The sequence below is a fragment of the Onychomys torridus genome, chromosome 23 (genome assembly GCF_903995425.1).
Source record: "Onychomys torridus chromosome 23, mOncTor1.1, whole genome shotgun sequence".
In the NCBI taxonomy this organism is placed as follows: Eukaryota; Metazoa; Chordata; class Mammalia; order Rodentia; family Cricetidae; genus Onychomys; species Onychomys torridus.
The window spans coordinates 33753892-33877667 of NC_050465.1; the positions used below are offsets into that span (position 1 = coordinate 33753892).

A 123776-nucleotide genomic window follows, 5' to 3' on the forward strand; every position below is an offset into this window, starting at 1 on the left:
GGTGTGTTTGCTTATTTTTGTTCTAGAGCTTTCAGATGTGCTGTTAGTTCTAGTGTTTCTCTGTCTAGTTTTTGCCTGAGTGACCTGTCCATTGGTGAGACTGGGGTTTTGCAGACTCCCACAGTTAATGTGTGAGATTTGGTGGTGATTTAAACTTTAGTAATGTTTCTTTTAAAAATGTGGGTTCCCTTACATTTGAGGCATAGATGTTAAGAACTGCAATGTCCTCTTGGTGGATTTATCTTTGATGAATATGAAATGTCCTTCTTCATCTCTTTTGATTAATTTTGGATGGATATGAGAATAGCTATACCAGCTTGCTTTTTAGGTCCATTTGCTTGGAAAATCTTTTTCCAATGCTTTACTCCGAGGTAATATCTATCTTTAGTGTTGAGGTGTGTTTCTTGTATGCAGCAGAAGGATGGATCCTGTTTTCATATCCATTCTGTTAGCCTGTGTCTTTTTATTGGGGATTTGAGTACATTGATATTGAGAGATATTAATGACCACTAATTGTTAATTCCTGTTACTTTGTTGTTGTGGAGGTGTGTGTGTGTGTGTGTGTGTGTGTGTGTGTGTGTGTGTGTGTGTATTTTCCTTCTTTGGGTATTCCTGGGTATGAGGTTATTTATTGTCTGTGATTTTTTTGTAGGTGTAATTAACCTCCTTGGGTTGGAGTTTTCCTTCTAGTACCATCTGTAGGGATGGATTTGTGGATAGGTATTATTTAAATCTGACTTTGTCATGGAATATCTTTTCTCCATCTATGGCGATTGAAAGTTTTGCTGAGTATAGTAGTCTGGGCTGACATCCATGGTTTCTTAGTGTCTGTAAAACCTGTCCAGACCTTCTGGCTTTCAGAGTCTCCGTTGAGAAGTCAGATGAAATTCTAGTAGGTCTGCCTTTATATGTTACAGGCCTTTTTTCTTTGCAGCTTTTAATATTATTTCTTTGTTCTGTTGTTTACTGCTTGGGTTATTATGTGGAGAAGGGACTTCCTTTTCTGGTCCAGTCTATTTGGTGTTCTGTAAGCTTCTTGTACCTCTATAGCCATGTCCTTTTTTAGGTTAGGGAAATTTTCTTCTATGTTTTCGTTGAATATATTTTTCTGGGCCTTGAGCTTGGATACTTCTCTTTCTATTCCTAGTATTCTTAGGCTTGGTCTTTTCATAGTGTCCCAGATTTTTTTGGATGTTTTGTGTTAGGAATTTTTTAGATTTAGCGTTTTCTTTGACTGGTAAATCTATTTCTTCTACAATATCTTCAATGCCTGAGATTCTCTCTTCCATCTCTTGTATTCTGTTGGTGATGCTTGCATCAGCTGTAGTTCCTGTTCACTTACCTAGATTTTCCATTTACAGAATTCCCTCGATGTGTGTGTGTGTGTGTGTGTGTGTGTGTGTGTGTGTGTGTGTGTTGGGGGTGTTCCGAGGATTTGAACCCAGATCCTCATTCTTGCACAGCAGGCACTTTCCCCACTAAGCCATCTTCCAAGCCAAAGAAATTATTTTTTTTCCTCTGTGCTGTTTTATTTCACAGTAGACTAACTTATTTTATTCATTGAAAATGTCTATACTTCCAATCAGGAAGAACTGTTTTAAGTTTTAACAAAACATTTTTGTTTGTGTGTTTTAATCATGGAACAATGGTCATTTTCCCTTGTGTTTGCAAAGTTGTTACTGGTTGCAAGTCTTTCTGCTCACATGACAGCCCATCAAGAAGAATTCAAGGTCCTGAAGCAAGGAAAAGTTTCATCATTGCAGAAACCATTGACAGGAACCATGAGAGACTATCATTCAAACCCTGGGGGTCCGTGAGTGGTTTTTAATGGAAAGGCTGTTCAACAAAGTGGGAGCGAAGGATGCAAATAAAATCAAGAAGTTGCTTTTTAATTTTATGCCACAGGCACCATGAGGTCTGGCTGTTTTCAATCCATACTGTCCAGACCGTCTGGGTTAGTGCAACTAGTTTCTGTCAGGACAGATGTACTACATGTTTCCTTCCTACAAAAAAGTCATGTTGTTAAAATAAATCAAGTTGTGAACACTGCATTCGCTGACATCGCCGGTGAGGTATAAAGCTGCAGCAAGCCTGGACCACCCTTTGGCAGCAGGGACTCGTTACTGCCTCCAAAGCCCTTGACACTGTTTCGCCTTCAAGTCCCACACTATGCAAAAGATTTTGTGTGTGGGAAACGAATACATCTTCTAAGCGTGTCAGAGGATTAAAAGAGAGGCTGTCTGTCAACACAGACCATGCAACCTGCCACAGACAAGTGTTTCCATTATAATTGCATGCTTAATTACTGGAAAATGATCATAAAAATAGCATAATTTTTAGTATGAATTATGTAAAAACTTTTACACAAATTTAAAAATCTATGAATGACTTATGGAAAGAAAAGTTTTATAACCATGTCCATTCTACCCAAAACATCCACAAAGCATATGAGATGTTTATGGTGGATAAACACTACATTTATGGGTACTTAGTAGAGAAAGTTTAAAAAACATCACACATGAGACATTATTGTTCCACTCATTTTTCATGTCTATCTAGGTTTCCTCTTCAAGACATGAAGTGTTGAGTTTTGTTTTTTTTAAAGTGCCATTAGGTAAAGTTGTGGTGGTATTGTGTTCCCCAAAATATTGTGCACCCTAATAAATTTATCTGGGGTCAGAGAACAGACAGCCACTAGATACAGAGCCAAAAATGGTGGCTAGAAAATGGGTCAGAGCAAGCCATAGCAGAAGCTGTGCGGTGGTGGTGCACGCCTTTAATCCCAGCACTTGGGAGGCAGAGATAGGCGGATCTCTGAGTGTTCAAGGATACAGCCAGCATGGAGACTCACACCTTTAATCCCAGAAACCGAGCCTTTAATCCCAGGGAGTTATGGCAGAAAAAGAAAAGATATATAAGGTGTGAAGACCAGAAACTAGAAGCATTTGGCTGGTTAGGCTTTTAGGCTTTGAGCAGCACAGTTCTGCTGAGATCCATTTGGATGAGGACTCAGAGGCTTCCAGTCTGAGGAAACAGGATCAGCTGAGGAACTGTCCAGGTGAGGAAGCTGTGGCTTGTTCTGTGTCTCTGATCTTCCAGCGTTCACCCCCATACCTGGCCTCAGGTTTGATCTTATTAATAAGACAATCTAAGATTCCTGCTACATAAAGTGTATTCTATAAGCTCATTTGGTAACATATCTTTGAACATAAACTGCTCAAAAATTCAGAGCAGCAAGGTTGGTTCTCACCCGGGGTCTGAGAATACAAGAAAAGCTGTGAAAACCAGGAAGAAGCAATTGTGTCCATACCACCTGTACCACCATCGGAACTAGAAACTTAAACTTTATTCCTTCCAAAGCTGTATTACTGGGCCATTGATTGTTGTGAACTTGTAGACACTGGGAATTGAACCTGGGTCCTCTGGAAGAACAGCCAGTGCTCTTAACCGCTGAGCCACCTCTGCATCCACCAGCAAAGATGTTTTTACTGCCTTCCTTCCACTTTTAGCCACGTCTACCATTCCTCTGGGTAAAGTCGGTTACTTTAGGTAATTAGAAACAAAATAAAAGACATGAATCTGATAACCACAGATGTAAAAATCTACGCGCGTGTACTTATGTAAAACAGCAAGTAAATTTAATAAGACATTAAAGAGTAGCAGAAGTACGATTCAAAGTGGAAACATATGGAGGTAGTGTTCAGTCTAATGTGAAAAATACTGTTTTCGCACACAAAGAAATCCTGCTTCTTGGTGTGACAAGCAGTTACATCTTGTTATAGTTTGGATCTTAATTCTGTAGTAAAGACCAGGTTTCCAGGAAGGAGCTATTGGAAAGGTGCGGAGACTTAAAAGACCGACCTAGTGAGATGTCTTTGGGTCACTGGGAAAGTGCCCTTGAGGAGGTGGTGGGAACCTGGCCTTCTCCCCTGGCTTTTTTTCCCTCCAAGTTTTACTTAATAAGGATTGCAGAAACCCCAAATAAAGTTCTCTAAAACTCCAATGCACATTGGCATTCCACTTCTCTTCTGAAAGAGACATCAGCTCCATTGGAGGGGAAGACACGCCCGGGATAAATCATCTTATAATGAAATGAGTTCACTTAGCTTAAGCCCTGGAGATTTTAGAGCATGATTGACTCACCTTTCAGGGCCAGCCACAGAGATGTCAAAAAAGAACCGATTACTCTAAAAAGCATAAAATGCTTAGAATTTACCGTGAAAGCAAATGTGGTAATAGCCAAAGCAGTTAATTACAGTGACATTCTGCAACAATAGAATCTGCCCAGCTGACCTGTTGTTCTTATCCAAGAGGGGAATGAGGAGCTAAGATGAGAGGGTGTCATTAAGTGGTCTGAGTTCCCCTGTGCTGGCTCTGCCAAGATCGGCCACGTGACCTAGCAACCTGTGGGAGTTAGGCTACTTCAGTTATACGAGTAATCCATGCTTATGATCTCAGTATGTCTTCAAAAGAGTGCCATACCACCAGATTGCTTGTCACAGACACCAAGTTTGCTTACATATTTGCTATGAATGTATGTATACATACATATATTCATAGTACATATACACATACATGCACACATATACCGTGCACATAGCTTTTGTGATACCAGCATTGCAAAACAAGCTAACCAACCCAAACCTTCAGTATAAACTCAGACAAAGAAGAAAGTTTTCTAATAACATAACCACTGACATATGGCAAGCCCACTCTAAGATTGTCCGTGTCTTTCCACTCCGGTAGGTGTGGCAGCCTGTGCATAGCATCTCCTGGAGTCATGAGGGAAACAGCTGGCATGTATGCAGTCCTGCTTCTAAATGTGGACATTCATCCTTTCACCTGAGGACATGAAGATGTCAGTATCATTCTTCACAGCTTTAATCACATGTCACATGATGTCCTGTAGTTGGCGTGTGTTACCTTTCCTGTGGAGTCAGTCTGTGCATATCTTAACCAGCATGGGTTTTGCTTCGGAATAAATCAGTGTGCATCTGCCTAGCCCTGTAAGAACTGCAGAGTACCCCATCTTACATGTCTTGTAATTCAGTTAGTCCTTAATTACAGATTTCTAAATTACAGCTAACTTTTTGTTAGTGTGGCTGCCCAGGGCAAAGCTATACTTTCCTTCTTTTGTGCCAAAAGATTTTCATTGGAAATTGAATCCATAAATTATTTTTGTGATTATATAGACAAAATAGAAATTGTGCTTTGAACATTTTTATAACATGTGTGACAGACATACTCACATCCAGCCCTTAATGTGTGTTTTTAAAAGCCAACGAACACTTGCTGTCTGCCAGGGTTATGCTGCATCTTTAACTATAAAAGCCTGTTTTGGACGGTTAGACCTCTTTAAAAGAACCAGTCAAAACCAGTTTGCAGTATGAAAGGCAAAAGGCTGTTCTAAGGTGATGAGAAAGAAAGTAATTCATATATGCAGTTACTCTAATTTTAGTACTTGGTAGGATGCAACATCTGTTAGAAAAGAAAACAAGGCCACCCTGTCAGCAAGAAACTGAAGCTAACTAGTAAATGAAGAGGCACGGAGAGGTGTCTGTGCAAGTCCTATATCCATAAGAGCCTGGTGCCAGCTCCACAAATAGTCTGGAAGGTCAGGCTTACCCCTAGAGTCAGGAGTGAGACCCAAGAGATAGGGACTTGGGGACATGGGGACAGGGCTTCCTCTTCCTCGCTGTCCGGCTTACAGGCAGTATGGCTTCCCATTCAGCTTGGAAAATGCGTTCTCTCTGGCCATCAATGTCATTCCTGGGGTCCTCTTCTATCCTTTCACTCCTGTCTGCATTTTTAGACCCAGCTGGGGTTTGGTGCCTTGAGATATTGTGAGTTAAACATGAAACGATTTCTTGGACCAGTTTTTAGACTATCTGAAACCAAGGGAAGGTAAGTAACTTATCCCAAGACACACAGATTTTACCAACCAGCGAGCAGTTAGTATTCTGTTTCTCACCTCTCCCTTAATGGCGCAGCAGAAGGACAGACAGTTAGTTGACTGACTGGCTTACTGAGCTGGTTCTCACCAGTATCAGAAGGCTGTGTGTCTCTTTAGAGCCTTGAACTTCAAGTGGGGAAAAATGTTTTATCGTGAGAGTTTTCCAATACTGGAATTTAGGTGCTGGTGACAAGAACATTGGGGATGAAGTCCACTGGCCCTTGTGTTTTCTTCTTCAGGCTGGGCATTCTCAAATAAATCTTGGTTGTTATCAAAGATTCTAATTTGTTTCGAGTGTTTTACCTTATGATTAGGGAGGCCCTGATGGAGAGATGATAAACAGACAGGAGGTGGGCTCTCCCCACCATCCTACATACACCTTTGTGAATATCTTCGTTTGAATCATGGTGACACTCTTAGTTTATGGTGGGCCATGTGGCCTTCACACAGTCCTCTAGCAACAAGCCATTGGATGGAACATTCAGCACTGTGGCCTAACCAGAGTAGATAAAGGGTAGGTGCAAGGGTTTCCATTAACTTTAATTTGTCTGATCTCATGTATTAGGACCTCCTAGCATCGGGGCTCAGTGGACAACTTGCTTCAAATCTGACTCATCAGCCCTAACTTCCAGAGATGGATAGACCCAGAAAATCTAGCAGCGTCACACTGAAGAGAAGACTGTACCTCTCGGAGTAAGCCAAGAGTAGAGCAAACTCCACAGAGCTCTCCACCTCTCTCTGCACCCTCCGTCTGCTTCTGTGACAAAGGTCATGCCCATTATTGAACAGCATTAAAACATGATGTGGAGAAGGAATGAGGATCTTTTCCTGTAGAAATCTTTAACAGAATTTACAAGGGAAGAAGTTAATTTACTGAACCCCACGACCCAAAATTGCACTCCAAACAGCAAACAGATGTTATCAAGCTATATCCACATATTGATTGCAACATTTATAGTGGATGTTTGTTTTCAAGGTTGCTTTCAACTCACTGGCTGCTTTTGGTGAAATATGTTACACTTAGTTATCACCCCCCTCCCCCACCACAGTATTCTGGACAGGGGCATGGACCGTGAACACAGCTTAAGATAAGGCTGTGCATTCAGCTTAGCTTGTAAAAGCTGGTTGCATGGGGAGTCCAAAGCACAGTCAGGTTGGTTATAGTTTTTTTAGACAGCTTAAATTTAAACAAACCCAATACACAGTAGGGAGACTGAGTTCATTGTTTCAAATGGTTTCAAAGCACACAACTAACTTGTTGCAAGGCTGAACAAAAGTTCGGTTTCTGTGTGTAAGAGGTTTTTCTAGAAAAAAATTATTACCACAGGAATGCTTGATGCACCTCCAATATTTTCCCTGAAGGTTTTAGTGATTTAAATCCACTAATTCTACTTATCATCTGACCCCCAAAACATTCATCAAACCAATGCTTGTACTGGCGAGATGAGCAGTAAAACCAGAGGGCTGGTTATATTATGATACAACAGCTGTGACTGTGTCTTTTTGTTGGTTTGGCTTTGGTCTAATTGTGCCCCCACAAAGGTTCGTGTATTTAAAGCTTAATCTGAAGGACGTCACTATTAGGAGGTACTGGGACCATGAAGAGGTGGAGCCTAGTTGGAGGTCCCTAGGTCAGATAGTGTACACCCTTACGGTATGAGAGCCCAGACTCTTTCTCCACTTCCTGGCATATAATGTGCTCCCACACATAGGCCTCCCCACATTGCCACCCAACATTTGCTCAAGGTATGTGGGTAAATACAAGAGCGTGGATGGGACAAAAATCATATGGTAATGACTCCAGATCTTAGTTGGTAAGAAGGAAAACAAAAATATGAGAGTGTTTATATAGACACATAGTTGAAAGGCAGAGATTGTTCAATGATAAATTGTTTTCAAACTTGTAGGAACTTTGAGGCTCCCAGTATCAATAATTACCCATGGGTGTTAAAAAATTAACACTGTTCATATTATCTTAAGCATGTATATATAACTAAACCATTTAAGTCCATAAGTTTTAAAATGCTATGTGTTTTAGTAAACTTAAGAGAATAAATTCATGTCTCTGGTTTTCAAAGCCATGTGCCTTTAAGCTTTTAGTACTAATTATTCATCCAATATTTTTTCTTAACCACAGTTTTTCTTAGTGGTTTGTATCAGATTAATTTGATTGAAAAGTTACAAACAAGGAAAAACAGAATCTATTGCTCTTGGTCTTTTATTTACAATGTGAACTTCTTTACCCTATTTCATAAAATATGTTCTTACTTGGGTAACAATTCAGCCTTCCTTCAGAGGAAAAGAAGTTTGTAATTTGATATACAGTTATTTCAGAATATAAAAGTGTGAACTTTAGAAAAAAAAAAGAAAATGTACTTGATAGAATGATCTAGATTCCCCCCTAGATATGGTCTTTCAAATTGCTGAGGTTGCCAGATACAATCAAAATTGTTCATATTTCTATTTTTCTTTAAGCAATTCTATTAAATGGACCTCTGCTATTTTGCATGAAATTGTTGACACTATTGGCTTCTATTTTTATACATTCCTCTTTACTTTTATGTTTTAGCAGAATTCCTGAGCTAAATATTCTCTTTTGTTCTTTTATGAAATCTTAGCTCCTCTGTTTTCCTGTTGAGTTACTTCTATTTTCCAGTTAATATTTAGACCTAGAATTCACCATTTGTTTTTGCTTTTATATAAATTTAGTGTCCTCTCTTTTTGCTCTAGAATATTGTACTTTAAAGTTGAGGTCATAGCTGACCCAAGCTTGTGGAAGCTCATGGACTCTAGACAGAAAGCTATGGAGCCTGCATGGGACCGACCTAGGCACTGTGCATGTGGGTGGCAGTTGTATAGCTTGGTCTGTTTGTGAGGCCCCTAGCAGTGGGGCCAGGATCTGTCCCTGGCACATGAGCTGGCTTTTTGGAACCTACTCCCTATGGTGGGATACCTTGCTCAGCCTTGATGCAGGGGGGAGGAGCTTGGTCCTGCTTCAACTTGATGTGCCTTGCTTTGTTGACTCCCATGGGAAGTCTTACCCTTTCTGAGGAGTGGATGGAGAGGGGAATGTGTGGAAAGAGATGGGAGGAAGGAACTCGAGGAGAGGAAGGAGGGGAAACTGTGGTTGGTATGTAAAAGAAGTAAAAAATGTAATAAAAAAATGAAAGGAACAAAAAAATGATGTCTTGTCAGTATCAAAAATGTGTTTTCTTCTGCCTTGGAATACTCATTATATGGCAGTGATTTCTGGGCAGGATTATTCCTGAGATGATCTCATCTTGGTAACCATCAGTTCCTGATACTTTTGCCATTGCCTTTGTGCCCCACCCATGGGTGGGTGGGGAGTGCTGAGTTTGCATGCGAGAGAAATGGTAATGTGTGCCTCTCAGCTGCACATACTTGGTTGCCCTGTTCATCCAGAGCATGGCCAGGTATCTATGTCAACCATCACCTCTCCTAGTGTCGTGCCCACCTGACGAACACTGTTTTCATAGCCAGTTGATTATAAAGCATCCTTGACTTTATGTCTGCTATTGTCTTTTTACTAGAAGTTTCAGAAAGGCTTTTGCTCTGCCGGAGACATTGTCACCCTTTATCAGGGTCAGCTAATGATTTCTTCCCAGTCCTTTGCTCACCAAGGAATCTTTGTTGGGTGGAGAGTATACATAATCTGCCTTCTTGTTAAGAACGCTTAATCCGGTTGGGGATTTAGCTCAGTAGTAGCAAGGCCCTGGGTTCGATCCTCAGCTTAAAAAAAAAATGCTTAATCCATCATAAATTTCATTTTAAAAGATTAAAAAGTATGAAACATTTTCCCCCTCCAGCTGTACCATATGTTAGGGCCCAAAATGACACTACAAATTTAAGAAGGTTGAAATCATATCAAGTATTTTTCCCAACCACAGAACAATGAGATTAGAAAGCAGTTTTAGGGCAGTGGGAATATATCTCAGTGGTAAGGTACTTGCCTAGCATAAGAAATACCCTAAGAAATACTCTCTTCTGGACCAGCAGAAAAAGAGAGAAAATAACAGGGGGAAAGAAAGAGAGGATGTGAGGGGACAGGAGAGAAGGAAAAGTGAGTACATTTCCAGAAGTTACTTCTTCCGGAACAACCAGTGGCCCTTTTGAGTAACAGGGAAATGAAAAGGTATCTTGAGGCAAACGACAGTTGAAATAGAGCGTGTCAAACCTGTGGCAGTTCCAAGAAGGGACTGGACAACCAGAAATACTTCCATCAAAAAGAAACCCTCTTTTCCATATAGATCACAAATTTCAGACTGTCTATCAATGTTGCTCAGAGTCCATGTAAATGAAATCAATTTTTCCCCACTGTGAATCAACAGAGATCTTAAAGGAGAATTTGTCTCCATTCCTTCACTCCATTCTAGCCCCTGGGCAACATTTACATTCAGCTTGAAAATAGGAATAATGGATGAGACATAGAGCTTTCAGATTTTGGTAAGGTACCCCAGGGCCTAGATGGCAAAGATTTTCATCTTTTTGTCCAGGAAATAGCCTAGCACAATCCGATTTCCATTAGTCACTCTGGGCAATGTTTAACCAGTGCCTTTTAATGAAATGGGAGCAGAAAGAATGATAGAGAAGTGGTCTGTGTGTTATCATAATACTGCTCATTGGGTGAAAAGTGCATTTATGAGCAAATCTGGCACTGCCTAGCAACTGTCTCCAGGCAAAAGGGGCTGGGACCCAGCTGCCTCTGCCTTTCAGGAGCCAGCAGCCTGTTTGCGCACACTGACAGGATATCTGTTTTGGGTAGCTGGAATTCCAGTGTTAAGGTACAGTTCTCAGCAACTCTAATTCTAAATATTTTGTTATTAAGTGACACATTTAATATATATTACTAAATTCTATCCATCTCTGTATAAATATAAAGATCTTGAAATGTACTGGAATATAATATCTGAAAATAAGGTTGTAGTATTTTAAAAAAAAAAAACAACCAAAAACACATAGTTATTCCTTTTCAGCCCAAACTCTGTCACTTTCTTAAAAGGTCCAGGATTCGACCCCCATTCCCGCACACTTCTGCCAGCATAGGGTGTGATGTTAAACATGCCACAGGAACTTCTCATGTACCTCCCAAATAACCAGCCCCTGGCCTTCCTGAGTGGCCACTACTCCCACTCTTGGTGGTGACCCTCACTTCTGCTCTGCCCTTGCTTCAGGACAGACCTGAGCTGACAGCAGTCACCCAGAAGTCAGAGAGTAGAGGACTGCGTGAGGAGTAGCAGTCTCTCTACAGGGAAGAGTACTTAGAAATTTTGGAGGAATGTGGTCAGTACTGTAGCCTCCAACTGATACTTCGTACTCTTGGGCAGTCAGCCTCTGGTACTTTAAAAATATGTTTTACTCTTTGAGAATTGCATACACATCTTCAATGTGTTTCTTTCATGTTAAACTCCTGTCTCCTGCCAACTCCTCTCAGACTCTCCCCCACCATATCTCCTTCCCAAGTTCATGTTCTATCTATCATCTATCTATCTATCTATCTATCTATCTATCTATCATCTATCCATCCATCTATCTATCATCTATCTATCTATCTATCTATCTATCTATCTATCTATCATCTATCTGTCTGTCTATCTATCTACCTATCTATCATCTATCTATCTATCTATCATCTATCTATCACCTATCTATCTATCTATCTATCTATCTGTCTGTCTATCTATCTATCTATCTATCACCTATCTATCTATCTATCTATCTATCTATCTATCTATCTCCCTCTCCCCCATCTTAACAAGCTAACAGCTTTAAATAACTCCAACATGCCTGTATGCTCATGGGCATAGGGCACGGACAACCCTTCCAGGGCCCACTCCCCCTGAAGAACATTACTCTGCATCCACAGCTGTCAATAACCACCAAGAGCTACTCAGATAGCAGTGGAGCCAGGCGAGCCCCTCCTCTACTCCTACTGGAGTTTTGACCGGCTCCAACTTATGCAGATCTTGTACGCTTAGTTACTTAGTAAATTAAGCTATCGTCCATGTGACCTTGCTCTTCGGTATTTGAGTATCCGACACCTAAATCACACTCCTCTACCTCAGACTCTTCTTTTACTAAACTGTATTGTCTCAGCTCGTACACAGCAGACAGGTTTGTTTTATGATGGAAGAATAATTGTGTCATGTATATAAACACAAAAATCCTTTCTATGCTCTACTAGCCAAAACAGAGTTACATGGCTGAGTCCAGATACAAAGAGAGGATAGACATATTCCCTAGAGAGAAATTTCCAACTACTCTGTTCATTGGGTGAGTGTAACAAGTCTTTCTCTATCCCACCAGCTCCCAAATAATGACATAGAGAGCTCTTATTAATTATGAAAGTTTGGCCTATAGCTTAGGCTTGTTTCTAACTAGCTCTTATAACTTAAATCACCCACTTATATTAATCTATGTTCTGCCACGTGGCTTGTGGCAGTTACCTCTCCTCCTGTACATGCTGCTTTCTCTGCATCTCCACCTTCCTTCTTCCCAGCCCTCTCTGTCCGTGCAAGTCCCACCCATAGCTCTTCCTGCCTAGTTATTGGACACTCAGCTCTTTATTAAACCAACCAGAAGACACCTTCGCAAAGACACATCTTCACAGAGTGTACAAATATCCCACAACAGGTAAGACAGAATCTACTCCAGATATGAGGTTCCCTGCCTGTGTAAGATCCAAGGAAACATGTTTGCAGATAGATCTTCCACTTGAGAGAAATGTGTTAAGAGGAGACTTTGTCCCCATTTCCCAGTCTCCCTTAAGAACCACACATCAGCTGAAAGAGAGATCTTCATTGTGATGTGTATTTCTTAGAACATGCATGGCCTTTCAGTGTTAACCACAGCAGGAACAGCCAACACACAGGGCTATAGCCTTCGCTCATCAAGGAAGCAGGCATTTTTCTACCCCAATTTCTTGTGATTTGCTCCCAGTACAGAAGAATTAGAAAGGAAGCCAGGAAATTTCTGGAAACCATCACTGCTGTTCTTTCTCACTCTAAGCCACAGAGTGTTTTGTTTTGTTTTGTTTTGTTTTAAGAATGAAAAAGAGAAGAACTAAGAGAAGACATATTCCTAGTGGTTGGAATGACTAGATGGCTGTGAAATCTCTCTCTATTGTTAAAGAAGAATCTACAATACAAAAATTTAACAGAGCAAGATGGAAGAAAAGAAATAGACATGGGAAGTGCAGGCGGGAAGCGGGGAGGTAATAGGCTGTATCAAGTAAACTGGAATAAAGGGGGCATTCTTAGAGTTAATTGGAAGAGCTTGGGATGTCAGTAGAACCTGGATGCCAGGAGGGAAGGTTATTTAGAATGAGCAAGGAAAGAGGATGTAGAGAGAGTATCAGAGAAAGCTGGTAATTGGTGGGGGAGGGGAGTATTTGTTACTTTCCTGTGACTGTGACAAAATGTCAGAAGCAGCTTAAGGAAGGCTTGAACTTGGCACACAGTTGGAGTGTACAGTCCATTATGGCAGGAAGGGCCTGGTGCAGGAGCAGGAGGCAGCTGCTCAAGTTCCATCTGCGCTCAGGAAGGAGAGAGCTGTGAATGCTGGGCTCACTTTCTCTTCAAGTCAGGATCCCAGCCCATAGGATAGTGCTGCCCACATGTCAGGTGAATCTTCCCACTTCCGTTTACTCAGTCTGGAAATTCCTTCACAGATATGCCTAGAAGTCTGTCTTATATGTGATGTTAGATCCTGTCAAGCTGACAAATTAGCCATCACTAGCCTACCCTTTGTCAACCACTACCACAATGCTTGTACCTATGATCATCAAAAATAAATAAACACAAGTTACATATATCCAACATGAAATGACACGTAATAAACACCCCCAAAAGGAAAGAATAGGGGCACAGTAAGGAATGATGGCACCAACCAAGGAAAGACCAGACCCCAACAGGGTAGCTATCAAGTCCAGTAGTTTCAAGTCTAGCATCTGGGGCTCGTTATGGGAATCGTCCTGGCTCCAACAGCCTTGGGCTGTCCAACCCAAAGGTGGACAAAGGAAGAAATTTATCCTACCAAAAGTTGAACAGATTAGGGTTTTTTTTTTTTTGGTTGTTGTTGTTCTCAAGAACATGATAGAAAAAAATTAAGGATCATCAGAAAAAATACCACTAAACTGGATTAAGGAAATTAATAGGTTTTTAGATGAATATAATGGAATAAAATATGAATCATTTCTAAAGTGAGTAAATATAAAACAATATAATTTTAATTTGAATGCAGTTTTTTGAGGGGGTGGATAAAATGGTTTTTAACGTTATACAGAATGGCTCCCATGAGAGGAGACTAGGGAGTGGCCTCTTCCTTAGACTGGAGTGTACCATGACCTCCTTACTGGCTTTGATTCCGGCTTAGCAAAAAATATCAAAGAAAGAAAAGAGAACTCATAAATAGATCCTAGTACATGTGCGTATTTGATATAGAGCAAAATGGTATTTTAGTAAAAAGGGTTATTTTAAAAGTGATACTGATCCAGTGGTCTAATAATCTGGAGAGAATACATGTTAAAATAAGTTAACACTGACTGAACAACAGGAAAGCAGAGAATTTGTTATGTATCCACAAAGATTCCTCAGCTTGACTAAGCAAGATAACACATGGAAGCTGTTAAGGGAAAAATAAAAAAAAAAATTAGTTTTAAACCCTGTATAACCAAGGATTAAGTGTAAAAATAAAAGGAAATGAATGTGTCAACAGAAACTTAACTTTAAAAGGAAAATGGTAAATAAAGGGAACTGTATGAAACACATGGTAGAGAAGAGCCCAAGTACACAGGAGTCCTTACAGTGGATGATCCGCACACAACCAACACAGAGGAGGGGCGAGTAAGGCTTGGAGAAAAAGCATATCCCGATGACGGACGGGCAAGTATGAGAGTGCACCCAACTCTGCTGGAGTTAAGGAAGGCAAGAGACCAGCAGCAACACATCATTTCACTGCCTCCCATTAGGAAAAGCTGAACCAGAAACTCCCTGTCACCGAAGAGCTTGGGGAGAAGGGTCCTCTCATGCACGTGGAAATGTTTCAGCCTTTTAACCATGTAATCTGGGCTGAAGTAAAAGGTTGTTGAGTTTGAAACCAGCATGTGCTACAAAGTAAGACCCCGCCTCAGTAATCAAAACAAATGCAAGCTGGCACTGTCCTTTGAAATAAATACATTTGCCTACCCTGCTCCTCAGAGTCCAACCCAGGGGAGAGACTGAGCAGAGTGTGTGCACTCAGCAGGCCAGTGCCTCTCTCAGGGTGTGATGGCACACCCATATCACATATCAGGCAGTCATTCAAAGAAAGCAACATTGCCACAGTGTCCACTACATATATGGCTACTGAGAGGCAAGACAGTGAAACTTTAGAATTTCCGCCTTTCCCACGAGTGACACCGGGTTGATGGAGTCCCAGGACAGTGTCCCAGTTCCCACTTAGGAGCTGTACTTAAGGTTCATCAATACTATCCACAAGTCAAACTAAGTCTTCAAGGGCATCTCAGAAGATCTTTTTGAAAGTTTTCACAGTTAAGATGCTGGGCACATGTGAGCAATCTTTCTAGAGACAATTTAACAAAATATGTATTTCCTTGGAAAAGGAAGTCCATTTATAACAGTAAATATGTATTTGTCTAAATACTTGAGAATTTACTTTTTGTATCCCACTTATAGTAAAAAGTGCTTGTAAAAGAGAAAGCTGGGGCTAGAGAGATAGCTCATTGGCTAAGAGGACCCAGGTTCAGTTCCCAGTACTCACATGGCAGCTCACAACTATCTGTATATACCTCCAGTCCCAAGGGGATCCAATGTGTTCCTCTGACCTAGAGGAACTGGGCACACAAGTGGTACTCAGACACATATTCAGGGAAAATGTATGCACATAAAGCACATATATAAGAAATTTAAAATTTTTAAATCCAAATGCTGGTACAAAGCAAGCAGAAGAGTTAATGACGCATATAATATGGACACAGGGTTAGCGTATAATATGTTCCAACAGTGGCCCCATCAGATCACTGTGAGTCACTCCGTGGGTGTAGCTTGGGCTTTCTTGTTTTAGAAAGTCAGTGTCTATTTCCACCCATTGCATATCAAGTTCTATAAATTTGTGTTCTCTTCTGTGGTTTACACATAGCCTGGAATTCACAGTTCTCCCTTATGTATTAACAACTCCTTTCAGTGTGTGCACATGCACGTGTGTGTGAGTGTGGACAGGGGAGCACCAACCTTGGGTGTCATCCTCAGGAACTGTATGCACCACTTTTGATGCAGGATCTCTCCCTCACCTGGAATGCATCACGTAGGCTGGATTGGCTGGCCAGTGATGAGCCCCAGGATTCCACCTAGTTTTGCTCCACATTGCTGGGTGTACTGGTATGTCCAGCATGTTTACATGGGTTCTGGGGCTCTAGCTCCTCTGCTTGCAAGGCAAGTGCTCTGCCTACTGAGCTGTCCCCCCAGATCCTTGTTTTTCTCTACTAACTGTGTATCTTGAGTTCCTATTAAGCATTATGCAATCAACTAGGAACTAAGACTGCCTAATGACATCATCCTTCCATTTGAGAGAGGGCATGTGAATACAAAATATTCATTACAATACAGTATTTATTATGGGCACATACATGAAACGTAAAGGAGGAATGAAAACAAATCTCCTAAATCAATCAGTTAGAGCATCAGATTTTGGGGCAATAACTGAATGACTCATTTCTGCATGTTTTTCCAGAAAGAATTTTCAAGATCAAAATATTGATTTGTGTAATAATAAATTAAGTTTTCAATAATAACATTATACATAGTGCTACATTTTGTGATTATATAACTTTTTATGCTGGTACTTTTTGGGATTAGCATTGCAGCTATTAAAACTTTTGCCAAATATTTTAATTGAAATACAGTTATATCACTCCCCCTTCCCCTTTCTTACCTTCAGCCTCCCCAATACCCCATTCAAACCCTTTTTCATATCTATGCAACCTGCTGAGTCTATTGTTGATCATGTGTACACTGTCTCAGGGCTGACCGCTTTCATGTTGGATAATCCTAAGGGGCTCTTCCCTAGCAGAGGCTAATTCTTCCTTCTTCAGCAGTCATTGGTTGCCTGCAGCTCTTTGTCTAAGGGTGGACCCCATGGGATTTTTTTTCCCCAATCCCCATTAACATGACTATTGATGCTGGCATTGTTCAGGTGTTGTTTAGGCAGCCATTTCTAGGGGGCGATCTCACAGCAGACTTTCTGGCGCTCTGGCTCTTCCGATCCTGTCCCCTCTTCCATGTTCTTGGAAGCTTACAAGCAGGAGATGTATTGTAGATGCATCTGCTGAGGCTGGGCTCCCCGTGACCTGCTGATCTCTGCACTGTGCCCATTGTGGTGCAGCTGTTAGGTCTTTTAGAAGAAAGCATGGGTGGTACTGACGTCCACACAGAGCCTTACATCTGCTCTGTCTTCACCAGGAGAGGATGGGGGTGACGCTTTAGGTTGTTTTCTGTTTTAATGTGGAATGTGTTATTCACTGACTTGCAGGGATTCACTTTTAATTCACTGATTTTAAATACATACCCATTTAAGACGCTTAGTTCTACAATTCAATAGGAGAAATAGGCTTATCTAGAGGCAATAAGCATATATACAGTTAAACTAGAAGGTCTAATTTATGTTGTCTTAAAATATTGATAGCTAAGTAAAATAAATTTTTAGGCATAGACTCTAGCATGAACTTTTAACAACAGTTGAAATAAGAATCATTATTATTAATTATTTTAAGACAGGGCATCACTATATAGCCTGGCCTGGTGCTCGTAGTGCCCCTGACTTTTCAATACTTCCACCTGAGCCTTCCAAGGGCTAGAATTACAGGTGTACACTATTATACCTAGAATATCTAGGTATAATTACATATCTCCAAGAAGATGTTATTGATTCTTGCTTGGTAAATTTGGAGTTTAAAAACATGAAAAGACTTTTGCTTAGGCAAAAATTAATTTAAAAAAACCTTACCTTCGTTGAGGGTATAGTGTTCGCAAGCTGAGCTCCTAACGCTTGTGAGTGAGCATTTTCACGTGTGAGACTCTCACACACATTGATGCCATGAATATTCTTATCTCTTTGTAAAAATGTGCATAAAATTTTGTTGACTATACATACTGAACAGACACAACTGAAAAATCTCACACCTAAAATGATCCCAGTGCCAAGCTTTTTGACATGATGCTGTAAGTTGAAAACTCCATATCTGACCTTCTATGACAAGCCATGCTCAAAATATGGGGAATTTTGCATAACATCCCTTACAGGCTGTAGATATATCTGAAACACAAATGAATTTCCTGTTTAGTTGTGGACTCTCTCATCGTTGTATCTGCAAACATCCCCAAAAGTAAGAGAATGAAATTAAAGTCATCTGTGTTCCCATGCATTTCATCCATACCCAGTCTGAACACCCAGGAACAGCCAACCAAACCATATCATCATGTTTAGCACCATTCAGTTTCATATCAAACATCATCCGATGAAGCTTTGGCATTCCCCGAGGTTCCCTCCCATTTGTATCATGTGACAGTGCCAGCATCTCTTCATTCTGACACTTGGTGTTTGAACTTGGTAATTCTATAGTGGGATTTGATGTTGATCTTAATTTGTGCTTCTGATGTGACTGATAAGTTGAGCGCCTTTTCTCTTATTTATTGGACATGTATATACACCCTTGTGTAAAGTTTATTACAGCTTTATACATTCAGGACAGTCTTTGCTACGGTGATGTCTGAGTCAGGACATGAAAGGTATTAAGGAGCAGCCAAGTGCAACAGTAGGAAATGGGGAGGAAATAAAGGTATGAAGGCTTCAGGATAGAGCTAGTGGGAGGCGTTTATTATATGAAATGAGGCTGGAAAGATGTCCCGGGTGACAACTAATGAGCCATACAGTGAGGAGAACTAACATATAAAAGAGGAATCTGAAAGTGAGTTTCTCACTTTTGCCTCTAGTCACCATTTGAACTGGAGAAATCGGATACAGGCGCATGGCTATAAACAATCACCAAGAGCTCTAGTTTTGGGTGGTATGGTGGGATCTGCCAGTAGTCCCAAATACTTAGGAGGCTAAGGTGGAAATTTGAGCCCGTGACTCAAGGCCAGTCATAGAATTTGTCTTAAAAAAAAAAAAAAAAGCATCGGTTTGGTAGTTGTCAACATAAAGGTGATCCAAAAGCAATGTGAACAGATAAGCTCACCTAAGAATCTGAAAACAAATTATAAATTTAAGGAGACATGACCTCAGACGGGGTGAAATTATCAAGGAATAGAAGGCCAGAAGCCTCAATGTTCACGTGAGCTAAGGGAGCAAGCAGTTGAGGAACACAGGAAATAAAGCACAGACTGGGGAGACAGACTTGGACAGGCCAGGTAACTCTGTGGACACAGAAGGTACCAGGAGCTTCAGTGAGGATGAACAAGCTAGTATGGTGGACTTGGAAACCAGAGGGGGTCCCAGAGAACAAGGGGGGTCCATAGCATTTGTAAAATATGGTGTTGACTAATACATACTCCAGCACTCTCTAAATACCTAAGGAAGATGGATCTGAATGATTTCCATAGCAGCCTCATAAGGAACGTAAGAACCTCATAAGGTTCTCTGCCTACTCTCCAGGACCCATCTTTGCTTTGGGGACTAGGCTGAGCCCAGACCAGAGGGAGAAATATGGAAACTCAGTTGTCAGTTGGTTGTGGCTTTTGGATCACCTTTCAGTGTCCTCAAAGAGATGTTTGCTGTCTGTCCAGACATCATTACTCCATCAATCCTTACTTCATCTTGCAAGAACCAGACTATTGGTTATATTGTCTTAAATAAAACATATACAACCACATATAATCTAACTCATTTCACAAAACTTACCAGAGCATCAGTCAAATACAAGAAAACTGATTTAAAGCTATAGGCTAATAGATATCACTCATAAACATAATTGAAAGGAACCATGAAAATATATGTGCAAACCAAATCAATCAATTGTAACCAAGTTTTTTTAATTCTAAAAGTGAACATAAAGTGATTTAATGTTTGAAAATCATAAAACAGATCAAATGATAAAACTGGTTATCTTAACAGATAGGGGGAAATCATTTTTAAAATGAATTTCTCATATATATATATATATATAATTCTTTGAAAATGATAAGTAAGAATCTTCCTTAATTTAATTTAAAAATAAAAACTGAGCTGGAGAGATGGTTCAGTGGATAAGCATGCTTGTGGTGCAGTCACAAGTATCTGAGTTCAAATCCTGCAATGGCCGAGCATGATTGCATGAATGTCTGGAACCGCAGTAGTGTGGAGGCTTGCTGACCTCCAGAATGGCTTCAGGTGTCCTGACTGACCTGTTTCAAGGACTAAGGCAGAGTGTGATAGAGCAGAGCACCTGATGTTCCTCTGTCCTGTGCATGCACCTGTGCACTCGGAACACACACACACACACACATACGCACACACACACACACACACACACACACACCACACGGGAAGGGGGGGTGGGGGCCCGGCGGTCAGAGAGAGAGACTGTAGTCTGGGATGTGGCTCAGTTGGTAGGGTGTTTGCCCAGTGTGCACAAGGCCCTGGGCTGTATTCCCTGCACTGCATAGTGCCTGTCTATAATCCAAGCCCTCTGGAGGTGGGGGAAGGATGGTCAGAACTTCAAGGCCAGCCTCAGTTATCCAGAGGGTCTGAGGCCAGCTGGAATATGTGACACTCTATCTCTAAGAGAGAGAGAGGGAGAGAGGAGAGGAGGAGGAGGAGGAGGAGGAGGAGGAGGAGGAGGGAGGGAGGAAGAGAGAGAGAGAGAGAGAGAGAGAGAGAGAGAGAGAGAGAGAGAGAGAGAATGCTAAAACAGAAACAACCGTTTCATATCAGGAAGAAGAATCTCCCTATTGCTGCTTCTGTTCAGACACAGCTGACAAGAGAAGACAGCAGGTACCGAGTCATGGACAAGCTGTACACTCTCTCAAGCCCTTGTGTTTTGAGGGTGAGGGACTGTCTCGGCAGGAACACCAGACATTCTAACAATGGTGTGGAAGATCAGGGCCAGATCTCACTTTCACCGAGAACAGAGTGACTAACACTTGCTGGGATTTGCAGCTCAGGGAAGGTCTGAGGTTTGAACGCTGGAGACACAGGAAGTTAGCCTCTGATGGGCAGTTAGTAGAAAATCTAAGTTGCATAACTTCCATGGTCTGTCCTTCCCTCATTGAGAGCATCTGAGTGTACGGAATGTGGTCTACCACTCCCTCTGTGAGGTAATGCTCATTTGCCTCTTGGGGCTGCCGTTGACATGACCCCACCTGGCAACACTAGTGAGGCCTAGCTTGTTTGAGCCAAGATACAACATACTAGCCAGATGCCCTCGTGAAAGGACAGCTTTTCTTCCCTCCTCTGTGGTAGGCTGTTGCCACATGAGGCTCTATGGAAGACATACTAACAACCTGAAAACTGTATAGTTCACTTTGAGCTAAATCAAGGCTGTCATGATACATCTTGTCTTTGAAGATGGGAATACATGACAGGAACTCTTATAAGGTATTCACAAAAGTAAGTCTCTGTCTTAGTTAAGGCTACTATAACAACTACAAAAACAAGATACCATAGACTCATGAATTAAATAACAAAGTGATTTCTCTTTCTTCTGGAGATTTCTCATATGAGGGTGGCAACATGATCAGGCTCTGGTCGGGATACTTTTTGAGTTGTGGTTACTATCTTCTGTGTCCTCCAAAAGTGGGGAAGGAAAAGCTAAACAAGCTTCTGGTGTTTTTTGTAAGGACACTGCATTAGATTTGTTTCCTATGCTATGATAAAATACCACAGCAAAACTCAAGGGAGGAAGGGTTTCTTCAGCTTACAGTTCCAGGCTACAGTCCATTCTGGCATGGAAGCCGTGATAGCAGGAGCTTGAAGCAACTGGTCACAGAACATTCACAACTGGAAAAGAGTGATGAATGTATGCATGTGTACCCAGCTTGTTTTCCCATTACACAGTCCGGAATATAAGGATTGATCCTGCCCACAGTGGGCAGGTCTTTCCACCTCAAGTAATGTAATTAAGACAATCCCTAACAGATATTTTCAGAGGCTAACCTTAATGTAAACAATCCCTCACAGGTGTGACTAGAGGCCTGCCTCCTAGGTGTCTAACCCCACAACTCCACCCATTTTTATTTATTTGTTTGTTTTTAAAGATAGGGTTTCTCTGAGTAACAGCCCTGGCTGTCCTGGAACTCACTCTGTAGACCAGGCTGGCCTTGAACTCAGGCCGCCTCTGCCTCCCAAGTCCTGGGATTAAAGGAATGTGCTATCACCACCCGGCCAAACAAACTTTTAACCCACAACCTTCAACTTCTTGGCCTCGTAAGCTTATGACAGTTTTATACCTTAAAAAATATAGTCATTACAACTTAAAAGTTCTCATACCCCAACTTTAAATATTTCCATCGTCATTAATCATTCCAAAACTTTAAAAGTCCAAAGTCTCTTAACTGTGAATGAACTCCTATAAATTAAAAATTAAAAAAAAACAAATTATATACTTCCAATATATAATGGCACACAGTAAACGTTCTTATTCCAAAATGGAAGACTCAGAGCATAAACAGAATAAAAAGCTCCAAAGCAAAACTGAAGTTGAACAGGCCAAACATAAGGCCTGTAGCTCTTTGCTCAACCTCTGCAGCTTGTGATGTTATCCACTGGTTACTCCTCCCGCCTTGCCGCCCACAACACCCATGGCTCCTGTCTTAGGTCTGGGTCTGCTCTGCTTCCCACTCGCTGTTCTCCCTGGGGTCTCCAGTATTCTGGAGTCTCCCTGCCCCTTAGGCTTCGTCTGGGGCCTCTCCTTGGGTTTGCAATTCTGCCACACAGTGCCTGGCCTCAGCTGGTTCCCATGACCCACCCCCGCCTCCCAGTTTTAGATCTCCATGCCTTCAAAACTGACACCGCATGAGGACATGGCCAGTTTCTGCTGCCAGTCTGAAGTCAGCCCAGTCCCTCAGTTGACTCCTGCATTTGCTGCTCCTGCCTTTTCCCCAGGGAAACACTTTCCTGTTGTCCCAGCGCCGACCACCAGGCTCCTCCCGAATCTAAGTTATAGACGTTTGTAAATTCTTTGGGTGTTGTGCCCTCCTTGTCTGAAACTTAAACCTTTCCCACACACCTTTCCTCCACCAAACAAATAAGTTCATCATCTTTAAATGTAACTTCATTTGAGTTCTTAGGACATGAGCAGAATGAAGATAGATTCCTGGCCAAAATGTCACACAAACAGGCCCCTAGCCAAGTTTATGACAGAGTCCTTGGTTACTGAAACCTCATGAGCCAGACCTCCACTGTCCACATTTCTCTATCCACTTGTCTTCCTAGATGCTATAAGAACATCGCATCGAACCCTGTTTACAGTATTCAGTGGTTTTCTATCCCAGTTCCAAACTCCCCTACACTCCTCCACAAAACAGTCCGAAGGCCTGAAAGCCACAGGGTCAGGTTCACCACTGCAGCAACCCAGTCTCACTACTAGTTTCTTTCTGTCTCAGCTTTTTTTCTGTTTCTTGGATAAAAGACTCTGTCAAAACCAACTTTCAGGAGACAGTATTTATTTATCTCATGGTTGCAGGTTACATTCCACCATGGCATGCAAGTAAGTCATGTGTGGCAGGAGCTTGAAGTAGCTGGTCACATTACATGTGCAGTCATAAGAGAGTCATGAATGTGTGTGTGCATGCTAAACTTGCTTTCTCCGTTCATACAGTCCAGGATCCCATGCCTAGGGAATCGTCCCACCCTTGGTGGGCAGTCTTTCCACCTCAACATAGTAAAGACAATCCTTTATAGACACCCTCAGAGACTAGCCTTAGTTTAGGTAAACCCTCACAGATATGCCCAGAGGTTTGTCAAGTTAACAATACCAACCATCATAACTATTAATTCTATCATAGAAGGTTTATTCTCATGACTGAATTTACCCTACAAAGTCCTCATCTCTAAATGCCATACACTGTGGGCTCATTTCAACATATGAGCTTGTGGGGCAGGTACAACCATTTAGGCCATGCTGTACTACAAAGCTGAATCCTAACCTAATTTGCTAGGCTCACATTTCATGACTTTTTCTCCACAATTATGCACTGCCAAGTGCTTTGGAGATAAACAAAAACATCCTTAGGTTCTATTTTCAGTGTGTGTGTGTGTGTGTGTGTGTGTGTGTGTGTGTGTGTGTGTGTGTGTATACACGTGAACACAAGCGCATGTATAATGCTGGTGATGTTTCCACTCATTTCTGTCCCTTCTCTATCTGCTGTCAGCCAGAATGTGTAAATGGGAAGACTGGTGTGGTTAATTTTCCTCTTAGAAAAAGTAATTAATATTGACTTTAGGACAGATCCATGTGTATTTTATGAAAGCACAATTGGTTCCTCTGTCCAGCATGGCAGTAGGGTGGTGAGGTCGTAGTGGAGATGCTCCAGTGAATCTTATCATAACAGCCACTGTTCCTGATTGCTTTACTTAAATTAGATGTCTGGCAGCCAATCTCAATTCAGAGATCAGGCTGGTTGGGAACCTAATACGTCGATAAGAAAGTAAATTGAATTTCTTGTTCACAAAAGCACGGTGGTCCCACATGAGATAGAGCCAAAATTTGCTGGTAACTGAACTCTCTTTGGAATTCAGCCATTTTCTAGGGACAGAATTTTAATCTAAATATCCATGCTTATCAGTTGCTGTCCTTAATTTGGAGACTAGCCCCTAAATTGGGATGATAATTTAGTCTAAAACTGGAAAGGATTTATGGAGTTCTTAGGACCTCAGGTTCTTAAGGGAGCTTCCAGGCAGCCAGCCCATAGAGGTGAAGCCCTGTTTCCCCTTGTTTAGCACATAGATTACGCACATCACCTCATATAGCAACTGTTCCAATGAGAATGCTGTAAAACTTCAACCAGATAATGAGACCAAAAGAGGGTGAAAGGCAGCAGCAGTGACTAGCTCCTTCCCAAACCCTTCTTAACATGGCCCTGGTCTCTCAGAGGTAATCCAAGGAAAAACATCTTTATTTTATAAAGGAGAAATCCATGGAGTCTATTTAATGAACAAAGGAATTTATTAGGGGGTAACTCATTACAGTATGGGAGATTTATTGTAGGGTCCAGGAAAGCCGAACTATATCCCACACTGATCTTCTGCCTGGTCCAAACTCTGCCTGGTCAGTTGCAGCATCCAAACCATGAGGGAGCCACGTACATATGCATCCCAGGTCTTGAGAGTCTGGAGCGGCCACGACCCAGGGGCATGCACTTCAGGGTCACAGTCACGTAGCAGTCACTCTCTAGGGGCCGTGCTTCAGGGTCATAGCTAGAACAGCTACCCACTACAGTTTTACTCTGATTAATGATATAATTAATATTCATTGTAACAAGTTTTTTTTTTATTTTGGTTCGTGTGTATGTGTGGTGTATGTATGAAAATGTGTGGGAGCACAAATGTGTCCTTGAGCGAATGGAGACTAGAGTTCACACTACGTATCTTTTTTTAATGTTCTCTACTTTATTTTTGGAGATAGGGTCTCTCAATGAATGTGGAGCTCACAATTTTTCAAGACTAGTTGTCAGGGTGCCTAGAGATCCCCAGCTCTAGGATTACAGGTGTGAGCTACCAACTGAGTCTTTGGACAGGTGCTTGGGATCTCAACATCTCTGGCCCCAGTGTAAGGAAGGTTTTACAGCTCTGAAAATGTGAGGCCTTCTCTTAAATTTTCCCTTTCTTCTGCTTCAGTTACCAGACTTCACTCAACAGACACAGGGGATTCCTTTTTCCTTCATCCTCAGCTCCATTATATACACTTACAATAAGGGTATGTGTGTGTGCCTGTGTGTGTGTCTGTGTTTGTGTGTGTGTGCCTGTGTGTGTGACTGTGTTTGTGTGTCTGTGTGTCTGTGTGTGTGTGTGCCTGTGTGTGTGTATGCCTGTGTGCCTGTGTGTGTGTGCCTGTGCCTGTGTGTGTGTGTGTGTGTGTGTGTGTGTGTGTGTGTGTGTGTGTGTTTGCCTTCGTGTTTCTTTGCTCTTCTTTTATTTTCTTGAAGTATGAAAACTCAAACTCAATAAACAGTGTTGTATTAAGCCTAAGAATCTTGGAAGACCGAGGCAAAAATAACCTCAGACTGATGAGTTATAGAGGGAAATAACTTGTTAGGAAATGAGAAGCATTCCTGTGCATTTCCTCCCAGGCCACTGTGCTTCCGGTGGGATTTCCACAGCATGATTGGTTTGGGTCACTAAACATACACTCAGCACTGCCCTGTTAATTGTAAATCCATGCATTCAAGAACAACTTTATTACACTGTTTTTGTAACTTAGAGTCTTTCTGGGAGTGTCTGTTATCTGTCTTAACAAATCACCTATCGTGGTGCTCATGGGCCCCATGCTTTGTGAGTTAGATTCTTTTTCTTCCCTTTTTGACATGTTTCATGCTCAGGCCCATCCCCTGCTCTTTAGCACAGGCTGTATACACTTATTCCCTTCTTCAACAACTGAGATATTTGTTCCATAGTCTGGTCAGAGCTTTCTCACTTCTCACTGACCGTGCATAACTGTTTTTATTTCTGTTAAACATCTGACCATTAATTTCCTTACCACTATTCTTTAGTCATAACTATCTCTTCGCTCAGAGGCTGGCTCCACATCACTGCTGATGTAACTCCAAATAGACGGCCCATAGAGCCTTGCTCAGAAATACAGAAGCAACAGAAATCTACCCAGATACACTCTGTTCTGTTCTATCCTGTTGTTTTGTTGAGACAGGGCTTCAATATGCAGCCAAGTCCTGGGTCTGTGGGCATGTACCACTGCACCTGGCTTAGCATGCTTTATTGAATTGTTCGAACCAAGTGTTCAGCTACTAGGGATTCAGCAGCTTTGGGAGCAGGCATCTTCTTTTCAAATCCTGATAACTTGGCCAGGAGATAATTGTCCATGTGAGCAGAGGACTGGGAGCTAGATGGGAGAGACTGATGCTTGGAACCAAGGCCAGGTTTAGCAGGCCACTGAGAAGATGGCTGAGGCCTTGGAAAGCAACAGAAGAAGCATCGGCTTTGTTAATCCCAAAGGCGAGAGGAGAAAGACCACCAACCCAAACCATTATGGCCAATAATTAAAGCAAGCTTTTTTTTTTTTTTTTAATTCTTCTATATGGGCTGCTTCCCCCTAAGGTGGGATTTGAGAAGTCAGCATTGGATGTGAGGAAGACAAGGCTTTTTATAGCTCAGGGGTAGGAGTTTTCCCAATGGGGGATTTGATGGGCAAAATAGGCAGGGTTACAGATCCGGAACATAAGCATAAAAAATCAGTCCCTCCTGAAACAAAGACATGGTTGCAAGGTGGGCATAGCAAGGTGGTCTTAACAACAAGGAGTCATAACAAGGTAGTCACAGGTGGTCAAAAAACCTTTAGAACCAAAGGTAGGGTTGCAAGATGGTTACAAACAACTTCTTGAAACAAAGACATGATTGCCATTCCTGGAAGAGGCAGTACAGAAACTTTGTAGTTCAGGTTACAGGTGGGACATAGCCTAATCCTTGAGGAACACAGGTTTAATGATAAACAGGAGTTTGTCTTTACTGATGGCTTTTAAGCCTAAGATGGAGGCAGTCTAGTACTTCAGCTTTGGATTCAAGCCTGGATTCACATTTAAGCTCAATCACACATCACATGTTACCTTGTATTTCCCATTCTCTCCTATTTGAAACAGAAATGATACACACTTCACAAGGCTATTTATTATTAAGGTTAGATGAGATAACATGTAGAAGACTATTGTGGTTCCCAGCTCATAGCTGCTCAATGACTAAGAACTATCATTAGTAACGAACTTAGAATGATCCCCAAAAGTTTGGTCTTGACTAGTAACTGTCATTATCTCTGTTGGAGTAGCTCATTTCCATCAGGGGTCATCAGCTAAGTGACAAATTGTAAGCCATGAACTGTTTCTAGATAGGCAAACAGTTTCTTACGCTGAATTACCTGAAATTCAAGTTATTAACTATTTGGCAGTTGATGTGACTTCTGAGGAGAAATCTTTACTAGAATGAGAATTGTTTTCTTAGCCAATGGTCGCAGTGAGACTCACCCTGTCCTTGCACAGGGCACAGAGGAGAGAACAGAATTCCAAGGAGAGACTCAATTGTTTTGATAACATCAAACAAATTGTTTTGAACACTGCAGGCAGTGAGATAATGGAAATTGACTCATACTGAAAAGCACACACGCCACAAGAAAAACACAAAGCATAATACAGTGTGATATCAGGATAATATATTTGGTGACAATGATCATTTTAATATTTGGTGTTAGCACTGTCTCATATCCACCACACATGCACACACACACACACACACACACACACACACACACACACATGCACACACACACCTGGGCCCTTGTGAAGTATCAGGTAAAGTGATGTTTTAGTCTTTGATTCTGTGAACATGTTAGACAAGTCTCTCACAGCCATGTAATTAAGGCTGACATTGAGATTGGAAGCCTCTTTGGGCACAGGGTCAACTGGGAGGAGTGGGAAGACTGTTAAAGTTTGCAGGAAGAAAGGCTGGATGGCATCTTTGCACTCACAGCCAGTTCCTCATGAAGAAGCATTTTTAGGCATCTTGGGCTACAGAAAGTGTTGAAGACTCAACATGGCTGGAGAGGAAGCTCGGTAGCTCGGAGCACAGGCTGCGGTTCCGTAGACTTGGGCTCTATGCCCCTCACAAGTGTCTGGAATGCCAATCTCAGGGGATCCAACATCCTCTTCTAGGCAGTAGGCATACTTGTGATACACAGGCATACACACACACACAAAACACCCATATATATTTAAAAAAAATATTTTTAAAGGATCAACACACCATTTCTCCTCCTGAATTGTCAAGCTTTGCACCACACCTGATCACAGAAGGTATCTGGGTCTTCTCCAAATCGGAATAAAATCTTGGTGCAAGTAAGTAAAGTTCACAACTGAAGAGACCATGTGATCCTGAATATCCTCAAGCAGAAGAGGTCACCCACCACACCCTCTGCAGCCGCCCTTATTGGGGTCTTTTTCATTCATTGTATTGGACAAAATCAGCCTCTAGTCCCTAGACAGGGGTAGGTTCCTTCAGTCAAGACTGCCTTGGAACTTCTAGATGTGAGGAAGGCCGAAAAGGAAGAGGGTTGTACCAAGAAGACTGGCTGTGTACTCAGCTCTGGGGAGCCTCAGGATTGTCTCCTGGGCGCTGGCACAGGCTCTTAGACAAACTCTTCCTTGGCCATCCCTACCAGACCTAACCTGGACTCATTCTTGCCAGCTCGAAGTAGACTCTGGAGAGGGGAGGAAGGGTTTTGTCTGGATCTCAGTCACAGTGTGGTGACAGACCTTGCTCCTCCAGTGCCGGCTTCACTCTTAGAGCAGATGTTAAGTGTGAATAACTCCTGGTGAAGATGGTCCGGTGTGGTCTTGAACAGAGCAGAGGCACCATGCATGTGGGACTGGTGACATACTAATGGGTAAAATGCTAACTGTGCAAACGTGAGACCTGAGTTGGGACCCTGAGCACCCATGTGAAAATCCGGTGTGTCAATGTGCCTGTAACCTTAGTGCTGGGGGTGAAGACGGGAAGAACCTGAGGCTTGGTGACAAGTCCATCTAGCCAAATCTACCAGTTCCAGATTCAGTGAAAGACCCTGTGTCAAAACAGGAGCTGGAGAGTGACAGGGACAGACAGACATCTGATACAGACCTTTGGCCTTCACATGCGGTCACAGGCACACACCTACACACAGGTACACACACTCTCTCCAACTTTGTATACTCACACATATACAAAGAAAGCCTTATGTGTGTGTCTGGAGGCCATCCTCATCCATTTTCTTCTTCTGCCCTGGTAACTAGCGTGTATAATCACAGTTTTCTTTCTCTTCTCTCCTGGAGCCCATCAAGGACCAACACTCATCACTCAGGGTGAGGCCTACCTAGCAATCTTGTAGAGTGAGAGCAACAGGTTGACTGAGCCTTAAAGCAGAGAAAGACAGGGGCAAGCAAATAACCCAGGAGTTAAGCCCTAAGGTAGAACCTTGCATTCTTTCATAATTATTTAGCTGAAATGTGTGTGATGTGAATACATGCACCATCTAGATACAATCAATTTTATACATTAAAATTTGCTTATCAAACAAATCAATTTAATAATATTCCCACTCTGTCTGATACCATTAGTCACATTAAGTGACAAAATATACGTTGGAATGGCAGTATTTGCAGGTCAATATTACCTTAGCTGATTTACACAGAACAAAAACTAAAAACCGCCTGATTCACTCGAAGCTGAGCTAGATCTGGTAGGACTTTCCCAACCCCTCTGTTCTGAGTTGATTCTTTACTGAACTGGAGTTTCAAAGAGCCGGCTAGTATTAGCCTATAGGCTTCAGGCTTGTGGGGGAGGGAGGGGGGCAAAAGTGTGTGCATGCAGGGGCCAGAGGAGGCCCTTGGGTGGTGTCTGTAACTCCTCTCGACCTTGTTCCCTTGAGATAGGGTCTCTCATGGACACCTGAAGTTCACCCTTTGGATTGGCTGGCTTGTGGACTCCCAGGAATCACCTATTTCTGTATCCTCCCCAATTCTTAAGGCAGGATTGAGCCTCAGCATCTTCATCTGTAATGTGAATGAGCCAAAAGAGTTATCACTGAGGTCCCTTGGGGCATGAATTTTGCATTGACAATCCACTGTAGAACAGGATGAAATAATGGCTCTTTTGTCATTCTCTTGGGGCTGTTTCTATTGCCTGGGAATCACGCAGACAGATGCAGGCATCACATGGAACCAGTGACAGCGAGGTCTCACTGAATAATGGCCATGTTTGGAGGCCCCTGCTTCTCTAAAGAGTAAGAAAATGGTCTTTCAGGTTTTGTTTTGAGAAACAAGCTTGTCGATGGTGTGTATGGAAGGACAAAAAAGTGCAAGACGGGATGCATTCTCAAATCTGTAAGTACTCCGGTGCACTTTAGCTCTGCATGTTCGCAGTGCCGAGTACTTGGTCGGGCGGAGTCTGCGGGGCAGAGCTGCGAGGTGTGGTCCTTGGAGCCAAAGCGGGTTTGACTGCTAAGCCGGCTCCAGAGCCGGGAGCCTTCGCGGGGAGGGCCGGAGTCGGGGAGCAGGAGGTCACCTGCGGAGCCGGCGCCAGCTGCAGCACCCGGCTAGCCGCGCCTGCTCCCACGCGGACGGATATCAGGTGATGTCGCAGCCCAGGTGGCTCCGGGGAGGTGAGGCTGGAGAAAGAAGCGGCCAGCTCACTTAGCTTTCCCACTTGGTGGTCTAGATCGCGCTGGGGAGGAGGTGCCGCGTGGATAGCGTGCCGGGGACTGGCGGTGGCCCAGCCCTTTGGATCCCTCTGGCTGTGCCTGGGACTCGGCGCTGGGTGGAGCAGCCCCTGGCGGTGCCAACGCTCAGGGCGCGCTCCGTAGCCGAGCTTCCCCTGGCTCCACCTGCAGGGTACCACGGGCCGGGCGCGGGCCGCGAACCCTCGAGCAGTGAAGGCGGGCGGCCGGGCTGCAGGAGGAGGAGCCCGGAGCACGGCCGAAGGACGCTGGCCCTCCTAGCTTGACCCAGCGGGCGTTTGCGAGACGGCGGAGACGCTGTCCCTGCAGCCCGGCCACGCTGCACCCTTTCAGGCTGCGGCTCCCAGCGCCCTCCCGGAGCTGCGCCCTCCCCGAGCGGCACCGGTCCCGGGAGCCCGGGCTGCGGGCAGGAGCATGACGCCCGCCGCCGAGCACCCACGCCGAGGCAGTGCAGACCTACGATGCCTGCGCAGCTGCCCCGCCGCTGTGTAGGGTGAGTGAACATCTGGGAGGGGGTGCCCAGCTCCGTTGCGGTGACCTTTTGACTTTCCAGCCCAGGAAAGCTGGAGTTGCAGGAGTTAATCCTATCTAACACTTCACAGCCAGCTGTCCTGGTTACGTCCTCACATCCTAGGTCCCTCTCTGCCCTTAGCTCCGCCCTCTGAGCCCTCAAATTAAAGTGTTTCATTGTGAGAGGCAGGTTCCCTTCCCACCTGAAGAGTGAATGAAAGCTTTCAGGTAAAGGACAAAACATGCGCATGCCAACCTGTCAGGTTTGAGCGGAGTGGCACATGATGAGCCGAGTGAGTATTGGTGGCTGTACTCTTGGAAGCCGTGGGAGGCTGAGTCTTGAGGGGAAACGATGCAAATGAGAAAGGAGGGAAAGAATGGCGGGTGGGGTCCTCGGCCACTAGAGAAGGCTCTGAGAAGCTGGTAGTTTCTGTCTCCAAACCCTCCCATCCTTTATTGGAGGTCATAGAACACCGTAAACCAGTGAATAGCCACATAAACTGCTGCCTGTATATATCAGATGGAGATTCTTAATTCTTAGGTGAAATTTAAAGAGTCTACTTCTGTTATTGCAAAACACAAGTCAACATCAGCAGGTGGGTAATCTGTTTTTCCTTCGAATGGGGTTGTTTATAGTTCCTGATCTAGCTATCCTGTGTATATAGATGGGGAATAAGGTTACTTAGGCATGGAGAAAAAATAGCAACTTCAGATTTTACCTTTTCTTTCTTTTTTAAATAACGTTAGGAGCATAATCAGCTAACAGGAGGGTACTTTAATCTCATGTCTATACGCCAGTCAGTTTCAATATACTGTTCACACCCCACTTCTGACAGAGGCCAGGTTTTGATTGGCCACTTCAGTGCCGGGAAGCTCCCTGTGTTTGGAGGTAACATCCTGTTTCTGTCAGCAAGGCTGTGTTTACACTGTGTCTCATTGGTCCTGCCCTAGCCAACAACCTCCCAACTTCTGAGGTTACATGTAAGAATTCTTTTTGTTACAAAGGAAATCTAAAATTTTCATCTGTAGTCCCTCTTGCTCACCCCCAGAAAAGAAAAGAAAGAAGAAAGGAAAGAAAAGAGAGAGAAAGAAAGGAGAAAGCAATAAAGAAATGAAAGGTTTGAAGTGACAGAGCTGGTTTTCATCTGTTCTGCTGGTTGCTGTGAGGATGGAATGGTTAATCCACGGAGCACATACAGGTGCTCAGAAGACAGGGCACACTTTCCTTTAATGAGTAACCAAAACTGAGTTAAACACATCAGTCTATTTTGAGCAGCCAGAATATGACTTTCTAGCGTAAAGGAAACGCTCTGGCTGACTGAAACCGTCACAGAATCCTTATTTGTTGGCAGGCGGACTTCATTCATCTTTAAATGGGGCAGCTTGGTGCTTCTTGAGTGGAACTCTCCCTCTCTTGGTTCATGTTACTTTAAACCTCTAGTTTCCACTTTAACAGATATATTTCGACTTTGATTCTGACATCCATTGGGTCAATTCTTTACATCTGAGGAATTTACTTGTCACTGAGAATGCCCAGCACAGACCCTTTTTTGCTGAAGGCTGCACAGTTAGGAGCCTGAGGGATGGTAGAAATGCTGCGCAGATAGAAGCCTGAGGGATGGTACATAGTCCTTGATAGGTCAGTAAAATGAGGTTATTGCCATCCACGTTCAGGGTGATTGCTGAACTTCAAAGTACTGAAAAAGCCAAGCACAATGGTGGCTGGAATCTAGTTGGTCCAAGTAGATATTAGTGAGCCATATAGGTGAATTTGGCACTTAAACTGTTGTAGTTTGTTGGTCTTTTCTGTAGGATTTCATGAAAGGGAAGTCTAATCAAGTGCCTTACTTAAAACAGACTCTGGGTTTTACTCCTGAAGTAAGCAGTCAGCCCCCACTCCTAGAAATACAGACCGCTGCCCCTGCTCACATCTTTAGTTTTACTGGAAATTTAAGTCAAACCAGTCGACAGAGCTCGGAAATCCGAATTCACTTTTTCCCTGTATTTCAGTATTATAAATTAACATTGGGACAGAGTTGTGTAAGTGACTCTAGCTTCTTGAGACATTCCATAGGCTTTTGGGAGCTTCCCAGGACATTCCTATGCTCCCAACTCCAGGTTCTCTTGGGTGTGAGAGTCTGAGTGTTCTGAATGGGAAGGCTTGGGTAGTTTACCTCTTCAGCTTGCCCCTCAGTTCTTTCATCTTCTATCCTTTCCAGCTTGACGCTAATAAGGCAGGAAGACAGTCACTTTCCTTCTCTAATTGATTAACACACCATCTGCCTTTGGATTCTAGGATTCTGTTAACTCGTGCCTATGTTCCATAGCAAATGCACAATGAACAATATGCACCAAATTGGGGCTATCATAATGCGGATAAGGTCAAAGTTCCGACAATAGTACATAACTCTAGATAGCATATGGTATGGAAACACTATATTTTAAGAATTATTTCTTGGCTGGGCAGTGGTGGCGCATGCCTGTAATCCCAGCACTCGGGAGACAGAGGCAGGTGGATCTCTGAGTTTGAGGCCAGCCTGTTCTACATAGCTAGTCCAGGACAGACTCCAAAGCTACAAGAAACCCTGTCTCGGGAAAAAAAAAAAAAATTATTTCTTAAAGTGAAGGGCAGGGAAATCACACATTTTTCACAAGGGGCTGGAGGTAAACAGGTCCATGAAGCTAGATGGCAAAGATACAGGGATGCCATGGAGTCCTGTGAAGTAGAGGTGTACATCCTCCATGGGGGTATCTTCATCAGAACATTGTAAACATTAACCTGGGGCCAACACTCCAACTCTGCAGCAGCCTTTGTGTATGAATAGTCTGAACAAAGAGAGTAGTGTCAAAGCCACTGCTTGTGCCCAGCATCTAACACACTGAAGACGTGGGTTTCTGGTGAGCAACCACACTTTAATAAACATTTGTTGTGTGCTTTGAACCCTGGAAATGTTCTGTGCCAAGGAAAAGAAAAACGACTGCTCTCCATGAGGAATATTCTCACCAGGAGACATCACTTACAAACTTAATAGTCTAGACACCAGTGCGTGAGGATTTTAGAGAAGGGTCGGGGGAATTCTGGGAAGTCTGTAGAAAGGAGATGGCGCTTCCCCATCCTTGAAGATAGCCTTTGGTGGAAGGAAGGAAGTGTGGAGAGCGTGCTGGGTGCAGATAAGGAGATGAGTCGTTTCAAGTTAAGGAAGGACTAGAAGACAGGGGTGGACATGGATGCTGAAAATAGTTCAGCACTAAAGAAGAGGAGATGCCCTCACATGAGAGATCTAGAGCTTTTAAATACGCTCAGTGAACCCTTCCTCCCCCGAACACTGTCCCTTCAGCCACAGGCAGCAGATGTGATGACTCCTTGGGAGAGAAGTACAGAGTATGCATCGTGAAAGAATTCTTAAACTCTAAATAGCAAAAAGTTTCTGAGTTCTCGGTCTCTGACCTACAGTCTAAGTGCACTTGAACTTTGAGTTCTCTTGTGTCTCTGCGGAAGAGTAATGCGGCTTTTCAGGGTTCAGAATTAGATATACTGCTGCAGGAAGTTAATTTAGTGCTCAGCACTTAATTCTCTTATTTGCACCTCCTACTTGTTCTGAAGTATCTGAATTGGTTTCACTGTGTAACATAATGCCTAAATGGAATTTAGAGGGAGGAAACAGAGTTCTTTTGCTGTCCAATGTCAGTGACTAGTGCTTGAGAATCAACTGCTAAGAGGCATTGTGATTTAAAATGAACTTAATCACATGTATATGCAACACCTGTGATACAATGAGCCTTAGCGTTGGGTCTGAGGGTCTAGATCATTTTTCTTAACTAATTGTTGAGAAGCTATGTCTCTCTTTGCCCTGGGACATATTTATAGTGCTGGAGGAAGTAAGACAGGCCCAAGTTCCATATCTGTCCTCATCAGTGAGTGGCCAGGTAAAGCCTGCAAGGGCTAAGGGAGACAACACTGCTCGGATAACGAGAACATGAGAGAACTTTTCACAGCTGATGAAAGACACACATCCCAATTCCAACTTCCAACTCCAGAATCACTGCTGACAATCTTGTATTATAAGTCCTTCATAATTATAATCTTAATATGTACATCACTTAACGAATAATTTGATGTTCCTAGGTTTAGGAGACACTCCAGAGAAAGAAGGTAGGAGACTGACACAGAACAGCTCTGTTCCAAGGCAGTTCTAGAACCTTCACACAGAAGCCCTCACTTGATTTTCATTATGTTTATGGTAGAGCCTTGTTTGTTTCCACATAAAACCAAACTACCTGGTTTCTAAGGATCAGGCTCACAAAAGTCTCAAACAATGCCATTTCCTCTTCCTTGCACTGAAACTGGCCTCAAGTGTGAGCGCACAGGAGTCGTCTCAGGAGACAGCTGTATGTGTCCCTTGAGCCGGATGAGGAAACTATGTAGTGTTCTCGTGATGACTTTCAGAGAGATCAAGACTTTATTTATGCACTTTCTAGCTTTTGCGTTTTGGTAAAGAGGAACATTGAGTGGAGTCTGTTTGTTTAACAAACATTTGATCCTCTTGTAAATTTATAGTCCAAGTGAGTGATTCTCAGTGTTCCCAGAGTGGAGACCCCATTTAATACTTAGTTTTTATGGATCCTTTACAAAAAGAGACAACCGAGGGTTGGGGATTTAGCTCAGTGGCTCAGTGGTAGAGTGCTTGCCTGGCAAGCACAAGACCCTGGGTTTGATCCTCAGATCAAAGAAAAAAAAAAAGAAAAGAAAAGAAAAGAAAAAGAAAAAAAGACAACAGAATATTTAGATACATTATTAGAGGACAAAGAATGTCAAATATGCAGTTACAAACTCAGTGACATATTTTTAAAAAGTAACTTAGGTATTCTGTATGCCTCTGTGTGTGTGGGAAGGTGTGTGTGTGTGTGTGTGTGTGTGTGTGTGTGTGTGTGTACATGTGCCAGACATAGACACTGGGTCTCTTCTCCAGTCACTTCCCATCTTATTGTTTGAAACAGTTTCTCACTGAGCCTGGAGCTCACAAGTTCAACTGGACCGGCTGGCCAGCAAGCCCCAGGAGTCTGTCTCTCTCACCCCAGTGCCAGGAGTCTGCATGCACCTTTACCTCCCCCTTTATTGTTAAGTGTGTGGTACTGGGAATTGAACTTGAGGCCTTGTGCTTGCATGGCTCCTTCAAGTATGTTTTTTAATGAATTAGCATTTTATTAAGTTTATTTACATTGAAACTGATACTGCATAAATATATATGTATAAGGTGTGTGTGTGTGTGTGTGTGTGTGTGTGTGTGTGTGTGTGTGTAATGGGGGATTTATTAAGGCAACTCCACACAGTTAGAAGGAAGTTTATTTTGGGGTAACTTAAAACAAGTAAAGGGGTTGGTTACAGGAGAGCTGAGACGCAGTCCATCTGGGTTCTCTGGAGAACTCTGCTTGGTCTATATCCAGCATCCAGGATCTCCAGGAACCAAGAGGGCCGGCACATCCGGATCTTGGGTCTTAAGGGCTCCTGTCTCAGCTCCGCCTCTGGAGTAGGTCATAGGTAGGTGTGATGGTTACAGGAAACCTCACTGGGGGGTAGTACTTCCAGGTCAAAGCTGGAACAGCTACCTAGTACTCTCTCTCTCTCTCTCTCTCTCTCTCTCTCTCTCTCTCTCTCTCTCTCTCTCTGTGTGTGTGTGTGTGTGTGTGTGTGTGTGTGTGTGTGTGTGTGTGTGTGTGTAGATTTGTATTAATTCAAAGCAGAGCCCATTTTAAAGCCAGAACACGAATCAGATAGTGTCATAGAAAATTGTGAAAGGTTTAGAATGTGATATAAAATGAACCAACCATAAACTCAATCTAGAGTTTAAGGTGGGCTTTCTGCTGTTCTCTGCCGGTTTGTCTACCTGACAGATTTGAGTTGTGGTTTCTTTGTTTGTTTTTTAGAGGCAGGGCTTCTCGGTGTAACAGCCCTGGCTATTCTGGAACTTGCTGTGTAGACTAGGCTGGCCTTGAACTCACAGAGATTAGACTACTTCTCCCTCCCAAATGCTGCGATTAAAGGCTCTTGTGACCATTCCCAGCTGAGTTGTGTTTTTTAAATTATTATTTTTTTTTTAGATAACTTTTCCTGTATGTAGCCCCTGACAGCTTCAAACTCTGGACCCTGCTCTGTTTTGTGAGTTGTGAAATGAAAGGCACCTGCCACTGTGCTGAGTACTTTCTATCAGATCATTTAAAACAAACAGCACTGGCTGCCTTGGTTTATTTTTAGCTTAAGGTGAGAACTGTGTGACTAATTTGAACTTTGTTGTTGTTACAAGGATTCAAATCTAAATCATTTCTTTTACATTTAAAGATTCACTTCAGAATCTTATTATATTGTAGCTTTTATTGAGGTGGAAATATATGGAATTCCTTTACAATCTCCTCTTCACCCCAGGGATGACGTAACAATGGTTAGTTCCCAAATATTTGGGACTTTTCTAGATATTTTATTATTTTAAAAATTTTAATATCAGGGCAACTGGGAAATAGATTCTGTAGAATTTCAAGCCTTGAAATCTGTTGGACTCTCCCATACTCAGTCCACTCTGTGAATGTCCCTTGAGCACATGACAGGAATGTCCTCATTGCTGAGTCTCTGTTCTGTCAGTGATGGTTGACTGTGGGAGCCCACAAAAGCTTCCTAGCGAGATCTGAGCTTGCTTTACCCAGCAGGGCTGCATTAGGGGATGGCCTGACCACGTGCAAGGTCACCAGGTGTCTGGGATGGTCTGCACTTGGCTGTGCTGGGGGAGGTCTTTTGCCCACCCCTTGGCGTTCTTTTAAAAGCCCTTTAGTAGAGACAGAAGGGCTGATGGGTTTGGACCCAGGCCCTCCCGAAGCTGTCCTGTGTTTCTGTCTCTCTCCTCTATATTTCTATCTACATATTCCTTATTTCTCCCTGCTCAAGAGTACCCTGGGGGCAGGGGGGAGAGGGAGCTAGTCTCGCTTAGTTGACTCAGGCTAGATCATGTTTAAAATGTAGTCTTCATTTTGTCTCTGAATATTCTATCCACTTTTGGTTAAGCAATACAAATCCCCCAACTATGCTGTGGCTTATTTCTCCTTTTAGTTTTGCCAAGTTATGGTTCGTCATGTATTTTTCAAGCTGTCAGTCACATACATATTTATGTTTAAACTGTACCTCTTATAGACAGAATATAGTTAGTATTTCTAAAAGATGTTTCCGGTTCACAGAATAATTGATCAGGACGTGCAGAGTCCTCAGACATCCTGAATATGTTCATTTACTCAGCTCCCCAGACGGTCAGCACCCCACGAACACTTTATATTAGGGTTCACTCTTGGTTTTATGTAATTCTTGTTTTGTAACACATGTATAATCATGTATATCCATCATTATAACAACATATAAAATACTTTCCTGCCTCCAATGTTATCTGTGTCCACCTGTCCATCCTACCCACTTCCGTAACTCCTGTAACCCTGTCTTTTTTCTGTCTCCATAGCTTTGCCTTTCAAAATGTCATGGAGTCCTATAGTACATAGTCCTCTCAGGCTGGCTTGTCAACTCATTTCTTTTTAATGCTGAGTACTGTCCCATTACCTAGCTGTACCACAGCATATCCACTCATCAACTGAAAGCTGTCCTGGCTGTTTTTAAGTTTTAGCAGTTATGAAAAAGACACTAGAGTGTAGAATTTTATGTGGGCGGATGCCAAGCAGTGAAATTGTTGGCTTGTGTAGAAAGAGCATGCTCGGTATGTGAGAAGGGACTAAACTGTCTTCCAAGTGACTGTAGCACTTTGTTTTATCGCCTTCGATGCACAAGATTCTGTCCCTCATTCCACTCCATTGGTGGCTTGGACTGTTCACTATTCTATTGGGTTATGCTGTACCTCAGTGCTGTTCCAGCATGTAATTCCCTCATGCCATATGATGATGATTTTCTTAAAAGCTTAGCCACCTTCTGTGTCTTCCTCGGTGAGGTGATATTCTGTACATTTTTATCAGATTCTTCACTTTTATTATTGAGTTTTTAGAGTTCTTTGTATATTCGGATTATAGTTTTCCTTTAATTTTTTATTTATTTGTATTTTATGTATAAATGCTTTGCATATATACCTGCAGGCCAGAAAAGGGCATCAGATCCTATAGATGGTTGTGAGCCACCATGTGGGTGCTGGGAATTGAACTCAGGACCTCTAGAAGAGCAGCCTGTGCTCTTAACCACTGAACCATCTCTCCAGCCCCTGGATTATAGTTCTTATTAAAGCTTTTTCAGTGTTTTCTCCACGCCGGTACCCAGTCTTCTCATTTTGTCAAAGTGTCTCTTAAAGAGCAGAGCTTTTAATTCTAGTGAAGCCAGATCTTTCTTTATGGGTCATGCCTTTGGCATTATACCTATAAAAGGTCACCACCAGACGTGAAGTTTTATATAGGTGAATTTGTGTTGTTCTTTTGTTTATTTGGAGTGTGTGTGTTGTGCTGTAGAAGTGTTAGGTTTTAAGTCTATAGACCATTTTGAGGTCATCTTATTTTTTCTTTGCATGTGTACATTCATTTCTCAGAGCATTGCTGAAGAGTGCTTTCTCCACTTTCCTGCTTTGACCCAAAAACAGTTGGCTATATTTGCTCAGTGTGTGTTTCATTTATCTACTAATCATTTACTTATTTTTATTTATTAATTGATTTATTTGGAGAACACTAATTTTTCATTGGTGATGGTTATCCATTGGAGATATTGGATTTGGTTATAGATGGGAGCTTGCGTCCTCTTCTCTCAGCGCTGAGATCCTGTCTGGTACAGAGCTATGCAGGCCCTGTGAATGCTGCCACAGTCTCGGTGAGTTCATCCGTGCATCAGTCAGTCACACTGCATTCAGAAGGCCAAGGATTTTATTTTCTGACTAACTTAATTTGTTTGTAGTTAGGAATTTTAGTCTATTTTCCTCTGAGTTTTTTGTTTTTTAATGGAAGGTGGTCATCTATCTGTTCTTTGTGTTGTACCTGTCCTTTTGAATTTGTGGTGCTGGAAGTGGAACTGCTCATATATTAGTCTACCATGGAGGTCACACAGTATGTGACCTTTTAAAGACATGGTGTAACCTTCCTAAGCAGGATGAAAACTCAGCATCATTTTGCCTCTGCCTCCTGAGTAGCCAAGAGTACAAGTATCACCAGGCCTGGCTCACTTTCACTTGTATTTTTTTTGTTTTGTTCTGTTCTGTTTTTTTGTCTTCTATGCTTACTCCCCTTTTCCTATCTTCTGAGTCTAAGGCAAGTAATTCACAGCTTGGATACTGAATGGTACTGAATTATCTTCTTAGTGGATGCTCTGTTTTGAGCATAAGGCATTTTATTAGTTAGTAATTGATGGGGGAGGGCCCAGCTCATTCATTGTGTGTGGTTCCAGCCCTGGGCTGGTGGTCCTGGGTTTATAAGAAAGCAGACTGAGCAAGCCATGATGAGCCAGCCAATAAGCATCACCCTTCCATGGCATCATCTGCATCAGCTCCTGCCTCCAGGCTCCTGCCCTGGTTGAGTTCCTGTCATGACTTCAGTAATGGACTACAATGTTCAAGTGTAAGCTAAACAAACCCTTTCCTCTCCAACTTGCTTTTGATTATGGTGTTTCATCATAGCAATAGAAACCCTAATAGGACAAAAAAAATCTCTTTTTTCTTGACTGTAGGTCATTTTCTCATTTCTCTGCACGACTTATAATCTTTTTTTTGCTGGATGTTGCATATTGTTAATACTTTGAATGGAGTCTGGATTATGTCATCTTTGTTTAGATGGCAATTTTATTCTTAAAGTGAGACTACTTCTATTTTTCCCATGCTGGCTTCATCTTTTTGGAATTGAAGTCTTCTTGGAATGTGACTTTCTCACTTATTTATGTGTTGCCTGAGGCTGTTTCTGTGCCATAATCACAGAAGTGAGTGCTCGCGACATATGCTGTGCACGTGTTTCAGTCTGTTCAAATAGCATAGACTGCTTACAAACAACAGAAGAAACACGCCTTATGGTCGGTTGCGTGCTGGAAAGTCCAGTTCAGCTCAGACACTAGCAGAGTCTGGAATCAAGGGGCCCTGATTCATAGATGCTGCATCCTCTCAAGGCATCATGGCAGTGAAGGGTGGGAAATTGGGGTTTCTTTATAAGGTCACACTAATACTATTTCCCAGAGTCCACTTTAAATACTGCTATGTGAGAGATTAAATGCCAATATGGCACTGGGGGAGTGGGCATAAGCACTGTCTACAGCCATAGCTCAGAAGTCTAAGCCACATGCTGTCCAGTTCCTTAAGACCTTTGCCAAGTCTTGTTCTTGTTATTGCTTCTTTTGATTTCAAGTCCCAGGCCTCTTTTTCAAATGGGTCATTTCTTTCTTTCTGTGCTTGGACTACTTTCTCTGCTCTGCCACTAACCCTATCAGATGCGTGGCTGGCAAAGATTCTCTCCCACTCCATGGCTTTTCTCTCCACTCAACTGCTTCCTTAGCTATGCTAAGCTCTGTCGTTTTATGTGGTCCTGCTTGTCAACAGTTGACCTTAATTCCTGGGCAAATGGAGCCCTACTCAGTAAGTCCTTTCCTACACTTAAATCTTGCATGGTAATACCTATGTTTTCTTCTAACAGCTTTAGCATTTCAGGTTTCAAATTGAGGTATTTGATTCACTTGAAGCTGAATTTTATGCAAGCGATAGATTTAATTCTTCTGTATGTGAATATACAGTTTTCCAAACACAATTTATCGATGCTGCTGCCTTCACTCCGGTGTATGTTGGCCTCTTTGTCAAATATTAGATGGCTGTAGGTATATGCACCCATGTTTGGGTCTTCTGTTTTGTACATTGGTCTATATGTATTCTTTTGTGCTAGTACCATGCTGTTTTTATTACTACAGTTCAATAATATATCTTGAAATCTGGAATGGTAAATTGCTTTCTAGCACTGTTAGTTTTGGTCAAGATTGCTTTGGCTAGCTGGGGTCTTTTCTGGTTCTGTATGAATTTTTTGGATGCTTTTTATTTCCATGAAGACTGTTATACATATTTTGACTGGGACTGCATTGAATCTAGATCACCTTTGGTAGGATGGTCATTTTCACAATATTAATTCTAATAACCCATGAACATGTGAGGTCTTTTGTAATGTCTTCAGAGATTTGAAGTTTATGGTAGAAATCCTTTACCTCCTTGGTTAGATTTATTCCAAGATACTTTATTGTCTTTGAGGCTATTGTAAATGGGAGTGTCCCCATGATCTCTTTCTCAAGAAATTTTTTGGAGGTGTAGCTAAAGGTGCTACAAGCTTTTTGTAAATTGATTTTGTATCCTATCACTTTGCTGAAATTGTTGATTGTTTCTAGAAGTTTTCTGGTGGAATATATGGGGCCTCTTGTGGATAATATATCATCTGCAAATAAGGATAATTTATTCCTTTCCCATTGCTATCCCTTGCTGTACTATCCAGCTAGTACTTTAAGCACTAGATTGAGGAAGAATGGACAACAATATTTTCTTCTTGATTTTAATGGGACTGAGTATTTCTCTATTTGGGATGATGTTGACTGTGGTTTGTCATATGTATCTTTTATTGTGTCGAGGTATGTTTCCTCCACTCCTAGTCTCTCAGGGATTTCTATCATGAAAGTATGTTGGATTTTTCTCTAAGGTTTATGTTTCCTGTATCTATTGAGATTGTATGATTCTAAGCCCACTTATATGATTTATTACATTTATTGACTTAGGTACATTGAATCATCCCTGCATCTCTGGGATAAAGTCAACTTGACCCTGCATAGTGGGTGATCTTTTGGACATGTGCCTGTATCCTAGTCACAATTATTTTATTGATTTTTTTATGTGTTCATTAGAGAAACTGGTCTTCAGGGTTTTTTTGGGGTGGGTGTGTGTGTGTGTGTGTGTGTGTGTGTGTGTGTGTGTGTGTATGTGTTTCTTTACCTGTATTGGAGTAATTAATATTTGCTTCATAGAAGGAGTCTGGAAGTGTTCCTTCTGTTTTTCTTTTTCTTTTTTAAAATTTAAATATTGGCTATAGATATTTGAAAGTTGAAGTTGGATAGAGATCTGCTTTTAATTCATTTGTTATGTTTGCATTGTTGATCTCTTTTTGGTTTAACTTGGTATTTCGATGTATATAGAATTCATGTTTCTTTTACATTTTCCAACTTGATGGAATGCAGGGTTTTTTTGTTTGGTTGTTTTTTTTTGTTTGTTTTGTTTTGTTTTTTTTTTGTTTGTTTGTTTGTTTTTTCCTTTTTCGAGAAACAGGTTTTTCTGTATAGCTTTGGGCCTTTCCTGGAACTCACTTTAGAGACCAGGGTGGCCTTGAACTCACAAAGATCTGCCTGGCTCTGCCTCCTGAGTGCTGGGATTGAAGGTGTGTGCCACCACCGCCCGGCCAGCAGGTTTTAAAAGTATTCCCTTACAATATTCTGAATTTTTTTTAGTGTCTGTTGTAAATGTTTCCTTGTTCATTTCCATTAGTTTGGACCCTTTTTTCTTTCTTTTGGTTAGTTGAGCCAAGAGTAGGGCAATCTTGTTTATCGTTTCAAAGAACCAGGTCTTAGACTCATTCTTTATATTGATGTTTTTGTTTCATTGATTTCTGCTTTGGCTTTTATTTCTTGCTGTCTACTGGATTTGAGTTTGTCTTTTGTTCTTCTAAATTCTAAATAATTTATTTGTGCCCCTTCTGGTTTTGTTTTGAATGTAAGCACAATGAGCCATAAATGATCCTTGAAGAATTGGTTTTTTTTTTTTAATGTATTCCAGAGGTATTCTTGTGTTTTCATTTTCATTCAGTTCCATAACTTTTAAAATTTTATCTTGATTTCTTTTCTTTTCTTTTTTTTTTGGCCAGTTCATTGTCCACTAATGAGTTGCTTAATCTCCACGAGTTTTACACTTAAATTTGTTTGCAACCAGTTTTAAGTTTTATTGCATAATGGTAAAAAATGACACATGAAATTATCTCAATTTTTCTGAATTTATGTTTTGCATGCTAGGATGTGATCTATTTTAGAGAAGCTTCAATGAGCTGCTGAATATTTTTTGATGTTTGAGTGGAATATTCTGTAGATATCTATTAGGTCCATTTGATGTAAAATATCTGAGATCTCCTCTAATTTTTGTCCAGGTGAGATATCTATTGAAGAAAGTGAATTATTGAAATTACCTACTACTATTGAGTTGGTATTAATATATCTTTAATTCCAGGAGTATGCTTTTTATGAAATTGGGTGCCCCAGAGTTTGGGACATGTATGTTTAGTATTGCAATATTATCTTGGTTAATTGTTGCCTAGATTAGGAATGAAGGACCCTTCTTTGTCTCTCCTATTTAGCTTTAGTTTGAAGTTTAATTTTGTCAAATATGTAGATGGCAACTCCTGCTTCCTTTTGGTCCCATTTGCTTGGAATACTTTTTTCCATCCTTTCAATTTAAAGTGGTGCCTAAAATGAAGCCTCCTGTGGATAACAGAAAGATAGGTTTTGTTTCTTAATCCACTCACCTAGCCTATGTCTTTTGTATTGGAAAGTTGAGTCCATTAATTTTTAAAGTTGTTATTCAAAGGTGTGTAAACTGCAGTAATTGTTTTGTTTTGGTTTTTGCTGTTTCTTAGTCATGCTTTGTATTTCATTAATTATAGCTTCATTTATTTTCCTTTTAGAGTCTTGGCCACACGTCCTCCTCTTTTCAGTTGAAGTACTGCTTCCAGTATGCTATAGAAACATTTTGGTAGACATGAAGTTTTCAGGCTGTTTGTATCATGAAAGTTTTTTTCCTCTTACCATTTTGTTAACTTGTTTTCCTAGGTACAGTGGTTAAGGCCGCCATCATGGCCTTTTAGAGCTTTAGAATGCATTCCTTCAGGCTCCTCTGTCTTACAAAGTTTCCAGTGAGAAACCAGCTGTTGTTCTGGTGGGTTTGCCTTTGTATGTAACATGTGCTTTTTCTCTTGTACCTTTCAACACTCCTGTGTGCACATTTAGTGGTTTAGATGTGGTATCTCATGAGTAGCTTCTTTTCTGGTCTTGTCTCTTTAGTGTTCTGTATGTTCCTTGTATCTGTAAGGGTATGTCTTTCCTTAGTTTAAGGAAGTCTATATTTATATTCTTGCTTAAGGGCTGGTGAATGGCATTGACTTGGGATTCTTCTTTCTCATCTATGCCTTTAATTAGACAATGTGGTCTTATCATTGTATCCTACAGTTCTGCATGTTATTTTCCTGTGTTTAATTTTTTTCATATTCTTTTCCTGTATGGTCTAATTCCTTTGTCTTCAGTACCTGATATTCTATCTTCTTTCTACTTAAACCATTCTATTTGAGCGGCCTTCCTCTGAGTTTTCTAATTGGGATACTGCATTTTCCAATTCTGTCTTCATTTCAGTTTGAGTCTTTCCAATGCTTCTCTTTATTGAATTTCCTTTTCAAATCCTAGATTGTCTTTGTCATTTCAGCTTTATTTTTGTGTTTTTGTTGTTGTTGTTGTTTGGTATCACTCAACACAATTTTTCTCTTTATGTTCTTTTTTTTCAGTTCATTGAGCTGTTTTTGTTTTCTTTAAGCTCCTTGAAGTCTTTGATGAAGTCTATTCTTGTTCTTTTAAGATCTGTTCAGCAAGGTGATTCTTCCTAGAGAACATTTTAAATGACTGATTTTAGAGGAGACAGTTTTGTCCTTTCATATTTTGTTTTTCTGATGAGGCCTATGCATGTAGGTATTGTTCTTGTTGGTTGTATGCTTGATGTGGATACAGCAGACTGGGATGCATATAGGACATGTGGTTCCCCTGGCCTGGAGGTTGGAAAGGTGTGGGAAGGGCTTCTCAGACTGGGCTAGAGCACTGGATGTGGGACTGCGCTCCATCTGCAGATTGAAGTGAATGCAGGTGGTTTGTGGACTCACCAGGCTAGACTAGAGCCCAGGGTGTGCTGGTCAGGCTAGACCTGGAAGGTAGCTTTAGAGTGGGGTGATAGGATAAGGTCTGGCAGATAGAGGTTGCTAGGCAGGTGCATCCTGGCCCAAACCTGGAGCTTGGGGGAGTGCAGGTGGGGCTCCTCAGAAGGGTAAGAGCACTGGGTATGAGCCCAGAGCTCCATCTGGGGAGTGGTGTTGAGTACAGGAGGCATAGAGATAAGAGAGCAGACTTACCAGGCAAGACCAGAGCACAAGGTGCTTTGGCATGGCTGGAAGTGGACAGTAGCTAGAGGGTGGGGCCACTGGATAAACCTACTTTTACCTTTATTCATAACAAAGTACTCTAATCATTTCCATGTTAATTTTGTCCAGTGACCATATCACCTCTCAGTCCAAAGTAGATTTTGTGGTAAGTAATTATATGCTCTATGTTAGAGATGTGTAACCAAGGTTTCAGTGAGCTCAGCAAAGCATTCAAGACAGATGCTCAACACACTCCATATCCCCCTTTGAAATACCTCTCTAAAATCTGGAACATGAAGCAGGGCATACAAAATAAAAATAAATTTAAGAACAGAAGCCTGGAATTCCTTTTTATACCCCTTGTCATCCTTACTTAGTGGTAGGGATTGGGAGTAGCATTAAGAGAAAAATCAGATATTTAAAGAAAAACATATAGCAGTAAGTTCAGCAAAGGTTAACTTTTCTAGACTTCTTTGACTACAAACTATTAAAAGTGGACAGACATATACTAGTTTTTACTTTCTGGGGATTAGTGGTCTCAGAAAGATTAACCTTCATTATGACATTTTAGAGTTCCTTATAAAGTCTAATCAGATACTGTGGACATGAATTGTCGACTTCATCTGTGCTCACATGTGGCTGTAACTAACATAGTCATTTATACAAACCCTACAGTCCCATCTTAAGACAATTCATTCAACCACACCCACTTAAGATGCAAAGACGTGTCACAGAATACAGCCTACTTCATGTTTAAACACCAGTAAGAGTAAGGTGAGGGTAATCTGGCATAAGAAACCTTTAAAATAACTTCATAGGGAATATTTAATTCAGAAGAAAAAAAAAGGTGGCTCCTGGATGTCTGTGTTGTCCAGAGCACACAGAGATATCATTCTCTTCTCACTCTAAGTTGTAAATCTGGCCAGGGAACAAAGTCTGATTTGAACAGCAGTCTTGGATGTGTGAGCTCATGGGGTCGGTGGCAGGAGCACACTTTGCTTTATTTTTCCTAACAGTAAGGTTCAGAAATCAGCAAACACTTCCTGCCAGGGACCAAAGAGTAATCATTTTAGACTCCGTGGGCACCATCTATCTTAACTATCCAGTCTTTCCATTGTTAGCAAAAAACCAACCACACATAATACATAAACAAATGAGCTGTGTCCTGGTAAACTTTCTTTATAGAAACATGCTTTGTTTTGTTATGTTTCTGTTTTTTAACCTTTTGGACACAGTAGTGGCTGTCACAGCCTGCACAGCTTTGGATGTGTGGCAGTGGGGAATGAAGAAATGGCAGATACATGTACAGAACAGCTGGCATCAGGTGGGATACTTTCTGTGCACACTGCTAACATCTATCCATACTCAATCAGGGGGAAGCCTTGCTATTTCCATTTGTCTTCAGCAGTGGGTTCCTAGACAGCAGTGCTCACGATGTGAATGCCCATTCATACAGGAGTACATATGCTGCTCAAAGATGGCGTCACCAAATAAAATGGTGAATAAAAGTGTGTAAATTTCAAATGGTTATTTAAAGGATTGACTTTAAAGTTGCCTAATGAAATGCTATTGGGACACCCACCCACCCATGGAGGGCAGCAGAGCAAGAGAGGGAAGAGAGAAACAGCAACAGAAAACAGGAAAAAAGCGTTAACTTGGGAGGGATCTGGTGGTTTGATGGTATGTGTATGGAATAAGAGAGTAACCAGGAGAATAAGATCAAAGTACATTATACATGTACAAAATTGTGAAAGAATAAAGAAGAAAAAAAGCATGTGGTTGGAATTCAGTCCAAGAATGATCACTTGTTAGTGTAAAGTTTTACTTCATTTACTTTTACAAAATTTTCAAGAGCTCAAAAAAAAATGTTTGATGAGTGTTCTGTCATTCCCATTGAGTGATTTCTGCGATTTGGCTGATAAGGTTGTTGGTTGTGAACCCCACCTTTCGTTCAGGGAACCAAGGGCTTCCACATTACCACGTCATACAGAACCTCACAGTGAAAACCCCCTTCTCTTGACAGGTAAACACAAGACGTGAAGAAGAGTACCGAAAGGGACCTGTGGTTGCCAAAGTGGCCGGAGAGGAAGCCTGGTCAACATCCTGTCAACAATCCTGCATCGTTTCCCAAAGATGCTGTTGAAGTTGTCTTAATGAACACAGCTTGCCTTCAGCCCACCAGAGTTCTACATCATGGGCTGCATGAAGTCAAAGCAAACATTCCCATTTCCTACCACGTTAGACATCGACAGGCTTAATGAGAGTGAAGAAGCCTTTATGCCAGATGGTAGCTGTCAACATAGGACCCCTTCTCCAGATAAAACTCAAGCCGAAGGGGAAGTGAAGAAATTCCCAGAGCCCAGTCCTATGGTCCTTGAATTCGCAGAGCGTCTGGCCAAGGAAATCGTGCAGGACGCCTTGCAGCAGTGGGCATGTGAAAACATCAAGTACTACAACATCCCATACATTGAGAGTGAGGGCTCTGACATCACTACTGGGTGATGACATTTTGCTGTGCTCCGGATGTAGTCGGTGCTAGTTTAAATACATGAAATAAGTTTTGAAACTGCAACTGAATGTAAAACCATGTCTATGATAATATTAGTGTAGGGATGCATATGATGAAATAGAATTTTAAGCAGTTCTAGTTAACATCAATGTATATCTGCTTGATCACAAATTTGGGACACAGGATGGACAGAGGTCTTGTGGCACCCAGATGTCTGCCATAGCATGCTCTTCCTGAGGCAGTAACGGCATCACCAAAGAAAATGCTTAATAAAAAGTGCCCAAGTTCCAAATGGTTATTTTAAGGGATTGACTTTAAAATGACTATTTCTGTTAATCTATACCAAAAATAAGCCCAGAACATGAAAAGGGGTTTCCTCAAGATGCCTTGACAAGGAATGGAACTCTAGCCATAGTGACCCACAGCCTGTCCATTTGTCAAAACCATTCATGTCAGGGACTGCCCACTTACTGACACTTATAACCTACAATTAGAGAACCACTAGTGAAGAGGGCTGCCTTGAATGTTGCTCTTACTAGGAAGTTTAATTTGTAGGTGAAAAATGTAACCACCACCCTGGACCTCAGGGTCACAGCTGTCACTGGATGATTTAAACTTTGCACATTACAGCCATCTTTAAATGATGGTTTACAGAAGTCGTGACATAAGCTTATGTCATTGAAATAAGCAGCTCTCTGGTACCTTTTATCCAGTAAATCTCAAAATGACAGATGCCTCATCTGCATGGTGACAGCTCAAGCCATGCCATGACTAAACAAGGGTGAAGCCTCCCTGCAATGCTGGTGGAGGAGCAGACTGGGGGGCGGTGATTATCCTACACTACAAAGCAGAACAGAACACTCTCCCAAAGGGAGCACCTGTGTGGAATATATGGCAATCTTAGCCATATATTATAGAAATGTTACAAATTAGTTATTTTAAAAACTATCAGAGTATACACTTTATTTTTTAAAGAACTCAACTGTATAAAGCTCAATAGTAACAGAAGACTTAGGATGAAGTCAGTAGAAATGTGGAGCTGAGTGTCTACAATTACCACCGAGTTTAACAAGATCTACACCAGCCCTTCAGTGATATGGTTTATCAGCATCCTTGAAATCAAAAACCATTGGAGAAAGGCTTTTAGTATCATTAATGAGATAAATAGGTACTTGACTTTGTCAATAGCAAGAAACACTGTCTCTAGTTTTAACAGTAGTATGTTGAAATCCAAGCCAAATAGTATGAATTCTCCAAGTTTTAGGAACAAAGAGGTTGTTAAAAGGAGCAACAGGCCATCTTTCAGTTTGCTTTCAGACACCTGATCATTCTGCTAATCTCACTAAGCCCTGGGAATCACAGTACCCTACTACACTTGTAATCCATCAGCTTGCAGAGATACAAGCAACTACTCTTGTTCCTACGACGACCTGCGTATAAGTCCCAGTGCCAGGGTACTTTCCATAAGTACAATCTCTAGTTCATAAAGCAGCACAGTTTTTCAACGCCTGTACTAATGATTCAGGCAAAAGCTTAGGTCATGAGTTTTTCACTCATTTGGTTTCTCATATAAGGATGCCTGTTGCAAGGTTTCTTGTTATTTAAAATATATAATTAAGTATATAAAATAATACGTATGTCAGTCAGAACCCAAAAACAGTTGCTACAGGGAAAAGGCAAGTGGGTTTGGGTTATATATTTCAACTTTAGACTTCTTTGTCCCATGTTGATCCCCAAGGGAGGAGCCGGAGTGCCTGCCAGGTCCACATCCAGCCAGAGGTCGGCTTCCCACTGCCATCCCCTTTCAGCAACTATGATGAGCAGTTTTATCATGAAGCAAGCACTGTGCCCTCACCCTGAGTTAGGCTTTCATGACATATATTCATCTTCTAAGAGACCTGTCTTTGAAATCTATGAGAACTGTATGTCAGCCCATGAACACAGGACCACAAGGCTTATGTAGTAAGTGGATAAACCATGTGTGACAAAGAGGATTGAACAAATTTCATACTACACTGGAGAGTTATCAGGATCTAGTCTGGACTTAACAAGATATCTCTGAAAAGGAATCAGTCTTCTTTCATGCCTTTATAGTAACATTATATTAACAGCTGCTCCTCATTTGAAGTCTTTCATTAAGGAGGAGATGGCTGCTGAGAAGGGGGGACTCATAAACAGAAGGCAGATGACTCATTAGCCACTGGGCAGGGACATGTGCACCATCAGTGGAAGGGCCGAGGGACTGCTGTCAGCACACGGCCTTCCAGTGGTGACTGCAGACACAGATCTGGGGAGGAAATCAATGTGCCAATTCTTGATTTACTGAGAGTCTCAAAATGCCACTGTTCCTTCCTGTTATCTCTTTGGTACTGTTGCCTTTTGATGACAGGCCTTTGATCCTAGAATTCTCCCATCTTTGTTGCCTTATCAGTTCTTTGCAAACTACCTATGGTTATTATTACTTAAAGCACAATTCTGAAAGGGACAAACATGATGATCTTAAGCCCAAAGGAATTTGTATCAAACTGTCTCATAAGCATGAAAAATAAATGCACAGAAATTGCGAGATATGCACCTGCTACTAAACCACTGATGGCATTTGTTCAGATGGAACCGAGTACACTTCTACATTGTATTGTTTTAGAAATCAGAAGTTAGACATGTATGAATGATGTCAAGAAGCAGTAATGTATGCATAATGTCTATACAGATACAGTATCTATGTGAAATGACCCAGCAAGCCATATTGTTTCTTCCCTGGAGCCATAAAAACTAGCTCTAAAGAATTAGCTGTCACTTTATTTACAAAACTCAAGTTTTGTTAGTAAATTCCCTTCACTGTAGGAGTTGACTCTGAAGTGATATTTTTCCCCCAAATATTTTTGTGAAAAAAATTTTGTAACTATAATAAAAATCCAATTGCAATTAGCTGTCAGTACTTATTTAATTGAAGCAAATACTTTTTGGTGTGGTCCACTGATGTTTTACATAAAGACTTCTATTCTGCATTGCTAATATGTACAAAGTGAATGAAAGCACACTTACACAGACAAGCTCTTGGGTTATTAAGGTCTAATTTTGGAGCTTTAAGAACATAAATGTCAAACATGGTCAATACTCTGGTATTATTTCAGACATGTTTTGTGTTCTGAACTGTTTGGAGGAAAGGTCCTTCACAATAAAAAGGTTAAGAGCTGAGGAAATGTACAGCAGTGACCTCTGGGCTGGAGCCGCCGCCTCTGTGGGAAGGTGCAGGCCTGAGCCTGATGCTCTTTTCAGTTCTGTTGGCTTTGTTCTTACCTTACATTCTCCTAGTTCTTCAGGAGCCTGGGATGAAGGAGAAATTATAACAAGTTACAAAATAAATGATTAGCTGACTCTAATATAAAATTATTCTGACTTAAATCTGTCAGGGGCTGGAGAGATGGTTCCGTAGTTTAGAGCACTGGCTGCTCTTCCAGAGGACCAGGGTTCAGTTCCCAGCGCCCACAGGCTACTCATCATCGTCCTTACCTCCAGGACCCAGGGATCCAATGCCCTCTTATGGCTCTGCAGGCAAAATATGCAAACACACAAAAGTATTTTAAAAATTCAACTTTCAATTACTAAAAATATTTCTATTTTAAATTGCTTTTAACTTTTCATATAAAAGTTGGATATAACTTATAAAAAGCAAGGGTGTGTCTGTCTTAGAGACTGGAGTTTCTTAATTCCTCATTTTTTTCCAGGTGAGCAAATACTGCAAATAATAAGAATAATGATTTCATTTCTACTAAGGAGGTATGTTCTGATGACCCAGGGAAGGCTGAGGCTGAGTTAGCATTCTGGAGATGGAACTTCATGCAACCTTCTCTTTTTGAAGGAGATTTTTCCTGTTTAAAGTAACTCTTCTGCTACAGTGTTGTTTTATATTCACTCACATTTTTTTTTGGGGGGGGGAGGGTTGACACAGGGTTTCTCTGTGTAGTTTTGGTGCTTGTCCTAGATCTGGCTCTGTAGACCAGGCTGGCCTCGAACTCACAGAGGTCCGCTTGGCTCTGCCTCCCGAGTGCTGGGATTAAAGACATGGGCCACCACCACCTGGCCTCATTCACATTTTTTTTAAAGAAATGTTTATAAGGAATTAGCATACCCCCTCCAAATTTCAAGGTCTTTATTTTTGATAATATATACATAATTTATTAATTCACATATAAACTACCAAAACCAAAGTTACAATTTTAATGAGAGACAGTAACTCAAGACTCTCTAGAGCTCTTGAGAATTTCCCATCTTTTAAACCAGGGCCCAGCAAACCATTTCTGATGAAAAGATCACAGTAGACACTTAAGGCATTGCAGGTCATACAGTATATGTCATGGTGTCCTAGTGTTTCTATTGCTATGAAGAGACACCATGACCATGGCCACTCTTATAAAGGAAAATATTTCATTGGGGCTAGCTTAGAGTTCAGAGGTTTAGTCCATTATTATCATTGCAGGACAAGGCAGACATGGTGCTGGAGAAGGAGCTGAGAGTTTTACATCTTGATCCACAGGCAGCAGAAGGTGTGGCTTGAACACAGGAGACCTCAAAGCCCACCCCCACAGTGACACACTTCCTCCAACAAAGGCACACCTCCTAATAGTGCCACTGCCTATGTGGGCCATTTTCTTTCAAACCACCACAGATGGCCACTTCCAGCAGCCACAGATAACAAGTACAGCTATCTGCAGCAGAGTTCTATACACAGTTGTCTGAACCTCAGCTAACTGTTGTACCATGAAACATCATCAACACTGGTGTTTAAACTTCAGGTAACCACTGTATAAAATGTTAGTCTTTTAATTTCTTTTCCAACAATTCAAAAGTGAGGAAAGAATTTCCAGCTTGCAGCCTAGATGAAAATGGGCAGGATGCCAGACCTAGCCTCTGTCTGTCTGCTGACCCTTGCTCCAAAATAAACCTTGGGGTCTGTCTGGTCACCTCAGAGTTTCAAATCCCTGCTTCCTAGAGATCGAAAATAGCCATTCAGATCTTCATCGGTAACTTCCTGTAACTTGGCTGGTTTCCACTTTGGACTCTGGTCTTTGTCAATGAGAACTGTCAAAAGAAGGTAGAGACATTAGCACATCCTTTTCTGCCATTATCATATTTAACTACTCAACTGATAACTGTGTCTTACTAGGCATATATTTCTAGAGCACATTTTCCTGCAAGGTTTATGCTTTTAATAAAACCCAGTGAACTAATCTGGCAGCTTAAACATTCCTCTTCCGTCCTCAGAATTACAAATGAAATTTCCATATTACAGACAGCTAAATCCAGCACTGGTGCAGATGGGAGGGGAGGCAGTGGAGGAGAGGGCCCAGGCTTCTAACCTGGCTTTGAGAGGAAAAATTAGTTACTTGAGGTAAAGGAAAGGAGACTATATACATAATTAAATGTAGATGCTGCCATTTTACCAAATCCTGTATAGATAGCTTTGAAATAAAAAAAAAAAAAAAAAAAATCAGACCACCATCAGGTAACCACAGAGTCTTTCTACTTGTACCTCATTACAGACATCAGTCAGCATACCCGCAGCATATGCCATAGGATTCTAAGTGTGAATGCTTAAGAAAATAAAAAGAGAATGCCTATTTTCTGGGGTTAATGCACTCAGTGACACACATGCCATTCAGGAGCCTGGATGGAGGGTACACAGGAGCTCCATATTGTTCCTCACAAGTACATGTGGAACTACAATTGTAAACAGTTAAAAAAGCATGGTTATGGTAGCAAATATCAGCCATGCCTAATGTACATAATTTTAACAAAGAATGAAAGTGTGTCGGGGGGAGAGGGAGAGAGAAGAGAATTGAAGCCTAGACTCTTGTAGCCTGGGCAAGCACTCTGTCATTAGCTTATATCTTCAGCCTTAAATATATAAGACACTCAGAAAAACTCTTAAATTAAGTACAGTTGAAGCAGCAATCTGGGAACCAAGGAAGAAGGATACCTTGTTGCATAGTTAAAGCTTTGTGCACAATTAAATGTAGATGCTGGAGAAGTATCTGTGCTTAGTTTTGTTCTGAGATGGCAGTCTCAGGTAGCTGAGGCTATAATTATGTGGCCAAATTTATACTGAAGGCATAAGTCTGTCTACTGTGGGAAACACATCAGAAATGGCTGTGATCCCTTCCGACTGAAAACTTGTATCTCTTAGCCAATGTCAAGGAAAGACTAGTCCTGGGGCATCCTTCCCACTAGTCTCTTTCCCTTTCAGTGTCTGGCAGGTACTTATCTACCTCCTTGGGATTCTACTGAAGGACACAGGAGTGAGCACTAATCAAATCTGTGCTGTGTTCCTGCGAGATAGAACGTGCTGCCTGTGCAGGAAGCTCGGCCTGAAGGACGGAGAGCTTCTAGTCCTTAGCTCTGCTGGCAGGGTTTGCTTTTATCAGACTTCATCCTAGATGTTAAGCTTGGGGATGTTTAAAAATCATCTCCCTAATTTGCTGACATATCATTATAGTTGTAAATTGCAGCAAGAATCCTAAACAATTTTACCCCAGCCAATGTTACTTTCTGAGTAAGTCTATGCTGAAATAGGAGGCAGCAAGGTTATCTCACTGTGAGCTAACCCTGGTGGTGCACCTCAGTCACCTCAGCACTCAGGAAGCTGAGGCAGCAAGAGGACAGGTTTCAGACCAGCCTGGCCTACACAGTAAAACCTTGTCTCCTAATAAAAGGCCTTTTTTCAATTTTAGAAACAAAAGTAGCTTGATAAGCAATTGCTTTGGGTATTTTGGTTATTATTGTTGGTGGTTTTTGTTTTTGTATTAGAGACAGGGTCTCTCTATTATGTGGCTCTGGCTGGCCTGGAACCTGCTCTGTAGACCAGGCTGGCCTGAAACTCACAGAGATCCGCCTGCCTCTGCCTCTGTGCTGGGATTAAACATGTGCACACCACATCTGCCAAGCACTTGCTTTGTGATTCAACACTCTGATGTTGACAAACTTCAACTCCTTTTTCATAAAGTAACTGAAACTATTTACCTAAAATATCTAAAACTATCTCGGATTTGCAAAAGGACCATTATAATATTTAACAAATAGTTTAGTGATAACTCTTAAGCAGTATAGGTCTTCCAAGAGCAGAGACCATGATTCTGATCTGCTTATGGCAATAACCCACAGGGAATTAATAGGAAAGATGCATACTTTGTTTTAACCATTCAGCCACCTGTGCAGACTCAACCTCATGTGTCTCTCAAAATGACCTGCACCCTCTGCTTATTTATGATACATCATACTACAAATTAGGAGAATTCTACACACACAGGTTTGGTATGTTTGGGAGGCAGAGGCAGGAAGAGACATACAAAATTTATGCAGAAGACAACTCATTTTATATATGGAATAACAGCTCTTTATAAACATAAGAACTATACATAAAAGGAATGGTTACAAGTTTGCTAAAGAAAAACTACATAAGCTTTTTCTAAATGCACTGCCCTGCGATGAGCAAAAACGTAAACTACAATGCCTCTGCGTTCTCCCAGTGATGCTAACTGCCTAAACCTCAGGAAGCGGGTGGTGGTGCAGACACTGCCCCATCATGAGAGGACAGTACTAAGGGAAGGGGAGAGGAGCAGCTGAGGGCTTCTAGTCAAGAGCTGATGCAACTTGCAAAAGCAGCATGGCATGTTTACAAGTTCACACGGCAGGTCCTGTGAACGGAGGGGGGGGGGGCAGGTCTGACACACTCATCAGAGGGGATAGGGTCTGACACACTCATCAGAGAACAGTGCCAAGATGGGAATGTGAAACATAATAGTTTAGGAGACACCTTTCCATATGTTACACTTACACACACACACACACACACACACACACTCTGCAACCATCCTAAAAGTTTAATTTTCACTAAAACAGCCACTGAAGTTAACTGAGAATGCTCACAAATCCTCTTCCCAACACTCAAGAACGAAGTACAGATATCTGTCACTTACCGGCTCTAACGCCTTCATGAAAGTCATGGCCTTCCTGAAAGAAAGTCAAGAGTGAGTGGAGGAACTCTAGCACCCTCTTCCTATGCTCTCTCTCCTCCTCCCACCTCAGCCCTTCACTCCTGTGACTACAACCTTGACCATGGCGCCCAGAGCCTGGGCCCCTCCAGATAGCTCCCTACGGACCACCTCCCAACTTCACTGGCTCAGGCAAGCCCACTGAGGCGCATCTTTGCTGCTCCTCAGGCAGTGTAGCCTACAACTCTTCCTGTGGTGCCTTCACAGTGTTCTTTCTCCAGACCAGGCTCTTGAAGCCACTGATACGGCCACTTGCTCTAGAAAATGACCTCAGCCCTCAAGCCTTTATACTATTCCAACAAATTCCCTACACTAGCTGCATCCCCACTGAAAAAAATCATAGGAATGTGAGTAATTTCATTTAAAATTCATGATTTATAAGTCTCAAACAGTCACAGAAAACTGCCCATGAACTATGACGTCTCCTCATTCTCAAGGTAATGTTTTAAAGCCTTTTGTCTCTTTTTCAAGACTAAAGGGAGGGAGCAGGGTTTCCGTGTCAAGGGCCAGTCATGCATACACTCCAGGTCACATCTCCTCTGCCCTCCCAGGGGTTTTCTTGAGAAGGGGTTCCACAGCTCTCTCCTGGCATCACTGCTGCAGGCCACAGGACCAAGTGGCTGAGCACATGCAGCTCAAATGCCTATCACTACCACAGTGACCGGGGGTTGCCTTGGAATGTAGCTTCCTTCATGACGTGGCTATATCAGTTCATCATGGACTGTTTTAACCTGTGTCCTAGCACAGGGCACACTAAGGGTTCAGTACATTAAATGCCCTGCAATCTTGTTTCTCTTTAGATAATTCCCAGTCCTTCCACCTTACAAATAAACCTCATAAGAAGAAAAGGCTGCATAGCTATATTATCTTCAATTCTTCACAGCCCATCTCTTGCATTTCACCTCCAGTTTATGGCACCCCTAACCTCTGCCACTGCCACTCTGAAATGGCTTGCTAAAACTCACTCTTTGATTATAAACTTTCCTCTTACTATTGCCTTATTCCTCATAGATTTGGGTGTGTTGTGTCTTCATTCTGATTCAATTTCAGTAATTTATTTCCTTGGTGATCCATTCTTTATTCAATGGTGTGCAGTTTAACCCTTAAGACCTTGTGTATTTTCTATCACTGTTGATATTTAGCTTTATTCCATTGTAGTCAGAAAAAATGCAAAGAGTTATTCCCATTTTCTTTTATATGTTGAGACTTGCTTTGTATCATAATATGTGGCCTATTTTTTGAGAAAATTCCATAGGCTATGGAGAAGACAGTGTACTCTCTAGTGTGTGGTTCAATATTCTGCAGGTAACAGCCCCATTTCATGTTGAGTCCCACTATTTTCCAGTTTATTTTTAGATGATGTGTCCTTTGGTAAAAGTGGGGGTACTGAAGTTACTATTAATGTCCTGGGGTAACCACTGGCTTTATGTGTAGTAGCATTTGCTTTATGAAGTGAGATGTACCCAGTTTGCTGTATATGTTTAGGCTATAATGTCCTCTCAAAGGATTGTCCTTGGATCAGTGTGATGTGACTGTCTTTGTAGCTTATTAGTTTGTTTTTTCCACATTATTATTGGGGGGCAACAGTGGAAGGAGGCCTCTTCCATCAGCAGTATTCACAGGTTCTTCAGCCATTGCAGACTTGGGCCCTGAGGGTCCTGGGGGTGGCTGGGCACATCTGGCATGTTCCCATTATCTCAAACAGGCACTGGGTAGACGTAGGGTGTGGCCTTGTTGATCATGCCAGAATACTTGGTATAGGGGCTGATTATGGGCATAATTATAGCGAGACCCCAGACAGAGAAAGACACCACCAGTACTGGCTCGTTCGCCCAGGCATTCTTGAGGAAGGCGGAGATTCGCCCGGCCATCTTGGTCTTGGAGGCAACCAGGGCCGCTTCTTATTAGTTTTAATTTGAAGTCTCTTTTGTCAGTATCAGGACAGCAATCCCTGTCTCCTCACCCTCTCCTTGGAATGGGCACCTGTGGCCATTCTCTCACCCTGACCTTGTCTCTCTCTTCAGTGATGACGTGTTTCCTGGAAGAAACAAAGTGCTGAGTCCTGTTTTAAGTCCAACCTGTTAACCTGTCTTTGACTTGGGAGCTGAAATCACTGATACTACGACCGGTGTATTCTGACTGTCAGATGTGTCAGACCGTTGCCTCTGTGGTGTCTGTCTTCTTCGTTCCCTTGTAACCACTGACCCTACGTGGTTTTTCTCCCTGTCCCCTCTTGCTAAGTTCATCTCTCTCTTCCACTCTCCACCAGTGGCTCGGTGGTCGCAGACTACTTCCTTCTGCTTTTACTGCACAGCTTTTTCTTTTGTCTTCAGTTAGGAAAGGCAGATTTGCTGGGTCAGACAGTCTGGGTTGGCATCGGTGGTCTCTCACTGTCCGAGCCTGTCTGACAAAATCTTAAGGTCTACACTGCAGAGTCAGCTGTTCTTCAGATAACCCTCCTTTCTGTGTGAGGACTTGGCCTTTAGTGTTTTGATGGCATATGATGTGGGGATCTGTTTTGACCATATTTGTGCTCTGTATGCCTCATTCACCTAGACGGCATCTCTCTATATTTGGAAAATTTTCTCCCATGATTTTATTGAAAATATTTTCTATGCCTTTGACCTGCTTTCTTCTTCGATGCCTATAATTCATAAATTTGGCCCACAGATCCCACATACTCTCCATGATTTTTGTAAAAGACTGATCATTTTCTTGGACTATGACCCAATTTCTCTACCTTTCCTTCAAGCCTTGATAATCTGTCTGCCACTTGCTTATTCTGTTCTGAATTTCACATGTTCTATAATTTCCAAATCAGGAACTAATAATACTCAGTATAAAATTCTTACCATACATGCTTGGGCTAGCCGATATTCCATGGTCAGTACCTCTTGCAAGGTCTTTGAAGAGCCCTCCATGAGCTGCCTCAGTGTGATCTTAAGGGATGTTGGAGACATTTTATTAATTACCTTTGGGGGAAAAAATATTCCTTGTTACTGCACCTTTGCTGTATGTAATAAGCTAGCTAAATTTCTATGTAAGCCAGATTAGCACCTGTGCTTTAGAACTTCTTATGCCTTAGCTGAGCTCTGCCAAAGCATGAAATAGAAACATTCTAGCCCACCACAACAGTAACAGATCACTCCACAAATGGAGTAACTTAAAGCCTAATCAAATGAACCTTATTTGAGTTTGCCTGGCTTAAGCTAAGTAGATTTAAGTACACAGAAGCAGAACACACATCATCTCAGGAACATCCCTCGAAATATCAAGGCAGGAAAGGAGAGCTGAGCAACCAAGAAGGGAAGGAAGGAGCTACTGACTGCTTTGTCCCCAGCTCTCAGGAAAATGCTTAAAGACAATAAGAAAAGAAAAGGTAGAGAGGTAGCAGCTGTGGTCTGGTCACATCTTAACTGAAGTGGGCTCTTCACCACTGAAGAAAATCTTGTGCTGTGAGATAATGCTTTGGTATACTGGTTTAATAAAACACTGATTGGCCAGTAGCCAGGCAGGAAGTATAGGCAGGGTAAGCAGATGAGGAGAAGTTTGGGAAGAGGAAAGCTGAGTCAGGAGATGCCATCCCACCGTCCAGGGGGCAGCATGTAATGGCACACAGGTAAAGCCATGGAACATGTGGTGATACATAGATTAATAGTTATGGGTTAATTTAAGATATAAGAGCTAGCTGGCTAGAGAGATGGCTCAGAGGTTAAGAGCACTGGCTGTTCTTCCAGAGGTCCTGAGTTCAATTCCCAGCAACCACATGGTGGCTCACAACCACCTACAATGAGATCTGGTGCTCTCTTCTGGTCTGCAGGCTGAACACACATAATAAAAAATAAATCTTTAAAAAAAAAAAAAAAAAAAGAGCTAGCTAGCAAGAAGCCTACCATGGCCATAGTTAAAAAATAATATAAGCCTCTGTGTGTTTATTTGGGTCTGAGTGGCCATGGGACCGGGTAGGACACAGGGAAACTTCCAACTACAACCTCTACTTAACTTAGATACAGAAAACAGCTCATGACTATGTCTTCTTTAATATTAGTTAAAAAATAAGAATGCCATACCTGATCCTTCAGCTACAATGCCATGCGCCTGGTTCTACATTTAAGATACTATTACTAGTGTTCCAAGTCCACATATGACTGTGGCCACCTGGCTGATACAAGAGGCCATCACATATATGCAATCTCCTTTATGACTGCACACACAGTTCTCAGCCTGATTGTTGATTGAATGGCTCAAAGGTTTAAACTGGGTTCAAAGAATTCTCATTTCAAACTCTGTATTTTTTATTTTTAAATTTTCATTTTTGTTTTGCATGTGTGTATTACTTGATTATAATTTACTGGGTATCTTATCCCCCTCCCCCACTGAACACTCTTTTTTCCAACAAGCAACAAGTCCCCTTGCTACATTCCTGTCTTTTCTATGTGTGTGGTCCACTGCATTTATTTAGGGCTGCCTGCATGCAGAGCATGGCAAGGGGTGGGGCGTACTTGAACAAGGTAATTTACCAGTGGATACAGCACTGAGGAATGCAACTCCCCTTCCCCAGCAACTATCGACTACCAATAGCTCTTCAGGGAGTGGTGAGGCCTCCCGAGCTCCTCCCCAACCCATGACAGAATGGCGATGGGCCCAGTCTGGTACTTTGTTCAGTGTTCTTTTTAACATCCTCAAGTCTTTCCACACACACTCAAGAAACAGAGTGACAGAGGACAGAATCTCACTTAGCACTTGCTGAAGATTAGAGCTTTACCAATGCACAGGAGAAGTTCAGGAGAGGCAGCAGCCTACCCACAAACCAACTGCTAGTGAAGAGAGGACAATGATAAAAGGCCTTTATAAGCTGCACCCTTGAGGGGGCTCAGTCTTCTGAGCTAGTGCCTTCAGGATGCCATCCCATGTTCTGGTCCTAACAGCAATTCTGCTCCAGGGATATTTGGAAATGCAATACTGGTACTAAAGTCCTTCTCTGTTACATTCAAAGGACATAAAACCAGCTTCCCTTGGTCCTCAAAAGCTAGCAGGTAGGCATGACATGTTGGGTATAGTCAAGTTTAAAAGAAATGTTTTCAGAGGCTTAGGAGGACACTATCATGGAATACTGATATCCCTCAGACAGGCTTCCCTGTCCCAAGATGTCCATACTCAGTTGGGACACAAAGGATTCATGCATTACCTTCAATTGTTCTATGGCAAAAGGTGAACCATCCTGCCGTAAGTTTTCAATAATCTGTTCCACAGTATTAGCTGAAAAACAACTATAAAAAAAGAAACACAATTTCACCAATGCACAAGTAATTCCCTATTTCCAAGACACCAGTGAGCCTGAGCACTGGCTTTCCCCAAGTCCCATTTCAATACAAAGACTTTTCAATGTGCTTTTTCAAGGGAGGATATGCACAGTACTACCCGGGTAAGAGCACTTGTCATCTGCCGCTGCCAGTGGGAAACAAGCCTACTCTTGGCTTCTCGTTTGCCTTCCTGATTGGCTGGTACTTGTATTTAAATACACGTCTAAACTACAAAAACAGAGGCGGTAGCACCTGTCTTCCTCCTGTTCTTTTCTTGGGCCAGTCGGCTAGGTTCTCAGATCACAGCACAAGGCCTCTGGCTTAACACCTTCTGGGAAGATGACATTGTGAGTATAAAAGGTAAGGTAATTCGATTATACTCTAGCTTTTCTTCCCAACTGTAAAAAGAGGTATTTTAAATTAAAATGAGTAAGCAGGGAAGAGGATGGCAATGGCTATTTCCTCTTGGAAGTAGGTGAGATGTTCCTTTCAAAGTAAATGAAAATGAAAGTGGGATACTACCCATCTCAAACTATGGAGCATTATCAAACAATATAATGACAATGGGAGCAGACCTGACTTAAATAGCCTTCCAAAGGACAGCATGATCAGTATCTTGTGCTAAATACCTGTTTATTTTGTCCATGTGTTCCTCAAATATGACAGATTTGTCTTGATCCATCTTGGACTGTTCAAAAAGAAGCAATTTGAAGTGACTCAAATCTTTTTAAAAGTTCATCATGTTTAATGATACACTTTGTGACAGATTATCACTTTCATTCAAATTACATTTAACAGTCTCATAAATAACTGCCACCATATGTTCAAAATTCAGACAATCTGCAGAACTCCAGATAAGCTCCTGAAAGTGTCAAAGGCAAAAAAATCTTTTATTTATATTTTTATCATCTAAATGTTTCTATGAATCTAAGGATAAGAGTCTAGGACCTCAGACCTGAGAACACAAGTGTCAAATCTCCATCAGGGCTAGAAATTCCCACTGCATGGGTGGCATCCCTGCATCTCTACCTTGGGGGAGGAGGGGAACTACCTCAGGAAGTCAACCCCACGTGCTAGCCAACTACTGAATTCAGTATTCAGCCTTTACCACTGTCCTACCTCTCAGCCTGTATGTCATGTGTTTCTCCATTCCAATACTTAAGAATCCAACACTCTGGATGGTCCTGTTTATCTTTAGTAAATTATGACATGTCCAGCATAGCTGTCAATTGAATGGTGCATTCTAAGGATCAGGCAAGTACCTACATGTACCAGGAGGAGCTCCCTGAGTGCTGGTGCACAGGGGAGAACAGCAGACACTGGTTCTGCAAGCTTGCAGCTCAAAGGGGCCGCATGTCATCCACTTAGCACGCTCCCTCTTTTCTGTACAGCACCCCACCTATCCCCGGCCCTTGGCTAGACTTTCTAGACCTTTGGAGGTGTAACTGCACTTACTAAAACTTGAAAGCCACTTTTGATTGTTTCCCTACTCCACATCAGTGTCCTGTCTGGCCTCTGCCCTGTCTCTAGGTCTCTCTACCTGACTATCCCCCCTTCCTTTTCTCAGTTCTTCCTCTCTCCTATTCTTTTCCTTCTTTTTTGCAGTGCTGAAAAAACAGCCTTGCACATGCTGAGCAAACACTCCACCACTGTGCTATGCCCCTGCCCACTGCGCAGGTCTTCAGAGGTTCACGGTTCCTTAAAGGGCACTCCACAGGGTTCAGCTTGCTCCAGCGGCTTCCTACACTGAGGATGATGTCACAGTCTCACTTCTGAGTTAGAGCCTTCTTCTTTATAGTGATCTCATTTCTACCTTGGTTCCTTCCACTTTATTTGACTTCATCAATTTCAGTGAAATTTTAGAAGATTCATGTATTCAACTGTGATTTTAAGGATTCTCGACTGTGTGTATTGTGTGTGTGTGTGTGTGTGTGTGTGTGTGTGTGTGTGTGTGTGTGTATGCATATGCAAATGCATGGTATGGATAGGTATTTGTGGAGACCAGGCAATTCTGCTACATCTGGCGCCCAATGTGGGGCTCAAACCCATGACCCTGAGATTAAGAGTCTCATGCTCTACCGACTGAGCTAGCAAATTGCTAACTCGGCCTTTGTGGAACATCTCCGAAAGCATGGCTTGTAAGTAATCTACATGATTGAGCCCATTGATGAGTATTGTGTGCAACAGCTGAAGGAATTTGAGGGTAAGACCTTAGTGTCAGTTACCAACAAAGGACTTTTAAGATTCCTGCTACAAGGCCTCAACCTTAGATGTCACTCCTCTTTAAGTGCTATCTTATTAGCCCCTGAGCTCACCACTTAACCTAGGCTGGCTGGCTGGCAAGCCTTGGGGGCTCTGCTTGTCTCCACCTTTCCAGAGCTGGGGTTACAAATGCACCACAGCTAGCTTTATGAAAAGCTTCCATAGGTGGGTGCTGGGGATCAGGTTCAAGTCCTGATATACTTGTGCAGCAAGTACTTCACTGACTGGTTACTACCTCCCCAGCTTCTATTTTGGGCCTTTATAAGAAAACTTAGGTAACATAAGAAAGAAATTAAACATTGCAGCATATTTTATTATTAGCATTTCACTTTAGCAGCTCCGCAAATAGTCTGAACATTGAACCTCTGTCACAGAAATGCCACAGAGAATTGCAAAAGCTTTTGCAAAGAGCTCCTTCCAAGGCCAGGCACTTAAGTTCAAAAGAGAAGCTGTGCAGTTGCACAGGAGGAGGGTAGGCATCAGATGGCTGGCCCAACACTGAAGCTCTGGCCCTCCCACCAAGCCTTAAAGTAAATGATCCTCAGTGCGCTTTCTACAGCCACAAGCCAAAGCTTACCATCTGCTCACTGTGTGAGCACTGTCCTTTCCTGTGGCTGGAGGCTGACTTACCTCAGCCTGGTAGCTTTCTATGACACCTGCAACGTCTTCTGCTGAAGGCGACTTCAAGGCCAATAGTTCTTCCTCTAACTTCTGCAACTAAAGGAAAGGGAGTAAGACATGAGACTTTACAGAGGCACAAAGCTTTCAACCCCTTAGGAGTCTTATCTTAAAATCTATGCTCCCTTCACATCAACCCTGAAAGAAACCTAGGCTACAGCTACGTGCACACACACAGCAAATGCTACCTCTGAAGGATGGACAAGATAGGAAAGAAGGCGCCCTTGTGATATGGGACAGCATGGAGGAAGAAAGGGAAGGCAAAACAAAGGATGGGGTGGGCTGAGGTACTTTCTCCAAGGTCACACAGCCATAAGCAATCAATTTCATACTCATACTTACCAAAGATGTGGGACCTCAGCCACTCTAGCCAACACCCAAACAATTACCTTCTCAGAATCGACAAAGTGTGTGGCGATTCCTGCTCTATGCACATCTCTTCCTTTTAGTCTGAACCCTGTCAGTGCAAGGAAGTAACCCAGCTTTCCTTGAAGTCTTGGCAAGAAATAACCTCCACCCACATCAGGAAATAGCCCTGAAATTAAGTACAGCAAAAAGAATAACAAACAGAAGATGAAGTTAGTCTCTTATGTCTCGCAGTAACTTCTATACAGACTGTGAATCTGCACTATAAATAAGTGCTATACAACAAACTCAAATCACACACACACACACACAAAAAGTTATAAATTGTTAACTTGTTTTGAACATTTTCCAAATTCTTTGTATCCCATTGTTATAGCAGTAAGTAAAGTATATGACTGTACGATATTTTGTATATTAGGAATATGCAGTACTGGGGGATAGATGGTCAGTGAGGACTTGAGTTTGACCCCTAGAACTCAGGTTCAAAAGTCCAAGGGTGTCAGCATCTGACTGCAATCCCAGAGCTGGACAAGTAAAAGCCAGAGAAGTAGTAGGGTCACATGACTAGCTTAAGCAAGCTCCAGGACAGTGAGGAGGCCTTGTCTCAAAGACAAAAGGTGGACGGTACCTAAAGAATGACAGCCAGGGCAACTAGCAAACTACCGGCTTCCCAAACAGAAAGTACAGAACTTCTTTTCCTGTTAACTTGAGAGACAGCCTCGAGGAGTAGCCCAGAGTGGCCTTGAACTTGTGATCTTTCCTCAGCCTGCAGCCTCCCCAGCACTGGGATTACTGGTATGGGTTACCATGCCCAGAAAGTGTGATATTTTAAACATAAATTCTGATCAGAGTCTTACTTCATATTTCTTAAAATTTTTCAGTGGCTGTGTTTTCTCTTAGACCGGAACACCTGCCAACCCAGTCATAAATGTCCCCCCACCCCTGCTGTGTGTTCAGTTGCATCTCTTATCATCATGCTCGGACCCAGCCACTCCTGCGTCTTCTCATTTGCCCTGCACCCACCTCCTGACAAGAGCCTCAGCAGCCTTCTGAACACAGGAGACTCTCCTGTCCTGAAACATGCCCTTGTCCCGCAAGGTGTGGCTGGGCCTCCGACACATGAGTGTGTCTTTTCATCTCACTGTCTCTACACCTTAATCTCTGAGTGCTGCAGAGGCTACATTTGCTATTGGGATGCCCACCTGTGGTTAGTTCCCTTGACTCCTGTGGCTTTTAGTAACATCCATATGCTGATTATTCTCGGTTAGTAACAGAACTGTGTCCCAAAATCTGTATGTTGAAGCCTCAGACCACAATGTAACTATTATTTATAGACAGAACTTCGGGTGTTGTGGATTAATCCTTTTGTACACTGTAAAGATGTATCTTTGCCAAGGCACCTTCTTACTGCTTTAATAAAAAGCTAAAGGGCCATTAGCTAGGCAGGAGGTATAGGAGGGACAGCCAGACACAAAGGACTCTGGGAAGAAGAAAGGTGGGGTCACCAGGAGATACAGAGGAAGCAAAACATGCTGGAGGACAGGTAAAGCCACAAGCCACATGGCAATACATAAATTAATAGAAATGGGCTAATTTAAGTTGTAAGAGCTAGTTAGTAACAAGCCTAAGCTATGGCTGAGCTTTTGTAATTAATAATAAGTCTCCATGTTATTACTGGGGAGCCTGAAGTACTGAAGAAAAGGTCCAACTACATTCTGGTATGTCAGGTGGCAAGGGGGATACCATAATCCATCAGAACTATCCTTATGAAAGAGACACACACACAGAGGAAAGGCCACATGAAGACATGGCAAAGAGGTGGCCATCTGAGAGCCGAAGGAGGTAGTTCAGGAGCCTGACCTTGGCTCTCAGCCCTCAGAGATGTGAGAACCAATATGTTGTTTAAGCCAATCAGTCTATGGTTTTATTGAATAGACTGAAGTTGATGAACAGTCTCAAACCTAGTTGTGCCTGTCCCCTCCAATACCAAACTCGAGAGCTGTCTTCTCTGCAGTCACATGGTGTGGAAGCATCTCCACACGGCAAAACCACAGCTCTGGACTCGCATCCCTTCAACTACAGTGTTTTTTTTCTGACCTGCCTCCTCCAGCCAGAAGCACAAACTGAACTGTCCCTGAACAGTCTGGTGCTGTCCCTGCCGACACCTCAGGTCTCCCCATCCTGGGCTCTCCTAGCACTCATCACTACAGTGTGTGAATAAAGGATCTGAACCTCAGGAAGGGATACAAGAACTAAGTGGAAAGCCAGAGGCCTGAATCCCAGATCCACCAACAAGATGAGCTGATGACAAAGGCAGATCTTGCCTCTGGAGTGGAAAATAATCATCGATAGCTTAAAGCATCATTTCCATCTTATGCAAAAACAAAACACCAAACCCTAAATGTCTAACAAGATCAAAGTGTTTCCAAGCAACTTTCGTTCATCATAGAAGAAAGTGCCAGAACATTTGTAAGAACTCAAAATGTCAAAAGAAGTACAGGCTGGCAGATCTATGTAAATTCAAGGCCAGTTAGGATCAGTCAGGATGACTACATATTGTCACAGAGAGGTGGGCAGGGAGTAGGGAGAGGAGAGATGGGAGAAGGGAGAAAAACCAAACAAAATAAAGAACCTTCAAACATATTCAACACCCAACAAAAGAAAACTTGCACTTAGAATCTAATAAAAAATTACTATCTGTCTTAGTCAGGGTTATTATTACTGCAATGAAATACATGATCAAACACAAGTTGGGGAGGAAAGGGTTTATTTAGCTTACACTTTCACATCAATCTCCCACCACTGAAGAAAGTTAGGACAAGAACTCAAAACAGGGCAGGATCCTGGAGGCAGAGGCCACGGAAGTTGCTGCTTACTGGCTTGCTCATCATGGCTTGCTCAGCCTGCTTTCTTACAGAACCCAGGACCACCAGCCCAGGGATGGCTCCACCCACCATGGGCTGCCCCCCCCCCCCCATCAATCACTAATTAGGAAAATACTTTACAGGCTTGCCTGTAGTCCCATCTTATGGGAGAATTTACTAACTGAGGTCCCTCCTCTCAGATGACTTTAGCTTGTATCATGCTGACATAAAACTAGCCAACACACCAGCCATCTAGTGGTGCAAACTTTTAGTCCCAGAACTTGGGAGGCAGAGCTAGGTGGATCTCAGAATTAAAGGCCAGTCTAGCCTACACAGACCCTATCTCAAAGAAAAAAAATTAGACATCTAATATGGCATGATAAATATAATGAGACTGAATTAATTGAAACTGACATCATTGTAAGAATTCGCTCATATGTTCAAAATATTTAGACAGAGAAGTCATATATTTAGCAAGTCAAATCCTATTTCCATAGATGAAAGGGGAAATGAAAGCACAGACTAAAAGCTATTTACAAATGCTAAGGGCAGATAAGACTTTGCAGAGGCAGAAGTATAAAATATAGAAATAGAAACTAAATAAAAAAACACTCTAAGGTGACATGCACTTAACACACCCCACTGAGCGTCATCACTTAGCCACACAGCACACTACCCCAATGCATCAACTGTGCATTCTTATGATCACGTGGCTGACCAGGAGCTGCAGCCCAGGAACACAGGAGAGTGTCTCACTACACAGTACTATCCCAGGAAGGGATCAGAATTCAAAATCTGGAGTACAGCTTCTACTAAATGTGTACATAAAAGTGATTTCTAAAAAAGCCAATTAACCTGCTTTTATCTGACAAGGCTAGAGAAATAAGAGCAGTAAATGAAAACCAAAGTAGTTGAAAATAAGTAATAAATATCCCAGCAAAAAACAGTTATGTGAAAACCAAATTCTGATTTAAGATCAATATAATTGATAAACTTCAAATTAGAATGACCTGAAGAAAAAAGGAGTAGACATAACATTAATCAAGACTGAGAGGATCAGAGAACACTATAGAGTCTACACGTATTAGAATACCATGGGCTGCATTACACTAATAGATTGTAAAAATTCCTCCAATGCTTGTGCAAGAAGATAGCTTGACTGGCCAAGTATGTACCAGAGGTTTTGAATCGACGGTTACAAACTTTCTCAAAAAGAAAACTACCAGCCTAGATGGCTTTACTGATGTATTCTATACAAGGTCTTCCAGAAAGGAAAAAAGAAAAACAAACAAGCAGCATAAGCAACACTCAGACAAAGAAAAGTCATTACAAATCACACTGCAAACTCCCACAATCAGAACCACAACAATTACAAATAAAGTTTCAGCAAATCAAACCAAATAACATATTAAACATATCAGGGGAAGATGTATCACAGGGAAATTTGTACATAAAAACCATTCAAAATAAATTACTAAGGGTTGAGGATTTAGCTCAGCGGTAGAGCCCTGGGTTCGATCCTCAGCTCCAAAAAAAAAAAGAAAAGAAATGGTAATAAATTACTATTAACAAACTAAAGAAAAAAGAAAAAGCCAATGATCATCTCAATAGATGCAGGAAAAAAAATCTCATATTAGTAACTTAACAATACACCTAAAAAATCTAAAGCAACAAGAAGAAATAATAACCCACAAGTAGATGGGAAGAAATAAACTCAGGGCTGAAATCAATGAAATAAAAACATTAACAGACAAAATGGTGGTGCTGTACTTCTATTTAATCCCAGCACTTGGGAGGCAGAGGCAAGTGGATCTCTGAGTTTGAGGCCAGTCTGGTCTACAGAGTGAGTTCCAGGACAGCCAGGACTACAAAGAGAAACCCTGTCTCTAAAAAACAAAAACAAACAAAGAACAATAACAAAATCAGTACAAAGAATCAATGAAACAGAGCTGGTTCTTTGAGAATAATCAACAAGACTGACAAACTCACCCAAATCAACTAAAAGAAGATCCAACTAAATAAAATTAGAGGTGAAAAGGAAGAGTTAACAACAGACACCAAGGAATTCTGAGAATCGTCAGGACAATTGAAAAATCTGCATTCCACCCAACTGGAGAATCTAAAGGAAATACATTAATTTCTTGATATAAATGACCTACCAAAACTAAGTCAAGATAAAATAAACAATTTGTAATGACCCATAACCCCTAGTGAAATAAAAGCTATAATTAAATCTCCCTACAACAACAAAACTGAGTGCCAGATGGATTCAGCACAGAATTATGCTAGTCCCTCGAAGAATAATTAGCACCAATATTATTCAAATTATTCCACAAAACAGAAACCAAAGGTTCACTTTCTAGTTCTTTTCACGAAGCCACTAATATCCTAATACCTAAATGACACAAAGACCTAAAAAAAAGTATATAGACCAATATCCCTTATGAATATAAATGCAAAATTTCTTAGTAAAATACTCCCAAACCAAATCCAAACAGACATCTATCATGATCAACTTGTCTTTATCCCAGAGATGCAGGATTGAGAGACTAGAATACATGGGCCATACCTGCTAATAAAGGTCACTTACAGCAAGCCCACAGCTAACATCAACTTACATTAAAGTGAGGAATGAGACAAGGCTGTCCACTCTCTCTCAGTATGCAACTGCAAGTCTTGGCTACAGCAACAAAACAACGCAGATCAAGGGGATACAATGTGGAAAAGAAGACGTCAAGGTATCTCTATTTGCAGGTGGTGAGACTGCATATATGATGCTAAAAACCCCATCAGGAAAACTTCTATAGCTCATTAAGCACTTTTAGCAAAATAGCAGGATACAAAATTAACACACACAAATGAGTAGACTTCCCATATACAAACAACAAACACACTGAGAAAGAAGAAATAAAGGAAAGAGTACCTTTCACAATAGCCTCAAAACAAAAAACAAAAAAATATCTTGGAATAACTCTAACCAAGCAAATGAAAGACTTGTACAATAACAACTTTAACACTGAAGAGGATATCAGAAGATAGAAAGAGCTCCTAATGCTCATGGATCAGTAGGATTAACATAGTAAATATGGCCATCCTACCAAAAACAATCTACAAATTTAATGTGAGCCCCATCAAAATACCACCAATTCTTTATAAAAAATTTTAAAAAATCTTAACGTCATATGGAAACACAAAAAACCAGGATTAGCTAATCCTGAATAATAAAAGAACTTCTGGAGGTATCACTACCCCAGATTTCAAGTTGTTTCACACAACTATAGTAATAAAAACAGCACAGTATTGGCTTAAAAACAGACATGTTGATCAATGGAACAGAATTGAAGACATAAGTCCACATAACTATAGACACCTGATTTTTAACAAAAAAGTAAAAAAAAAATGCACATCTGAGAAAAGGCAGCATCTTCAGCAAATGATGCTGGTCAAACTGGATGGCTGCATGTAAAAAAATGAAAATTGATCACTATCACTCTGCACAAAACTAAAATCCAAACAGATCCTGGACCTCAACATAAGACCAGATACTCTGAATCTGATACAAGAGAAAGTGGAGAATAGCTTTGAACTCATTGGCACCAGAAATGATTTTCTGAACAGGACACGGATAGCAGAGGCACTAATATCAACAATTAATAAATAGGACTTCATGAAATCCAAAAGCTTCTGTATGGCAAAGGACGCCATCATTTAGGCAAAGTATCAGCCTACAGAATGGGGAAAAAACTTTATCTATTATATATCTGATAGAGGGTTAGTATCTAGAATATATAAAGAACTAAAAAAAAAGCAAAAAATCTGAACATCAATAAAACACATAAGTCAATTAAAATAATAAGTTGCTAAACTAAGCATAGAGTTCTTGAAAGGTGGAACACAAATGGCTGAGAAACACTTAGAGAACTGTTCCAATGTTCAACAACCTTAGCCATTAGTAAAATGCAAATTAATACTACTTTGAGATTGCATCTTACACCAGTCAGAATGGCCAAATCAATAAAACAAATGACAGTTTACGCTGGCAAGGACATGGAGTAAGGGGAGCACTTACTCACTGCTGGTGGGAGTGCAACCTTGTACAATCACTATGAACATCAGTGTGGGTTCCTTAGGAAGAGGGGAGTCGATCTACCTCAAGATCCAGTTGTACAGTAAGCCCAAAGGACTCACCGTCATACCACAAGGACACTTGCTTAGCCATGGTCATTACTGCTCTCCTCATAATAGCCAGGACCTGTACATACCTAAATGTCCATCAGCTGATGAACAGATCATGAAACTGGTACATTTACACAATGGAGCTAGAAAAAAAATCATTCTGTGTAAGGTAACCCAGAGCCAAAAAGACAAACACTATATTTTCTTTTATATGTAGATGTTAGCTTTTAAGCTTTCTACATCTGGACTACAATCTGAATGGCCACAGAGGTTAGGTACCTAATAAAGAAGTAGAGAGGAGGAGAGGACCTCCCAAGGAACAAGACAGTGTGCAGTGTGAGAGAGACTGTGGAGCATTTAGTCCTGAATGGGATGTCTTCATCACACCCTCTCCCTCAAGGCTCAGGGATCTATCTGTAAGGAAGAGGGGGCAGAAAGATAGGCAAGGGCCAGAGGTGGTGGGTGATTCCAAGGAAAGACTGTCTTGCAGACACAACAGGACAGATGCACATATGAACTCAGAGACTATAGCAACATGCACAAGACTAGCATAGGATCAAGCTATATGGGGTCTCAGCTGTGAGAGAGGCATGTGAACACAACCCTAACCAATAGCCATCTGCAGCTGAGACCTGCTAGGACAGGGAACATCAGCTTTCTCCAAATGAGTGTCACTAGGAACGTCAACCACACTCCAGGACAGGCCCATGTCTGGAGTGGCTGGCCATCACAGAATGAATTCAGTGGCATTTTTGTGTTGTATTTTCCTCTGTTTTAGCATTATTTTCTTATTGGCCTTTTACCTGTTTGTTTTGATTTGGGGTTTTGGGTTTTTGTGTGGATGGATTGCTGCTTGTTTTTTGTTTGTTTGTTTTGTTTTGTTTTCATTTTTTTTCTCTCTTCTAAAGGGAAGAAAGAACATAAAATTAGGTGGTAAGGATGCTGGGAGGAGCTGGGTAGGGAAAAAACATGATCAAAATATATTGTCTGAAAATGTTTTCAACCAAAATGAAAAACATTATCTACAATATCAAGTAGTAGGAAATGGACACAATTCTGGTAAAATATGTCTAAGACCTACACACTGAGAACTATAAAATTTTGGAAAATTAAAACTGAAAAACTGACTTGTTCTAAAGACACCATCTTACTAAGATGCAAATTCTTGGGCCGAGGAGATGACTTAGTGAAGAATGTGCCATGTCAGCATGAGGACCAGTTTAGATACCCTGGAAAGAGTTGGGTGTGGTGGCACATGCCTGCAATCCCAGTGCTGAGAAGGTGCACATGAGGGTCCGCAAGGCTTGTTGCCAAACAGTCTAGTTACATGGGCCAGCTTCAGATTCAATCAGTGACCCTGTCTCAAAAAATAAGGTGGAGAGCAACAGAGAAAGACACCTCTGTCCTCCACATGCACAAGCCAGACGCACACCGTCACACACACAAACACATACAGCACAACCATGAAAGAAGTCAATTTTGCCTAAATTGAGAAGATTGTAACCTTCCCAAACACAACAGAAGGCATTTTTTGTTGCACTTCACAAACTAAATTTTATACAGAAATGCAAATGGCTTTTATAACCAACACCACTGGGGGTGGGGTAAAGCTGAGGGTGGTTACTGCTACCTGATTTCCAGAGCACTGTAAGGCAAAAGCAATCAAGATGGTGATGTACCAACTGGCAGCACAGACATCTACCAGACACAATGGCGAAGACACATCAGCCCTTTCCACAGAGAGTCAGTCCCTGGTCATTTTAAGTTCTTTCATTGCTGTATCCACATGGAGTCTTTTGGCTCCATATGTACAGGTATAAAACATCTGAAATGTAGTAAAGGAATGTGATTCAAAAGTAATTGCAGCTGGGCAGTGGTGGCGCGCGCCTGTAATCCCAGCACTCGGGAGGCAGAGGCAGGTGGATCTCTGTGAGTTCGAGGCCAACCTGGTCTATAAAGTGAATTCCAGGACAGCCTCCAAAGCTACAAAGAAACCCTGTCTCGAAAAAACAACAACAACAACAAAAAGTAATTACAAAAACCTCTTGGTGTTCTTACCTATTCCCGTTTCTGGCATTGCAAAAAGGGACCTTTCAGTAGCCACTCGGAATCGCCCATGAACTGAGAGACCAACTCCCTAGGGAAATAAGGGGAAATGCCTTAATATGTGGTGAAAACTGAAAGATTAACACACAAATATCACAAAACAAGTAAGTGTGCATTGTTTTTATATTCCACAGCAGTTTGCCTCAGCCCCAAACCTCACAAGTCCAGGTGAATTTGCTAGACACAAATGCACAGGCATCTCTGACAGGCGAGGCTGGCCTGCTCTACGTGGGCAGTTTCCCTCAGCAACCTGTATGTGTTCTCGGCTTTCCCGTCATTACAGGACACTTATTCTCCACAGAAGCTGAGTACTATTTATTACTGGCACTAATAACCCTAAAAGCGCAATCAAGTTATTATAGAAAGTTTCAATAATTTTGAAAAGAATATTTAACACATTTCTTTACTTAACCTATTTCATCGAATAATATTAGTCACATCATTATCTTCCCATGCAGCATCTAATGGGACCCATAAAATGTGTCCAGATCGGCTATGAAAAGGTTTGGTTGAAGGTTCGTCTCATTTGGAGAATGGCACTAAGTCCAGCAAACGCCAGGGACAGAAGCATATGTGAAGACCCACCATCACTGTGTGTGCTGACTGCTATCACTGGACCTCCACTCTGGGTGCTCCGCTCCGACCATGCTATTCACAATTTCACATTGTTCCCATTTTTCATTTTAACCAGTGAAATATGTAATTTAACAATGGCAGGCTCTTTGTGTGTTAGCTAAACAGGATTCCCTATCTGATGCTCTTAATTTTCATTACTATTTTCTAAGTTTCTTCATATGTTTTACCTCTTAGTTCAGTCATTTGTAAATCATTAACCCTTTAAGGATCTCACTAAGAAAACACTTGAACATACAAGTATTTTCTTATACTGTACATTAAGCTTAAAAATCATGGCCATAAACAAGTCAATCAATGACATCCTTGAGTCAGTACTTTGTGGTCAACACCTAAGTTATATTATGTTTGCTCTGTGTAGGCAAATGTGTTTGTTCTGGACACCATGCTAGGATACGGTCAACTGACATTGCCCAAGTCAGCACATCTATATACTTCAAGACTACGATAAAATCTTAGGATTCTGATAAAAATAAAACATGCTATATTGATAATTTTCACTTCTATTTGATTGTCTACTTCTAGCTGTCATATTGTAACTGAGAACTGTTCAAGAATGTGCTACTATGAATGTCAGGCAATTAGTAGCTAATTAACACAGAGTTCGTGAGCCCAGGGCACAGATGTCTCCAGTTCTCAACTCACAGACCCTTCCTCACCTCAATTTAATTATTGACCTCCTCTTTTACCTATCAAAATTCCACAAACAGCACATATTATTTACATATCAAGCTAAATTCTGAGCACAATTTTCAACCTAAGTCCTATCATTCTCTTCCAAAAGACACAGTGATTGTCAAAACCTTCAAGTTTCCCCATGTATCACACATGTGATATAAACACATATATGACACACAGCAGTATCTATTTTTAAAACCCCATCCCATGGCCTGCAAGGAGATAGGCACTCCAGCCGAGCTACCCAGTGTGCGCTCCCTTACTCTTCTTCCTGTCCTCATCCATCAGCTGCAGCTTCAGACCATTCCTCTAAGAGTTTAACCTTCTATGCCTCCAAATGATGATGTAATTTTTAAAAATTAGCTTGCATTACTAAATAATGGGTTTCATTATGGCATTTCATATAAAGATTATCTCAATGATATTTACTTCATTATACCTCTGTGCTGGCTAGTCTTTTTTTTTTTTTAAGGTTTTATTTATTTATTATGTATACAGTGTTCTGCCTGCATGTGTCCATGCAGGCCAGAAGAGGGCACCAGATCTAATTGCACGTGGTTGTGAGCCCCACGTGGTTGCTGGGAATCGAACTCAGGACCTCTGGACGAGCAGTCGGTGCTCTTAACCACTGAGCCATCTCTCCAGCCCTGCTGGCTAGTCTTATAACTTGACACACGAATGAGAGTTGTCTGAAAGGAGGGAACCTCAGTTGAGAAAATGCCTCCATGAGATCCCGCTGTAAGGTATTTTCTTAACTAGGGATTGATGAGGAGGGTCCAGCCCATGGTGGGTGGGGGCATCCCTGGGCTGGTGGTCCTGGGTTCTGTAAGAAAGCAGGCTGAGCAAGCCATCAGGAGCAAGCAGCACCCCTCCATGGCCTCTGCAGCAGCTCCTGCCTTCAGGATCCTGCCCTGTTTGAGCTCCTGTCCTGCTTCAGTGATGGAGTTCAAAGTGAAGTGCGAGCCGAAGAAACCCTCTCCTCCCCAGCTTGCTTCTGGTCCTGGTGTTCCCTCACAGCCAGAGAAACCCTAAGACACCTCCATCCACCACCCCCTTTGTTGGTCCCCTCTCTTCTCCCTAATAATCCCCCTTCCTTCAGCTTTCCTGTAACACACTGACGTGTGTGCATGTGTGTGTATTATATACACACACACACACACACACACACACACTCAAGCAGACATGTAATTTTGACATGAGGATGAGCTAGAAGAAAAGGCTTCTGTCTAGGGACTTTCCTCGCTTGCCAGCAGTGGCTGAACAGTGGCCCCAGAAGCAGCCAACCTAGACCAACCTGAGCCACAGAAGGTGTAAGGGACCAGACAAAGTCAGTATTGAGGTGTTTAAACTAAAACACGGCAGGACAGCAGTGGGTGGTGACAGGCAAGCAAGTTTAAAGGTCATCTGAAATTTGAGTTGAAGATCACATGGCAGCTAAGCAAAGACTGAAATTAGGGATAGAGAGCAGAACCTGAGAAGGTCACAGCCAGTACATCCCAGAACAAAGCAGACACTTGGAAAGAAGCAGGCAATGGAAGGGTCAAAAAGCAGCTAGGAACCAGAGGACCAGGAAAGTTTGGCAACATCAGAAGCTACACCCCTAAGCCTCACCCACATGGCCACCCAAATGTGCTCTGAATAAGGACAACATCAATGGACACGACAAAGTGGACATGGAAAACCCAAGGGACTCAACCCTACACAAATAACTCTGGGCAACTTAGGAATGCTGAAAGTGGGAGAGACGGTCTTCTATGGAGAAGAGCACACCAACTGGTTACCCAATACCAAGTGGTCAGCCTTGGAGACATGCATAAAAAACGACACAGACTGAGTGGGTTAGATTTAGGGGTGTGTGTGTGTGTGTGTCTGTGTGTGTGCGCACACACATAAGAAAAGGCCATGACTTTGAGGAAAACAGGGAGGGATATGAAGGAGGAGTATGGGGGAGGAGTATGGGGGAGGAGCATGGGGGAGGAGCATGGGGGAGGAGCATGGGGGAGGGGTATGAGGGAGGAGTATGGGGGAGGAGTATGAGGGAGGAGCATGGGGGAGGAGTATGGGGGAGGGGTATGGGGGAGGGGTATGGGGGAGGGGTATGGGGGAGGAGTATGGGGGAGGGGTATGGGGGAGGAGTATGGGGGAGGGGTATGGGGGAGGAGTATGGGGGAGGGGTATGGGGGAGGAGTATGGGGAGGCATGCACAAAGCCCTGGGTTCAGTCTTAAGCACTGCACAAAACCAAGTACAGTGGCACAAACTTGTAATCTTAGCACCTGGGAGGCAAAGGCAGGAGGCTCAGAATTCAAGGTCATCCTCAGCTCCATAAAGCTTGATACCTGCCTGGAGTACCAAGACTCTGTCTCTTTAAACAAAAAACTTCTAAAGCTTAATGTTGTATTTTATTTAACCATTAATTTTAATGGTTAAAGGAGGTACTTCTCTGCTATACAAGAAAAGTCTTAAAGCCTTCCATTTTTTTAAAAATATTTTATTTTATTTATTATGTATAGTGTCCTGTCTGCACATATCCCCCCGCAGGCCAGAAGAGGGCACCAAATCTCATTACAGATGGTTGTGAGCCACCATGTGATTGCTGGGAATTGAACTCAGGACCTTTAGAAGAGCAAGCAGCGCTCTAAACCTCTGAGCCATCTCTCCAGCCCAAGCCTTCCATTTTTACTGCATTAACTAATCTTTGTTTTTCGGGGGAAGGGGGGTTGAGACAGGGTTTCTCTGTGTAACAGTCCTGGCTGTCCTATAGACCAAGCTGGCCTTGAACTCACCTGCCTCTGCCTCCCAAGTGCTGGGATTAAAGGCATGCGCCACCACTGCCCAGATCAACTAATCAATTTTTAACCTCCATGTATCTACCCTGCACCCTACCAAGAGTTGCTAGACCTCTGTTCATCTGAGTGGAACTTTCCATGCATGTGACCGAGGACTCCCTCTGCTCCCTGAACACCACTGTATCTTCTGAGGTTTTTCTTCTCTCTTCTCTTTACATACACCGAAGTGTTGGTCTAAGGCCATCCCTCTATTCATTCATCTACAGCTGATCTATACTCATCCCCGAGGCAATCTGTAGTGCCAGGCCATCCAGCTTGCTCAGTAACATTAATGGCTTATTATTTTCCCATCTACAATCTCTCTGGACTCTGCTGTCATTTTAACATTTTTTGGATGCCTAGTAAGTAGCTGAGCCTTCATATGGCTTTTAAACTGGGGAGCAGGTCAGTAGTAGGGCTACTGGGTTCAGTATCCATCATATACCCTCTCTCCATAATACCCACAGCAATAAACAGATCTGTGTGGTCCTCTGGAGATGGGGGGTGGGGGGGTGGGCGATTTGGAGGTAATGGCAGAGAGGTAAAGATCTGTAGCAGATGGTTTGCTACAGGCCTGAGGATAAGACTTGGGGGGATGGATTTGGAGGACATGATGGAGATGTAAAGATCTGCAGTTAGCCTACCTGCTTCCCTGGCAGGGGTGGCCTGCTCACATCATTTTAAAAAAGACTTCCAACATAAAATAGAATTCAAGCATTAAATAAGTTTAAGACCTCAATTTTGACAGGAAATACTGAGTTGATGGCCTATTTTCTATATTCACAGTTTTACTGAAAGGCCTAGAAACAACTAGCAACCTACCCAGTATATATAACCACTCACCACCACTTTCTAATCAAAGTCAGGACTGCCTAAGAGAACAAAGGGACTTGAAGTCTGGGAACAAGGCACACAGGATGAACCTGGAAAACATTCCTCATGGCAATGTAAAGAACTGTCAAAGATCTCTGGAGCACAAAAGCCCACAAGAATGTTTCAATCCACTCTCCTGGCTTGCTTCTGACTTCTAGGCATCCACCCACTCCTTCCATAGTGTCTTCTGTAGTTTTCTTGTTCTGCCCCTGGTTGACGATACCAGTGTGTTTAAGGATTCCATCCTGGACTTACTTTCTACACAACACAATCTTTCCTATTGACATTGTTTTTGATACAAGGCTTCTCAACTGTAAAAACAACGAATTCCTAAAAATAAACCAATAAAAAAACTCATACTTTATTAAACTGCATAGAGTGTATGGAAAGAGGCTAGGGCAGTCTGCTCAGAACCTAAGCAACTTTGAAATGTTAGCTGGTGAAAACTCCAAATAGTCCTGGGGTCACAGTTTAGAGCCCTAGTCAGGGTGCTCCACCCAAACAAAGATGGCCCCAGTAGGTGATTAATGTGCACACAAGTAAAGCAGAAAGGACACTGCTTTAATCTGGGCAGAAGCACAACCCGGGGAGCCAAGACAGCGTAGGGGGTCTGGCTATGAGCCAAGGAGCCAGGACAGAACAGGGGGTCTTGCTATGAGCCAAGGAGGCCACCATGAAACATCCCAGCTGTGTGGACTGGGGACTGGTCAGCAGGGGAAGATGTCCCTAGAAAAGACATTTGTTTTCAATTTTCTTAAAAAACAGACAAAGCAATTCCTGTTCACAACACAAATGGACTAAGGATTCCCGTTAGCTGACAATCCCGCCCCTTGTCTAGCAAAAACAGCAACAACAAAACCCTGCATAGGAACCAAATGGATTTCTGTACTACCCTAATATCATCTCCCCATTTACCAGTCATCTGTGAGCTAACTCACATTACATGAGCACGCATTATCTGCATCTCAAAGTTACACTACTGCCTATGCAGCAACCCAAATTTCATACCTGCATATTCAATAAGACACTCTAGTTCAGACTAAGTACCCCCACTGGGCAGTTCCTGGTTTCTCTCAATGAAACTCCAAATGCAAACTAGTTCCCTTTGCCCTCCCTACCACTCCACACCCAATCTTCCTCCACCTCTGAGCGAATGGTACCCTCATCCCACCACGGCCCTGACTAGAAACCTGGATGTCATCCTTGCCCTGTTATCTTCCACATACATCTCATGTCAAGTTTCATCACATCTCCTAAACTATTCTCTTAAATCTACCTCACTGCCTGCTCTCCATTAATTACCTGTACCCCCCTCATATCATTTCACCTGAATCCCCAAAAAACTCCCTAAATAATCTCTTTGCCTTCAACCCCACTCCCTGCCACTCTCTTCTTTTCCTAAGAGCTCTCTCTCTCTAAAATGTAAATATGTTCTAGTCAAGCCCCTGCTGAGCACTTACGAGGCTCCCCAGATTGACGCCAGGATAAATTATTCAGCGTGTCTTTATGTAGGAGGATGATCTGGCTCCTCACCTCTCTGGCTTCAGTATTAGCTCCTACCTGCTGCACATTCCAGATGCAGGCCCACTGAGCATCCTGCAGCACTCTCCCTGGTTCCCCTTTTCACAGACATCATTTTCTCCTCACTCACACGCTGTCCCTCAGTATTTCAGCAAAGACTGATCTGACTGCACCATACATTGCATTCTTCTCTCCTGACTGGCTCTTCTCAGGCAAACTCTCTATTTCTGAATCTTGGGTCCAAATGACTTCCTCCATATGCATCCTCACTGCATCCCATCACTAGACTACCCACACATGCGCACCACAGAGGTGGTACTCTCATGGATTACCAGACACTCTGCACTTGCCTGATGTAACACCGAACTCTGTAAGGAAAGAAAACATGTCTGACTTGTTCACTATTTTATCCTCAGTATCTAACCAGTCTCTAGCACTAATAGACATCAATATATTTGGCTGCTTGGGAAATAGTTGAGAGCAATCTTGAATACGGCTAAGGTCATACTGAGGCTCTAGTTAGTTTCAAACTTCCCATGATCACATATCCTTAGAAGGAGTTTACTTTGCAGACAAAAGGAACTGCCTCCCCCACTCTGGTCTGTGAAGGTTCTATGATTCTAAAACAAAAGAACTATCTAAATCACAAATCATCAAACCAACATGGTGGGGTGGGAACAGAGCAAGGAAGACATAACCTAGGAGAACAGGAGGCCCCCACTGGGCCTTGGACCCAGGGTGCTTTCACAGCTACAAACAGAAGGAAACAACCATCACCGGTGCAACCACAGGAGAGGGCCAGGGAGAAAGAACATAACTCACAGAGCTGGAATCTGCAAGTGTCGGACAGCTTCCTGGAATGCTCATGCCAAAGACAGCCTTCAACTACGGTGGGGAGAGGGAAGCAGGAAAGCCACGTTCTTGGCAAGGAAATGGATATCCTTGGGGTGGGTAGAGAAAGGCAAAGGGCAAAGGGCTCTAACAAGACAGACAGACAAGCATGGGCAGACTACCTAGGGTGAGACACATGTGAAAAGATGCTTGACATCTTGAAAATTAACATGGATATATGTAATATATGTGAAAGAATATGCATGACATCTTGAAAATTAACTTGTGGGTATATGTAATATATATTAAAATATGCATTACATCCTGAAAATCCTCATGCTTACCTATGAATAATGAGGGCTGGGGTCACAGCTCAGGAGACTACTCCAACAGCATGCATGAGGCTGAGTCTGATCCCCACAAATGCTTGGGGGCAAGGTTAGGGACAGAAAGCTAATGACCTGAAAACTTTCTAGGAGAACATTGCAACTAAGGGCAATCTTAACTCTAAGACAGAGGAAATCTTAAATAGATAAGATTCCTCAAGTGGGAAACTTGATCAAGGAAAAGAAGTTATTCATCCACACGTGGATATACAATCCAGTCGTGAGCATGAATAAAAATTAATGCAAAAAAGCATGTTGTGCACACTTAGAAATCAAGAGTTTTCCTGTTCCTGCAGTTACTATTCCAGTAATCAAACACACATATATGAATATTCCATATATAGATAATTGTCCATGTATAAAGAAAAAGACCTCATCACTCAAAGAGTGGCATGTCCAAGACAGAAGAGCCTCGTCTGGTCCTTCTTACTGGGTCATCACATGGCAGAGAACATCACAGTGAGCCAGTGCACACAGATTAAGATTTCAGTCTTAAAGGGGGCTTGGTTGGAAATGATTGGAAAGAAAAAAAAATGGTGAGTTAAAAATTCAGAGAGTAAGGCTGGAGAGATGGCTCAGCCACAAAGCCTAGGCTCACGACCAAAAAATTCAGAGAGTGGGAAGAATTGTAGCAAATGAGGCAGAATTTAAGTCTCCCCCCAAAAAATATCTTCAATTTAGTTAAGAAAATCATTTCATTTTTTTCATGTTCCATTAAATCCTCAGTTTCCACTAAATGATGTTAAGAAAAAGTCAGCTCTTCATTATAATACAAAAGGGATTCTAACATGTCACCTTCTCTACTGTCAGTAACAGTGGCAAAAGCAGAATACTTGTTAAAACTGAAAAAGGCAGCTATTACAGCTAACAGACCTTTGTAACAGACGGATGGTACTATATGACTGTTCATTCTCTGCACCTGACCTCAGGAGCTTAGCCTTAGTTGAGCAGAGTCAAGACGCCCCGTGGGTGGCCTGGGTCCTGTTCTAACATGTCCTAAGGTCATGCTCAGTGTTTCTACTGCAGTTCCCATGGCTCAGTTAATCAGAACACACCAGAGAATAACTCAGTCACCAGCCTGGCCAAAGCAATTCTGTCCACTCCAGCTCTATTCTACTTTTTCTCTCTATGACAGGGTTTCTCTGTGTTGCCCTGACTGTCCTGGAACTCGCTTGGTAAACCAGGGTAGCCTCAAACTCACTCACAGAGAACCGCCTGCTTCTGCCTCCCATTGCCGGGATTGAAGGTGTGCACCACCCAATGCTGCTGCTTCCTGAGTTTCTCTCCCAGCTGCCTGGGTTCCGAGGACAGCACAGACTGACACAAGGGACCAGGACTCTGACAAACGCAGCACTAGGCCAGGCAGAGCATGCATCCCACAACCGGGTGGGCTCCAAGTGGCGGCAGTTCCACCATGTTGGAAACCGAGGCTGCACCCAAGAACAAAGACCAATGATTTCGTGGGAGCCAGAGCACTCCTCAAGACATGACAGCCACAGCCGAAGTAACTTGCCCAGAACTCCCTGGAGGACCAGAACTGAGTTCGTGATCATCCAGACTTCTGGCCCCACCAAGATACCTGCTCCATCAGCTATGCAGAACCCAACCACATCACCTCCAGCCTCTGTCTTTGATGCCCTCTCCTGTCCAGTGTCAGCCCCGGGAAGATGGCTCTGGGGTCATGGACCAGCTCTAGTCCTCCTGGTGTGACACATGACTAACGCTCCCTTCCCTTGACCTTCACACACACACTGGGCCCATACTTTTATCCTAAAACTCAGTGACAAAACCTTCCTGAAATAGATTTGGAAATTTAATTTTTCATTTTGATTATATAGTAACCCTTCTAAGTTCTCAGTTGGCATCTCTATAACAAAAGACAGACAGGAGAAAAATGTGTGCACATGGGAAAGAAGACTGAATCATTTACTAAAATTATGCAAGGCCGGAAAGAAGCTTTCACTGAATTTTTACACAGATTAACATCAGCTGTAAATAGAATGAGATCCGATCCAGACACTAGACAAATATTAATTGAATCTTTGGCTTTTGAAAATGCTAATGCAGAATGTAAAAGGGTGATTAGACCTTTAAGGGCGAGATTAGCACCCACAAAAGAATGGATCAGAAATACAGTTGATATTGGCCCCAAGAAAGTCAGGAATAGGAATCATTCCATATACATAACACATATCAGATCTCATACAGGTCTGCCAAGCCCTCTAGCACAAGGTAATGATGAAATTGATCAGTTATTAATGGTAAATGTGCTGGATGCCTCAGAGTTTAAAAAACAAAACACCATGTCAATAGCAAGGGTTTAAAAAAGGATTTTTCCATCACTTGGCAACAAGCCAAGGAAATTATAAGGGAATGTCCTTCTTGCTCTTTGTATAACCAAACTCCACTACCTGAAGGAATTAATCCAAAAGGTACTCAAAGAAATGAAATTCAGCAAATGGATGTTTCATTTTGCAGAATTTGGAGAATTAAAATATATACACCACACCATAGATACATATTCAAGATTTCAATGGGCTACTACTTTGAGTTCAGAAAAGGCTGATTCTTTAAAAGAAATGATTAATAAACAGAAGGGAGTAATCAAGCCCCCCAGAGATTGCATAATGCCTTATTAACTTTCAATTTTCTAAATGCTAATGAGAAAGGAATGGCAGCTTCCAAGAGACATTCGACAGTAGAAAAAACTACAGATTTAAATCAGCCTGTGTACTTTAAAGATGTGCTGACCTCAGAATGGAAACCAGGGTATGTGTTACATTGGGGAAGGGGTTTTGCTTTTGTTTCCACAGAATGAGAAAAGCTATGGATACCATCAAAATTAGTAAAGATTCAATTTGAACAGGAGAGACATATTGATCAGAAGTGATAGTCCATCAACTGAGAAGGTAATTTAACATGTCAAAAGGAAAAACTCACCAAATTAGACTCCAAGGACCTTTGGACAGATAGACATCTAAAGAAGAAGGGAGAACTGTCTGGAAAATATTACCAAGAAAAGAAACAATCTGGTATGATGGTATAATTCTTTTCATATTTGTTTGAATTTTAATTCCTAAGCAAACTGCCTTCCTGTTACATACTACTTGAGAAAAATGTGATGTCAGAAGCTGAAAGAGCAAACCAAAGATTTTAAATGTTTTCATAAAAAGCATGAACTTCTATTTCAGGCATCCATTCATAAATGTTTCTTTTCATGAATACCAGAAAAACAACACTTTTACATGATTTGGTCAACTGTATGAAGAACATTTTAGTAACACTTAATTTTACTTTATTGCACACTAAAATATTAAATAGCATAATTTTAGAAATCTAAACATAATGGAATTTAGCCAATAGGCTGTATGACTCTTCATGGTGGATAACAACACAGTGAAACTGTCATTTTCCATTCTGGGAAAAAATACTTCCTACAGCAAAGAGTGAGAGAGAGAAAGAGAGGTAGGTAGGTAGGGGTGTGTGTGTGTGTGTGTGTGTGTGTGTGTATAGGAAGAGATCAAGCTATACAGCACCACCCTGTGGACTGTTCAAATTCCTAATAAACTGAAGTTTATTGGAGGGATGCTGGATTCCTGGAATTTCCCTCTAAATATTTTCCATGAGATGTTGCAGCAAAGCAGAATTTTGAAAGTTATTGGAAAGAACTAGGTCAAGAAATTCTTAGAACTATTCACTGAACTAGCAGAAGATAAAGAGAACTACAAAAAAAACTTTATGAGCAGTTCTCAAAAATATAAAGCTTGGAATTCATGAAGACTCCCAATGGGAAGAAGCTTCCAGAGCTGTTAACGATGCTGCACATCTTCTAAGATGAGGTGGTTTCTCTCAGTACTTCTGCTCCGGAACGAAGGAAAACCAGAAGCACATCCATTTTATGACAGCTGAGACCAGGGACCAAGTTGCTAACCAGGCCTTAGTGGAGCACGTCTGACAGTATGGCTTACAAGCGATCTGTGCAATGGAGCCCAGTAATGAGTACAGTGAGCCACAGCTGAAGGAATCGGAGGGCAAGACCCTACTGCCAGCTACCCAAGGAGGACTGAAACTTCCAGAAAGTGAGGAGGAGGAGAAGAAACAGGAAGAGAGAAGGGCAAAGTTTAAAAACCTTTGCAAAACTATGAAAGACATCTTGGGGAAGAAAGGTTGAAAAGGTGGTTGTGTCAAACTGACTGGGCGGACAGCAAACACGAAGAAAAGCAAGAGAGCTCAGCCTCAGAGACAATCAGCGGTGGGTTACAAGGCCCAGAGACACCTGGCCACAAACCCTGACCACCCCACTATCAAAACCTTAGGGAAGAGGCAGGTGCTGACGAGAATGACAAGTCTCGAAGGCTCAGGCCACCTTGCCGTGTTCCTGCCTTCCGGCTTCAGTCGGGAAGATCCACAGACACACGTGCACAGGATCTACAGGATGATCACATTTGGTCTAGGTGTATGAAGATGACCCCAGTGTGGACGATGCCCGTGCTCTGTAACTGAAGACATGCCACCAGGGGCGGTGACGGCATGTCGTGCATGGCAGTAGACTAAGCCCCATCAGGAGGACACGGGTTCGATGCTTATCTTTCTTCACTCTGATAATCTATTTTTCAGGATGTTTTGTTTATTTTTGTGGCATGAGAACTAGGGAAGACAACATTTCTTTCTACTTGTGGTACTGTGATACTGTGGGCTTGGTTCAACAGGATGGAAGAACATTTGTTGTAAGTAACATAACTTATTATTAGCTTTGCAATTTGAAGTATTTAGCTGTCAAGCTGGAATCTTTAGTAACTGAAGTGTTTTTTGTTTTTGTTTGTTTGTTTGTTTTTCAAGACAGGGTTTCTCTGCATAGTTTGGTGACTGTCCTGGAACTCGCTCTGTAGACCAGGCTGGCCTCAAACTCACAGAGATCCGCCTGCCCCTGCCTCCCGAGTGCTGGGATTAAAGGCGTGCAGCACTGAGCCCAGCTTATATCTTTACTTTTATAAGGAAAAAGAAATGTTAAGATGGCTTGAGTTTCATATTCTAGAATCCACTTTTGAAAACTTTTATCCTCTGTAGTTAACACTGCATGTACTAGTCTTTGAAGATAGAAGACAAGCTGAAACAACTTGACAGAAATTCCCCACGTTTTCCAAAGTACAGTACCAAGGATAGAATCCTAAGCTTCCCTACGTCTGTGACACATCAAGGCTTGTGACTGGAGATATAGTGCCCAGTCACAGTCTGCTTTAAAAGGTAAATGCAGATGATACTTTAAAAAAATTATTGACCAAAATCAAAACAAAGAAACAATTACTAACCATATACACTTCTTAAGTCTTAATTGCCAACAATTCTCAATTTTAAACTGGGTTGGTAAAATTAAATAAGCAAGATCACTGGCCTGAGACTGTCACTATCCTCTGAGTTCCCACCTAACAGATTAACAAAACATAACCTTAGCAATAATCTAAATCTAACTTAGGAAAATGCTTTTGGAGTTGACAGGAAGGCCTCCATCCTCAGCATCACCAATATCTAAAGACAAATCCTAGGGCCACATCCCAGTCTGGCTAACTTGGAAAGGGCAAAGGCTGGACTGCATATGACCAGCCCTCCAAGTGATTCTGATATAAGCTAAGGTGTGGGAACCACTGTCTGAGGAATTTAGAAAGAGACCCCAGGTGGCACTGCACCATGTACTAATTTAGACGGTTCTTAACTTGACTTTCACATTGAAATTACCAAGAAAGAGATTTAAAAATACACAGGTCTATGTGGGCATGGTGACACACACCTGTGGTTCTAGTTCTCCGAAGGCAGAGGCAGGAGGATCACAGCCTGTCTGAAGTGAGCCAGGTCTGCACAGCCAGTTCCAGGAGGTCAGGGATACACAGTCAAGTCCTTGTCTCACAAAGGACAGGAGGGGAACTGGAGAGGTGTCTCAGTGATAAGAGCAGTGGCTGCTCCTCCACAGGACCTGGGTTCCATACAGTCCCCATATGGTGGCTAGCAAGCAACTGCAACGCCATCTCCAGGGGATCTGCTGCCCCCTTCTGGCCTCTATGGGCACTAGGCATGCATGTGACAGAAGCAGACAAAAACACCTATCCATACAGAGGGTTGTTTTTTTTTTTTTTTTAATTTAAAGCTTTACTGACTTTTTGTTTTGTTTTTCAAGTCAGGGTTTCTCTGTGTAGCCTTGGCTATCCTGAAACTCACTCTGTAGACTAGGATTGCTTTAAACTCACAGAGATCTGCCTACCTTTGCCTCCAAGGACTGGGATTCTACCTCCCTGGCTGCTTTACTGCATTTTTTAAAGAGATTTTAACAGTGTAGCCAACACTGGCTCATACATGGAACCCCAATGATCATTCACAGGCAGCCCTGGGTGGCACAGCAAACTGAAAAGCCAGCCAGCCAGGGCTGTGCAGTGAAAACCTATGGAAGTTCTCTGCTCACAGACAGCACCAGCGAGGAGTTCACCAAGCCTTTCACTTCAACGTTAGTCTACGACAGCATGGTTTCCTTGCTAGCCTCTGACGACTGGCTCGGGACCCTAACTGCACAGCACAGGCTGTACCCGGCTCCCCAGCCCCAGCCTCATCATCCGACCCCTTTGTTTTCAATGTTTTTAACCACGGCTGCGAGCTTCTCAGACCTGACGGGTTTTCTTCCTGCATGCTTTGGGCATGCCTGCTGCTTTGTTCTCTGCTTTTCCCCAGTTCTTCACATCACAGGGCAGTTCTTGATACTTCAGACAAAAGTTAGGGTTTTTCTCCCTTTTCTTTTCTTTTCTTTTCTTTCTTTCTTTTTTTTAATAACAGGACCACACTATATAGCCCAGTCCCAATCTGGCCTTCTATTCATGATCCTTCCTGCCACAGTCTCCTGGGTCCTAGAGCCTGTGTGATCAGTACTGACAAAGCTTCAAAGTTCCCAAGTTGGTACTGTCTCGACAGAGTACAATCAAACACACTAAGACACTAACATCTGCCAACAAGGAGCAAAGAACAGACTGCCCTTCTAAAAATTTCCTTTTTAGATTTATTTTATGTGTGTTTTGTCTGCATGCCTATCTGTATGTGCACCACGTGTGTGCCTGGTACCTACGTCAGTCAGAAGGGGTCGGATCCTCTGGACTGGAGTTGTAGGTGCTTATGAGCCACATATGGGTTGGGGGACCTGAACTTGGGTCCTCTGGAAGAGCAACAAGTGCTCTTAGCTGCTGCATCATCCCTCCAGCCAATAGGCTGCCTTTTGATGCTACTTGTAACTCAGAGCTATTCGTGGAATCCCTTCCAAGTGATGTGAAGAACTAAGCAATTCCTGGTACATAATATGTCTCATTTATAGAGATTCCAAAGAATAAGAGGGAATAGCAACTTGTTTTCCAAATTCCTAAATCTTTCAAGTACTGAACACATGCAGTTGTTTAGATGTTAGGGTCCTGCTATTCCTGTTTATTGTTGAGACCCACAGCCAGGTCTCTGCTGGGTCATATCTGGAGGTCACTCCCTAACTTTCCCTGACATCCTGGTCTGAATGAAAATCCCCCACAGGCCCACAGGGAGTGGCAGTATTAGGAGAGTGGCCTTGCTGGAAGAAGTGTGTCACTGAGGGAGGGCTTTGAGGTCTCAGATGCTCAAGCCAGGCCCAGTGTGTTTCTTGTCCTGCTGCCTGCTGATCCAGATGTATAACTCTCAGCTCCTCTCCAGCATCTTGTCTGTCTGCATGCCACCATGCTCCCTGCCATGATGACAATGGACTAAACTTCTGAACTGTAAGCTAGCCCCCAATTATAAGAGTTGCTATGGCCGGGTGTGGTGGTCCATGCCTTTAGTCCCAGCACTGGGGAAGCAGAGGCAGGTGGATCTGTGAGTTTGAGGCCAGCCTGGTCTACAGAGTGAGTTTCAGGACTGTTACACAGAGAAACCCTGTCTCAAAAAAAAAGTCACTATAGTCATGGTGTCTATTCACAGCAACAGAAACCCTAACAAAGACAGCTGATAGAGAGTCCTGCCTTAGCCAGAGAGGATGCCACATAGCCAGGCAAGAAGAACCTGCTTAGACAGACCTCACTCCCCCACCCCACATCTCTTCTCACTGGCTCACACCCCTTTTGTTCAAAGGATCATTTTCTGCAACCATGCATTCTGTATCAAAGCTAAATAGAAAAGCAGTTTGTCATCGGTTTTCAGGTCTTCCTTTCAAAAGTTCCTGTCAGGTACGACTTTTATTACATGGACTTGTCATGCTTCTGTCTTGTGAATCTCCTTTGTCTGAGCTGTCAGCCACTATTTCAGTGAGTCACAAAAGAAGTTGTTTTCTAGGCTAGGCGATACCTCACTGGGTGAAGGCCTTGGTCAGCAAAGTCTGACCACATGGTGGAAGGAGAGAACAGATTCCCATGCGCTGTCCTCTGACCTCCCAGGCTCACCATGGCACACACTCACTCTTCTCCCCACACATAAAAAGAGGGGTTTTTCAGGTTGCCTTCCCTTACCCACACCACCTGTCCAGGTCAGCACAGCTCTCTGACTTCTCCAGGCAGCCCCTTCTCTGCCCTGCAGGTTCTTTCCGACCCTCATTCTGTGAAGACTAGAATCTGTCACAGTCAACACCAGACAAGGTGTCTCGTGTTCTGTAATGACTTCGAGTTTCCTCCAGCTTCACAGCAAGTTGTTCAAAGCACATCTTAGTCTTCTTCTTAATAGCACAGAGACACCAAGTAGCACACTTGTCGACTGAATGGAACACCGTTTTAAAGAAACGTCAAACTGGGTCTGGTGGCATACACCTGCAATCCGGCACTTGGAAGGGAGATTACCTAACCGGCAGGGCAAGACCAGGTCTCAAAGGAGAAAAAATTACAGCACTTCCACGAATGTGAAATGTTATAGGGCAGAAACGATTCAGTGACCCACCTCCCCACTGCTAAAGGTTTTCTCCCAACTCTACTGGAAGCATTCTGTTGACATGTAAGTAGGAAAGGGGGCTCTAGAGGGAATGATGGTGCATTCCTGTAATCCCAGCCAGCACTGGGGATGCAGAGGCAGGAACATCTTGAGCTCAAGGCTATCCTAGACCACATGACAAGTGTGTAGCTGGCCTGAGCTATATAGGAAGCCCTGCCTCAAAAAACAAGGGCTAAGGATGAAGTTTAGCAGTAGAACATTTGCTTAGTGTGCATACAGCTCTGAGTTCACTGCAAAAGAGGGAAAAACGTTTCACATGTAAATAAAACGGTGCAACCAGACTGGGAAGAGGGCTCAGTGGGTAAAGCACTTGACTACAGGCATGAGAATCTGTGTATGAATCCCCAGAACCTATATAAAGCTAGGTGTCTACAACCCAGGGCTCCTAAGAGGAGATGGGAGCAAAACCAAGAGAATCTCTGAAGTCTGCAGACGAAGCAGCCTGACAGCAGACAAATAACAAGAGGCCTGGATCAAAGACGGTAGGTTAAGACTGACAAACAAGGCTGTTGTCTGTCCTCCAGCCATGAACCATGGCAACGCATGCCTGCATATTCTTGTATTTTACACCCTACACCACGCATGCACACACACACACACACACACACACACACACACACACACACACACGTTTTTTAAAGTACAATCAGTTTCTGTGGCTTAAGAGCGTTTGAAAACTACAAAGTTTAAGTACAGCATAATTAAGAACATGAAATATTCTTTTGGCTCTAATACATTTTATATACCAAATCTTCCAGGATCTGAAACTGAAATAAATATGTGTTCCAGTGAGCTGTATTGTATTACATTCATTGTCTCATTTTTTATGAAATAATCATTACCTTATTTTAATACAACTCATTCATACAATGAAAATAACAGAAACTCCACTTACCCCGCCCATTGTGATCCCATCAATAAGGGCAACATATGGCTTCTGACAGGAAGCTAAAAGAGAGAGAGCTTTAGTTAGAATATCTAAAACATATCCTCTTTCCAAAGTCACATTATGTGTACTCTAGTTTCCCTAGGAAATGTTTAAAAAAATATCAAGGAAGACTATTACATGGTTTATAATATATATTTAAATGTCAATTCACTCACAATCATGGTAAAATAACATTACTGCTTAACAACTCAGTCATAAGTCAGAAACAAGTGAAAGTTTTGCATTATTTGGCAACTAAGAAATATAATTAACACTACATCATAAACCACGTACCCAGCTGTGCTTTAAGAACATATTTGCTTTCTACACAATGATAGCATCCAGATACATCAGAGAAGTACACTGTACAAGAACAATCACAGAGTGGAGGTGACAAGACCCAGATCCAGACTCAGCTTTATTATTAAATGAACAGGCACTTAGTGATAAACACATGAGTTATGTATGACAATACACATATTAGGTAATGGTGTTTCATATGCATCTCCATAAATAAGTGTCATCATCTATAAAATAAGACTTAACACATGTCCTCAAATATCCCTCCCTGTTTGAAAATTCCATTAATTACATAAACTTTTACTGTATCTATTTCCCTTTTTAGGTTTTCTTCTCAGAGTTGGCATAATAACATAAAGTACGGCCTTTTGTCACAGTTTACCGCCAACACTACCCCAACGAGGCCAAGATAAACCTGCATTCTGATACATCCGGAAATTCCTGACGTTTTCACCAACAAAGCACAATGCAGACTTTATACTCACAAGGTCTATATGTGCAGTTCCTTAGGAACTACAGAAGTTATTGATTATGGTGGGGATCCATACACAGACCCCACACCAACTACTACAGAAGTGCATATTTCAAATACAAACTATAGGTAGTAACTAATGCAGGACATGAAGCCAGAATCTGCCAAATCTCTTATTGACTATATTATCACTACATTCAGAAAATTTACCTCATGACTTTCTCTCTATACTATCAATATTTTACCAAACACTACCTTTACACTGCCTAAACACTATTCCCTTTTTATTTCATGAAGAAAAATGAGCCGTCATTGCCCACGTGGAATCATTTGTATTGAAATTATTAGCAACATTTAAAATTCAGGTTCCTGATGACATTAGCTATGCTCACATGCTCAGTGGCTGTCAAAATGGACAGCACACATGTAGCTGCACACCTTGTTAATTTTCTAAAACTATACAATGCTTGTGGCATTACACTGTAAACTCCACAAAGATTCCTGGGAAGAAGACCCCATCAAGAGCCAGTGCTTCCCAAGTTAGGGTGGAACAAGTCACTGTTCTCCCAGTCCAGGCTCCCACAGCTGCTAACATGCATTCTCATAATCACTCTCATATATCCCGCCCCTCCTTCCCTATGTGTGTGTCTGTCTCCGTCTGTCTGCCTGTTGTCTCAAGGCTAGGGAATGAACCTCGGGCCTCTAGGTTACATATTCCCAGACTTCTATAAAAAAAATTATAACTGGACAAAACAATTATTAAATTAAAACAGAAGATTCAAAAATCCAAGAGTAGTCCAAAAAAATAAAAGATGTGTACAAAAAGTCTTCTATTTCTGAGAAATTTTGGAAACAATGTGAAGCTATATAGCTATCCATTCTACATACTATTTAAAGGTAAACTTTAGCAATCGGTCACTGAAGTAGCATATGAACCAGCTCTCTCATAAGAACTAGAAATCACCTCCTATGCATAAATGTGGAATAGTATCGGGGCACTGCGGAAGTACAAGGGTCAGCGACAGCACAGAACAGTGAACTGTGAGGCTAAGCCGTGGCCTCTACAGGCTGGACACATCGAATGTCTCACAGTGCTTTCAACTTAATTACAGCTTATTTGGACATACTCCCATCGTAAGTCAGGGTACATCTGTATACTGTATACTATTCTGTAAGTTGGTTTTAACCACAAAGTGCTGTTAGTCTTCTAAAATCCACTGAACATTTATGGTATTACATTATAAATTCTAACTCCACAGATTCATGGAGGAAAGACACGTATCAAAGAGATCAGTTCTCTCCAAGTTAGGGCAGACCAAGCCCTGCGCTGTTAAATCAATTTAAAATATGGTCTAGAAGATGACCCTACAGATTAATGGTGGCGAGGCTTTTGACAAGAGCTAAGGTCCCTTCTGGTTAAAGGAAGGAATGGAGTGAAGGAAAACCACAGAGGGGCTGAACTGGGACTGTAAAATGAATTGTTCTTATGACATCATGCAGAATCAGAGTATTGCTACCACGTCTAGACTTATGGATCAAATGCTGTATTATTTTTTTCAAAACATGTTTGAGTAAAGCAAATGCCACTTCACCTCCCCAGAAACCTAGAACCCTGATTCTAAAGGAAATTTCACTGCAGAGTTCCTAGAGAGACAGAAAATGGGACTTTATTTAGAAACCTTGAATGCAAGTTCTCTTGTCTTCTGAGAACGCTAGCTAAATGATCAAGAGTCAATATTTTCACATTGACTTTAAACAAATACAGAATGATTGCATCAGTATGTTTCCATAACGTAAAGTTTCCTTAGAGTACCATTTGGCTGGGTGGCAGTGGCACACACCTTTAATCCCAGCACTGGGAGGCAGAGCCAGGCGGATCCCTGTGAGTTCGAGGCCAGCCTGGTCTACAGAGCAAGATCCAGGACAGGCAACAAAGCTACACAGAGAAACCCAGACTCAGAAAACAAAACAAAAAACAAAAAACACACACAAAAAAAGTACCTACTGGCTGCATTCTAACAAATTACAGTGTCATCCCAGCTCTTGATTTCATGTTCAAAGCATCCCACACCTACCAATGGCATTGTTCAGTATATATTCTTCTCTGAATAAATCTTGAGTCATACTCTGCCCTGCTTTCTTAGCTTCTGAGATTGCTAAAGAAGGAAGGAAAAAAATGAGGAAGAGAACAATTAGAAATCATAAAGATGGCTTCCAGTCATACAGTGAAAGATATTAAAAGTCCTGTAATCATTAAGTGCTAGAGAGAGAACTTTAGATGGTTTTAATGTGTGAAGTCACCCACACTGACAACCCTTTGTCAGAGACTCACAGTCCAATGTCAAAGCTTCAAAGCAAACATTCTTCTTTTACTTATTGTGCTGTTAATATATACACATGCACACAAGCCTCCATGTATGCACACCTCTCTCTCTCTCTCTGTCTCTCTCTGTCTCTCTGTCTCTCTCTGTCTCTCTCTCTCTCTCTCTCTCTCTCTGTCTCTCTCTCTCTCTCTCTCTCACACACACACACACACACACACACACACACCCATTTTCACTCACAGTTCCTGGCTCCTTAAGTCCCTCTTCAGGTAGGTCACATATACAAGAACTTCTCTACCTAAAGCCAGCCAGTCTCTCTATTCTTTTTCCTTCCACTACTTGAAGCTAGTCAGACACATTCTGACCTGGATCCCAAGTGGACCCCACTTGAAGAGTCCTGTTCCAGACCTCAGAGGAAGGAATGGGCAGAGAAAGCAACAAGGATTTGGACACATGGGCCTTGCTCAGTTTCCCCACTTGGTCTGTTTGTATTGGCTTAGACCAATCACACTTCTGCATGTTCCTCTGCTCTAAACTGCATGCTTCTATAGTAGAGTCTTCAGGAAAGCCCAAAGGCTGCAGAGCAGTTACAGATAAGACTGAGAAGAATATGTCCTCAACAGTGCCACTGACGTGTGCGTGTGTGTGTGCTCTGAACTTTGAAATTTAACAAGATTACTGATGGATCAACATGAGGGAGTTCCACACAGGCAAAGAGGACATGGAAGTTCCATACCCATTTTCCCACACCTTGTCCCATCCCTGTATCCTTTAGGAGAAAACAGTACATGTAAGATGACTGAGGCACACCGCCCTATGCATGGTAAGTCACCTCTAGGTGACCTATAACATCTGATGTAAATTGTTGTCACAGGGTGTTGAGGAAATAATGAGAAGGATAAAAGTACCTTTTTGGTACAAAAATAATGTTTTCCCAAATATTTCCTATCTACAGTGAGTTGAATCCATGAGGCAGAAACATCAGACATCAAGGGCCAACTATACTTTTCTAAAAAAGACCTGCTTTAACTGTGCCATTATAATGCAAATGAGGGATAGTTTCCTAAAGGAAAAACCAAAACCAAAAACCCCTTATCTGCTGTCCTTTGATGAGCTAGAGCCTCACTTACCAGCTCTAGGAGTAACTTTCCCGAAAGCCTTCTTGGAGTTCCTTCTAGCTTTAAGCTAACTTTATTTAAATCAACTAGTTATACATTGTGGTGGTCTGAATGAAAATGGCCCCCATGGGCTCACAGGGAGCGGCAGTATTAGGAGGAGGTGTGGCCTTGCTGGAGTAGGTGTGGCCTTGATGGAGGAAGTGTGACACTGGGGGCGGGCTTTGAGGTTTCAGAAGCTCAAGCCAGGCCCAGTCTCTCTCTCTTCCTGCTGCCTGCAGATTCAGATGTAGAACACACAGACATGCATGCACACACACAGAGATATGAAGGTGAACACACACAGACAGTCATAGGCATATAGGTGCATGCATACACACACAGTCACACAAACACACACTATATGCAGTCATAGGCATACTGGCACTCAATATACAGTCATATTGTCTCACACACACGCACACACACACACACACACACACACACACACACACACACACACTTCACGTTGTGGGCTAAACCACAATTTGGCTAACACATCACTTTAAGCATTAAATTAAAATTTCTATTACGTAGCAATTTTAAATTTCTATATAATAATAGTAGTAAGCATCTGAACTTGGTCCTGATCTAGATCTTTTTTCTTTCCTACTCATAGTGCAATGGTTTACATAAACCTGCAAATCTGGTGAACAAATCAACCCAACAGTTGTTGTCTTTTAATAATAAAACAAATTGCAAAATCAGAACATGGGGGCGGGGAATCCCTGAACCATACCAATTCCATAAGAAACAACATACAACTGTAAAATCCTTTTCAGCAGGGACAATCAGAAGTTATAGCAATGACTTCCTAACTCTGACCACAAGAACAAATATTAGCTTTAATAGTTAAATACATACAGACTAATTGAACAATAATACAAAGTAAATATTTATCTCTGTGTCTTCAAGCCCTAACTGCACTCACAGAAGAACTTGCTCTGAATTGTGAGGAGTGGGGAATGATGGATGTGAGTGTGCATCAGGTTTAGGCAGAAAGTCCTTCACATGGCAATGACGTTGGTGATGTCGGGGAGCACATGCCATAAGAGGAAAACAAAATATCTAAATTTCAGCACGGTATATGAGTAGTAAAATAAATCTCCATTCAAATAGTAAATTCTCATTTTTTTTTTTAATTCTTAAAGAATTGTTAACATATAGCAAACAATTCCAAATAATAAGTCAAATAGAAACTACCTCACACATCTTCCAGTGCTCACTAGTTCCGGCTTACAGTGGCCCTCACCTTTGATGTCCCCTCCAGCACAGAAGGCCTTTCCTCCAGCTCCCTTTATGATGATCAGGAACGTCTCAGGGTCTTGTTCCCACTTCTACACAAACATAAAAGATGACGGTGGCTTTTGAGGGCACAGTAAATATAAGCTCATTTAAGGTACATTTGCATACATTTGTGTGCACACACATGGCCTTTCCTAAAACATGTCCAGTGGAATGGATCCCACCCATTTCACTTTCTTTCTAAGTGCAATCTGTCTTCCAAAGATATCTGTCGAAGCTTTAAGCTTAAGACGAATAAACAGGTGCCTAGTGGCACTGTGTTATATATTTATGAGTCTAGTAAACAAATCCGCCAAAGATTGCTGGCATGTGGTATAGCAATAACCTTCCCCCATGGCAAGAGAGAACTGTTATACAAAAAAAAAAAAAAAAAATGCATTACACAGTCAAGGGTTTGGTGAGGTCAGGCAATAAAATGAGCATGATGAGTGGGGAGTGCAGGTCAATGACAGAGTGCTCCCTTTATGACCACACTATGAAAGATCATCATTCTCATTTCCTCACAGCTAAGGAAAGTAGGGTACAGAGACTAGCATGCCTAGCCTACAGAGCTAATATTCAGAAATCCAAGTTTCAGATGCATGCCTGGCCTCCAGCTCTATACTTTCTACAGATAGCTAAGAAATACGAAGGACAAGAGGCTGGGGTGTAGCTCAATAGAACACTTGATTAGCAGCTCAGGGAGGAAAAGGGAAGAGGGGGGGCCAAGCAGCAGGAGGAAGGAGGAGCTAGCTAAGCCATTTAAACTGCCGTCTCACAGGCACAGAGGTGCATACCTCCAGTCCCAGCAAAGAGGAAGGATAGGTGGGAAGATTATAAGTTTGAGGCCAGCCTGGGCTACCTAGCTAGACTGTCTCAAAAACTGAATGACAAAGTGCTTCAATCCAAAAGGTGAGGTAGAAGCAGATTAGATTGGTACATGTTAGGTCTCAAACCCAGGACCAATGGCTAACTGAGGTGCCTATTTAACATATCAAAGTGACCCTTTGTAGTCTACTCTTTACTCTCCTGGTCTCCTGGCTCTTTGCCCACGGGTGAGGCCCCACATGTTATAACAGGGAGATGCCACATGGTGGGCAGACCAGAGGACAGAGCAGGAAAACACCCATGTAGTGTAGCATGCTCCAGGAGCCAGAGAGGTACCCTACCCTACCTTTCTCCTCACATGGCCCAGTGCAGGGCCCTGTCCACTTTGGACTCTCCCAGATGTCCTTATCTCAGCCTGTGCTCTCCCTTCTATCTACAATAAACCTCCATCATGCCGAGGAGCAGTCATGTCCTTCCTTCTTCTTTTCATTCATCTGGTGCCAAACCCTGGGACTGGCATACATGAGTTCCCTTCCAAGGAGCACAGCCTCTCCAAACCAAGCTGATTTGACTCCCCTGTGGTGTGTACGGATCACCTGTTTCTGCTGGCTTCTGACACCTGCCACGTTAGGCTCCAAATCTTAGAGTTCAAATTTTCAGCCGCTTTTTTGCTCCACCTCCTCTACCCAGCCATCTCTTGCCTACTCAGTAAGCGTCCTCTCTCAGGCTCCTAGCGCCTGCAGCACCCTCTGGAGCCCCAGCACATGGGCAACTCCCTGCTTACTAAGACACTTACTCCTCCCTCTATTGGAGTCCTCCCATTTCCCAAGAGCCTCTGGCCCACCTCTTCAGCTGTATTCTCTACCTGCTCCACTCACCTCTCCTCCCCCACTAGGTTAAGTGTCACATGGAGCTGCCTGCTTTGTGATGCTCCTCTCACCCTATTGGCCCCTACCGCGTGGAGAGGGACGCCTCTCCTCTGGGACTTGGGACATTGCTCTCTGACTCGTCTCAGTCCGTTTGGGGACGCCCCAGATTAAAATTCTTGTCAGGCCTCTGCTCCTTCAGGGCTCCTCTCAGCTCCTTCCCGGAACTTCCTCACCCATCCCCGGAGCTGCCAAGTTCCACGGCTTCTCTATGCTCTCCTCCACTGCAGCCCTTTCCTTCCTCTTCCCCCATGGAGCTACCTGCTCCGTCTCTCCTTGTGCCCTCCCAGGCCTCAATACTATGAGTTTCCTCTCCCCTAGGAAATGTCTGCTAAGTCCCACAGCTTTCTTAAGCCCGTCTGGGTCCTGCAACTGTGGTGGTTTGAAAGAGTGGTCTCCACAGGTTCATTAGAGCACAGCACAGTTAGGAAGTGTGGACTTGTTGGATGAAGTACACTGGGGGCGGGCTTTGAGGTCTCAAATGCTCAAGCTAGGTCCAATGTGACATTGACTTCCTGCTGCCTGGGGATCTAGAAGTAGAAACCTCTGCTCTTTCTCCAGCACCACGCCTGCTGCATGCCACCATGCTTCCCACCATGACAATAACAGACTAATAAGCCTTTGAACTGTAAGCAAGCCCTAATTAAAAGCTTTCCTTTATAAGAGTTGCCAAGGTCATGTGTTTCTTCACAGCAATAAAACCCTAACAAAGATGGTGTCCTTGTCCCTCCTGTCTCTCAACTCCCTCCTGGAAGTCTTGCAGCTTCTTTATGCCCTCATGGCCTCGACAGCATTGGGACCCTCCCTCAGGTGGGATTCCTGCCTGTCCTTCCTTGTCTCTCACAGCTACACTGTTCCCTGCATCTCAGCTCCCTCTTGGAGCTGATTGGAACTCTCCCGATGGCAGAATTCCCTTTGCTACCCTTCCTCCTTTTCCTCTCAGACTCGGAGGTTTTATTAAATCCTCACTGCCTTACTGCAAATGGCTTGGCCACAGCTCAGCTCCATGGCTAAATACGGCACACTTGAGTTCCAAATTCTCACAGATTGCACCAACTTCTGCCAGCACAAGCGAAGGATCCCAGAGTATCTCATCTCTAAGGTTTGAAACCTTCCACTCTCAGATCTTTTATCTCTACAATTTCTCTGTGCTCTGCTCTCAAGAAATCTTTTAAGACTATTGTAAAAACAGTCTTTATCTCAGGATTTGTAACTTCAATGGGTGTGGTTAAAGAATCTGTAAAATCTGTATCAAAAATTAGCTTAAAGCTTGTAACAAAATATAGATAGTTAAAAAAAAACCTATACACAGGAAATCTTTATTTGCTAGAACATATTATATGTGATTCAACTCTTGCTTAGAAAAATAGATGTTTTAAATAGCAACCATGTGGCTCTCCTCCATTTTATATAATGACCTCATCAAGATTTGAAAGCAACCACATGACTGGCAGCCATCTTTAATAAGGTTACAAAGTACATGACATGTAACTTCACCATCTTAAGATGATCACATGGCATAAATCAGCAATTATAAAACTTCTTACTCCTAATGAGCTCTGTGTTTATCATTACATCTCCTTTTTAGACTAAAGAGACAAAAGCAGGCTTCCAAAATATTTTGGAGTGGTGTGGATTTTTGTATGATGATAAAATTTTAAAGTTATAAAGGTCTACTCAAATTAACAAAAGTTGACTTAGACATGCGTTTCCTAACTGTTCAACACAAGGCTTCTAGAAAATTTAGGTAAGTAACAATATATGTTGATAAATAAGGTATATTTGATACTCAAGGTTTATAAATTCCTAAATGTCTACTTAGGTTCACAGTAGTATCTGTCTAGCTTCCTTGTTTTGCTCACTTTGTTAAGCTTTAGCTATTTGGATGAACTAAGTTATATAAAAAACTGTGATAGTCTATAACGTGCACTATGAAAAGATCAGAAAAGTCCCTAGTGTCCCTATGGACTGCATTTATGGTTTCTAGTTTTATTTTGATGCTAAAGAATCTTCTCTTAAATCTTCACCTCTAATTTGTAAAGTTCAAACTTAACAGGATAAAGCTATAAAATCCTAGTGTTATAAAAGCCATCAATTTAAACTGCTAAAGGTAATTACAACATACAAGTTAATGTATTTTCAAAGTAAAGCCTAAACTCAGGTATATTTAATAGATGGTCTTCAAACTCTTCAGAGATCTGATGACCATGACATTTAAAATGTTTAATGAAAAAGCTTCCCATAATAGACAAAATGCTTCTAGTAGGAACCCTAAGATCTCCAAAGAATACAGATGAGTTACAACAACCCTACCTAAATTACAGTAACAATAACCATTGGGCAAAACTGTCCCGTGCCTCGACAGCTGGCAGGGCTCTGGCCAAGCTGCAGATACTGTTGGCTGATTGCCCTGTTCTGCCTGGTTAGCATAAGGTCCGTCCAACAAGTTCCTCCACAGGAACACCTCAGACCTGGGCCTGGCAGCCCAAGGCCCATGCTGCTCTGTGTGGCAGCTGAAGATTAAACACTGTCCAGTATGACAGCCCAAGACTACTTCACTGCCCCCAGTGAAGCCATCGAGACCACAGGAGCCCAGGGCAACTGTATAGGTAGTGAATCTGTCATTTTAATTGATATATAGGCAACTTGGGTTACACCTTCTGCTGACAGAGCAGTGGCAGAGTGCAGAAAGAAGCATGAAAAGTAAGAGCTATGTGAAGCAGCTCTCCTAAGGCAGGGAGTGCAGTGGGCAAGGCTCCACAGGGAGGCATCAGTGGTGTAGATGCAATGGTCCTGGGGTAAAATACCGGGAATGTTCTACAATGTACGTCAGAAGGATCTCCACGGGGCTTTCAACTACTACGGACCTTTAGCTGTGGGTAGATCTGCCGGATCATGTTCAGGGACAGAGCGTTGAGGAACTTGGGCCTGTTCAGCGTTATGACTCCTGCACAGCCTCTCCTCTCCAGCAGCACTTCTGCAGCTTCTGTGTGCACGGACATTCTCTGAACAACAAAGATAACTTCATCAGGTTTTACCCTACACCCACAGCAAAACACATACCCAGTACACATCTTCCAAGGAAATAACCAAAGGAGTTGCTACCTAGGGACATCTAACATGCTCAGACTACACACATGGCACAGTCCCAAAGCAAGCCATGCACATCTCCTGAATTTTCAGTATTTTATTTCTAAGTGGACTGAATCAACTAGAATACAGCCTAGAGCACCCTGGACTATGAAGTACTCTTAAGTCTTGTAGTTTGTTACCGCATTTCAAATTCTACTTTAGGTGCTTAGAAAACGGGGAGAGTAGCCGGGCGGTAGTGGCGCACGCCTTTAATCCCAGCACGCTGGAGGCAGAGCCAGGCAGATCTCTGTGAGTTCGAGGCCAGCTTGGGCTACCAAGTGACTTCCAGGAAAGGCGCAAAGCTACACAGAGAAACCCTGTCTCGAAAAACAAAAAAAAAAAAAAAAAAAGCAAAGAAAAGAAAAGAAAAAGAAGAAGAAAACAGGGAGAGTAAATAATTCTCACTGTAGTAGCTGTGAACAGCTTGGAAAAGGCAGCACGTGGGCAGGGCTGTGACGGGCATTAGAAAAGTGGAGATGAGAATTCCAGGTGAGCAACGGCGTGTGCTAGCCATGAACAATGAGCATCTGGAAATGCTAAGATGCTCAACATGAGTACAACAAAGTCTGGACAAGAACATGAGCATGGGAGGATAGACAGAACAAGCAGCAGGGCCAGATCACAGCTCAGACCTGCAAGCCTACACTGGAGAGACGCCGTGTGCGCACTGGCAGGGTCTCACCCAGGACGACATTGTCACTTGTGTAACTACAGTACCAAAGATGGCCATGCCGAGTCAGATTAGGCTGGTCCACTGATTCTCTAAGAGCAGTCAGCATCGCGTTTGAAAAGTCAGGGAGACTCAGTGTGGCAGGGGACAAAAGAAAGGTGAAGGAATATGACAGCTGTTAGGTGTGGTGGAGGAAGTGCTTTACTGTACACGTGTGGGCGAGCCGAGTCGGAGGCATCCGGGAGAGTCTAGAGTGGACATGACCAGACTGAGCTGGGCCATGGAGGGGAAGGAGAACCAGGTGCAGCAGCCAGGAGGCCAAAGGTCCAAAAGGGGCAGGTAACCAAAATGCCTGGATGATATAGGGAAGAGCCTCTGGGGGAAGGGCAGCTCAGGCCTGGCTGGAAAGTTCAGGGTCAATGGTGGGGTATGACAGCCACACTCTAAACAGGTAGGGACTGCGGGATGATGGGAGAACCTAGTAGCCAGGTCTACTTTGACATGTTGAAGAGGCACCTCAGCCATTTACCCTGGGTTTGAAACTTAACGTGAAGTAACTACAGCACCTGTGAGGAACATGAGTTTAACTACACAGCAGCTTTATAAGATTCGGACACACACAAAGCTCTCGGGGCTTACAGTGTCAGCATTCCTAACACCCTCCTGTATCCATGGTCAGTTCAGACCTCACGGGGTGTTGGAACACAGTCCGTGAATGAAGGCGTATGAGGGTCCTGAGGCCTCGTGAGAAAGCTCCAAATAAACAAGAGTAACCTGTTTCTCCATACCATGGGTTGTTCTTGGAATGTGCAAGTGTAGCAATCAGAGTGGTTTACTTTAGATAATCCATCATCTTAGCATTACTATTCAGAATGTTTTCAAGCAAGAGTTGTTCTCGAAACTGTATACAGCTTGAACTAATGTCAATTTTGCTCACTTGACTTTGCTTAACCCTCAGAATATAAACTGTCTAATACCTGAATAATTGGCTACTGCATGACACTTTTGTCCACCTCATTTTTAGGCTCCACTCTCCCGGGTTCACTCCGCCAAACTGAGTGGCAACATATGGGAACAGTGTATAGTATGGAACTGGAAGTCAGTGGGGCTAAAGAGATGGCTCAGTGGTCAAGAGTGTGTACTGTTCTTGTAAAGGACCTTAGTTCAGTTCCCAGCACCCACAACAGGCTGCTCATAACTGCCTATTAACTCCAACTCCAGGGAAATCTGCTGCGTCTGGCATCTGTGGGCACCCGAACTCACACACACATACCAGCACAGACACTTACACACAGACATGATTAAAGATAGTAAAAATGAATCTTAAACATATAGTAAAATTAGCCATTGGTTTAGATTTTAAAGTTTAGCTCAGTGGTGGAGTGCCTGCCTAGTATGTGCAAATTCCTCAACTCAATCCTCGGGATCACAAGATTTTAGAAACAAATGAATTTAAATTTTTACCTGGAATATGCCAATTAAAACCATTCAGTACACACATAACTAATACCTGATGAAATCCAAACAACTACATTTTCACAGCATTAAACATGTTTTCATTTTCCTTTGTAAAATCATGTTGTGTATTTAATTCTTAAGACAGTTCATTACCAGATAGTAACCAAAACTAATAAGTACTCAGAAGAGCTTTAAGAAAGCCTATTGAAGCTGGGTGGCGCACACCTTTAATCCCAGCCCTCTGGAGGCAGAGGCAGGAGGATCTCTGAGTTTGAGGTCAGTCTGGTCTACAAAGCAAGTTCCAGGGCAGCCAGGGCTATGCAGAGAAACCCTATCTTGAAAAACAAAAACAAAAACAAAAAAGAAGAAAGAAAGCCTACTGAACAATATGAAATGATGCATCCTTTTAATTTGAATTTCTCACCAGAAAAGTCCAGTAAAATTATTCCTGTAAGAAGAGATCTTTCTTAAGTAACTTGAGACAGATCAGAAATTCTGATCTTTTTATGTCCAGCATGTGAGTAAACACCTATTGTAGAAACATTAACTATTGCAGAGCCAAGGAAAACAAACTTTTTTAGACAGGTTCTCAGCATGCTGCCCTCTGGCCGAGCCAAGACAAAAGGAACTGCATTTATGTTCAGATCAGCCAGAGTCACGAAGCACATTTACCACAAATTAACAACAAAAGCTCTCCTTGAAGAGGCTGCAGGCTCTACTTCCTAGGACTATGAGAATTAACTGAGTTAATACATGTATGAAGTACTTAGTGTAGCTCCTGCATATACAGTGCTATACGGGTGCTCATTCATACTAAGGTATTCATCAGACTACAAGAGATACAAAACTGAATAAAAATTATTTTCCTGTAATCTGATAAACAATGAATGTTTAGCTTTGCAAGTTACAATTAGCATAATTGCTAAGGTGTTAACATTTATTATTAGCAATAATTGCTAAAGTATGAAGTATTATTTATACATTATATACTGTATTAGTGTTCTTTAAGATTTTTACATTTTATTTTATGTGTATGGGTGCTCTCTCCGCAAGTATGTCTATGCACCAAGTGCTCACAGTGCCTACAGATGCCAGAGGAGGACATAAGATCCCTGGAACTGGAGTTACATACTGTTGAGAGCTACCATTACTCCAGCCAACATGCTAAAGTTTTAAAATTTAATAACTCTTTAGCATTTTCAATCATTGTAAACACTATCCTCGTTATATATATATAAAGGGAAGCTACAATAAACTAAGCATTTGTCCAAGGTTAAGTTGTAGACTCAATATTTAAACTGCGGCCCTTGTTAAAATAGCCTTTAACACAGAGTATAGGAGGTGGCAAGTCTTACCACGGGAGTGTGAGGGCAGTGGTTAGGCAGTCAAGGAAACCTGCCATCCCAGGAATGTCTACTTCCCTAACAGTGACACTTTGACATTGTATCATAAACAGCAAAACAAAGTCCAAACTTACCAGATGCTGCAGAACAACATTGGCTCTTCTGAGTGAGCTGAACCTGAAACAGATGTGGTCTGTGATGAGCGCGGTAACACGGGCAATCATGTATCGGCACTGCAAAGCCTCTTCTAAATGTTACAGGGACAAAACCCTGAGAACAGATTTCACAGCAATGAAATGCCATCTCAGAGGACTTCGGCAGCCCCTCTTCCCACGTGTTTTGGGAATTTTCTTGGGGATGGAAAAAAAGTCAACCCCTACTTACAGGACACCAAAGGTGAACCAAAGTAACTCCACTAAAGCGCATCCTGGAGAACCCAACACTTTCCTGGGGTTACTTACAGAACACGTATCAGGAGGGAAGTGGGACACCATAAACAGCTGTACCACAGAGTATCTTGTCCCAACATGAATGTCAGCTATCTCACAGCTACAGAGCTGGAGTCCCGCTTCTGTTAACCTCCACCATCTATACCCTCTGGCACCTTCCAAGACCATAAGGCCATGTGCAAATAGGACAGATTACCTACAAAGGGCTGGGAGGTGTAGGAAGGGAAGGATGGAATCTCTGTGAGGACCTAGTAAGCCTCCCAGACTCTCTATGGAAGATGGCCAACCACCAACAAGCCTGGGCTCAACGTGTGTGTGTGTGGGGGGGGAGGGTGTACATGGTGTATGTGCGGTATGTGTGGTGTGTGTATGTGCGTATGTGGTGTGGTGTGGTGTGTGGTGTGTGTGTGTGTGTGTGTGTGTGTGTGTGTGTGTGGTGTGTATGTGGTGTGGTGTGTGTGTGTGTGGTGTGTGTGTGTGTATGTGGTGTGTGTGTGTATGTGGTGTGTGTGTGTATGTGGTGTGGTGTGTGTGTATGTGGTGTGTGTGTGTATGTGTTGTGGTGTGTGGTGTGTGTATGTGGTGTGGTGTGTGTGTGTGGTGTGTGTGTGTATGTGGTGTATGTGCGTATGTGGTGTGGTGTGGTGTGTGGTGTGTGTGTGTGTGTGTGTGTGTGTGTGTGTGGTGTGTGTGTGTGTGGTGTGTGTGTGTGTATGTGGTGTGTGTGTGTATGTGGTGTGGTGTGTGTGTATGTGGTGTGTGTGTGTATGTGTTGTGGTGTGTGGTGTGTGTATGTGGTGTGGTGTGTGTGTGTGGTGTGTGTGTGTGTGTGTATGTGGTGTGTGTGTGTATGTGGTGTGGTGTGTGTGGTGTGTGTGTGTGTGTGTGTGTGTGTGTGTGTGTGTGTGGTGTGTGCACGTGTGTGACTTTTGTAAGCAGTCAGAGCTGTTGTGATGAAGACAGTTATTAGGCTTGAGAACAGCTCTCTACACCACCATACGATTTAGCAATCCTACTCTCTTTTTGAGTTTTACTAGATGAGCCAGAAGCTTCCATCCACAGGAAAACCTGCAAACCTTCACATGCATTCTATATTAGCTGCATTTATAGATGCAAAAGGCAGGCATAATCAAGATGTCCTTAAGTGAATTCATTTAAGAACAGAAGCCATATAAAGAAATGAACTACTGACTCAAACATCCCACACACAGAAGAATGAAATTTAAATAATGTGGACTCCTAAGAAGTAAATCTGACAAGAAAATACTGTGAGATTTCAAGTGTAGGATATTTTGAAAATGGCAGAGTTCTGTAATGCACAGAAAAATAAAAGCTGTCAGAGGTTTAGGAGGGAGAGGAATGAATAGTGGAGACACATTTAAACTATCTGTAAAACACTGTATATGTCATTAGATATTAATTAAAATTTTTGATAAAATCTCAGTTTAATTTTCTGTAAATCTAAAAAAATTCCACAAATAAAAGTCTATAAACTTTTGAATGACATTGTGTTTATTTATTTGTGTAAAGGATGTGGAATCTGTAATTTTTTTAATTTGGTTACCACATTAAAAATTAATTTGGATAGAGACAACCCTGGGAGAGGCCTAAGTTACTCTGACCTCCTAAAGACAGTCTGGATATACAGACCTATGACATCCAGCATAGTTTAGGGAGAAAAGGGTTATTTGGCTGAAAGGTTACACTCCATCACGGGATAAGCTAGCGCAGGGCCTGAAGCGGAGGCAATGGAGGAACTCCTTACTAGCTGGTTCCTCCTGGCTCACTCAGTTTGCTTTCTTATACACCCCAGAATCGCATGCCAAGGGTGACGCTGCCCACAGTGGCCAGGCCCTCCTACACCAAACAAGAAAACGCCCCATAGGCTTGCCTATGGGTCAATCTAATATGGGGGGCATGCCACTTTTCCCCAGGGTACTCTTGAGCAAGAGCAGCAGGTCACTCCTCAGGCATTTCAAAGTATGGCTCACTAAACCATTCACAGTTACCTGCAGGAAGGGAAAACTGAAAACCGACAGTGCAACATTTTTAAAACTGTCACTGCTACATAATTATTACACAACCACTAAGCACACTTGAAGGTATGTAAGTAATATGACATGTCAAAGTTATGACACAATTTAAAAAGCAACCTATAAATAGTAGACACAACATTGTTGTCTCGGAAGTGCCAGGCTAGGAAAACAGCTAACGCACAGCTTGGCAAAAGTGACCAATAGCCAAGTGCTGGAGAAGCTGTGAGCGGCAGGAAGCAAGCGGGTGCACAGCAGGCATGGTGGTGCACAACTGTGAGTCCAGAACTTCGAGGGGAGGCAGAATAGTGAGTTAGAGGCCCACTTGAGCAATACAACAGCCACTCCCCCAAAAAAACATTGTAGCCAGATGATGGCTCAAGGATAGCGTATAAGTTTCACTACGCTATAAAGTTCAGAAGAGTGCATTTGTATCTTATGAAAGTTCTCATTTAAACTATCTGTAAAACACTGTATATAGCAAGAGTCTTAGTTAAGGTTTCTATTGTTCTGAAGAGACACCATAACCAAAGCAACTCTTATAAAGGAAAACATTTAACTGGGGTGGCTCGCTTACAGTTCAGAGGTTCAGTCCATTATCATCATGGTGGGACATGGTGGTGTGCAGGCAGACACGGTGCTGGAGAAGTAGCTGAGAATCCTATTATCTTGCAGGCAACAGGAAGTAGTCTGTGACACTAGGAGTAGCTTGAGTATAGGAGATTCAAAACAAACCTCCACAATGACACACTTCCTCCAACAAGGCCACACCTCCTAATAATGCCACTCCCTTTGGGGGGCATTTTCTTCAAACCACCACCACAGCAAGAAAATGAGAAACTCAGGATTAGAGGAGTGGCTGGAAAGCACCTAAGGAGGGCTTCCAAAATGCAGGTATTAGCCTGTTTCTTGATCCAGCTGACATTGTAACAGGAATGCTGAGTTTGTGAACACTACTCAAATTGCATCTTTATGCTCTGGACTTTTTCAAAGAGTTCCCCAAAGACAGCATCTCTTGCTCTTGGGAAACTCACAAGGCAGTGGCTGAATAGCAGAAAATGCTATCGATAGACTACAATGGGATGTATGCTGAAGACATCAAACTTAAGATACAGAGAAAAACCAAAGCAGGAATCAGTAGGCACAGCCTTAATGAGGACCATGCCATCCTCAGATACGCCCACGATCTGACGGAACTAATAAACTGCCAAGTGTTCATGTTTTTCAGTGATACTGGGAACATATAAAATCAATAACTGAGAAAAATAGAGAAACCAAGTAGTATCACTATTCCCACTTACAAATACTTTAAATGGTTGAATAAACAATTGAAATAAATGGCTGCTGAATAAACAACTGAAATCCAAATGATTTTCCAGAAGTTATATTATTTTCCTTTTAAATTATCCTCAAATTGACAATATGACCAAAAGAAAGAATCACACATTTGCTTAAATAAGTCACAACTTACATTTCTGACCTAGAACATTTTGAATTTGCCTCACCACAAGTGAAGCCTTCTGCCCCCAGCCCAGGATTCTGTACATTAGAGTCTTCTGAGGACAGCTGTCACATTCCAAAACGCTGGTCACAGCCCCACAGTTAGACAGCAGCTATGGGGGTGAGGTACAGGCGTGAGACTTTGTTTGACAAAATGACTACTACAAAGTACAATCATACTGTTTCCACGTAGTCACTTCCATACTCAACTAGTATTTAAAATCTGGTACTAGGTCTGAGGATGTAGTTCGTGGTACAGCATTTAGTACAATCTCTATTACTACAAAAACATAAAATATGGTATTTGAGAATTCAGTCTCCAATTTTATTCCAAACTTATCTCTTTTCTATTGCCTCCAAGACTGCCATCTGGTGGACAGGAGGAGTACATTCATCTCACTAGTGTTGAAATCCTTTAGTTATCAAGATTATTTAATCCTTGCAGGTGATATGAAATACTGGGAACCTGGCTTGAAAGGTAAATCATTTGCTACATCAGAGACTACAGAAGAAACTGAAGGACACAGAAATCCTCCTGGTGATTACAATACACACAAAGGTGTGAAACTATGGTAGTTAGGCATGGTAGCACATGCCTTTAGTGCCAGCACTGGGGAGGCAGAGCAGTCAGATCTTTGTGAGTTCCAGGCCAGCCTGGTCTACAGAGTTACAGACTAGCCATGGATACACAGTGAGACTGTCTCAAAAAACAAACAAACAAACAACAACAAAATACCACCCTCTTGGAACAATAAAAGTTTCAGAAACTTTGTTGCAATTACCCAATAAAGCAAATACAAGCTTACAAAATCACACAACTCCACCTGGAACTGTTCAAGTAAGATACTGAGATAAAAGAAGAGACAAGAGACTGCACTAGCTGCTGCCAGGGTAGGTAGTGGGAGGGTCAAGTGAGTAACTCCAGGTGACCTGATAGAAAACAAAGACCTGATTCTGAGTCGTGAAGCGAAAACTCTGGAAAAGAGGAGGGCTTCAAGCAAGAAGAGGAAGGAAAGTACAGGTCCTGAGACATTTAAAAGGACACTAGCTGCTTACAGGATGAAATATGAATTTGATTGTTAGGCTGTTTGCTGAGACATCAAGCAGAAACATTCAACAACAAATGAAGAAAAGACCCTGAAGCCTAAGAGAACAGTTAGGACTGAAGACACACAGGTCGAGACTGGAGACGACCACAGAGGCACCAGAACCCCTACCTTTCCCTAAGAAATAAACGCAAACACTGCAGGCGAATGCTAAGAAGAGACCTCTACACCTGGTCTGCAAGTGTGATTTGTTACTATTTTGTTCCTGTTTAGTCAATGGTTACTTTAAAACCACAGACATTTCTTAAATCAAGACATACTGCTCAAGGGGCAGTTTTTCCAGCTTTTCCAGAAAATAAAATTTTTAAAAACTCTGCTAGTTGTGGGAATAGTGGATCTACAGTCTATTGAGCTGTCACTGGACTGAATAGCCTTCTCCCTCACCCGACAGTCCCCTGCTGGTCCCCCTGCTGTCAGGTAGTGACCATCACTGAATGCTTATGATTGGTCTCTGTTTGGGTTTGGGTTTCCTGGCACAGAAAAAAAAAAAGGTATAATAGAGCCTCGAAGATTACACCTTTGTCTAAGTAGAAGTGAAGGGTGGGGGCAGTAACCAAATCATGTAGTTAGGCAGAGGAACACAGGCGTATTGCTTAACAGCCATCTTTACAGAGGTAACCTCCTCTATCTAAGGATGGCTTTACTCTGTCTTTACTTTTTCCTTGAGAACACTTACCAAGGTCAGCAAATAAATATGACTTTGTCTGAAGTATTTACTTAAGGATTGGTAAGAACGCCTGGTCCACACTGCCCACCGGATAACCAGTGCCCAGAACAACGTCTCTGAGCAGCTACAACAGATTATTTCAGCCAGAAAGTAAACTGGGATCCAAATCCTTGAGGTCCAGGCTGGCAAAGTTTTTTTCAATGTAATTCCATGACCAGGAAGGTACTCGTGAGAGCTAAGCAGATGAAAGGCAGGCACCGAGGTCAGATTCAGTTAAGGTGTGTGTAGCAGTCCACACAGAACCTCCTCCAGCTGGAAGAAGTAGAGCCGATCAAGTTTCTGCAAGCTGAAAAAGTACTAAACTGAGGGTGCCGTGAGTTACAAGACGGAGTAAGGTTTGGGGTGTGGGAGAATTAAGATAACACCGGGAAAGGACTCTAAGTCCTACCAATGCCTGCATATTCATTTTTACTGCAACATCATTCACGACAGCAAGAAAAATGGAAGTGGCCGAGTCAGCCATCAACAGCTCAGATAAAGGAAACTGTGACATGGACACAATAGCATTTTACAGCAGGAAAGACAACCTAAGCCATGACATTTGCGGGGGAAAATGGGAACTGGAAGTTACTATGTGTCTTAGGGTTCCTACTGCTGAGATGAAACACAGTAACTAAAAGCAAGGGGGGCGGGGAGAAGGTTTATTTGGCTTGCACTTCCATGTCACTGTTCATCACTGAAGGAAGTCGGGGTAGGAACTCACACTGGGCAGGAATCTGGAGGCAGCAGCTGATGCAGGGGCATGGAGGAGTACTGTCTGCTGGCTCCTTCCTCGTGGTTTATTCAGCCTCCTTCTTGTGACACCCAAGACCACCAGGCCAGGGACACCAGCCCAGGAGTGGCGCTATCCACAATGAGCCAGGGCCTCCTACATAAATCACTAATATAAGAAAACGCCCTACGGGATTACCTACAGCCCCATCGTAGGGAAGTATTTGCTCAACGGAGGTCCCCCTCCTCTGAGATGATGACAGCTAGTGTCGAGTTCACATGAAAACTAGCCAGCTGGGTTGGGGGTTTAGCTCAGTGGGAGAGCGCTTGCCTAGCAAGCGTAAGGCCCTGGGTTCGATCCTCAGCTCAAAAAAAAAAAAAAAAAAAAAAAAACTAGCCAGCACTGTGTTAAGCAAAGTGCCCCAGACTCAGACACACACAGCATGTTTTCTCTCATATGTGGAATATATATGAGAGATCAGGACAGAGAGCAGAAGAGGGTCTCAAGAGGAGGCTGCAATAGGGTAGGGAGGGTTAACAGTAAAAGAACAGAGTGGCATGAAAGCAGGCGAGATGGAGGGAGTGGAAGAAGGGGCCTAGAGGGCAGGAGGGAGACAGGAGGCAGAGGAGGAGAGTAGGAAAAGGATCAACCGTAAACACAGTATTACAGAATGGCCATAATGAAACTCATTAGTGTGCTGATCCAAAACAAACAACCTAGTGACAAAGGCCACTTAGAAATCTGAAGGGCGCTGAGGCATTCAGCACAGGGCTCAGAATCAATCAGGCTATGCAATACACTTGGAGAGTTATCTTCGTGCTCGCTTCGGCAGCACATACACTCAAATTGGAACGGTACAGAGAGTTATCTTCAAAGAAGTGATGTGGGACAAAGAAAGCCACCCAAGAGCCAAACTGGCTCTGCAGAGGAAAAACGGTGGAGCGAAGTGAGGCAACGTTCAACGGGATTGCCCAATCACAGCAACCAGGGCACACAAGCCCTTTCCTTCCAGAAACTCTCAGATGCCCTCACACACGTACACTCCTCCTGACAGCATGACTGGCTGCAATCCCTTTTGCTAGGGTAAAACCCATTCCAGTACTGGATCTAGAAAAGGCACCTGCAATCAATACTGCCCAATTTGGTCCTGGCCTGATCTAGTCAGTTTACATTTGGAGTGAACCAGGGGAAGGCTGAACTAGGTAATGAGAGAATCTTTCAAGATGAAGTCAACTTTAGTAATATACATGTCTTTGCAAAACGGAACTTACTGTCATCGGAAAAGCAACAACAATGAATATGAGAGCAGATTTACCGCAAAAGGGAAAAAAGAATGAGAAGCAAGCAAGGCAACTCTTCCGTGTGTAACAGATATTTGAAAATCAAATCACTGGATGCAATGTTAGGTGCTCTCCCTGAAAACAGCACTATTCTTAAATTTATTTTTAATCATGTGCATGTATATGTGTGTGTGCCCATGTGCACACTGGTGCCCCGTGAGTTCACAAGAGGCTGTCAAGACTCCTTGGAGCTGGAGTTACAGGTAGTTACGAGCCACACAGGGAACAGAACCCCAATCCTCTGAGCCTGTCCTTCAAGAGCAGTACTGGCTCTTAAACCGTGGAGTTGTCTCTCAAGCTTCAACAGTAACTATTAATTTAGACCAAAGAGATTCCCATCCCTTTGCAGCAACCTTCCAAAACAAACGGTGCGGCATACGAACTTGCAGCGGAACAAGGGTGAGTTCCAACTGTTGAGGTGCTCCCAGACCACACGGATGTTTAACAGAAAACATCTCAGCACCCAACGAGGACTTCCATGAAGCGTTTCACAACGACAACTAGAGTTTTTGTGTATGGTACCGGGGACAAGGCGCTGCACAAGCCAAAGCTCCTAGAATGAGTGCTACCACATTCTCTCTGCAGAGGTGGAGCTGCAGTCAGAGGCACCTTTAAAAAGTTAGTATTGGGGGCGGGCGGGAGGCAGAGCCAGGCGGATCTCTCTGAGTTCGAGGCCAGCCTGGTCTACAGAGCGAGTTCCAGGACAGGCTCCAAAGCTACACGGAGAAACCCTGTCTCGAAAAACCAAAAAAAAGGGGCGGGGGGGGGGGGTTAAGATTTGGACTTGTGCCCCTCCAAGCAGGTTAAATGGCCACCGCGCTGCTGCAGCAGCTGGCTGAAATCAATTCAAGTTCCTCTACCCGGGGCCCTGGTCCGCAACCGTCACACCTGTGTGACCAGACAAACTGTCCCACGCGGCAAACTGGGTGGCACGTCCCCACACTGCACCCAGCTTCCAAGAAAGAAAGTCAATAGGAGTCAAAAGGAAAGAAAAGTCGTGCGAGGTCAAGTCTGAGTACGAGATAGAGAGCGGAAAATGAAGATGTTTTTGCAAAGAAGGGGCTAGAGAGCGAAGTCGGAGGACGCCTGCGGCTGGGACGGCGCTGGCCGGCGGGGTCAGAGAGCTGCCCTGCCGCGGACACGCGCGAGCCTTCTCCCCGGGCGAGAGCGGAGGGCGAGCCGGCCCTCGGCCGCTGGCTCGCTCGCTCACTCACCTCGACAGGAGAAGCCACGCGTGCTGCTGCCCCATGGCCTAAAACCCAGAGCGGAGCAACCCGACAGACTACGCGACAAACCCGCCCACCGCCGACCCGAGCCCAGGGCACCGACGACAAGTCCTCCGGAGGGCCAGAGCGGCCACAGCCTGCATTTCCGGGGCGCTACGCTAACGGGCGGGGCAACACAAGAGTTTGAGGAAATGAGTAAGAGCGAAGGGCGGGGCCGGAGCGGACGGGGCGGGGCCAGGAACCGGGTGAAGGCGGGGCGGGGCCTGGGTCAGGGGCGGGGACTAGGGCGGGTTCAGGACGGGGCCGGGGCGAGGAACCGGGTAAGGGCGCGGGTGAGGCCTGGGTGAGGGGCGGGGACTGGGGCGTGGCCATGATGGGGCGTGGCCAGGAACCGGGTGAGGATGGGGCGGAGGCCTGGGTAAGGGGCGGGGACTAGGGCGAGGTCCGGGGGATAGGGGAGGAGCCAAAGCGAAGGCGGAGAGAGCTGAGGTCGGTAGCCAAGGCACAGAGAAAAGCAAAAACGGAAACGACTTTGCCCCCTAGAGGCCGTCTTGGGAAACGCCCAGTCGGTCATCTAGGTTGACTTTCAAGTTTGACCAGCAGAGACTGATTGATCTGAAGGAGTTTTGTTGGAATTTTAATAATTTTTAAAATGAAAAGGTAAATGAAATTTAAACCGGATCCGATCATGCACTCCTGTAATCCCAGCACTCAGAAAACTGAGTCAGGAGAATGCTCACTTGTGGCAGGCCACCTTGGACTATATAGCAAGACCCTACCTCAGAAAAAATAAGTAAACTTAGCGTTCTTTGAGAACCGAACGGATGAACTGCATTTGATGTGAAGGAGAGCTCAGTGTCATTTAGTATTCGCTCTACATAGCTGAACTTGCTATGAAACATTTCTGATTGTCTTGGGAAAAGTTACAGATCCCTCAGTCTTCCTCTGACAGACGAAAATATCTGATTAAGACAGTGTTCACCAACTGAACTGGAAATCGATTTTATCAGAGAAAGCGTATCTACACCAGAAAGCAGCTTATTAAATAAAACCCCTATTTAACTACCCACTACTGATGAGTTGCTTCTGGATCCACCCAGATGCCTAGCTGTAAGCATTTCATCACCAAGTACTGAGATATTAATAAGAATTGAGGAATTCGGAGATGAGTTTCAGAGAGCGGGATGTGGGGGTGGGGAGAGATGGACACCGAGGTATTCTATAAGCACTCATTCTTAGTCTTTGGTATTTAGGAGACATACTATATGATATTTGATCAGAAATTATCTTTCTGGCCTGGGTCACATATAATAATACCCAGAGAACGGAGGAAGCCAACAGGCGCCATACAAGCAGAAGACACCAGGCAGAAGGAATTATTGACCTGAGATTAGTCCTCAAAGGTACGAGCAGTCACCAAAGGGCATCATGTCCCATCCATTCCGGGTAAGAATGACTGTGTTAGCCTACCCAGCATGCATCACTGCAAAGACAAGCTTTCCTACTTCAACCAGAGCCAAGCCATCCCTTTCCTGGCTCCATGTGAATGGGGCCTGTGTTTCACAGTCTCCATGTTTAGAGGACCCTATTCTGATTTACTGCTCTGCTACTAAAAATGTTTATTTCATTTATGAGTGAATTTGTTTGTTGTGTGTGCCTATACCCATTCAGATTTAATAGTTCAAGTTCAATACAGAGGTCAGAGGACAACTTGCGGAAGTTGGTTCTCTCTGTCCACTATGTGGGTCTCAGGGATGGAACTCAGGTTTTCAGGCTTGGAGGCAAGTGCCTTTAGCTAATATTGATAGTCCCTATTAATAAGTTTTGAACAAATGACCCTACATTTTCACTTTGCACATTAAGAAATCAGTCCTCTTGACCTTTGATATCCTCCCTATGCTAATTCCACCCTCCTGAATGCTTAAGGGAAGCTCCTTGTCTGTGTATCCAGCATATTGGGCATTAACAGCTTAGATGCAAGATTGTAAAACATCAGAAGCGAACATCTGCCCTCTGGGGTTCTCCCATTGTGCTGTAAGCCTGTATTTAAGACCTCCTCCCTCCTTCAATAAATGGCATTCGGCATTCAAAAAAAAAGGGTGGGGGAGAAATTGAAGACAGTGATGTTCTAAAAAAGGAAGTGCTAATGGTGTCATGAGCCTACAAGGATGCTGGACTAAAGTCTATCAAGTTGTGCAAACAGGAAAATTGTATACTATGTGAATTATCTGTCAATAAAGATCTTCTATTAAAAAAAAAAGAAATAAGTCCTACCCTCACTATCCATGTTATATTTTCATTATTGTGTAAGGAGGTTCTATCTATCCCAACTTGCTTCCTATTGTAATAGACCATGACCAAAAGCAACCTGGGGAGCAAAGAGTTTATTTCAGCTGACAATTTGTATATAGTTCCTGCCCTGACTTCAAGGGAAGCAGAGGCCATAGAGGAGCTCTGCTTGATGGCACATGTGCCTACCTTGGGCACATAGAATATAACCAGTAATAAGTGGACCTTCTGCAGCAAGCTTCTCCACCCCTCCCCCAGTAGTACTTTCCAAGGTTCCTTCACACTGTAGCAAGCATGAGCACCTCTCCTCTTTTCTTATTGAACAATACTTTTACTTTGGTGGAACTGTATGTGAGGGGGAGGAGGGAAGGACAGAGAATGAGAGAGGGGGAGGGAGGTTTGTTTAGAACTTGCTGGGTAGTTTAGGATAACCTTGAACTCCTGATCTTCATGTTTTACTTTCTCAGTTCAGGAGATTAGAAGTATGCACCACCATGCCTGGGGTAAGTGATGTTGGAAAGTCAACCAAAGGCATCATGAATGCCAAGCAGGCGCTCTACCAACTGAGCTACATCCATGTTCTGGATATAAAGCTTTTGTTTTGTTTTGTTTTTAATTCTTCATCAGTTGATGGATATTTTGTTGTCTCCACCTTGGGATACTAAGAATGGTGATGTTGTGAATTTTCATGTATTATTTTATGTGGTCTGTGTTAATTTATCTTGGGCATACATGTAAGACTGGAATTGTTGGGCCATGGGGTAATTGTTTAATCACATAGGAAAGTGGCTGGAGGCTGAAAAGAAAATGATCTGTTTCTTCCATATCCTCGTCAAAATCTTGTGTTCTTACTCTTAGTTTTGGTCATGCTAGGGTGAGTGGTGTTACCTCACTGTGGCTTAAATTTTTATTTTCATGGTCTTTAATATGTTGAACACTTTTTCTTTATCTTGTTACTATTTTTATATTTACTTAATTGTCTTGCCCATTCTTAAACAGGATCATCTTCTATTATCCATTTATATTATAATTATTTTTTGTTGTTCCAAATCACCTCACAAATTAAGCAGCTTAAAGCAGTAACTTTTGCCCAGAGGCTCGGGAATTGGAGATTAACCAGGTGATGCGAGGTCAAGGGCTCATGCGGTTGCAAAGTGCTGACTAGGATTGAAATCTCTCAAAGCCCCCCTCCCCCACTCCCCCTCACCTCCCGCAAGAGGAACCACTTCCAATCTTCAAGTCCTCATGTAGTGGATAGCCATCCCAGCATTGGCCTGGAAGTTCCAACCCCCATTGAGGCTTTGGTAATGGTCACGCCCACAAGGCAGGGCGGAGGAGGAAGGGGAAGACCACGGATAGGAAAGAGGTCTCTCACTGGGTTCCCGGACTGTGGACGCTGGAGGTAGACCGAGCAGAGTTCTCCAGAGAACACGGCGGGACTGCACTATACCTTTGCCAGACCCTGCAACCTACCCCTTCATGTGTAAGTTACCCCACAAAATAAACCTCCCTTTTAACTACATGGAGTGGCCTTAATAATTTCACCAATATCCTCACTCTGGACCCACTCAGAGGGCTGCCCACTTGGGGAAGCTGCTTCAAGTCTGTGGACCTGTCCAGAGGGCTGCCCACATTGCAGAAGCCGCCCCCTGCTGGAGCAAAGGGTCTTAGAGAGAGAACACCAACACAGAGGCCAAGGGAGCGATTTACCTCAGTTTATTCTATTGGTCACACAAGGTAGCCCCAAGTTCATACAGAAGGTTTGGGTAATAGGTGTCAGAGAGCCTTAAGGACTGTTTGGAATCTGGTTATTACACTTGCTTCTTTTTTTTTTTTTTTTTTTTTTCTGGTTGCCAATCAGTCCTTAAGACATCTCAATCATTTCATTGAAGATCTTTCAAATTCCCTGCTCAACACCCTACACCTGATATGCTAACCATCCCTGTATTCATTCCAAATCCTACCCTCCACCCCCACTTCATGCACCACTCAGTATGCATTTCACATACAAATTATTAATATATCAAGTTTTGTTTATTATTCAGTTACTAAATAATTTCACAGTTATGTGTACCTGTGTTGCTAAGATTAGACACATGGGGATATTGAATCATTGACATGCAGCTAATCTCACTGAGGAAACAATACAAAAAAAACTTGAATTCAAGCAGTATGAAAGATATATTTAGTGCATGTTAAGTTGACCATATTTTAGATATACTGAGTTTTAAAATGTTATAAAAATTAACTTCCCAAGTCTCTTTTCATTTTTAAGAAACATTTTAAATTTTACATGTGACTAAATTCTATCTGTATTAGCCAACTGTGGACTGTTGTATTCAATTGCAGCTGTCAAAAGAATCTAGGCTCCAGCTCGTGATTATCTGTCCTTGTTTTCCACTTACTTTTCTTACTCTTACTGCCCATGCCCCTCCTGGAGGTCCCTGCTCACCTGGGCCCTCGGCCTGAGCCCACACGTGCCTTCGGTGTGGCTGCTCTGCTGTTATCCTTTCTAAAGGCTATCCTGACATCTAAACCTGATCTTCCTGGACTGTCTTTACCCCAGCCTGCATTGACCTTCCCTTTTCTGAATCTCAATTACACTTCAAATATGTAAATGAATTGACAACCTGTCTTATTAAATAAAAAACAAGAAGCCAGAATTTGAGATTAAAGCCTGAGAGATCAGAGGAATAGGAAAAGCCATAGCTAACCTCACCTCACCTACTCCGTGGCTTCCAAAGAGACCTACTTCCTGTCTACCCACACCTATATGCCTTGCTGTTCTGCCATCTGATTTACTCTCTCTGTCCAGCTATATCACTTCCTCTTCCTGCCAAGCTCTGTCACTCTGTCTGTACAGACTTCCAGACCTCTATGGTTAACTAGTGTTGGAATTTAAGGTGTGTGCCACCACACCTGGTTCTGTTCCCAGTGTAGCCTTGAACTCACACAAATCCAAACAGATCTTTGCCTCCTGAACGATAGGATTAAAGGTGTGTGTGTGCTACCATTGCCTGACTTCTATGTTTAATATAGTGGCTGGCTTTTTCCTCTGATCTCCAGGCAAACTTATTTATTAGAGCACAAATAAAATACCACCACACTAATAAGTATAGCTCACTGCTGCTTCTTGATTATTTGTTGGATGCTAATTTTGTGCGTGCACATGTGTGGGTGTGTTCATGCATGTGCAGTTGTGTGTGTGCACATGTGGGGGTGTTCACACATGTGCAGTATGTGTGCATTGATCCAAGTGCCTATGGAGACCACAGGTAAACTGTAAGTGTCATTCCTCAGCATCTGTCCATCTTGTTTTTTTAAGACGAGTCCACTGGGACCTGGAACTCACTTTCTGGGATAGGCTGGTGAGCCTGCCAGCCCCAGGATCTATCTGTCCCTGACTCCCCTGCTCTGGATTGTAAACCTGCTGCACTCTCTGTTGTTTTACATGAGTACTGGAGATCACACTCAGGGCTGCAGATTTGCATGGCAAACACTTTACCAGCCAGGCTCCCTCTCCCAAGTGCCACTAATTCTCTTTCCCAAACTACAAATCTGAAGTATCACTTAGCTAATCATGCAAGAGGTTTTGTGTATGAGTAACTCTTACATTTTGATCAGGATAAACTTGATTGTGTGGAAAAACATGAGTATAAAATTTGTCAAAATGCAAGTCATCCTTAAGTTAAGTACCTATGTCAAAGATGATCCAGAAGCCAACATCAGGACTGAATGACCCACAAGGATATAGAGCTTATCCAGTGAGTGTGGCAGTCTTAGCGTACCCCTAAGACTTAGACCAATTGTAGACGGATATGAGGCCCCCTGATTACAGATAGCAATAGAGAAACAAGAATTATTAAACACTCAGGCTTATATCTTCAGCAGAAAGGATGTGCACACCTAGTTTCCATCCAGAAGGCTGGGAGTGGTTGCGTTAATAACCTGATGATCTTTGCTATTCTAGAGAGCCAGACTTCACCCTAATCCCCTGACCCTAAGCTTTGTTTCTCCGTCAATAGAACCAATTCTTGTGGAAGAGGTCACAGGAACCTTTCAAATGAGTTTAATGTAGCCATGCCTTTTTGTTGTAGTGGTTGTCACAAGGAAACTTTTCCCCAAAGTTGTATTGTGCTTAAATATGTCAAAAATAAAAATAAAGCCGGGTGGTGGTGGTGGTGGTGGTGGTGGCGGCGGCGGCGGCGGCGGCGGCGGTGGCGGCGGCGCACGCCTTTAATCCCAGCACTGGGGAGGCAGAGCCAGGCGGATCTCTGAGTTCAAGGCCAGCCTGGGCTAGCAAGTGAGTTCCAGGAAAGGCACAAAGCTACACAGAGAAACCCTGTCTAAAACAAAACAAAACAAAACAAACACCAAAACATAAAATAAAATAAAAACTGCTCCATGTTAGACTCCAGAAGTTTGAACAAGTCCAGTTAAGTAGTCCCTACTGAACTGGGTTTCCTTCTTGCCTCTCATAGTTCACTTCTGTGTCAGGTATAGAGTCTACAGGGACCCCCACAGCCAACCACAGGGTGCACAGACCTGCATGAAGTCCAAGGAAATGGGATAACAGAGCTGGAGGATTCTAGTTCTCCTTGTTTATCACGGATATGTCTAGAAAACAGGCCTTGATTCAGTGGCTACCAGTGTTGACACTGAGCTCGATCTACTCTTCCCCCAAAGACATGTATATCATTCATTATGTCATAAGATAAGAGATGTTGTAAGGTGACTCAACAGCACTTTTTTTTTTTTTTTTTTTTTTTTGCCCGAGCTGAGGACCGAACCCAGGGCCTTGCACTTGTTAGTCAAGCGCTCTACCACTGAGCTAAATCCCCAGCCACAACAGCACTTCCCTTAAGGGGGTTGCCATTTTCCTGTTCTACAGGTGTAGAGGAACAACCTGAGGGAGCCCAAGGTTTTAGAGGTGCATGAGGCTGAGTAAGGAAATCTCCTGGTTCTTTCTCCTTCTTGCTTAATACCTACAAGTAAGCTAAATGAGCCCTTCTGCAATCAAAATATATTAATATGTTGAAACGCTTTTTTATTGAAAATATTTTTTCGTGTTTCCCCTCCCCTAACTTGCCCCAGAGCTTCTCCTCCTCCCTACCCACCCAACTCCATGCTCTCTTTCTCTCTCTCTTTATGAAAGAAACAGCAAACAAATAAAACCAAATCAGAATAAAGAAAAAACATAATAAACACACACACACACACACACACAAAACTCATTAAAACACAAAATCAAAATCCATAATATGTAAGCAAAAGACTAATGAGACAAACATTTCCCAAAGCGATATGAGACAAGAAGTCTGTAAAAACACCATTGTAAAGTTTGTTTTGTGTTGGCTGTCTACTGCTGGCGCCTGCCCTTACTTATGTTTATATACTCAGTGAGACTCCATTGGAGAAATATATTCTTTCATTTGCAAGTGGATGTCAATTGGAGCTAGCTGTGAGTTCATGTCCACTTCC

At 42.7% G+C, this 123776-nt stretch overlaps 2 protein-coding genes and 1 pseudogene across 6 annotated transcripts; 1 reads left to right on the plus strand and 2 right to left on the minus strand.

Moving 5' to 3' along the window:
* Positions 1-30702: 30702 nt before the first annotated feature.
* C23H2orf88 (chromosome 23 C2orf88 homolog) lies at positions 30703-52497 on the plus strand. 2 transcript variants are annotated; one of them, XM_036172941.1, is made up of 2 exons: positions 30703-31017; positions 49087-52497. In XM_036172941.1, exon 2 carries the CDS (start codon positions 49257-49259, stop codon positions 49563-49565), a length of 309 nt encoding a protein of 102 aa, XP_036028834.1. In that variant the 5' UTR covers positions 30703-31017; positions 49087-49256; the 3' UTR covers positions 49566-52497. The 2 variants fall into 2 exon arrangements, with proteins under 2 accessions (XP_036028834.1, XP_036028833.1); XM_036172940.1 differs by lacking the exon at positions 30703-31017 and adding an exon at positions 31038-31863.
* Positions 52498-54194: 1697 nt separating this feature from the next.
* On the minus strand, positions 54195-116169 carry Hibch (3-hydroxyisobutyryl-CoA hydrolase). Of its 4 annotated transcripts, none has more exons than XM_036172936.1 (14): positions 115995-116169; positions 107048-107090; positions 103178-103315; positions 98525-98609; positions 95870-95950; positions 92990-93042; positions 75331-75409; positions 66256-66401; positions 65819-65905; positions 63556-63614; positions 62812-62893; positions 60476-60562; positions 57549-57582; positions 54195-54654 (listed from the first exon to the last, which is right to left on the minus strand). In XM_036172936.1, the coding sequence occupies exons 1-14, from the start codon at positions 116027-116029 to the stop codon at positions 54539-54541; spliced, it is 1125 nt and encodes a 374-aa protein (XP_036028829.1). In that variant the 5' UTR covers positions 116030-116169; the 3' UTR covers positions 54195-54538. The 4 variants fall into 4 exon arrangements, with proteins under 4 accessions (XP_036028829.1, XP_036028831.1, XP_036028828.1 ...); XM_036172938.1 differs by having other exon boundaries at positions 57549-57578; positions 60476-60595; XM_036172935.1 differs by having other exon boundaries at positions 60476-60595.
* LOC118572991 lies at positions 58760-59866 on the minus strand (annotated as a pseudogene).
* Positions 116170-123776: the final 7607 nt, after the last annotated feature.

Coding starts and splice junctions, on each gene's coding strand:
- C23H2orf88 (XM_036172941.1), top strand. CDS start 49,257: ATGGGCTGCATGAAGTCAAAGCAAACATTCCCATTTCCTACCACGTTA.
- Hibch (XM_036172935.1), bottom strand. CDS start 116,029: ATGGGGCAGCAGCACGCGTGGCTTCTCCTGTCGAG. Junction 60,596..62,811: donor TTGCCATAGAACAATTGAAG/GTAATGCATGAA, acceptor TTTCCCCCAAAG/GTAATTAATAAAATGTCTCC. Junction 54,655..57,548: donor TCATGAAGGCGTTAGAGCCG/GTAAGTGACAGA, acceptor TTCTTTTGACAG/TTCTCATTGACAAAGACCAG.